The sequence below is a fragment of the Kogia breviceps genome, chromosome 1 (genome assembly GCF_026419965.1).
Source record: "Kogia breviceps isolate mKogBre1 chromosome 1, mKogBre1 haplotype 1, whole genome shotgun sequence".
Lineage (NCBI taxonomy): Eukaryota > Metazoa > Chordata > Mammalia > Artiodactyla > Physeteridae > Kogia > Kogia breviceps.
In genome coordinates, this window is record NC_081310.1 from 66,260,047 (window position 1) to 66,402,995 (window position 142,949).

Genomic DNA, 142,949 nt, shown 5'->3' on the forward strand with positions numbered 1-142,949 from the left:
CATGGTATGCAGTTGTTATTATTAAAAAGTAACTTTTGGGACTTCCCTGGTGGCACAGTGGTTAAGAATCCGCCTGCCAATGCAGGGGACATGGGTTCGATCCCTGGTCCAGGAAGATCCCACATGCTGCAGAGCACCTAAGCCAATGTGCCACAACTACTGAGCCTGTGCTCTAGAGCCGTCAGCCACAACTACTGAGCCCACGTGCCTAAAGCCTGTGCTCCACAACTATAGAAGCCACCGCAATGAGAAGCCTGTGCACTACAATGAAGAGTAGCCGCTGCTCGCCACAACTAGAGGAAGCCCGTGTGCAGCAACAAGGACCCAATGCAGCCAAAACATAAATTTTTAAAAATATATAACTTTTTTTAAGAAGTCACAAAACATGGGAATTGTTGTGTGGACACAGAAGCTGGCCTCATCCTTGTCTCTAATGCTCCTCTTGCTTTTTTTGTTTTCATTTTTAAAATGCTATCCCTACTATTTCCACTCTCTCTCCCACCCCACCCCCAGGCCTCCTCATACAGGAGTAGACTACCTATCTCTAGGGGGACATAACTTGTATGGCAGCGTATGAAAGGTGCTCCCAAATGTTGTGCAGTGAGCACCAATCTGTGACGACTATGTGGCAGCCGTAAGCTCAGGACAACTGACCAGATGCTTTACCCACCTTAATGGCCTCAGCTACCAGGGAATGATCTTTTGAAAAGCATGTGGGCTAGCCAAACTCTTTATGGGAAAGTTCACTTTTCTTTGATAACCCTCCAAAGAACAGAACCTGGGGATCACAGACCAGTTTCTATGAAGCTCCTGAAAATGAACATAAAATGTACTTTTTAGATGAGATTTCATAAGTTACATTAGTCTTTCAAGGAGGGCTACATTCCCAAAAGTTTAGGATCCACTGCTAGAGACCCTAGCACATGCTAGGCATACAAGTGATCATTGCGTACTCTGTGACAAGCCCTCAGTGCCTTTCACACTAGCCCCAATTCAAAAACACAACAAAATAGAACCCTGAACTTGGCACCTCTTCATAAACTCAATAGAGGCAAATCCATTGTCACCATCTGAAATCTCTTCAGTAGCAAAGAGGGTGGTGGACAGGTTGATATATTCATGGGTTCAGAAGAGTCTGACAGTCTTCAGCCAAGAAGAGGGCTTGCCTTAAATCATTCTAGACATGCAGGTGCTACTGTATCTGCTCTAATTCTCAAGGGCTCTAGTGTGGGAAACTCCACAACTCACTGCCTTAGCTCAGTGCTAAAAATACTCTGCAAAATTCTGAGGTTTCCTTCAAGATTGGGAGCCTAAAAATGAAATACAGCAACTACTCTAATAGTTAACTGTGTGTATGTTGATTGGAGGTAGGGGGGGATTAAAAGTTGTTGTTGTTCTTGAGTACGATAACTTCTATTTACTCTCTTCATTCCTGTCAGGCCAAAGACTATATAAAGACAGAAGACAAGATTTTGCTATATACAAAAACAATTACGTATTTCCCCAATAATGACACCATGAAATGGCAAGATGAAAAATATTTAATACACAAAAAAGCACAACATAATCAACAGATATTAAAAGCATTACATAGTGCAAACACCAAAAAGATACAGAGCTATTAACTTAGTGGTGCTTATAAAGATTAGGCAAGAACTCATGAAAATATCTCCTTTTCTCATCTGGTGGGCTGGTCACTATTCAGTAACTTTAAATTGCCTTTTTCTTCCCATTTTAGGAAACCACATTTGCTACTCCTATTAATTATGACTACCTAATCAGATATGTTATTTGGAAAATTGCATGCTTTCTGTATACCGAACCGACTGCATTTTATGCCATCTACTCAAGTGCATGTAAGACAGAATTTTTTATACCAAGACCATAGCAAGGCAGCTGTAGCTACTAGACAAATCTATACACACACTTCTCTCAGAACCTAGAGGCAGAACTCTTCTAGACAAGAGCTCATGTCAAGCAAAGGATATCTGAGCTAGAGGCATGGGTAAAAGGAAGCAATATAGGCTCTGCTAGGCAGGCACAAAAGGGAGTTCGTGCTCAGCTTCCAGGACATGAGGTATTCTGAATATATACCCCAGAGCTTGGTCTACCAAAAGCGTAACAACTTAACATCTTATTCAAGGCAATTAGAGGTTCTATTGCGCTCCCACATTTAATCCCCACAACAAACTATGAGGTAGAAAGAGTAGTATGCGGACTCATTGTACAGATGAGAAAAATTGAGTCTTAAGAAGGTCAAGACTGGGACTCACCATGGTGGAATAATCTTACTCCGTATCTCTATCCAAGAGGCACTTAATAGCTCCTAGCTATAGACTAGGAGAGTTCTATTCAAGAGGCTGCCTTGCCAAGTGCTGAGGAAGCCAGAAACATTTCATTCCTCCTTTAAAACATGTTCTATAACTTTCTAAAGGGGGAAAGAAAAAACCAAAGGAGACATTTTGATTCTTTATGAAAAAGGAACTGGAAAAAATGAGGCAAACTGTACGGAACAAAATGTACACATTGCTACATTTTAAATGGATAACCAACAAGGACCTACTGTATAGCACAGGGAACTCTGCTCAATGTTATGTGGCAGCCTGGATGGGAGGGGACTTTGAGGGAGAATGAGTACATGTATATGTATGACTGAGTCACTTTGCTGTGCACCTGAAACTATCACAACTTTGTTAATTGGCTATACTCCAATATAAAATAAAAAGTTTAAAAATAAATAAATAAAATGGATAGCCAACAAAGACCTATTGTATAGCACAGGGAACTCTGCTCAATATTATACAACCACCTAAATGGGAAAAGACTTTGAAAAAGAACAGATACATGTATAACTGAATCACTCTGCTGTACATCTGAAACACATTGTTAATCACTTATACTCCAAAATAAAATAGTTAAAATTAATAATAATCTTCCTGTAGCAAGAGGACAAGCTGACCTCAATTTCTAAATGCTGAGACAATAGGGGAACTAAATCCCCTGTTGCCCCATCATACACACAAATCCTCAACTACTGTTGTTTTGTACTAGATGGTAGTTCTGATGTCACATCTTTCCTTCTTATTGCTAGAATCTACCACCTAACTCTGCAAGAGAAACAATCCCCAGGACTGGCTGGAAAAGAGGAACCTTATCTAAAGATACTGTAGTTACAACCACCCAAGGGGTAATACAGAAGGCCTTTGGTATAAAAGCAATATCCAGAAGTATATAATAACTTTGAACTCCAAGAAAAAAGAGCAACAGGGTGGAAGGAAGGGGAAATGTCTGACATCAAAGTACTTACTGTTTAAAAAAAACCCAAAAAACAAAAATGCTTTAGGATAAGAAATTAGATGCTCTAATAAACTGTTATAATAATGTCAATTTGCCAAATTACAGCAACTATTCGAGAAAGGAGTTGCTCTGACAGCACTGTTTGGTCCTTTTTAGGATCCTTGACCCATCCTGCCCCAAGAAATGAGGAGTTCTACTTGCTATGCCATGTTCCCAGAAGACATTTAATAAAGATCCTGAATGAAGGAAAACAATCTGAAGAAGCAGCATCTTGGATTTCAGATAAGCTACCAAGATACACTAACTACCTCTTTCTGCAGATACACTACTTTCTCTGTAACATTTCAGTCATTCAAAAGGCTCTTGAAAGAAGTACAGTAAACCCAAGTGTAGGTTTATTATAATATGTTCTTTAACAATGCCACATTCACCAATAGCAGAATTATTTGGGATTGCACGTTCACTGCATTAAAAGATCTCAAAATGCTAAAAGGACATTCTCCCATAGGAGAGAAGAGATCTGTGGCTCTTAAAGAAAGAATATAGCAATGGCAAACAAGGAAAACTCTGTCAACAAAAAGGATATCTCAAGGCCATCTGGAAAACTGTCTTCAGATTAGGTCTGGGGAGCTACTTGAACCACTACCTCAAATAATCCTCATTTCCAGTTTAGCTTTAGGGTCCTCTATATTCCTCCTCAGCTAATCACAAATCTGGGAAATTCCAGCAAAGTAATCTCGGCATAGTATATGGCAGTGCAAAATTTCAGACATTTGTAAACACTGTACAGTTACTTTTGGCACAGGGGAGAGCTTGCAGGTTCCTTTATCTTTGAAGTACAGATTGTAAACACAGCCAGTCCACAGACATTTTTAGCAAAAGCTTTAACAGTCTTGATAGTGTGTGTGCACACAGGTACACCCATGAATGGGAGATCTGTCAAAATGAATTCTTTAGGACATGGGCCTGAATAATTTATGCAGATATCTGGCTAAATGGAAAACAACAGATTCACAGTATCTAAAATCACATACTTTCAGAAGTTCATATAACTCTCTGTAGGAAAAAAATCAAATAGCTGGTTAACAGGTTTCCTCCTTTCTAAAGAAAACCAAGAGGTAACACTACAATAGCTTTGTAGAACGTAAGATCTTAACATTTACTAATTTCTCAGTGACTGTCAAAGGAGCCAACATTGCATTGAACTGACATTTAAAAAGTTTACAAATGATCCTGACCTTTAAAAATAAATTCTTACAAACAAAATAACGTCCCACAAAGCATTACATACATCTAAATATACATAAATTATTATTAAAACACAACTGCATATTTCAAATGCTTGGCAGTGATTCAATCTTACATTATACAACTTCATGGCAGTTTGGAAGCTGGCCTGGCTGGACACTGACCACTGTTCAAGCCTAGGATTGGAAACCTATGATATTCCATAGATAGATGTGAAGAAATGCTTATCAGTTTAAAGCCTTGATCTACGATTTTTATAAAGTCTGATTTAATTATTAAATACAAAAGCATACCAAATATTATAATTACGGTGCAAGTAAAATGAGCTAACAATAAGAGACGGAAAACATTTTTAGCTATAATCTAGAAATTCACTGCTTTTCTAAGGATTTGTCATTTCTGCTCTGAACATTTTGTCTGGGATAACATGGTCATAAATATTAATTTATATAACTAAAATAAGAAATTTGATGCTAATGTGGGATGATTTCATTAATCACAAGTCTATGGCGTGATGCAGCGGAAACAATAAACTCCACTGACATCTACTTTAACAGATCCTTTCCTCACAATTAAGATTTCAACCCAAGCATGGCTTACCTATAACTAGGAAGACCATAATAATTTAATGTCCAAAAGAAGATATTTGAGAGTGAAAGGGAAGCAACAGAGATGAACTGCATAGGATGCTGAAAAATAGGGGTAAACTGGCACTGTCTCCAGAAAACCAGAGTACATAGTCACCCTAACTACAAAATAAATGACAGTGTTTGGAAGTCGAGTTTCATCATCACATAGCAGTAAACTATGAAGTCTTCAAATACAAACCATGTCTTGCTTATCTGTACCGCAGTGACATTGAAAAAAAGAACAAAATCAAAAACAGATCAAGAAGATGGCTTAAAGATTCTTGCAGGTTAAGAATTGCTCTGATAGTTCTATTTGGCCCTTTTTAGGATCCCTGACCCATCCTACCCCAAGAAACAACAAACAGTTCTACTCGCTGTGCTATGCTCCCGGATGACATTTAATAAAGATCCTGGATGATGGAAAACAATCTGCAGATGCAGCACCTTAGATTTCAGATAAGCTACCAAGAAACACTACATACCTCTTTCTACAGATACACTTCTTTCTCTTTAATATTTCAGTCATTCAAAAGGCTCTTGATAGAAGTACAGTAAACCCAAGTGTACATTTATTGTAATACTTTCAGCTCAAATGTGCAGCTTAAGATCTTCTAAGTAAAGTACTTACTGCTAACGGGAACAGTAAAAACCCAGGTGACTCAAGGGGAAAAGAAAGTAAATAGAGTAACATAAGAGGATTCTGTGCTAGGCAAGGATGCACCAAATTAGCATCAAACATCTAAACACAAATAAAAATTTAAAATTTTTTCTTATTTAAGTTTTCTAAAAAAACTGCAACTTTATAAGGAATCAGAGGGTACAAGTGCAGATCCCAGCTCTCCCTGCTCCTTCTTTTGAGTTATCACTTGCAAAAGCAATTAACTGGCAAAAATAAAACAAAATCAAGGGCTATCAAACTATTATGAAGAGAGTAATGGTGGGGGGGAGAATTAGGGTAGAAAATTATTTAACTTTCTAAATATTTAGAGCATTTACCATAGGTCTAACAAAACACTGAACAGTCTAACAAAATGCTGAATTTGAAGAACTGGTTCTACTTATTGGGGGGAAAAAACCCTTGTCCCTAATGTCCAGAGAGAGCCAGAGACCTGAGTTTCATTCCCCAAGAAGAAAAAATACTGGAGAAAAGAGTTCAGGTTCCTCTGCCATCTTTACTTGTCTTCCCAATGGGAGAAGTAACTTATCTGATTATATAAGAGAGCTTGACATTTACTGTGCCTTTTCTCTTTGGGGAGAAAGGGTTAAAAGTCTCTGTTCTCTCTGAAGTCCTATTTTAGCTGCAACTCATATTCTCCAATAATATTTTAAGGTTATAAGTTGTTCCAAATTCAATAAGCACCACCATTTAACAAATAATGAGAAGGAAGCAAGTATGGTTTAAAGGTTTACTACAATAGACTTAGATTCTAGTAATAGCTCTATCACTAGCTGTTACTTTCAGCAGTCATTTATCCTTTCAGCCTCATGTGCAAAATAAAAGGGGTTGAGTAGATGAGTGCATTCTAATTTTAAAGTTCTATGAGTTTAACAAAACTTCTCTAGAAATTAAATACAATGCTAAACAAAGGGATCTTGTTCTACTTCCTGTACCTGAAAACACCCTTCCTTCTAGGGCACAGCAGGGCTTCCAAAAGTGTGGTTTGTGAACAACTTGCATCACCTTCCAGAAACACTTGTTCAAATGGAAATCCCTGGCCCAGACCTCAGGGATCAGAGTCTGTGTGTGCGTGCACTCCTGTGAGTGTATGCACGTGTGTGTGTGTTTGGGGCTGGGGGTTGAGATGGGCGTATAACAAACAACACAGGTGATTCTTATGATCCTTAAAATTGATCATTCTAGGGCCTTGGTTTTCAAAATGACTACATTCATACCGGTACCCAGGCATACACCAAGATTTTTTCCACAGGGAAAGCAGACAAGAATATCTGTAAAGAAAACAACTTAAAGATCTTCAATTTCCATATGTATTATCCTAAATTTACGTGATCAGATAAGGCCTCTTCAGAGCTATCATTTCTCTTTAATTACTTTCCTTTTCACAACTGCTATACTATTTTCAGAAGAAAGGCTGCCTCTCATCCATCTAAAATCTTACTATGGGCATTGCCTCAGAATGTAAAAAACCTCAGAGGCATCAAACAAAAAGACAAAAAACCCCTGGCGGACTCCCAAGAGACAGGAGGAAAGAGTAAAGCAAAGAGAGCTTTGGTTAAAAACTGTGTGCCTTATCTTTTTTAGAACTGTCGTTAAGAAGAGGTTATGCCATAGATGTATATAATACATTTAACTGAATTAAAAATAAAGTCAAACACTTTGACTGAAAATGAAATCTGATTTGGCTGATTAGTTTTATAATGAGAATAGGCTTTGATAGTTTATATGACCCGACTTTTTCTATAAATTCAATCAGCTAAATCTACAGCTCCAAGGTTTGGGCAAAAATATCTTTAAAGGACATCTACAATATACTGGATGATACATCCTCTGTAAGTACTTAAATTTATTTTAAAAATTTAGAAGTCAAATTAAACATGTGCAAAAGGAAAACTAATTGAAGGTGAGAGCCATGAAATGGTGGAGGAACTGCCTGGAAAGAGGCACAAGAGAACATTCTGAGGTGACAGAAATGTTCTATTAGAAGGGAACACTTTGTTTGCTAATTATACATCAATTTTTAAAGTACGCAAAAAGTCATATATACTTTTTCAAAATTCTTTTTGAGGTACAAGATACATTCGCAAAAATGTTTGCTACCACTGTTCTAGGCACTTTACAAAAATATTAGTTCCTCTGAACAATGCAACATAAAGTGATCTACTTCATACATAAATTACTTATGTTTTTTCATTGTTAGCTTTAATATTTTTCTAATAGCCATCTTGGATTTTGAGGCCTAAGAACCTTCCCTAACAGAAAAGAGTAAGGAATAAAATTAATTAAAGAAATAATTAATCTTCAAGTAATTTGATAAATGAAAGAATGAATGTATTTCTATTTGTACTGGTAGTTGCTCCCTCCCAGATCCACATCTTCTTTTTTTTTTAAAATAACTTTCTTTTTTTGATATCTTTTTTTTTTTTTTTTTTTTAAATATTTACTTATTTATTTGGCTGCACCAGGTGGGAATCTTCGCTGTAGCATGCAGGATCTAGTTCTTCCACCAGGGATCAAACCAGGCCCCCTGCACTGGGAGCATGGAGTCTTAACCACTGGACCACCAGGGAAGTGCCAGATCCTCATCTTTGAAGACAGAATGAAGTGATTAACTTCTCTTTTAATGTTAATGGAGTCTCCAAATTGATAATTCGAAAGAACTTATTATCAAATTCCATATAAGTTTAGAAGCAAAAATATGTCCTAGAGCACAAATGTTTCCATGAATAAATGAGAGTATGAAACGGGTCACACTGAGTAGAGAGGCTCAATACTGACATTTTGATATATGACCAGGCCCTGTTAATATCTGTCTGCAATTCATTGATTATTCAGCTATGCTATAAAAACCTTAATAACCAACTGAATCTCCTTCTTGCAAATAGGACATGAAGCCCCAGCCTTCTTTAATCTTCTGGCACAATGAAAACAAGTGACAAGATGGCCTGTCCTCCCATGAATTATGTTCCCATCTCGTGGTCTTTTCTCACATAGACTACATGGCTTCAAGAGATTCTGGCAATCCTCCATGTTTTCTGTACCTGTTCTCTGTTCAAAAAGGTTATCTGATTGTACTCCCATGCTTGATATGGTCTCTTGGCTTTCAGAACTGTGAGCCAAATCCAAGAATTCCACTGAGTTGCAGGGACCAAAAAGTTTGGAGTTTTCTTCCTTTACATATATATCTTTAGGTCTAACAACTGGAGCTGATATGGTTCTTCTGCAGTCAGGAACATCAATTCCTTCATTTTCTTGCTTTTCAGGTATGGCAGTGATATCAGACGTGGAGAGAGAATGGGTTAACTTAGAACAATCTGAATACCAATCCTTCCTCAAGGCCCAGCAACGAAAACAGTACCTCTTGCTTGGAGAGTTAAATTTCTTGCACTCAGTACACTGCCACTCATCCTACAAAGACAAGTGCAGCCAATTAATACTCACTCAGTGGAGAACATGATGCTGAGAAAAAGGGAAAGTAGGCCAAATTCTCATCATCCCACACTAAGCTAGTAAGAATCCAGACATTCCACACCAGTGGTCTAGCTTAGAACTTAAACAAAGTCTATGGCTAGGTGTAAATAAGTCTTGAGAAGTTTTACGATGATAGTGACATAATTGCCATTTCAAGCCAAAATTTGATGTAGCTAATCTTTTTAAAAAAAGTTAAATCATTTTAGCTTTCTATTTAGTCTGGGTAGAATTTACATTGTTTGCTTTTTCCCCACTGCCTTCTTTTTAAGTCATTTTTCTTTGTATTACTTACTCTTTTATTGAGCAAGAGGCTAAAGAATGAAGAAAAGATAATACTGTCATTCTTTCTCCTAATTAAGAAATGTTATAAAATTTGTCAAAAAGGAAGCTAAGATTAAAATGAAATTTGAAAACTACTACATTTACTCATGCTCTCTCACTGCTCTCAGGATCACAGGTAGCTAATTGTATGCCTAAATCACATTCTCTGAAAAATGAATGTTCTTGTCCTTGAATGCCAAGTAATTTTTTTCCTACTTCTCCATGTTCAAATTAGGAGATACCGGAGCTCAACGAATTTCAAATGCCTTTCTTAATTCAAAGGTAGCTACCTGGAACAAGTCAAGAGTATTTAATGTGGATAATTGCCTGGCTTTGACAGGATCAATGACTTGACACATGCTGACTTGATTACTTTCAGAACGAAGGCCAAGCACTTCAAGTTTAGAAGTCATAACTGCCTACACTGAGGCAGGTACACAACCATTTGTTAAACTGGGATGTTCTCCAGAGAGCCTCAAAACATTTTTGCCAGTTTAAGATCCTCAGATCTCATCTGAAATGCTATACAAATACCCAAAGGAACTTCAAAGATTTGGAATTCATAATTGATGGTGTATCACAGTCTAACTGGCATCACTTTTCTTTTTTAGTAGTACATAAAATAATAGGGCTTATTAAATTCCATGGCATCTCTGAATTGATGAAATATAGTCTATTTGCTTAATAGGTTTTCTGGGCCCAAGTAGCCTCAAAAGTCTGATTAAGATGGAAACACTTATCTCTGCTACTTGTATTATGGTCAAGAACACTTAATGGACCAATATATCCCACCTTATTACTTAGCTATGTATAAATAATTTGCAATGAATTACCATAATGGTTAGCAGTGGTGGGATGTGAGCTAGGGGGAAGGATCAACACTAGAGACAACCTAAAATTTTTATAGCCTTAAACAGCAAAATGTAAAATCCCCTCCTTATCCTTCCCCCACCACCCTTCTTCCCACAGTGAGTTAGATGAGGGAAGTACTAAAAGGGAAATGGGGAACTAGCACGAAAAGAGTATAGGTATACATTTGAGTCTAAATCTGAGTTGCCAATTGGTGACAAATCCACACCTGTTATCTAACAGCTTAATATTCAATATTCATTATCAGCCCTCCATTAATATAAACCTGTATGGAAATTAAGCCATTTTCCATTTGTTTCTATTTAAGAAAGCACTGAAAGTATTATACTTGACCAAGAATTTTAGATAGCTTACAGGCCTATCTTTGGGATTACAGAGAGGTGTTTAGTGTGAAAAGCAGTACAGGACTATTTTGAATAACTGTGTATCCACTGCATAATGTCCAAAGAATTTTGAAAGCAGGGAGAAAGGCACACAGAGAGGCATTTAAGTCATCCCTTTTCAAGGCAGGGAGAGGATTAGATCAACTCATCCCCTTCTCTTCTCAAATTCCAATAAAAATCTAACAAGATGTAAAGAAACCAATACCTCTTAACACCTAGGAAAGGTAGACAGAAATGGGGGATATGGCATTCTTCAACACAAGTGAACTGCTGGAACATTAACATCTGAAGACGTGGGTGGTATAAAACAGGTCTTTTACTAGAAACTCATACCTCAGAGGTAACTTCTATATCAGTATCATCACTTATGGACTTAGAGTCCTCAAGGTCATCATTTTTTCCCACTTCAATCACCTGAGAAAGCAAAGGCATCTCATTAGCAAGGTTTACCTATTTTAGATGAGGTCATTACCTGAGAGCAAAAAAGACAGCAGAGCTTCAGTTTAAAACTCACATTCTTCTCCCAACACCAGCACTTAAAAAGGAGACAGCTTATATATGAGACATGATTCTGTACATACCTAGTTGACATTTCAGTAGAATAAAGCACCCAGAGGGGTTACCAAATATCTTTGGCATTCGGAAGAGAGAGGGTTCCCAAATTTATGCATTTAAATAAACAATATCAGAGTATAAATTATTAAATGGGGAAATTTTTTATCTTGAAAATCTATGTAGGCATTCACAAGAATAAAACAGGATTACACGAAAATTGGAAGTAAAAAGCACCATACAAAATGAGAAAATCAGATGTGAAGAAAACAAAGTACATTTTACTTTCCATATTCAAAAGTAAAACTAGTTATGTGATACTCTTGACTGTCCTATAAAAACATGCCCATGGACCAGGAAAAAAAGTCAAGAAATGTGGCAAGTGTCTTTTAAATTTTAAAATTTAAAATTCTAAAAATTAAAATCCCAGTTTTGTGATCCAATGAATGGAATAAAACCAATTATGATAGAATTATGAACCACTGTATAGCAACCTTCTCACAAAAGTTCAAGTATTTTAAGTCCCATCTCTCTCTATAGAAGTTTCCAATGTCACCTCTGTCTTCATTCTAATCAATGTACTCCCTCCTAAAGCTACCAAAAAATAACTGGCTCAACAAAGACCAAGCATCTACCTGCCTCCCACAAACATACCAGGATATCCTTCAGGGACCCAAATTACTATGAAAAGCCTTTAAATTAAACGAATGACCCAATTTAGGTCTGGTTTTTGCAGTATTTATTCAAACAATATTTACTGTGAATCTCATTTGAGTCAGCACTGGACCTGTTGCCCAATATTTTTTGAGACTTGAGCATGTGCCTATATGACTCTTCATCTTGGTGTGCTTACACCATGTGTACTATGAATTCTAACTCTCTTCCTCCTATTTAAACTCTAAAATATGTAGGAAGAGCTCATCTGTCTAGTTCCATTTAGGTATAAAACAGGTATGGAAACTACTGAGAAGTCTAAGAAATAAAGATTTTTTTTGCCCTACAGGATGTGTGGCCATTTAGAACTTTGCCTTGTTAGCAATGCAAGGTCTCCAGAAGAAAAAACTCCACAATGAGAGATTAGACAAGCAGGAAAAGGGTACCTTATTACTTCTAACAAACTAGGAGCTTTACCCATGAAGTCCTATCCTATTTTTAAGACAGGCTTGGTTAACTTAATGTAAATCTTGAAACTAGATATAGGAAAAGTATTAAAAAATAAAGGGGGGGATTATATGAGTCATTTGTTCTATTAAGCAGCACAGGTCAGGTCACCAGATCTGAAAAGATTATACTATATGCATGTAAATCCAATCAATGTGAAATTTTTCCACAACATACCTTTTTGTCTCTCACCTTCCCTACTTCTTCACTTGTTTGTTCAGTATCAGTAGCTTCAACTTTTATTCCAACACCAAACTGCTCTGATACTGACTCATTCAAAAACCACAGGTCATCTGTGGTGTCTGAAACAATGGCAGTACCTATATCCTAATATAAAGAAAACAAACATGAGTTTTTGTAGTATGAGGTTTATCAGAGATGTTGAACCCAAGTAAATGAAGCCAAAACTCAATGTCCTCACACATCTCCAGAGAACGCCTAGCCTTTCTTCTACAGATATGTATTCATTCAACAAATATCTACTTGGCACCTACTATGTATAAACTAATGGGTGGATATAAGAGCACCTGGCAAGGAATTTTCTATTTTAACAGTAAATCAGGCATTAACACCAGAGAAACAGCACTAAAGTGCTTAAAAGCTAAAAACTCGTAGTTGCTCAACTAAATAGAATCTATCCCCTACACTCCATTCTGAGGACCTAGAAAACTTCTATTAATTGTGACATATTCTTTCCTGTAATAGTCAATGATGTTTATCAAAGAAATATGAGAAATACTGATGGTAACTCAAACCTTCTGTCCTCTTTCTGAACTTTTTTTTTCTTTTGAGGTAAAGTTGGTATATAACACTTCTTTCTTAATTCTTAAACAATTTTAAATATAACTTTCTACATTCATCAACAGACATTTTATGACGTGTTTTTTCTACAATATTCGTAAGAGACAACTTATTATTTTGCCATTATTATACGTACACTCACTGAACAAATACTCGCTAATTGCCTATTATGTGTCAGATACTGCCTATTGCTTCTATTTAGGCAACAGAATAGAGTGGTCAATAAACAAAAGCTCTGAACTTGTATTTCAATGGGGTCAAACAGACAAAAGACACACAAACAAAATAAAATAATAGTTTTACAAAGTGAGAAGTGCAATGGAGAATATAAAAGAGCAGAATGGTGATAGCTTGAATCAGGCTGTGACAGTGAAAGTAATAGAAAGTGGATGGTTAGATTTCAGGTGTGTTTTAGAAAGAGTTGATAACCTGAATGTGGTATACGAGAGAGAAAGAAATCAATGAATCCCTTGATACTTGGCTGGAATAACTGGGTGGAAGGCAGACTTATGAAAAAGGAAATGCTGAATAGGAGTGTTGGTTTAAAACAAAAAATTAAGAGTTCTATTTTGAACATGTTAAATGTCAGATCATCTAAGTGTTGAGTAGGCAGCTGGATATGGAAGCTGGGCACTGAGGAGAGAGGTCAGCACTGAAGATACAGATTTGGGCAACACGTGCATAGAGATGGTACTTAAAAGTCATAGCACTGAATGGGAATTCTTAGAGGATGTAATGTATGTATGGTTCAAGAGTAACCAAGAATGTTACTCTTCCAAAAAAAAAGTTCCTCTTCAGATATGAAATTCACCTGATTTGTCTGTAAATCAGTGGAGCCATTACTTCTAGGTGTATAGTTATTTCTCAGGTTTCCTAAAAACCACCAAGGCAAGCCAGCTACATCCCACTCCTCAAACCCGAGGTCCAGTCTTGACGTCTCATCTTGGGTTAAATTTGCTACCAAGTCTTCATCTACAAAAGTCAAATGAAAAGGATGGTAACTATGTACACAACAGTTAAGAATCAAGACTCTCTTTATAATACTTAACAACCTCTTGTGTAAGACAGGTAAAAGGAAATTCCTCTTCCCAGTAAGAAAGATTCAGAAATCAAATACCTGTCTCAGTTGCAGAGCCCAAATCTCCCTCCCCCACTTTTAGGCTTCATTAGCAAGTAATGACACTAGAGATCATTCATCAAGGAATACAAACTCTGAAATCATCCAAACAATGACATTGTTCTATCAATAAAAGGATTTCTAAATGGTCATTTATTGGCAATTTAAACATCCCTACCACTGTAATAACTAAAGAATGACTTGCTCCAGTACATGATACCTGACAATGGCTTGATTCAGTGGACTGCAAATGATGATGGCATAGTGGCCCAACCCTTGAGATAGAAACAGGTGGTACAGACCATAATGGGCAATCACAAGGTTGCCAAGGCAGTCTCATTGGTACCACATATTTTTGGACATTTCTCAACAATTCATATGTTTTAATAGGTAACAATCACTATGAAAGACTGAACTCTAGGCTGTCCAAATAAATATATATATATGTCCTTTCTGGATCAATAGGCTCTTTTGGAGTTAAGATATCTAAAATCTAGAAATACTGCAAATCCAAAACTTATTAAGGGCCCACATATTCTCAATAAAAGATCTTGTGTTATACATCTAGATGATATTCAAGGGAGTTACAAACATAAGTTTGTTGCTACCACATGAAATTCTTTTCCTTCTTTCCCATGTCCAATCTTTTTCATTGTGCTTTACTCTTTTCCTACTTTCTTACTCTCCTCTACCTCTTCCCAATGCCCTAGGCATGCCAATGGCAACCAAAGGTGTTTAAATGTGCTAAGACACATACGGTTGGAAAAATGTCTGCAATAAATGGATCCCTGCCAAAACAAAAGGTTACCCTCTCTACTTACAAATTATGTTGCTCTTGCTTATTAAAAGGCATACCTGTGCTCAGGGAAACTTCAACTATCTTTTACTTACTCATTGCTGAAATTATGAGAAACCTAATTCCTGAGAGGGTACCACATTAAAGTTATCTTCAACTATTCAAGCTCTATAACTTCTTGGGAAGGGAATGAAAAGAGGCCATTCTTTCCACATATAAAAATTGTCCTTTCTGCATGTAAACCTCCCTGAAAATACTAAGCTATTTCTTCTCAAAATTTACATCACAAACTTCATAGAGTCTCTTGAATTGGCTGTTCTTATATTCTAAACAGCCTTTTGAGTAGAAAATAAGCCAGGACCTGTATTTAAAGAAACAAAATTACACATTTAATACCATGCAGACTGGAATAAGCTCCAATGTAACTAGATAGTCCAAAATTCCATTTATATTCAAATGCAAGTTGAAGAAGACAATCCAGCACGATAAACAGATTAAATTTTAATTTAATCATTTAAAATAATTTCAGCAGCATAATTTTCTGGGATGTTACTAGAGGTCTAACCTGCCAATTTTGCAAGCGTGAGTCAGGTACCTAAACTAGAAACCATCGTGCCATAAAATATCTTTGAGGATATCTTATGACTTTACATTATCTTTGCAGGAAAATTTTTAGGAAATGCTTTATAAAGTAGGGTTTGGGGAAAACTTCCAAAATGTTGATCAACTCACTTAACCTGACCATACTATATCTAATACGAATGGCAAAGATCTAATGACTACCATCCAAGGGCAAAAGGAGGTACTAGGCTTCTTATGTCTCATTCCTGGCTGTGAGATATTAAGTATATTTTACCATCTTTGCAAACTTCAAAAAATCTATGAAAATTAGCCTTTGCCTCAAGCAGACAAATAAAAATTAAAATTCTAGGGGCTTCCCTGGTGGCGCAGTGGTTGAGAATCCGCCTGCCGACGCAGGGGACACGGCTTCATGCCCCAGTCTGGGAAGATCCCACATGCCGCGGAGCAGCTGGGCCTGTGAGCCATGGCCGCTGAGCCTGTGCGTCCGGAGCCTGTGCTCCGCAACGGGAGAGGCCGCAACAGTGAGAGGGCTGCGTACCACAAAAAAATAAATAAATAAACAAACAAACAAACAAATAAATAAAAATTCTAACCAGATCAAATGTATAATAGGGATGCCAAGATTTAAAAGGCCAAGGCAGCTGAGTTACCAGGTGGCAAACTGATAAATGTGTGGCTATCTTTTGTTAGCATGCTAGCTAAAGGAAGGGTCTTGCTCCATCCAGTCATCACATGTTGCTAAAAAGGAACTACCACCTTCTTCAAAGTTAACAGTGGTGATCAGGGTAAAAAAAAGAAAAAAAAAGGTTTTCGGAAAAGAATGAAAAATAAGTATGACATATGCCCCCACTACTTCACATACAAAGAGACAGCATTATTATTTCTGAGTTCTCTGTAACAGTCTTAATTACTGCTAGTGCTTAATATGGATAGATGCCATTTCTAAAAGTCACCACTGGGACTTCCCTGGTGGTCCAGTGGTTAAGAATCTGCCTTGCAATGCAGGGGATGCCGGTTCCCCTGGTGGGGGAACTAAGATCCCAAATGCCGCAGGGCAACTAAGCCCATGAGCCGCAACTACTGAGCCCACGTGCCACAACTACAGAGCCCATGCACTCTGGAGCCTGCGCACCACAACTACTGAACCTGCACACTCTGGAGCTCATGCACCACAACTAGAGAGGTCGCAAGTTGCAACTAATAAGCCTGTGAACCACAACTAGAGAGAAGCCTGCGCACCGCAACAAAGAGCCCACACGCCACAATGAAAGATCCCGCATGCTGCAACTAAGACCCAATGCAGCCAATAAATAAATAAATAAACATTAATAAAAAATAAAAGTCACCACCAAAAAAAGAAAGAGAGAGAGAAACAGAGAGAAAAAAAGAAAGGTCTACATAGCCTTAATCCAAAACTTACCTTCTCTAGAATTTCTGCATTTACGTTGTGAGGTAGGCAGTGCAGGAATATTGCCTTCTTCAGTTCTTTTCCTGGAATTGGAACTTTCCTCTACACTTTGCTGAAAAGAAGGGAAAGGTGTCTCTCAGTGCAGTAGAAATGACTGTGACCAGGGGATGTAGCAGTTCCATTCTGGCTCACCAGTTAGTGTGCGACACAATGGGTTACGCACAAGAAAGGAAAACTATGGAGTTTCACAACAGTCATCAAATAAAGGCAACCTCTCCTCAACCCACTGTGGGGGAAAAAAATCTGCACAAAAGGACAAAATCTACAGTTAAAAACAGGCTATCAATATAAAGCCTCTAGCCTACACAAAATTAGGCATAATTCAGAAAAAAAAAACATATACCAAGATGATCATAAAGTTTTCCCAGATTTGGGGAAGCTTTAAGAAATGGCCTGACCTGAACTTAACTGCACAAGCCTGTTAAAATTTAATAAAGCAATTTCCTCAGACACCTACATACCTACACCATCACACACACAGGCACATACAATCCCTAAGAAAATGCAACTGGAAGAACTGAAGATCAGAAGTGCTACATCCCAAGGAAAGATTCAGAGACTGGAACTCTGTTATGGGCAGAACAGAGAAGGTTCACTCTGTCCCTAGTCTGTGAACTCCCAAGAACCTTTCTTGTTAAATTCTTACCGCATTCAGGGAAAGGTCTTGGGAGTCCAAGATCATAGGTACAGAGAAGGGGCCACTCTGTACAACAAAAGAAGTCACCATGTGGTGATTTTACCTTCAGTTGGTCTTGACTTGGAATATCCATACTGTGATCCTGTGCGAGAGCGAGAGTCTGAGCAGCATCTGGATAGCAAGTAAAACAATAGGAAAACCTTCCCCGGTAATAACCATTCTTTCCACACCAAAAGGACCTCAGCAAACAACCCTGGAGCCAGGTTTGGTCCCTAAAGATGATTCTGACCGGCCAAGGCTTTCATCCAAAAGGAAAGGAAAAATGAAAACTAATAAAAATGGCATAGATCACGAGAGGCTATATTCAAAATATATTACCAAAATATAATCTGAAGAAAAATCAAAAATGACTAAAAAATGTTCTTCCATAGCACACTTTCAAATTCAATTCAGAAAGTGATTCCAAGCACAGAATAATGGAGAGTATTTTATCACTATTCCTATAGGTGTATTTCCAAATTTGCCTAACTTGTTAACAATAAGAAAAAAAAAATTGGCTTTTTAATTTAATTTTTATTTTCAAGTGTTAAAGCTATACAGTATTATGAAATCTAAAATTCTGGGATTTTTCCCACTTGCTTTATGACACAATAGCATCCTCATGCATTCTAAGTGTCAATGATGATTTCACAGTTTAAATTCCCATTACCTGAATATAGATTAGTTTTTTTAATCAACCAGTCTTATTTTTCTATATATATTTCCTAAGAAGGAAGAAGTAGATAAAGTTTTTCTCAAGGCCAATAAAAAGAAGCAAAGAAAAGCATAACTGAGAGAATTTCTTAGATAGAGAAAAATGTATTTCAAGGCCTTGAAAATTTTTCAAGCAGAAAAGATGAAAACTTAGCTACAGGAAAAAAAAGATGCAGAAAATTTAATAACCTAGATCACTCATTATATGAGGCTATTTGTAACTATATGCACCCAAGTAAGTCTATCATGGATTGGGTTCATCAGCTACTATCAGGCCCAGAAATAAGACACTTATGGAAAATGCCATCCTCATCCAATAAAGACTGCCAGAGAAAGAATACAGATCCTACAACTGGTCTGACAATTGAGTTGTTTGGTACAAAGCAAACACTTTCAAAACTGTAATTATAAAGAGCATTATTACAGGGAGATCACCTCTGTGCTTTGTGACCGCCTGGGGGGGTGGGATAGGGAGGGTGGGAGAGAGGGTGATGCAAGAGGGAGGAGATGTGGGAGCATGTGTGTATGTATAACTGATTTAGTTTGTTGTAGAGGGAAAACTAACACACTATTGTAAAACAATTATACTCCAATAAAGATGTTAAAAAAAAAAATAAAAAAATAAAGAGCATTATTTCTAGAAGCATTTTTATAGATAAAATGGAGATACTGAGAGTTTCTTTCAAGAGCCAGCATATTCTGACCACAGCAATCTTTCAAGATCAATTAATATACAATGCAATGAAGCATTTCTTTAATAAAGTAACTTGATTACTGTCATTTCTAGTTCTATATACTACCTTAGGTTAAAACTGTTTGAAGCAAAAAGAAATTATCGGAGAAAACTATAATGTACAAGGAAATTTTAAAATAGATACCAAATTTGTCATATATATTTCATTTTATTAAAATACATGTGGAAATTTGGAGAAATGATTTATAAAGAACCACCTTCATTTCTTCAATCGTCAAAATAAAAGGTTTATCTCATTTGCAAGGTATAAGATAGTTGATATGGAAGGTGCTTTTCTCATTTGTCCTTTCAAATAAACACATGCAACCCAATTTATGAAGATCAGCAGGTGGCCAACCATAAGCACTAATGCAAGTTCAAGTCCAGAACAGACAACCACTCAAAATTACTTTGGGACAATTTCCTGGTTTTGATCACTGCACTATGGTTATGTAAGACGTTACCATTTGGGGAATCTGGGTAAAGAGTATATGCAACTCTTTTTAATACCTTTATAACATTATTGTAAGTGAAATTATTTCAGAGTGATAAAGAACAAAGAAAGTGTTTCAAAGATTTAATGTTAGATTTTTTAAATGTATTAAAAAAATTAACTGAGGCAAATTCTGTTACAAGCAAGGGTTAAAGAGACATCAACGTGTGGCACAAAGGAAAGAGCAAGGACTGGACAGTCACAAATATCTGCTCTATCCCTTATCAGTGGCATCTCATTTTGGATAAGTTACTCATTCTATTAAAAAAAAACAAAAAAAAAGCCCTCAGTTTCTTCACCTCCAGACCTTCCTCACAGGGTTGTTATGAGGATAAATTGAAATGTTTGTTACAGAAATGTTCACTTTAATATATGGCATGTTAAATTCTGCTGAGGAAGTGCAAGAAAGGAAATGAGAGAGAGAAAAAGTGAAAATTATACCCACTCTAGATATTCAGAGAACACATCAATCAGAAAGCAAATTTTAGTGAAAGAATAGATAAGCAAATATAAAATTATTTGTGTATTTCAAGCCTGTAGTGACTATCCCAGGAAAACCATACTATTTCACAAGTGACTGAATTTCAAAAAAACGCTGTTTTTTCACTCTCAAACAGAAATTTACAGCTGGGTAAAGTGGGCAAATAGCTCAGTGAAACCAAGAGGCTTCAAAATTCACTGTAAGTTCAAACTCGCATTTCAATATGAGAGCAAAGTCTCTTTGCTCTCACTTTAAAGAGTAAATCTTTATTAGGAACAGATTTTTTTCCAACTATTTGTTTTAGTAAACTATTAAAAAATAGCCTATCTAAAGGGATTACAAACTTGGGCTTTCTTCAAAGGACAACGTTACCTAAAATCTAATTTGAAACTCACAAAATGGCTTCATGTAGGAATGGAGAAAGAAGAAAGTTTCACTATTTGGAAATGAGTGAGAGGGTTACATTTTAGTTGTATCCAGTTTATTCACTTATCTCTAACACACCATACTTCAGACCCCAAAGCAGACAGTTTCCTGCACATAACTAATAAACTAAACTCAAAGGGCAGTATTTAAAAGATAAAATCAAGCAAAAGGTTAGACAAATTGGCATTCAAATAACAGAAAGCTAAAACCTTTAGGTGAAAAGTTCTTGGGGGGATCTTTAAAAGATGGATCAGGGTGACACCACATAAGCCCACAGAATCTTAACATCATTGAAAGAGGGACAGGTAGACCTTACAGGGCTCTGATGTGATGCAACAGATGTATAAAGCACCACATATGAAACTTTCTCAACAAAACATTTAACCTTGAATCTCTCCAAGCACTATTTGTTTACCAAAAATAGAAGAGATAGAGAAACATGTTAAACAACATCACAAGGATACAATCTGCAAACTAGAATGTGGGAAATTCTACAAGACAAATGATCTATTTCTTCAACAAATAAATGACATAACAAAAGGAGGGTTAAGTTTTATAGATTAAAAATACTTAACAGATATATCAGCCAAATGCAAAGTGTGGACTTTGTTTGGATCCTGATTTCAATAAGCCAAATGTAAAAAGACATTTCTGAAATAATGGGTTAACCATGCATGAACTGGCTATTGGATAGTATTATGTAGTTACTGTTTATTTTGTTTATTATTATTAATTTTGTTGGGTGTAATAATGGCATTGTAGTTATGTTTGAAGGAAAAAAGTCCTTATCTGTTAGCGATTTTTTTAAAAGCCTGTGTACATGAAGCAAATATTGCAAAACATTAACAATTACTACATCTAAGAGGTGGGCATTAATTATACTAATCTCTATTTTCACTATATTTGAAAATTTTCACAATGAAAAGTCAAATAACACAGTAGTAACATTCTGTGTGACAGGTATCCCTCCCAGTCAGGCCAAGACAGCATTCAATTTCCATCTTGATCCTCCTTGTTTTCCCATGATTTGCCCCCTTGAACTCAAAATTGTGATAAAGACTGAAGAAATATAATGAGACATACCTGTAGTAGCAGTAGCTAAAGTGACAAGATTCTTTCTTAGCATATCATAGAGAGGGCTGTCAAAGAGATAAAATTAAAAATTAATCCCATGGTTTTCCATAAACATGGAATCTCCCAAGAAGAGGCAGAATGTTTTCCCCAGAATAGATTTTATTAAATTACTTAAGTATCAACATGTTAATACCCAAGCCCTTGTGTTACTCTGCCCCCATTTTAAAAAACTAATTTACGTTTTATTTCATAAGCTAACAGTAACCCAAGTGGGGAAATTTCCTTCAAGACTACTTTTAAGTTTTACATTTTATTGGGGAATGGAGGTGGGAGTCTTAGAAGAAACAGTCATCACAAAACTACAGAGAGAAAGAAAACAATGACTTCTCAACTACTAATTAGCTTTTGACTGTGTAAGTTAATAACCATACACCCTGTGCAGCTGGAGAATAACATGCAACAGGTCAGAATAGCTCTAATATGGTTCTTATGAAGCCCATCGTTAACCTCAAACTGCCCAGCAATTCTACATTTTTCTCATCAGCTCACTCTTCCTCTCTCTATAACAACTGTTTCACAAAATTCTAATCTCACCACATTAATCTCCCTCCTACCTAGGCCTTTACACATGATGTTCAATCTGCCAGAAGCTCTCCTTCAACTAGCTCCCTCTAACTAATTATCCTTCAGCTCTCAACTCAAATATCACTTCCTCAAGGAACCTTTCTTCCACCCCTAAGACCCTAAATCCCATCCTCCAACACAGCCTCACGTACCTCTTTTATGTAACTTATCATAATATAATTTTACCATGTATTGATGTGATAATTCAATTAAGATGGGGAAGAGTATCTACTGTCTCACTCTACTCTTTAAGCTCCATAAAATTAGACACTGTGCTGCTCACTACTATGTTCTCAGTGGCTCACAATCACCTGATATATGTAGGCCCAACAAATATTTTGTGGACTAAAAGATTAAATAACCATTAATAACCTATGGAGATTAAGTGGTTAGGTATAAGCACCCCGAAAAGATAAACAAACCCTCACTCTTTTTACCTTGGATCTTTCACAGAGAAGCTCTGACGACCTAGTAGCTCTCCCAAAAGATCTCCACCACAATATACCATATGCTGCTCCTGCTGATCATAAAGCTGCTTCACCATTATATACTGGCCTAGATAGTGCATGACCTACATGGGAATAACATACTATGAAGAGACTTGTCCAGCTGCTGCCCAAAACACAAATTAAATGAGGAGATAAGGTAAGTTAGTTTGCTAGAGAAAGAGGTAACATATAATGAACATGACTGTCAGTGCCTGTGTAAGGGGTCCTACAAAAGGACAGTTGCCCCCAGTTACTCAGTTCATCTACTTATTACCATTCTGGACACTATCAGACCCTTATTTTTTAGAATAAAAATGTACCAGTCTGATAATGAGAAAAAGTGGTGAATTTACTTAGTATCCCCTTAATGTTCTCACCACTCCAAGTAAAGGGGTCTGTTCTATTACTAGAAGTAATAAACTTTAAATTTGCCTGGATCATAAAAATATTTTCCAAGTCCAGGGGCACATAACTACTATAGGCTTTGATGTATGTTCACTTAAGTCTTTTTGGCAAATGAAGTACAATGGTAATAAGCCATCAGCACTATAAGTGCATAAAACAAAATTTAAGTGTTTATCAAATAAAAATTTAGTCTACCTGACCTTTTTCACAGAGTTCACAAAATGGAAGGGAACACACACAAGTTCTTGATTCAAAATTTTTAAGTTATCCAATTTTCCTAATGTGATAGATTTTCCTCCAGGTGATAGATTTTTTCAAATTGCTTAATAGTTAAGTTCACTTAATGATAGTAATAATTTTATCACAGATCACAAACGGACCAAAGCAGCTATCTTTTCTTCTTTTTTTCTTCGGTATGCAGGCCTCTCACTGTTGTGGCCTCTCATTGTGGTGGCCTCTCCCATTGCGGAGCACAGGCTCCGGACGCACAGGCTCAGCGGCCTCGGCTCATGGCCCTAGCTGCTCCACGGCATGTGGGATCTTCTCGGACCGGGGCACAAACCCGTGTCTCACACATCGGCAGGCAGACTCTCAACCACTGTGCCACCAGGGAAGCCCAAAGCAGCTATCTTTATCTTTAGGCCCTGACTTACTAAGAATTATGAGATATTTGCACAAAAATTTTCCCAATACTGTTTCCACTATATTGAAGCAATAACGCTCTTAGGCTCCCATCCATCCCAGGCAACATGTCCCAATATTAATGGAGCTCTCATATCTAATCAAATATCTAGAGAAAAATAAGACGAGAAAGAAAATCTACTATAAGAAAAAGGAGGAAGGTTTGTTTGTTTGTTTTTGGCCATGCCATGCGGCATGCGGGATCTTAGTTCCTCAACTGAGATCGAACCTGTGCCCCCTGCATTGACAGCATGGAGTCTTAACCACTGGACCACCACGGATGTCTTGGAAGTTTTATATTTATGTCTGTCCAACTTCCAGAAAAAAATAAATCCACTACAAGTATACAAAATAAGATCTTAAAAAACACTACTCTGAATTTGTATATACTACTATTCTCATTATACCATACAGCCTCAATGCACATACTGATAACCAATATTTAAAAATAAAAAACTAGGAAATTCCTCTTTATGCACCAAGTAGTGTCAAGATTTATAATAAAGAGCTCACTGTGTAAACTGACTCCGTCCAACATTTCCCCCATAAAACATATGTAATTAACTCTGTCTTAACTCAGGCAAACTCTGCCATGCTACTGAAGGAGATAGCATAATGCATTATAACAACTTTACTGATATAAAAATCCACACTTTAATAAGTTTGGAAAAAAAGTCTCACCAGAATTTTAGATACAAAGTCCAAAATGACAAACTTAATTTAAAATGATAAAACAAATATGGGTATTCTAGAAAATCTGAAGTGCCTCCAGATTTGTTTCCTTGAGAGGTAGAATGACTCAGGAGCATAACACTGCTAACAGCTTTTATGAAAACTCAAAAAGAAGCTTGAGAATTTTGTTTCCTCTGTTTAAGAAGGGTTCAATCTTCACCCTACTAAATCCAAGAAGTTCAAAGAGATTAACATTTTAATACTGAGTCTTTCCCACTTAAAGAATTCAATTTGTTTGTGTTAAATAAAAAACTTTAGAAACTAAATAAGTTATTTAAATGCATGTTTAAAATAACTCACAGTGGACTTCCCTGGTGGCTCAGTGGTTAGGAATCCGCCTGCCAGTGAAGGGGACACGGGTTCGAGCCCTGGTCTGGGAAGATTCCACATGCCGCGGTGCAACTAAGTTCATGAGCCACAACTGCTGAGCCCGCGCGCCAAAAAAAAAAAAAAAAAAAAAAAAAAAAAAAAAACCTCACAGTGCTCAAAAGAGTATCTGACAGATTTATAATGAAAAACTACTGTATTTAATTCCTGCCTCACAGCTTATCTTGTAAATCATAGACAGTGTCCTTTTTTTTAATTTTTTTTGGCCATACCATGCAGCTTGCTGAATCTTAGTTCCCCAACCAGGAATCGAACCCGTGCCCCCTGCAGTGGAAGCATGGAGTCCTAACTACTGGACAGCCAGGGAAGTCCCTTGATGGTCTTTAAAACAGAACAAAAGTTGCCTCTCCAGTACCACAGGAATAGAACTTCCTTTCTTAGGCCTGATTTCAGAACTATACATTCATAGGCTTCTGTTATACTTCTCAGCTTTTCTTTAAGCTGAAAATTTTCTTTGATGGCTTACCTCTTTAACAGTGAACATTTCACCTTGTGCACCTGCTGCCTGCAAAATCTTCAGAAGTGGCAGTTTGGGTCGTACCTGATATAAACATAAAATAAATTTGCTATTTATATTTCAATTACACTGGTTTCTGAACCCCAAGGGAAAAACAAATCTCCTTAACCTTTTTTTTTTTTAACAAACCCTGGTTCATACTTAGCATCTAACAACTACAGAAGATCAGTCTGTTACTTGTTAATTTCCTGAAAAATCACATTTTCAAAAGACAGCACATTCACACCCACTAGGATGGCTATGATAACAGGAAAAAAGAAAAGAAAAAAATAACCAGTGTTGGTGAGGATGTAAAGAAACTGGAACCCTTGTGCACTGCTAGGGTAATGTAAAATGGTGCAGCTACTGTGAAAAACAGTTTGGCAGTTACACAAAGAGTTAAGCATAGAATTACCATATGACCCAGCAGTTCCACTCCTAGGTATTTATCCAAAAGAACAGAAACCAGGGACTTAAACAAATATTTGTAAACCACTGTTCATAGCAGCATTATTCATAATAGCCAAAAGATGGAAACAACCTAAATACCATTGACAGACGAATGGATAAACAAGATGTGGTATATACATACAAGGAATAGTGACTTTGTTTGCCATCTCTTGACTCTGATTATAGAGTCTGTCTTTAGTCACAGAATTTAATTTTTTTCATTTTATATGATCAAATTTGTCTCTCTCATCCTCTTACAGCCTCCTTGGTTTTGTCTTTTTTTAAAAAAATATTTATTTATTTGGTTGCGCTGGCTGTGGCAGACGGGCTACTTAGTTGTGGCATGCGAACTCTTAGTTGCAGCATGCATGTGGGATCTAGTTCCCTGACCAGGGATCAAACCTGGGCCCCCTGCATTGGGAGCACAGAGCCTTAGCCACTGCACCAGCAGGGAAGTCCCTCCTTGGTTTTGTCTTATTTAAGGTCTCTCTTATTCTAAAGTTTCAAAATACTTCCTAAATTTTCTTCTAATATTTTTTATCATTTCACTTTTTACATTTAAATCTTCATCTCTCTGGAATTTGTTTTTGTACAAGGTTTGAGGTCTTCATTTGCTTCCTTTCAGGGATGGCCAATTAAGTCAAAACCATTTATTACATAAGCCACATTTTCCCCCATCAAATCAAATTCCACCTTTATCATAAATTAAGGTACATAACATATATATGGTGCAATGTTTATGAATCCACAAAACAAAATTATGTATTTTATGTTGGAGGAAAAGATCTGGAACAAGACACACCAAACTGATAATAGTGTTATCTCAGGGGGAAGGGACTTAGGCAGAAGAAGGGAGGAGATGGTCAAAGGAGTCTCTACAGATAAATACTTTATAAATACATGATAAAGACTGAATTTTTAATAAGAATACACTTACTATATTTACAATTTAAAACTGATTTTTAAAGAAAACAAACTATATACAATGAAGTGAGAAGGAAGACAACTATATAACTTGGCCCCAAATCCTCCACTAGCCATCCATACCCTAAAACAGGATAGGTGTTTAAAATGTTCCATTTTGAGCAATCTGTAACCTCCAAATATTTATTTAATCAATGATCAATTCAAATTTATGAGCATTGATACTGTTTACTAGTTTCCCTAATATGACATTTTAAAAAGGAATCTTTAAAAAAAAAAAAAAAGGGCTTCCCCAGTGGCGCAGTGGTTGAGAGTCCGCCTGCCGATGCAGGGGACACGGGTTCGTGGCCCTGTCCGGGAAGATCCCACATGCCGCAGAGCAGCTAGGCCCGTGAGCCATGGCCGCTGAGCCTGTGCGTCCGGAGCCTGTGCTCCACAACGGGAGAGGCCACAACAGTGAGAGGCCCGCATACCGCAAAAAAAATAATTTTTTAAAAAAAGGAATCTTTTCTGCTCTGAATAAAATCCTACAGTCAGTAAAGTCAGTTACATGATCCAATTTAATTTTTTAAAACTTAAAGAAAGGGGCTTCCCTGGTGGCGCAGAGGTTAAGAATCCGCCTGCCAGCACAGGGGACACAGGTTCGATCCCTGGTCTGGGAAGATCCCACATGCCACGGAACAACTAAGCCCGGGTGTCATAGCTATTGAGCCTTCGCTCTAGAGCCTGCGAGCCACAACTACTGAGCCCACACGCCTAGAGCCCGTGGCTCCACAAGGGAAGCCACCGCAATGAGAAGCCCGCGCACCACAACGAAGAGCAGCCCCCGCTTGTGGCAACTAGAGAAAGTCTGTGCGCAGCAATGAAGACCCAATGCAGCCAAAAATAAATAAATTTTTAAAATTTTTAAAAAAAAATTTAAAGAAAAATAAGAATGCCAAAAATAAATTACCTGATTGGTTTGTTCTGGAGAGATCCTGCAAGCACTGTCAGATGTTGAACAATGGGCAGAGGTGGAAAATGTTGTCATTTTGGCAGTGGTGAAGTGAAGTCTGCTGATAAATCTAAAAGGAAAAAAACTGTAAAATCTCTTCTAAAGTAGAAAATTCTCTTTAGGATTTACAAAAAAAGCAACCAGCAGAACTAAAAGAAACACATATATCACAGCACCCTACACAAGTGCAATATACCCATGCTGAGGTTCTTGTTACCCTTCTGATCACTTTCTAGTTCAGATCCTGCAAAAAACTGAAGAGCTTCACTAAGAGTAAGAACCATCTATACTTCCCTCAAGTGAAGCCTGCAAGAGAAACAGGTTCAGGCATGCTCCAGCCTCTACACTGATGATGAGTACACTGTTTTAGCTGAATGAAATTTGCAATAATTACCTCCCCAGTTCTCTGGTATCTCCTCCTCTCTTGGGCAGTGCTCAAGAGCACCCCCTAGGAGACAGATACAGAGCTGGGGGAATGACCAAGATTAAGTAATAGATTTAAAGACTCCAAGAGCACCAAGGAAAACCTCTGCAACATGTTGCAACATGTCTTGGCAAGAGACCACAGGAAAGTCAAAGTCAAAATATTCAGTATCAGTTAAAGCAGCTTTTAAAATGTGCCAAGCCCGAAGAGTAAATACCAAATACCTATAAAGAGTAAATACCTAAATACCTATAAAATGGGTTAAACCAAGGTGGACATACATTATCAAAGGAAAGATATAGCATGAATTGAAATAAAGAGCAAGGTTTAATTAAAGTTTTTCACCTTTTATCCTTAAAAAAAAAAGCTATAGAGAAGGAAAATAAATTTTTAAATAAACTTGAGTTTACTTTCAGAACTTTTTCTAGTAAAAAGGTGACAAAGTCAGTGAAATTTATAAATAAAAAAATTAACAGTCTGGTTTACAGCTAACAAGATTCCTCACTCTTCTGAGAGGACTTATTAATGACAACAAAGTATAAATTCAATCTTCCTTCTGAGACAGGAAGGGAGCAGGGCACAACTGTTAAGTAAAACACTGACTGAAACCTCCCACCCTGGCCAAGCAAAGCAGTAACAATTTGCATGAGTTATTTTAGGACAAGAGATCCTTGGTAAGGAACTACCAAGCCACCACCAACCGGAATAATATGGGAAAGGTCAAAAGGAGAGAGGAGATGCCAGTCCACATGTCCTACTAACCTCCTAGAATCCTCCTCTCTGGAATCCATCTTGGCTGAGCGGTTGCGCACCACCAGAAAGGACCCTGAGTCAAAACGATTTGCCAACCCGGAAACTAATCCCATCACCATAAAACCCAAGACTGAAAGCCACTTGTGGCAGAGCAGTCCTCCTGGGTTCCCTTACCCTTCTACTCTGCCTGGGTGTCCCTTCCCAATGAAGTCTCTTGCTTTGTCAGCATGTGTGCCTCCTCAGACAATTCATTTCTAAGTGTTACACAAGAGCCTACTCTCGGGCCCTGGAAGGGGTCCCCCTTCCTGCAACACAACCTTTGAAAGAATGACACAGCCTAAGAACCTGACATAAACCGGTTAGAACCAACTAGATCCAAGATGGAGGACAAGTCGACTTCCACTAGACCTTGAGCCTCAGTATACACTCATTGTAACACATCAGCAAGCTAAAAGACACACCCACAGGCACCATGACAGTTCCAAGGCCGACGACAAAGGTCAAAAAGTAGGTGGTAAAAAAAAAAAAAAAAAAAAAGTAGGTAGTGGCCCAATTCCTGGAAATCCCCACCCCTTCCCCAAAATAGCTGGAATACTCCTCCCACTCATTAGCCTATGATATTACCTACCCCTATAAAAACTGACAACCCCATACCCTGGTGCCTCTCTCACCTTCAGAGATGGCCCACACTCTGTCTACAGAGTATGTTTCTCCCTGAATAAATCATCTTTCATTTTACTACGGCTTGCTCTTGAATTCTTTCCTGCGCGAAGCCAAGAACCCATACTAGGACTTGCCTGAGACCTGGGACATGACCATCCTCTCATGCCCCACTCTCTTTCCTGCAACACTTCTATCAGCTTCCCTTGCTAAAAAATGGGGAGTCAAACAGGATACAAGCATAACTTGTAGGGTTTTTTTGTAAATTTATTTATTTGTTTGTTTGTTTATTTTTTGGCTGCGTTGGGTCTTCATTGCTACTCATGGGCTTTCTCTAGTTGCGGCGAGCGGGGGCTGCTCTTCGTTGCAGTGCATGGTTTTCTCATTGCGGTGGCTTCTCTTATTGTGGAGCACAGGCTCTAGGTGCTTGGGCTTCAGTAGTTGTGGCACACAGGCTCAGCAGTTGTGGTGCACAGGCTTAGTTGCTCCATGGCATGTGGGATCTTCCTGGACCAGGGCTCGAACCTGTGTCCCCTGCACTGGCAGGAAGATTCTTAACCACTGTGCCACGAGGGAAGTCCCATAACTTGTCATTTTAAAGCAACTAGCTTTTAACTGGCATTTCAAATCTTATTAAAAAAAAAAAAAAAACTCATCTTGAGAACAAACATATGGACACCAAGGGGGGAAAGCAGCAGGGGGGGGGGTGATGTGATGAATTGGCAATTGGGATTGACATGTATACACTAATGTGTATAAAATTGATGACTAATAAGAACCTGCTGTATAAAAAAAAATTCAAAAATTAAACAAACACAAAAACAAAAAACACCTCATCTCCCTAAACCTGCTAGTGCTATAGTCTCCCCCATCTCATTAAATGGCAGCTCCATCCTTCCAGTTGCTCAGGTCAATGACCTTGAAGCTATCTTCGATTCCTTTTTTTTCCTCACACTTCACACCCAGTTTATGAATAAATTCTGAAGCTCTATCTTCAATATACATCCAAAACCAAACCATTTCTCACTACCTCCGTTATTACTACACTAACCAAACTGCCCATCTCTGAACTGCCTTAGCTCCTAAAGGTTTTCTTGCTTCCACCCTTGCCCCTCTGGCTCCTAACCTCCTCCTTTTGTCTTTGCTCAAAATGTCATTTTATCAATGAGGCCACACATTTTAAAAACTGCAACTCCCAACCCCCAGTATTCCCTATCTCCTTCCCTGCTTTATTCTTCTTTTCTTCACTGTCCTTGTTACCAACCAACACACTATATACATTTTAATTTTTATCATGTAAAACATAAGCTGAAAGTGGGGATTTCTATTTATTTTTTCATTAATATATTCCCAGTACCTAAACTGTCAATTATGTACACGGTAGAACAACATGATGGATACAAATATTAATAATAGTTTGGACAGTTTCCAAAAATGGCCCCCAATGAACCACATCTCCCAACTGGCTACTCTACTGGAGACCACACAGAAAGGCCACGTGGAGAGGCTCAGTCATCCAGCTGAGCTCAGCTTTCCAACCATACCCTCCAAAGTATCACACATCTTGGGACATTCCAGCCTCAGGTGACACCTAACTCCAGCTGCATGACAGACTACAAGTGAGACCACTAGAACCAACGCATAGAATGGGATGTTCATGCCACAGAACCCAGCACGTAGCATCATAATAAATAAATGGCAAAGACATATAGAGCTTAATCTGTACCAGCACATATATTAATCCGTTTAATACTTAAATAATCCTATGATGTAGGCACTATTATTATCCTTACTTTATAAATGAAGCAAGAGAAGCACAGGGACATTATTTGCCCAAGATCACACAATTAGTAAACTGCTGAAGTCAAGATTTTAAACTCAGAACAACTCTGAAGTCCCCATTTAGCAATATTTTTTTCCCATTAGACTTCAAGTACACAGAATTAATCACAATTCTTTCCTTCAATACATACTCTCATTGTTCATCCATACATGACCCAATTTTACTTGAGTTTTCTATAATGCAATAAACATCCACAAACTAGGACTCTGGCAACAGTCTATATTTACCCATAAGATTCCCCCTCCCATTCCCCTGCCTCCTCCCAACAATCATCCTGAATTGTTTTGATTTTTTCCCTTCCTTTTTATGCACTTTACTGCACCAAAATGGAATCCTAAGAAGTACATATTTTCAGTTTAGCTGCTTTTAACTCACAAAAAAGGAAGTATGTTGTATGTAATTTTAGGAATTTTTGTTTCACTAAAATAAATTCCTACTTTCGTGTCACTTGAGTTCCTTCATATAACATAAAATTTACCATTTTTAAAAATTTTGTTGAAGAATAGTTGATTCACAATGTTGTTTAATTTCTGCTGTACAGCAAAGTGACTTGGTTATACATGTATAAATTCTTTTTCATATTCTTTTCCATTATGGTTTATCACAGGATATTGAATAGTTCCCCGTGCTATACAGTAGGACCTTGTTGTTTATCCATCCTATATATAATAATTTGCATCTGCTAATCCTAAACTCCCAGTCCTTCCCTTCCCTACCCCATTACCATTTTTAAATTTACAATTCAGTGACAAGAAGTACATTCACAATGTTGTACACCATCACCACTATCCATCTCCAGAACTTTTTCATCACCGCAAACTGAAACTCTGTACTCATAAAACAGTAACTCCTCACTATCCCCTCTCCACAGACCCTGGTAACCACTAGCATACTTTCTGTCTCTATGAATATGCCCATTCTAGGTACCTCATATAAATGAAATCATACAATATTTGTCCTTGTGTCTGGCTTATTTCATTTAGCGTAATGTTCTCAATGTTCATCCATGTCATAGCATATATTATTCTTTATTTACTTTGCTGTATATTTCCAGTGTGTGATGGACATTTGAGTTGTTTCTAGGCTTTCACTATCATGAATAGTGCTATTAACGTTCTTCTACATGTGCCCAAAAGTATCTCGTGGGCAAATCTACAAGACAGATTGCTGGGTTATAGCATATATGAATATTCAACTTTAGGATCTGACACCAAACTGTCCTCAAAGTGCTTGCACCAATTTATAATCCTATCAGCAATGTATAAGATACCCTGTGAATCTACCTCCTTTCCAACATCAGATGTCCTAAGACTTCTTAATTTTTCCTAATCAAATAGGTATGGGCTTGGTCTACAGTTCACTGATTACTAATGATGTAATCTCTTTACATGCTTATCAGCCATATGTGTTTCCTCTTCTGTGAAATGTGTTCTTGTCGTTTACACAATTTTCTAATTGATTTTGTTATAATTACTGATTTGTAATAGTTCTTTATATTGTTTTAATATTAACCCTTTGTCAACTGGATGTCCTGCAAATATCTTCTCCCAATTTTTAATGTCCTTTCCATTTTCTAGGTGGAAAAATCTTTTTGAGCAAAAACTTAATTTTAATGAAGTCAAATTTATATTTATCAATCTTCTACTTTTTAGTCAATGATCTCTGCCTGGCTTAAACAATCTTTTACTCTCCAAGGTCTCATTTTCACCTAGACCTTCTAAGATTTGTGTGTGGGGGGGGGGGGATGTCTACTAAAACTTTTAAATTTTTGTTTATAACATTTAAACCCTTAATCCGTCTAGAGTTGACTTCTTTCTTTTTAGAGGTCAGTTTTATCCTTTTTCTATATAGATGGCCATTTTTTTCCCAGCTCAATTTATTTAACATGACCGTCTTGACTGACAGCCACCTTTGTTGTGTATCAACATGCACAGGTGCTTATGAGTTTTCTACTCTAGTCCACTGGTTTGATCTTCCTGACTATACAATTTGACACTTTGTTTTTTAATTTATTTTTTAAAGTTTTTTTGGCTGCTTTGGGTCTTCGTTGCTGCACGCGGGCTTTTCTCTAGTTGTAGCGAGCAGTGGCTACTCTTTGTTGTGGTGCACGGGCTTCTCATTGCGGTGGCTTCTCTTGTTGCAGAGCACAGGCTCTAGGTGCGTAGGCTTCAGTAGTTGTGGCTCACTGGCTCTAAAGCGCAGGCTCAGTAGTTGTGACTCATGGGCTTAGCTGCTCGGCAGCATGTGGGATCTTCCCGGACCAGAGCATGTGGGATCTTCCCGGACCAGAGCTTGAACCTGTGTCCCCTGCATTGGCAGGCAGATTCTTAACCACTGCTCCACCAGGGAAGCCCCTGACACTATCTTAATTCTTCTATCTTATCAGGAGTCTTGCTATCCCACAGGGCAAGTCTTCCCCTCCCATTCCTTTTTAGAAGTGACCAGCTATTCTTGGGTCCTTAACTCTTCTACATAAAATTTAGCATCATCAAGTTCCATGAGAATCCCTGCTGGGATTATGAATGAAATTACATTTAATATATAGATCAAACTGTTTTTCAATTCACTAACATGACATATTCCTCTATTAAGATCTTATTTAATATCTTAGAAAAGTTGTACAATTTTCCCTTTAGAGGTCTAGCACATTTGTGTTAGACTGATTTTTAAAGTTGATATTGATACTACTGTGATGCCTTCTCTTTCACTGTTTTTTAGTGGTTTTTGCATACATACAGAAATACAAGTGACTTTCAATAATCTTATATCCAGTCACCTGCTAAACTTAGTTATTTTTAATAATTTGTCTGTGGATCCTTCTGTTTTCTATGTAAATGACCATATCACCTGCAGATAAAATTTTATTCCTTCCTTTCCATTTCTTGTGCCTCTAATTTCTTCTACTCGTCGTACATTACTGCTTAGGACTGTCAATACAATGTTGAGTATCAGGCATTTTTGTCTCTGATTTTAAAGGGAGTGCTTCTAATGTTTCCCTACATAACATGTTTTCTCTATTTTTTTCTTATGGCTATTCTTTATCATTGGAAGGCTTCCTTTTGCTCCTCAGTAAGAAAATATCATGGAGGGGCTTCCCTGGTGGCGCAGTGGCTGAGAGTCCGCCTGACGATGCAGGGGACGCGGGTTTGTGCCCCGGTCTGGGAAGATCCCACATGCCGCGGAGCAGCTAGGTCTGTGAGCCATGGCCGCGGAGCCTGTGCTCCGCAACTGGAGAGGCCACAACAGTGAGAGGCCCGCGTATCGCAAAAAAATAAATAAATAAATAAAAGAATATATCATGGGGACCTCCCTAGTGGCACAGTGGATAAGACCCCGAGTTCCCAATGCAGGGGGGTCAGGGTTTGATGCCTGGTCAGGGAACCAGATCCCATATACATGCTGCAACTAAGAGTTCAAATGACACAACTAAGGAGCCCACCTGCCGCAACTAAGACCCAGTGCAACCAAATAAATAAATTTTTTTAATGTGGTTAAAAAAAAAACTTAAAAAAAAAAAAGAAAGAAAGGCTTCCCTGGTGGCGCAGTGGTTGAGAATCCACCTGCCGATGCAGGGGACACAGGTTTGTGCCCCAGTCCAGGAAGATCCCACGTGCTGCGGAGCGGCTGGGCCCATGAACCATGGCCGCTGAGCCTGTGTGTCCGGAGCCTGTGCTCCACAACGGGAGAGGCCACAACAGTGAGAGGCCCACATACAAAAAAAAAAAAAAAAAATCATGGACATACACACTACTACATACAAAATAGATAACAAGGCCCCACTATATAGCACAGGGAATTATACTCAGTATTTTGTAATAACCAGTAAGGGAAAAGAATCTGAAAAAGAATATATATATAAAACTGAATCACTGTGTTGTACACCTGAAACACAACAGTGTAAATCAACTATACTTCAACAAAATAAATTTTTTTAAAAAAGGATTATATCATGGAAGAGTGATTTAGAAAATGCTTTGTCTGTACCTATTAAAATGATAATGATTTTTTTGGTTTTTTAATCTATTAATGTGGTAAATTTTGAATTTCATTAATGGATTTTCTAATATAGCCTTGCACACCTGAGATAAATCCAACTTGGTTTTGGATATTATCCTTTTTTGCATACAGTTGGTTTTGATTTGCTAATATTTTGTTTAGGTTGTCAAGTCTCTACTAGTGAATGAAATAAGTCTGTTATTTTCCACTGTCAAGTTTTTGTCTCATTTGGATGACAGGGTTAGCTGGCAAAATAGTCCCTATTTGTTTATTGCCTGAAAAAAAATTCTGTAACAAAATTGAGATGTTCTAGTCTTTGAAAGATTTCTGACCTCACCTATAAAACTTATAAAACCCAATGCTTTCTTTGTGGAAAGATTTATGTATGTATGTATGTATGTATTTATGGCTGCATTAGGTCTTCGCTGCTGTGCGCAGTCTTTCTCTAGCTGCAGCGAGCAAGGGCTACTCTTCGTTGTGGTGCATGGGCTTCTCATTGTGGTGGCTTCTCTTTGGTGCAGAGCACAGGCTCTAGGTGCACGGGCTTCAGTAGTTGTGGCACACTGGCTCAGCAGTTGTGGCTCACGGGCTCTAGAGCGCAGGCTCAGTAGTTGTGGCACACATGCTTAGTTGCTGCGTAGCATGTGGGATCTTCCTGGAGCAGGGCTCAAACCCATGTCCCCTGCATTGGCAGGCAGATTCTTTTTTTTTTTGCGGTACGCGGGCCTCTCACTGTTGTGGCCTCTCCCGTTGCAGAGCACAGGCTCTGGACGCATAGGCTCAGCGGCCATGGCTCACGGCCCCAGCCGCTCCACAGCATGTGGGATCTTCCCGGACCGGGCACGAACCCATGTCCCCTGCATCAGCAGGTGGACTCTCAACCACTGCGCCACCAGGGAAGCCCGGCAGGCAGATTCTTAAGCACTGTGCCACCAGGGAAGTCCTGTGGGAAGATTTTTAATTGCTGCTTTAGCTTAATAAATATTAGATTACTCAAGCTTTTTTCTTCTTCCATTTTGTCTAAGTATTCAAAATTGCTGGCATATAGTTGATAGCATTCTTTTAATCTTTATTTAGTGTACAGCTGCATCCTTCTTACCATTCGTGATATTGTTTAACGTATCTTATTACTTCTTCTACTTAAAAAGTTTATCCTGTTCATTTCCTGATTATTATAAATTAGAGGGCTTCCCTGGTGGCGCAGTGGTTGAGAGTCCGCCTGCCGATGCAGGGGATGCGGGTTCATGCCCCGGTCCAGGAAGATCCCACATGCCGCGGAGCGGCTGGGCCCGTGAGCCATGGCCTCTCAGCCTGCGCATCGGGAGCCTGTGCTCCGCAACGGGAGAGGCCACAACAGTGAGAGGCCCGCGTACCACAAAAAAAAAAAAAAAAAAAAATTAGACACTTAGTTTACTCCTTTTATAATTGAATATTTAAGGCTGAAAATTCCTTCCCCCTCCTACCCCAGCACTACTTTATTCAGCTCATAGGTTTTGATATATAGTCTTCATTCTCATTCAGCTGTAGGTATTTTTAAATTTCCATAATTTATTCAATCCATGAATTATATAGCTATGCCTATGCATACTGTATTTCTCAACCGTATGTTTTTGTGATTAACCACTAATTTAGCAGCACAGTGTGAGAGATCACCCTCTGCATAAAACTTGATCTTTGAAATCATTACGACTTTCACCATGGTCTAGTTGATGATCAATTCCATACTAAATGCGTGCAAAACTCTGTTCATTAGGTTAAGCTTGTTGGTTTTTTACAATCTTCTATTTCTGCTAATTTGTCAGTTTGACATACAATTAATTAAGAGATGTAATGAAATCTCCCACCATGATGGTGGATTTCTCCATTGATCCCAGTGTAGTTCTACCAGTTTCACTTCATCTGTTGTAAGGACTTTTTTTTTTTTTTTTTTTGTGATATGCGGGCCTCTCACTGTTGTGGCCTCTCCCGTTGTGAAGCACAGGCTCCGGACGCGCAGGCTCAGCGGCCATGGCTCACGGGCCCACCCGCTCTGCGGCATGTGGGATCTTCCCGGACCAGGGCACGAACCCGTGTCTCCTGCATCGGCAGGCGGATTCTCAACCACTGCGCCACCAGGGAAGCCCGTTGTAAGGACTTTTAATCAGAGGCATTCACGCTTTAAACTGTTCTATCTTCTTGGTGAGTGATTAATATATAGTGATTATAATTATGTAGTGTTTCTTTCCATCCCAATTAAGACATTCTGTCTTAAAGTATATTTTATCTTGTATTAGTATGGTCATTCCAACTTTCTCTTAGTTAGTATTTCCAGGTATGTATTTCCCCAATCTTTTAATTTCAATTTTTGCATGCCCTTAAACTTTTGGCGTGCTCTTGTAAAAAGCATGTATCTGAATTTTGAGTTTTTTAATCCAATTTGTCAATTTTTATCTTTGGTGAATTTAGTCCATTTATTGTAATTGATATCTGTAAATCTGTCTCTATCATCTTTTTTTCTTTTTTTTTTTTTTAAGAACAAGTTTTGGAATTTCCAAAGAGTTTCTTTCTTTCTTTTTTTTAAAATATTTATTTATTATTTGGTTACACCAGGTGGGCTCCTTAGTTGTGGCTCACCAGCTCCATAGTTGCAGCACGTGGGCTCCTTTGTTGTGGCATGCAAACTCTTAGTTGTGGCATGCATGTGGGATCTAGTTCCCTCACCAGGGATGGAACCTGGGCCCCCTGCATTGGGAGCATGGAGTCTTAACCACTGTGCCACCAGGGAAGTCTCCCCCACTTTTTTTTTTTTTTAATATTTATTTATTTATTTGGCTGCACTGGGTCTTAGTTGTGGAACTTGGGATCTTTTGGTTGTGGCATGCGGAATCTAGTTCCCTGACCAGGTATCAAAACCCAGCCCCTGCACTGGGAGCTCTGAGTCTTAACCGCTGGACCACCAGGGAAGTCCCTGTCTCTACCATCTGAATTTAGCATTCCAGTTTGCCCTACTCTTCCTTTTACTCTTCCTTTTACCTTTCTTAAAATTGTATCTCTGTCTCCCTGTTAATAAGATATGAAATTTAGCATATGAACTTTAGCACGATATCATTTGGACTTTAAATTCTGGAGTAGATATCTTTTTCTCTCTCTTGAATTTTCCTTTTCTCTCTTTTTTCCCCCCTTTGGACTTAGCCTTTACAACAATAAATGATAACAAGGTATCTGATTACCTTTATTTCATATATCTCTTGTAATATTTTCTGGATTTGAATCTCTCAGTACTTCATCTAGAACTGTCTTCAATGTGGGCCTTTAGGTGGCAAGGCTTCCAATACTTCATATGCCTGGAAAATATCTGTATCATCCCCTCCCATTTAAATAAATGGGTTAGGTATAAAACTCTAAGTTTCCCTACAAAACCCTAAAAACACTCTTTTGTCTTCTTGCATTTAGCGATGTTGTTCAAAACTCTGATGTCAATTCAATTTTTGCTCCTTTGTGTGTGATCTGTTCTTTCTCTCTGAGGCTCCTATTTTCTTTTGCTGTAATATGCTTACATTTCACTATAATATATCTAGAAGTGAGTTTTTCCTGACCTCTTATCTTTAGCACTCTAAGAAACCCTTCCATCTGGGGACTTTCTTTTTCCTTTTTAATTCTAATAGAGAACTATTTTTCCATTATTTCTTCAATACTTCCTCCTTTTCATTTTTATTTCTCTAAGATGCCTATTATTCAGATGTGAGTACCTCTACATCTATTCTCCTTATCTTTTAACTTTTCATTTATATATTTTTTTCTTTGTCCTTTTCTCCTTTGTTCTGGGAGATTTCCTCAATCTAGAATTCTAATTCATTCAATTGTATCCATTCTGTTACATCCATCTGATGTGATGTTCTTTATTTCAACCACTATATTTTTCAAGCCTACAATTTCTGCTTGGTTCTATCAGCCTCTGCTTATTCTTGTTTCAAGTTGCTAATATCATCCCTACTTCTTCTAGAATGGTTATCAGTCTAACTTTAAACTATTTTTTAAATTTTATTTATTTATTTATTTTTGGCTGCATTGGGTCTTCATTGCCGTGCGCAGGCTTTCTTTAGTTGCGGCGAGCGAGGGCTACTCACTGTGGTGGCTTCTCTTGTTGTGGAGCACGGGCTTTAGGCACATGGGCTTCAGTAGCTGTAGCATGCAGGCTCAGGAGTTGTGGCACACAGGCTCAGTAGTCATGGCGCATGGGCTTAGTTGCTCCATGTGGGATGTTCCCGAACCAGGGCTTGAACCTGTGTCCCCTGCATTGGCAGGCAGATTCGTAACCACTAAGCCACCAGGGAAGCCCTAACTTTAAACTCTTGATCCATCTGTTCTATTATTTATGTTCCAATGAAGCCTATATTGTTCTCCACTTGAAATGCCTGTGCTCTTCAACACTGTTATTTTTCCCTAGAGGACAGCAGCTATCCTGATAGGCAAACCATAAGGGAAAAGACCAAATTCCAGCCAAAATCAGCCACAGTAAGCTGGAGTAAGGTAGGAAATGAACACTAAAGTAGAAAATCCCAAGCACCAGGTAACCACAATCACTATCCATCCCATACAATCACTGCTCAGACCAAGTATTCACCTTTTGTTCCCCAGGGAGATACAGCATTATGATAGGGATTTGGGGAGACCTAAGAATTAAGAAGGTAATGGAGAGAGAAGTGACTGCCTAAGTCAGTCATCACTTGTTTTTTTTCTCAACTCCTCCTCACAAGTATATGCTTCTGTAATGCTCTGATTTACTCTTAAGGAGAGCTGGACTAGGGCTGAGTCACAGCAAGTGTACAAAAAGGTAATTCCAAGGTAATGAGGCAAGAGAGCAACTAGAGCAGTATTCCAATAGTTGCCTTCTTCCACAGTTTTATTGTCCTACAGCTATGCCGGGCTGACTCCTGTCCTAGGCCAAAGACCCATCCTCCCCCAACCCCTACCTCCACCCCACAAAGCAGTTCAAATAAGTCCACATTACCCATTTGTTTCTCACAGTATTTTCCTTTTATAGTCCCTCTAGGGATGATTTGAGAGAAAGGAGTCCGCAGTCATGCTAGTTCAGCATCTTAGTAGGAACAAGACTTGACTGCTTGGCAGCTCTCAAGAATTTAAACCTCAATAAGGGTTTAACATCTGGTAGAAAGTGTTGTGCCATTAAAAAGATACTGATTTAAGGGCCACAGAAGTTCAGAGCAGGACAAATTACTTTTGATTGCAAGGCAGAGGAGGAATGAGAGGGAATGGTAATCACAGTGGGAGGATTTTAAAATGGGAGAACACTGCAAAGAATAGGAGAGAAAAATATCATGAGGAAAGGAATTGTTCTCGGATGTATGTGAGAAATGAAGTCAGTTGATGGGCTCTGAACCCAAAGCAAGATCTTGTCCCTTTTCCACCTGGAATCTGTTTTGAGTGCAACAGGGTTAGGTACTGTTAGTCTCTCCTTAATACAGAAAACTGAGGCTTAAAGAAGTCAAACAACTTGCCCAAGAGTAAAGCTTATCCTTTTACATTCAGTTTCTCAAACCAGAAAGTTAGAGTCATCTTGATCTCTCCCTCTTCCCCCATTATCACATCATCAAACTTTATGGATTTTAACTCCTAAATCTTTCAAAACCACGCCCTCTCTTCATCTTCACCACCAATTCCCCAAATCCAAAAATGTTATTTCTTGCCTGCGTCACTGCAATAGACTCTTAAAGTTGTCTCTCTAACCCAGCTTCAACCCAAACTCCACACTACAGCCAGAAGGATTAAAAAAACAAAATAAACAATCCTACCCTGCCAGGCCCTGCTCCACTGCTTGCTACTGTTAGAAAAATAAAGAGCCTAGGCCCTCAGCACCTTGCCAGTCTCTCCAATTTACACTGCTCTTCCCCACACTCCCTGCACCTCATCCACACTGATCTTTTACTTTCTCAAACAGGGCCTTTGCACACATTGTTTCATTTTGAACACAGTTCTGTACAAGACTGACTCATCCTAAACCTTCCAGTCTCCAGTTAAATGTCATCTCCTCAACAATCATTAATAGGTGTTAAAACCATGTAAGTGAAAGGTTGGGGGAAGGGGGGACTTAAAAACACATTGAGCAGGCTTACAGCATTTGACCCACTGACCAAATTTATCTCTAGAAAGAGCAGCATTCACACATTGTGTACTTCCTGAGTGAAGCAACAAGAAGCACCCAGTACCTCCTATGAAGTATTCTTGGCCCCCCACCCCCAATCCAAATCTAATCAAGCTTCTAGATTTAACTAATATGTGTTTGTAGGGGGAAATAAATGGAGGGTGGAGGAATAAGTAAACAATACTAAAAGCAGGCAATTAGCCAAATCCAGAATGTAGGAAATTCTACAGGGTCTTGGGTGCAGCATTATTGTTGAAGTGAACAGACTGTTACAGAGACTTAAAAAACACTACCCTAATACAATGTGTGGACCTTGTTCAAGTCCTAATTCAAACAAGCCATCTGTAAAATGTCATTTTTTCCTAAACAATCAGGAAATTTTGAATTATGTACTAGGTATTAGATACTATTAAGAAACTGTAAATGGTAGTAGAAAGGCACTGTGGTAAATTTTTTTTAAATCCTAACCTGATAAGAGATACATCCTGACATATTTAAAGGTAAATAAAATGACACATCTGTGAAACTTTAAAATATTTCATTAAAAAGGTGGGAAAATAGAAAAAACAATATTAAATTAAAACAATAGGTTTTAATTACCTCATTGAATGGTACACAGCAAATGTGTATGAAAAGACAAAAATTCCATGTGTTTATCTATTGTATCTTGAAAAAACTAGTAATCTTGGAAATACTATTCCAGTTACCTCCTTGGTCAAGGCTTTTCTGACTCCCCAAAGGAAGCTGATGACACCAGAGCACCTCTATTAAAACACTCACAACATTATATTTATGTTTTTATGTGTGTCCCCTACTGGATTGCAATAATAGAGAGCAGGAACAGTCTTATACATCTCTCAATGATAACAGAAGAGTGGTTTTTATCCTACACTTAGTCCAAAAGACTCCTACACCTCATTTTCAAATCTCTACCTTTGAAGATACCTGTGATTTAAAGACTAATTAAAATAAAAGCTTCTTGTCAGAAGTCAGCAGAACTAATCATTCTTAACAATTCTTTAAAGCCCTAAGGACCTCTACTAAACACCAGTCTGACTGTCTTTCAACTAAATATGTAAAAGTAATAAAACCACTGTTTTCTTTTAAAAAAGAAACTACCATTCAGATGTTGTTTTAGTTCTTAACAGGTCTGTTACACATCTAAAAAGGTGAAGTGTGTAGCAAGAGTATGCTCCAGCAGTTTGCAAACAAACAATATGCTAGGAAACAACCTAAAAATCCATCAATGGGGAGCTGGTTAAAGAAATTCTTGTACAACCCTGTAATTCAATACTACGCAAGCCCTTAAAAGAAAATATATGTATACTTTATGGAAAGCTGTCCCTGATGGTATTTGAAAAACTTAAGGTACAGAACAGTAGACACAAAATGACCCCACTGTTGTTTAAAAATGTGAATATGTGTGGAAAAAGTCAGGAAGGACATAATACCAAGCAGTTAAGGGGAGCTAGCTTGAGGAGGGGACAGGTTAGGGACACGTTAATGGACAATTAACTTTACACACTTCTGTATTGTGTGCTTTTTCTTCTTTTTAACAACAGGCAAGCAGTATTTTAGTTTTTTAAAAAACTTTAAGATAAAAAATTGTGATCCTGACCGTACTGTAAAACAAAATATTCCGAAATAAATACTTCTAAACTAAATTAACTTTTCATAACAGGTATGTATGAGGAGGGAGGGGACTAAACCAAAACTGAGATGTAGTAAAATTTAATACCAAAAGGTACCAAGTTATCTTTGATCCTTGTTCCCCGTGCCAACATCCCAAAGCATGGAGCAGCTTCGTAATAGATCTTCCCGGATGAAGGAAAACAGAAGCAGCATTTTCTCGGGGTGTCGCTTTAAAACAGTGGTTTTCAAGCTTGAGGATGTATAAGAATCAACTGGGAAATGTGCTTATTAAAATACATATTCCCGAGCCCCAGCTCCTGGTATTCTGTTAGGGGAAGTCTGGGTGTGGCCCCCAAATGAGCATTCTTCAAACAAGCACTCAAGTGCCTCTGAGACGGATGGTCCGCAGCCCTGAAAATTACTACCTTAAAATCTTGAAGACACCTCAATGTCACTCTCTCCGCCTCCCTCTTTCCCACCTTTCCTCCAAAGAGCCTCAGTCATCCTCATATTTTGCGTCCAATTAAGCATCGTCAATCTATTTCGATTTGGTTTGTAACCTGTTGGCCGACCTGCATCACGTCACTCCACCTCCATTTTTGTCCTCTGCTGAGTCTCATCTTATAACCCTTCCTCCACCAGCCCTTCTTCCGCCCTGTGCGACCGTCCCCACGCCGCCACCCACGCCTCTAGCTCCTCCCGCCGGCTACCCCGGCTCTGGGGCCTGCAGAACTGGCCGCGCCGCGCCCGCTCCCCACTCTACACTTCCCACCCCCGGCCTCCCGGCACCCCGCCGACTAAACCCAAAAGCCACACCTTACGGCCGCTCCATGAGTCGCTCCCCCGCAGAGCCCAGGGGGGAGGGGGCGTCAGTCACAGGCCCTAAGGCCTCAGCAGCATTTTGAAACGGCGAGTAGTGAGGGCGCAACTTCCGGCCTCGCCAACCGAACTCCCATAAGAGCTTCCGGTGAGGCCTCCAGAACCATAGATGGGCCAACTGGATGGCTAGAGAGCCAGAACGCTGAGCCGTCCCTACCATAGAGTAGATCCAGTCCGGGGAAAGAGAGTCGCTGGGCCTGGACAACTAAGCGTTGTGAGGTTTCAAGAGAGAACATTTGAGGAAATTGCAGGGTCTCGTGATATTCATAAACATGTCCCGGGAGATCAAAACACAGAGGGGAGAAAGCTAAACATAATCAGAGGCCACCTTTTCAGCTCTTCAGAAAGCTGAAAAGCCACTCCCTCTGTTTCTCAGTGTTAACTTATTCATTCTTACTCCCCAGAGGTGGCTGGAGCGGAGAAACAGCATCCTAGTGTTGTCGCTAATTGGGTGAGAATAAGCCTAGTATATACACGAATCACTACAAGAAATGCTAAAAGAGAGATGCAAAGGACAATGAGGTGGAGCTTATTTGGATCACACAACCAGGATATCTAGCCTGCTTTCTCCCAATACAAAAGTACCTTCAAACCTCTCAGTCAGGCTGTCTTCAACCTCTGCCAGTGCCAACTGGCATGACCTCCCCCCAATACCTCATTTCGTTTATTTTAGGATGATTCTAGGTGTTAGAGGAATTTCTGGGCTGAAATACGTTATTTTGCCATTTCTCTTGGTTTCAGTTCTGCAGTTTGGAGAAGAGTAAGGCTTTATTCTTTCCAATATAAGTACTATTGGGGTTTTTTGCAGACAGTTATCATGTCCCATCTCTAACCCTCTCTTTTGTTTTTCTGCAGGCTGAAAATCCCCTCAGAACCTTCAACTATTCTTTTGCCATGGCTTCAAGCCCCCTTGCTACGCTTCTGAACAAGTACCTCTTTGTCCTATTTAAAATGTGACTCCCAGAACCAGATACACACCCATGCAAAATAAAATGGGGCAATGACCTCTCTTAATTTGCACATTGCACCTTGCTCTATTTCTGGCATAACCTCCGACTTAGGTGGAGATCAGAGTTCTGTAAATGAGCTGAAGAATTAATTCTTTTTTCACAGTTGCTCCCAGAGAGCTTTTTTAGGTGAACCACTGTCAACTATTTCTCCTCTCTTTTTCTGCAATTAATTTTAATTTTTGAAAAAATCCCAAACAGGAGTGTTTTGTATCTTTTAAGTAGTACCTTGTTACTTTAGGTTCTTTCCTACTGTCTCCTGGACTCTTGGAATTGTGATCCTGTCATGCAATTCAATTTGTCGACAAGTATTTGTTGAATATCTGCTGTGTGCCAAGCACCAGTGTAGAGGATTCTAAAACAAGTGACACCTGGAATCTGCCTAGAGGAGGCCTCACACTGTCCAGGTAAAGAGAATGTGATAAGTGCAATGATGAGCTGCAGTTAGCCTTGCCTGGAGAGTCAGGAGAGATTAGCTCTTTCACTTTTGCATTTTGCAAATTGTTGATTAACATATCTAACTTATTTTCATTTAAAGCCTTGGTAAATATGTTGAATAGGGCATGATTAAGAATAGAGCTTTTCCCCTCATGGTTGACTCTGATTCCTGATTAATTGTTCCTCTTCCAGGGTTGTTCTTAAACCAATTATCCCACCTACTAGAAGTCAACATCTGGAAACATTTCTCTGACCTTTCCCAAGGAATTCATAAAACTTCATTAAATGACTTGCTATCATGAAAACAAATCATAACTATAGTATTTCTTCTACCAGTCAAGTAATCTTGCCAAAAAAGAAAATGAAATTGGCTTAACAAGCTCATAACTGACTCAGTGATCACTGCTTCCTTCTCTAAGAACTGTGCTCACAAACCATTTATTTAGTAAAGAAACAGGAAATCTGGGTTTAGTCTAGCTATTCTAGAAACGAGAAAGTTACACAGGTCTTCAGTTTCCCAATCTGTAACATAAAATGGCTGAATCAGATGACTTTTCTAAGGCCCATTGCCCCTTTAAAGGAATTAGAAGCCAATGTTACTGGTCTAGAGCCTTTTTTAAAAGTTATAAGGAATGGGCTTCCCTGGTGGTGCAGTGGCTGGGAATCTGCCTGCCAATGCAGGGGACACGGGTTCCAGCCCTGGTCCGGGAAGATCCCACATGCCATGGGGCAACTGGGCCTGTGCACCCCAACTACTGAAGCCTGTGCACCTAGAGCCCATTCTCCGAAAGGAGAGAGGCCACCACAGTGAGAAGCCCGCACACCGCAAAGAAGAGTAGCCCCCTCTCACCGCAGCTAGAGAAGGCCTGCGTGCAGCAACAAAGACCCAATGCAGCCAAAAAACAAAAAAAAAGTTATAAGGAGTTACTTCAGACATACAAAAATGTATAATAAAAAGTATGATTTCTTTTTCCCCACCATTCTTCCTATAGAACAATACTTTACCTATAAAAAAGTTCCCCACAGTCCCTTCTCCGATGGCATCTCCCTTCTTCAACTGAAGAGGGAACCATTATCCTGAGTTTGTACTTACCCCTGCCATGCATTTCTTTAGACTTTTAGGTTATATACCTGTATATATTCCTTTCAAATATTTTATGCTTTAAAATTTTTAAAAATTTGTCTTCATGTTTGTCCCTCTGACTGCTCATTGTCTGTGTCCTAATCTCCTTTTCTCATTAGGACATCAGCCATATTGGATTAGGGCCCACCTGTGAAAATGACCTCATTTTCCCTTAATCATCTCTATAAAGGGCCTATTTTCAAATAGAGTCACATTCTGAGGTACTGGGGCTCAGAACTTCAACATATGAATTTTGAGAGGACACAAGTCAGCCCATAACAGTAATGAATGCACCACCATTTTTTTTATCCCATCTCTTCCTTTGACAAATATTTAGGTGTTTCCTATTGTTTACTCTACAAACAATGCTGCTATCAACATTCTTGTACTTGTCTCCATGTGTACTTTAGGGAGTAGAATTATTGGGTAATATACACATAATCAACTCAATTAGATCGTGATAAAGTGTTTCCAAAGTGATTGTAGAAGTATACACTCCTGAAAGGAGTGTATAAGGATTCTGTTGCTTCACATTTTCGCCAACACTTGTATAATAACAAGGTTTTTTAAAAATAGATGTGAAATGATTTCTCGTGGTGGTTTGATTTATGTGTCCATGATTATCAGTAAGTTTGAGTATTTTTTCATATTTATTGACTACTCATCTATAAATTGTCCATATCTTTTGCCCATTTTTCTATTGGTTTGTCTTTTTCTTATTGATTTATGAGTTCCCTATATAATCTGTATATTAATCCTTCTTAATTATATGTATTACAAATAACATCTTCAAATCTATAGCTTGTTTTCACTTTTTGAATGTCCTTTGAACAGAAGTTTTTTAATGAAGTCAAATTTATTAATTATTTTCTTTATGATAGCTTATTTATTGTATATTATTTAAGAGGTTCTTTCCTGTCTATGAATCATAAAGACACTTTGTATATTTTCTTCTAAAAGTTCTAAATATTTGCTTTTCACATTTAAGCTTTAACTCATTTGTGGTGAATTTTTGTGCATGTTGTAATGCAGAGATCCTATTTTACTTTTTCAATTACAAATTGAACAACAAATGTATTGCTCTATTGTTGAATCTATAAACTGTGAGTCTATAGGTTCTTGAATTAATCTTTCCTTCCCATTTAACATAATCACTGAAGGTTTTGTAGAAGAATGGAGCCTTTAAGAATGAGTAGGGGGATTCCCTGGTGGCGCAGTGGTTGAGAGTCCTCCTGCCGATGCAGGGGACACGGGTTCGTGCCCCGGTCTGGGAGGATCCCACATGCCGCAGAGCGGCTGGGCCCGTGAGCCATGGCCACTGAGCCTGCGCGTCCGGAGTCTGTGCTCCTCAACTGAAGAGGGCCACAACAGTGAGAGGCCCGCATACCGAAGAAAAAAAAAAAAAGAATGAATAGGATTTCAAGAGGCAGAGGTGGGAAAAGTCGTTTGAAGAAATATGGCATAAATAATGAGGAGAGGGAGGAAGAATTAGAAGACTGTCTAAAAACCAGAGAAAGAGTCTCCTTTGATTGAAATGTTGATTACTGTGTAGCAGATTGGCACTGTATTGAATTACACAGTCCAATATGATAGCCACCAGGCACATGTGGTTTGAAAGGTGGCTAGTCCTAATGGAGATGTGCTGTAAGTGTAAAATGCACATCAGATTTCAAAGACTTAGTAGGAAAAAAATAATGTAAAATATCTTAATTATATTTTGTATTGATTACATGTCAAAATAATATTTTGATATATATTGAGTTGAATAAAGTATACAATTAATTTTATCTGATTCTTTTTGTTGTTGTTTGTTTGTTTTGTTTTTTGCGGTACGCGGGCCTCTCACTGTTGTGGCCTCTCCCGCTGCGGAGCACAGGCTCCACACGCGCAGGCCCAGAGGCCATGGCTCACGGGCCCAGCCGCTCCGCGGCATGTGGGATCCTCTCGGACCGGGGCACGAACCCGTGTCCTCTGCATCGGCAGGCGGACTCTCAACCACTGCGCCAGGGAAGCCCTCTTTTTGCTTTTTTAATGTGGCTACTAGAAAATTTTAAATTGCATATGTGGTTTGCATTATGTTTCTATTACATGGTACTGGCATGGGATGGATTTGCAGGCTGGATTTTGGATTTTGAATGCTGCTATAAAAAGTTGCATGTGTTATTCAATAAGTAGCAGGGAAGAATCAAAGGGTTTTGAGCAAAGAAAGGTCAATCTAATATTCCTAATTTGATGACTCAACATCCCATCTACACACAGCCACTGTTAGAAACCATCTACCATTAGCCCTATGTGGATGATTAGCTCTGGTCATTTGATTCCTACAGAGAATACTTAATATGGTAGTCCTTGTTATTGTTTTTAATGTAACATGAATGGAACAAGTCTAATGTGTGTTCCTTTGAGTGAGAAATTTGGGCATTAATGAGTCAAAATTTTAAGAGTTCCCCATTGCTTAGGGGATAAAGTTATTCTTCTGCCCAAATTATTAATAATTCAATATTGTCAGCTTTCCAAATTCTCTACATCTCCCTCCACTCCAGTCAAACATATGTTAAGCCTTAAATCATAGCAACGTTTTCTTAGGTCAGTCTCCCAAGGCAATAGAAATAAAAGCAAAAATTAACAAATGGGACCTAATCAAACTTACAAGCTTTTGCACAGCAAGGGAAACCATGAACAAAACGAAAAGACAGCCTACGGACTAGGAGAAAATATTTGCAAATGATGAGGCTGACAAGGGATTAATTTCCAAAATATACAAACAGCCCACACAACTCAATAACAAGAAAAAACAACCCAATCAAAAAATAGGCAGAAGGGGCTTTCCTGGTGGGACAGTGGTTAAGAATCCACCTGCCAATGTAGGGTACACGGGTTCGAGTCCTCGGCTGGGAAGATCCCACATGCCGCGGAGCAACTAGGCCCATGAGCCACAGCTACTGAGCCTGCGTGCAGTGAGAGGCCCGCTCACTGCAATGAAGACTGGCCTCCACTCACCACAACTAGAGAAAGCCCTTGCATAGAAACGAAGAACCAACACAGCCAAAAATTAATTAATTAATTTTTTAAAAAAGAAGTCCACAAATAAATGCTGAAGAGCGTGTGGAGAAAAGGGAACCCTCCTACATTGTTAGTGGGAATGTAGATTGGTGCAGCCACTATGGAAAACAGTATGGCAGTTCCTTAAAAAACTAAAAATTGAGTTGCCATATGATCCAGCAATCCCACTCCTGGGCATATATCCAGAGAAAACTATAATTCGAAAAGATACATGCACCCCAGTGTTCATAGCAGCACTATTTACTGTAGCCAAGACATGGAAGCAACCTAAATGTGCATCAAGAGATGGATAGAGAAGATGTGGTAAATATATGTATAATGGAATACTACTCAGCCATAAAAAGAATGAAATAATACCATTTGCAGCAACATGGATGGACCTAGAGATTATCATGCTAAGTGAAGTAAATCAGAAAGAGAAAGACAAATATATGATATCATTTATATGCATAATCTAAAATATGATAGAATGAACTCATTTACAAAACAGAAGCAGACTCACAGACATAAAAAACAAACTTATGGTTACCAAAGAGGAAGGAGATCAGAGGGATAAATTAAGAGTTTGGGGGTTTCCCTAGTGGCGCAGTGGTTGAGAGTCCGCCTGCCGATGCAGGGGTCATGGGTTCGTGCCCCTGTTCAGGAAGATCCCACATGCCGCGGGGCGGCTGGGCCCGTGAGCCATGGCCGCTGAGCCTGCACGTCGGGAGTCTGTGCTCCTCAACTAAAGAGGCCACAACAGTGAGAGACCCGCACACCGAAAAAAAAAACAAAAACAAAAAAGAGTTTGGGATTAGTAGATACAAACTACTATATGTAAGATAAATAAACTGCAAGATCCTAGTGTATAGCACTGAGATATTCAATATCCTGTAATAAACCATAATGGAAAAGAATATGAAAAAGTATGTGTGTGTGTATATATATCTGAATTACTTTGCTGTATACCAAAAACTAACACAACATTGTAAATCAAGTATACTTCAATAAAAGAACAAATGTGTGTTAAGCCTTAGTTAACAATTCTGTCCTACATATTTGTATTGCTAAGAGAGTAGATCTTGAAAGTTCTATTACAAGAAAAAAATTTTTGTAACTGTGTGGTGACAGATATTAACTAGACTTATTATGGTGATCATTTTGCAATGTATACAAATATCAAATCTTTAGGTTGTGCACCTGAAACATAATGTTAAATGTCAATTTCACCTCAATAAAAATTAATTTTTAAAAATATGTTAAGCAATTGTTGAAGGTTGGGTAGTGTCAGAGAATGATAGAAAGAACAGAATCCATGGAGTCTGCTCTTATTATATCTTTGCTATTAACTCTTTATGTAACTTCATGAATGCTTATTACATGTCAGACACTATTCTAAGCAATTTATGTAAACTATCTTATTTCATTCTTGCAATCATTTTATTGTCCTGAGACAGTGAAATATCTTACTCAGGATCACAGAGTGGTAATAAGGATTCAAAAAGGGGCACCTAATTTCAGAACCCAGGCTTTACGTAGAGCATTTATCCTTTCAGTTTTTCAGTGTACATATATGCACACTTTAAAATTTTTTAAATTGAAGTATAGTTGATATACAATATTATATTAGTTTCAGGTGAACAACATAGTGATTCAGTGTTTTTAGAGATTATACTCTGTTAAAAGTTATTACAAAATAATGGCTATAATTTCCTGTGCTGTACAATATATCCTTGTTGCTTAAATTTTTTTATTTGAAATATTTCCTAACTTAACAATATTTAAAAATTATTCCCAAGTTGTGTTCTTTTATATATGATTATTAATGGCTGCATATCATTTCTTATTAAGGCTGTACCATAATTTATATAGACATTTATGTCATTTACAATTTTTTCCAATTAAAATGCTTTGACGTTCTCTCTTGTAATCAGGTCTTTTTGCACATCCCTGAATATTACTTTAGGACAAATTCCTATGAGTGGAATTGCCGGACCAGAGTCATCACTTCTAAAGCAGTTGGAGTTAAGCAGATGGAATTAAGGCAAAGCAACATCAGCTGACGAAAACACTTTAATGTCTCACTCTAAGCCCCACCGAGGGTAATTCTCAGCGCCAACCCTATAGCAAAGGGCACTGCTCAGATTACTGGTGGCTGTGGAACAGAAGAGCCTCCAATGCCAAGATCAATAAAATGTCTTTCTGCTGGCATGTTCAGCTTTCCGCTCTGGTTTAGTAGGATTTCTGCCCTCAAGGCCATTTGGGGTGACCTACTCCAGGGTTTGCGTCATGTAAAATTACTTGGACTCCATTAAGGGACCTACAGGACAATCCCACTATCCCTCTGCAGGGTCCTTTCTCCCACTTTATACTACACAGTTCAGTCCAATAGCTTCAGAACAGCACATCTGTATTCTCTCTTAGAGAGATTCATTTTTTGTTGTTACTGTCGGGTAGGTTTTAGAACTTATATCCACCCTATTATCAATAGCATAACAGATCTGGTGTCACTACAACTCTTCAAAAGTGACATACCTCGCCGTTCTGTTAATCCTGGACCTGTTAGAGAGGTTACAAATCAAAGAAGTCTACCTAATAATGGTTATTGGGCACGTTAAGTGTCTCTCAGTTTTGAGTTAACTGGTAAGGCTGTTGAAAGGTGCATGATTTACGTCTTCTTGTTTTTCTTGGCGTATGAATCCAGAGCTTCATTGGGTTTAAAACAGTTTCACAAAATGCCGGCGGAAGGAATTGATCACACAAGGTTCCTCCTTCTTAAGTAAGATACTTAGCACGAACATTTCCCCACGAGAGCCCGGATAGCTCAGTCGGTAGAGCATCAGACTTTTAATCTGAGGGTCCAGGGTTCAAGTCCCTGTTCGGGCGCTCAAGTTCCTTTTTTTTTTTTTTTCTTTTCTCAAGTACTAGAAACCTGAAGGAAAAAAAATTCCTTCCCACTGGGAAACTACCATGCAAAACCTCCATACTTGCCAATAAATTGAGTGATTTTGGGTAGTCGCTTCTTTTTCTTCTCTGAGAATATGTTTATTTAGCATACTCTGAAATCAGTGAAAAATGAAATTGATTCGATTTAAGGTAGAAGTACGCTGTGGCACTGAGATTTTCGTATATGTAGTAAGCTAAGAAAGCGACAAGAAAACAAAGCAACGCCCAAACAGGGACTTGAACCCTGGACCCTCAGATTAAAAGTCTGATGCTCTACCGACTGAGCTATCCGGGCACCACCTAAGGCAGCTTTCTCTTCTTTTCACTTGATAGTATTCTAATAACTTGCTTCTCATAGATTAAATTTAGGTTTTAATTAGTATTATCTTTTTCAGCAAGATGAAGAAAAACATTCACTTTTCTATATTTTTCTCCATTTACTTAATACATGTTTTCTTCAAGTTCTTTCATAGTTCGTGTTTTGTGAATTTCCAATATTTACTAAGCTCTCTAAAACCAAGCGGTACTAAATTACAGAGATGGGCAAGCAAGACGAACATTAAAAATTCAGACAGCTGCAACCTCTTTTTATTACAATTCTTCTGTCTGCCATATATTACTTCCCTGATAGGACTTCTTAATTTTAGTTATATTCTACTGAACCAGATTACAGTATTTTTCCCATATTGTTAATGAACAATATATTTCCCTTCACTAGATGATGTAGCTGTTAAACAAGCATTCCTTAGCACAAAAGAAGGAACGATACATTTGATTCATGAATAGAGGAGTTAATATAGGAAAACAGCAGAAGTGACTGTGGAAAGGTGGGTGTGAATTTAGACTGAGAGAAAGAGTTTAGACCTTTAATTTAGATTTTGATTCAATTTTTGCCTTTCTCCCTCTTCCCGGCAAGTTGCAGTTTTCAAGTCAGACTCACAAGGTGAATCCTTCTAAAGCAGTATAAGTGTGTACCAGTGGAAGCAACATGGAGTATTAAGAATAAAAATCTCCAAATCAGCCTAGTTTTTCCTAAAATCAACTTCATCAACCCTGACGCATAGGGTGTGGAACACAGGATTATGAAATTTCAAGACTGATAAGGGAATTCATTTTTGTTTCTGAGAACTTCAGGCTTCTGAACACAATGAACAAAATTGCCCAGCCTCAGTTGTAGGAGTTTGTTTCCTACAATTGTCTGATTCTTTTAGAACAAAGACTAACAAACTGTGTGATCCTAAACAGGCCTGGGTTTCCACATCTATAAAATGAGGGAAATTGATTAGATGACCTGTAAGATACCTTCTAAATCTAAAATTTTACTACTCTGTTACTTTTCCCACTGTGAATAAGATTAGAAGGAACAGACTCAAAATGCAACAGGAAAGAACAATTTAATTGAACAAACATTTATTGATCATCTATTATGGCTTAGGTTCTGTGCTGGCTCTAAAGTCAGAGATACATGGATCCTGTTCACAGTCTAGGCAAGAAGGCAGACGTTTAAGCAATTAATTTCTTAAAAGTAATAAATGCAGTAATAAGAATTCAAGTGCAGGAAGTGGCAGGAGATGAGAATGGCCAGAAAGGCAGTAGGTATAAAATGAGGACAGGGGTCCTTAAGTTTTCAGGATTGGAGTTGAGTTTCAACAAGAACTGTCAGAGGTATGCAGAGGAAATTGTAATGAGCCAGACAGACATTTATTCAGACATTTCTTGAGCACTCATGTGTTAGATACAGAAAAACTTTTTGCTCTGTTTGAATGAGATGTGGAAATGTATTATACCTAACTTTTTTTAAAGAAAGGGAAATGGTGTCTGTCCAGTGTCCTAAAGGGGCAGAAATAAAGTTTTTTTTTCCTGCCCAATGGCTTTGTTACATCATATTCCCTTTCCTCCAGGATAATAAACCAGTTGTTTAACCAGTTTATAAATACACTGAGATTAACTCATGAATTGCTTACTGAGTACCTATGTCCACAGCAGTGAGCGAGACACAGTGGGAAGGAAAACAATAAGTCTGGAAGGAAAATGAGGAATGAAAATTGTGTTTAGGGAATGGTGAATAAATTAATCTGTCTGAAATGAGGGAGGTAGAGAGGAAGTGAGGGGTTAGAGACAGCTGACGGGGTTTATTTCAGGCGAAGGAGAATAATTTTATCATATAGGCAACAGCAAAGTTTGAAAGTCTAATTGAAATTTGACTCGTTAACATTGTAAAGTCCCACCTGAGGTAGCATGAACTGAATCTGCTTTTGCTATGTTGCGTTACAAAACGCCACCATGTAGTGCTATCTTGTTCCTTTTTAGCATGAAATCTTCCTGGTGTGCTTCAAGCTTCTCATTCACATTGACTATTAAAATTAATTCTCCCACCAGAGGGCAGTCTAAACTCACAGATTCTATATTTGCGGAACCACCCCCCCCACCACCCCCACCACCCCCCACCCCACCCCGCGAGCTAAATTTCTCCCACTAATTTTTAAAGCGACGCTCTTTGCTCTCCTACTCATCAGACTCAACGGTCTTTGAAAATCGCCATCACCTCTGTATCAGAGCTGGGAAAGGGAGGAAGAAAGGGGTCCCCAAACCAATGCCTAATGTAACTGCCTACTCAGAGACCCAGTAGTTCACCATCACTGTATACAGTCTTTGAAGTTTGAGACCATTACAAGATACTGAGAAGATGCGTGGTACAGAGAAGTTGTTCTGAAAAGTCTCCTTTTGTGTTTTTGGCCTAATAACTCCAAACTGAGAGCAACCTGGGTTTCTGGTGGGCTATCCAACCTCTCTCCCACTACCCTCCTCTCTGAGGACACAGCAAGGCTAGCAACTCAAGAATCTCGAACAGCACCTAGAGCTCAGACACTGACTTCCTTTTCATTCCAAAGGGCATTTTCAGCCCTGCCCTCCTGGATGCGTCTGCTGCACTTGTGTCCCCATCCCTCTTTCCTGACACTTTCTCCTATCCTCCTTTCTGACACTCTGAGTTCTCATTTCTTCCTGCTATCAACCTGGCTATTTCTTCTCAATGATCTCTTTTGCAGGCCTCTTCCTTCCTCTATATGCCCACCTGGGTGATCTCATATATGCCCATAACTCTGTGGATCATCTATGAACTGAAGAGTCCAAAATTGATATCACTTGTCCACACCTCTACTTTCAATTTAGTTTCATAAATCCAAAGTTGGCTAGATATCCCCACCTAAACATTCCAGAGACACTGCAAATCCAACGTGTCCAAAATTAAAGTCATGGTTGCTCCCCCCACACCTGGGCCCTGTCTTACTACAGTCCCTCATGTAGTAAATGGCACCACCTACCACCAATTCCTAAGGCATCAAGTGGGAAGTAATTCTACATTCCTCCCCCTCTTTGACGATCTCTACATTCAATACATTATCAAATATTATTGAGTTTTGACTTCCTGACTCTCTCTTGTATCTGTCCTTTGCTTTTCACCCCCCCTGCCCCAGCTTTGAGACTCTCTGATCTTGAACTCTGAATGTAGACACGGCCTCCTTGTCGAGCTCTAAGCCAGTACTCCTAACCTAGCAGGATGCCAATGGCATACTCCAATTTGAAGAAACAATTTACAAAGGGCTGGCAGGGTATAGGACAACCACAAGGAACAGTGTGCAGTGCCCGGGGACCAGCAGGAAAAGGAGTTTCCACTCCCTGGCTTGAAAGTCAAAGGAAGGGAGTAAGTGATTATGTAAATTAAGAGAGAAGAGGAAAAGGAAGAGGGAGGGAGAGGAGCTGAGAGGGAGGGGGAAGCACCTGGAGGGAAGCTGTGATCTTTGGTTGAGGGTGGCAGCCAGCCCACAGTGAACCCAAAGAGAAGGATCCTGAGGAAGAAATATCCAGACTTCTTTGACCTCCCTCCCTCCCACTCTCCTGCGGTGGCTCCCCACTGGCCCACCCCTTCTAGGAAGCCAGAAGGCCAAGAGTGGATCTACAGGGGCAAAAGGAAGAAAGACATGCAGTGTGTCTTCCAAGTCCTCCTGTGTAATATGCATGTCACTGATCACATCACTCCCAGTCTACACCCTGGGTTCTCTGTCGCCTACAGGACAAACCTAAACTTTTTGATATGCCCTGGTTTCTCTTATAACACAAAATTTTCTCCCTACCAAAATGCTTTATAAAGCCTTTAATATGATCCCCCAGTGACCCAGGCAGGCCTGTTTCTTGTTAGCTCTTCCCTGAAGACTCTTCACTCCAGCAAATTTGGAGCATTGGTGGCCCTATGCTACTCTATTCTCTCAGGCTTCTGAGCTTAGCCTGATGACAGGCACACAGTAAGCTGTCACAAATATTTGTGTTGTGATCAAGCAGTGAATGAGTGAGTGAATGAATGCATATTTTTATCCCCTGTGGCTCTTGAGGATCAGGAATAGCATCATGTAGACATCATGATACATGCAGAACGTGCTGCCTGCGGTCATCAAAATGGTTCATTACATTCTCTCCTTTGATCTTCACAACAGCCCTGAGTGGTAAGCAAAGCTGATGGAACTACTGATGCTCAGAGGGTGAATTGGACTACCCAAGGTCACGGCACAGTGAGTAGAAAAGAAACAGGAGCCTCTGTCACATCTCCTTTCATGAGCTTCTCCTCCCATTGTCTCATTCAAGGTTGCTTGCAATTAAGGGTCCTTTGCATTTGCCCAGATTTCACCTTATATGAGAATGGAACAATATCCCAGGAGATCCTTCTGAATCATGAACTCACTTTTTATATTGCTTTCTTCCCCTACATAGGACTTCCTCTGGTTATTCAAATTCCCTCCCCAACAAATATTTATCCTCCTTTGAGCTCTGGAGTCTCTCCCAATTCTATAAGTCTATGAATCTAAGACTTGTGTTGCATTTGTTGAAGTCTCATATTAGTGAGGAAATTTTAAAAGGCCCCTGATCTTTTTAAAAAGGCCTTTCCGACACCCTTAAAAAAAAACCCCACAAAACTCCAGTGAACCCAAAACCAGCTGGAATAGTAGCTTTTAACAAATATTTAAAAGCTACTAGGGGCAGCTTTGCACACAAGCTGCAGAAGGGGCAGGTTTGCAGATGTTTCCCTGGGAACCCTGGCTGTAGAGTCCTGGGTATCTGATCAGAGTCTGGGAGTCTTGACTGCAGGGGAGGGAGGCTAAGAACCAGGTGTTGATCATAGTCTGGCAAGAAAGAAGGAGGGCCTTGGGGGAGAAAAAGATTCAAGTTTTGAGGAAAATGTACTTTGAGATCGGAGATCATAGTTATTATGCAAACCAAATGCAAATGAGGATCTGGCCAACTATTTGTTTCTTTGGGTGGAGCCCTTAGGAAAATTCTTCTAGAGACCACTGCTCAAACAAAGGTACTGAGTCAAAATTTTAAATATGACACACTATGAAAGATTTTTTTCCCCTGCGATAGTTGGGTTGGAGGACCTACTGCCGCCGCTCCCCCCTCAGGTTGTAGATTGCTATTTACTGGGGCTCGGGTCAGAAGACCCGCTAGGGCGAATAGAAAAACGAATGAGTTTGAATGTGCAAAGCGCCGAGACAGCTTCCCCCTACCGCCACCTCCATCCTCAAGGTAGGGGCTCTTTCCGGCATCTCTATCTTAATGATGGGGGGGAAATTCCGTAAACCGATAACTGGACCTCAAAACTCTGTCATTTCCAGTAGAATGATTAGGCATTCATCTGACACAGAGCAAAGGGGTCCCAGCAGGGAAAAGTAACGACCATCTGCAAAAACCCTCACGCAAGTGGAAAGTGGAAATCTTGGCTCTTGGATTCCCGAAGCACAACTTGACGCCAGCGCTTTTCTCTTCCCCCACGCACTGGGAGGGGAGGAAGGGAAGGAGGGAGGGAGGGAGAGGAGGAGAGGAGAGGGGAGGGAAGGGGAGGGGAGGGGAGGGGAGGGGAGGGAGGTCAGGGTTCCAGGACCCGCCCCATCCTCCCGCTCGCGGCGCAGTGGGCGCTGCGGGCTGGAGCCGCGGCTGGCGGTTGCCTGTCCGGGCCGGGTCTGGCCGAGCCTCACGTCTCCGTGCAGTGCGCCGGGTCTCCGGGAGATGGCTTCTCCCCTCTCGCCCGCTGCTCCCGCTATTGTCTCACCTGGGGTTGCCTGACTCTGCGGACTCGCTCACGCTCTCGGCCTAGAGGACTCCCCGCCCCCGCCCCCCCCCCCGCAGCTGCGAGCTGGTCCTCGCGCCCTCTCCTGCCTCTTCGCTGCCCCGGGAACCCTGGGGCCGGCGCCCGCCGCGTGCAGCCCGGAGGGGGAGCGGCCCGGGAGGAGGCGGTGCGCGGCCGCCTCGCGTGGGTGCCGGAGCCGCCCGGAGCCGTGGAGCCAGCAGCCCAGGTCGCCGAGCACACGACACGTCGGGTCTTGCAGCAAACCCGCAGTGATCACAGGTAAGACGCGCACCCAGCCGGGAGCACCGGCCCGGGGTCTGCAGATTTCCCGCAGAGTGGAGCGAGCGGAGGTCAGGGGCTCTCCCTCCAACATGGCAACAGCCGAGGGGCAACAATAGAAGGAACCGAAGGTTCCCGGTGGCGGGACGCAGACGCGGTGGGAACGGAGCCCCAGTCCCGCGCCGAGCAGGTTGGCAGCCCCCACTGCCTGCCCGCTCCAGAGGTTTCGGGGACGTCTCGGACCCCGGGCACACTCTTCCCCACCCCTTTTCTTCTAAACACACTTCCTGGCTCCCAGCTGCTGCAAGGCGACCTGAACCAGCCAGCGGTTTGGGTATTTGTTTAAAATGCGAAATAAAAAGCAAAACCTGCCCTGAAGTGAGGGTGGTGGGGGGGTGCTTTCTCTTAGAGTGGGTGGGAAGTCAGCATCTAGCCTGGGAAATATATACATTTTTTTAGCCAGATGGATAGTAGAATTGGCTTCTCCCTTATAAGGATACTGCAGCAAAAGGAGAAAGCTTGGGAGAGGGAGAGGGGCCCTCAGGCCTGAGTTCCGGAGCCTTGGGGGAGGCGCTGCTCTCCTGGCCTGTACTTGTCTCTCATTTTCAGCTCCGACATCGGTGGCTTTGATGTTGGGGAGCAATCGCAGCTGCAAGAAGCCCAAGGGAGGCTGCCAAGCTGGGGTGGGGTGGGGTAGGGTGGGAAGCCCAGGGGCTTGGCAGGTTCCTGGTTTGTGGGAAAAGGTTACCAAATGTATGAGGTTAGTGCACACACCCTAGCTGGCTGAGGGGCGTGTGTGAAGAATCTGCCATTGCTTGTGCTCCTTCAGGTCAACCTTCTTTCTCTCCATCTCCACCCCCTTGTGGGGTCTTTGTGACTTCCCTGCCCCAGTCCCACCAGTCGTGCCTGGGGTGTAATCTCTATTGTCTCGGCTGCCCTGATGTTTTTTCTCAGTTCTGTTGGAGAATTTTGTACGCTGTGCAGGCTGGACCCAGCATGGCCCAGATTCCTTAGCACACAACTACCCAGGGTCCCAGAAGTGGGCCAACATGCCCTTCCTTTCTCTCTCTAAACTACCTGACTGTCTGGGTTGTGGCCAAGCAGATGTAAGTAATTTGCACTGAATTCCAACCCTGTATCTGTCGCTGAATGAAAACTTACTGTATTGCTGCACTAGGCCCTGGAAAGATATTGGAAGAGAGATGGTCCAGGGCGTGGCAAACCTGATCCCCAAATACTCCTCCCTCCCCAGTTCTAGCTTTGGATCCCAGAACAGAGAGGTTATGATGCTTCAGAATTGAAGCTTCTTCAGAGCCTGGCGGTCCCATCTGGGGTTGTGTCCATGGAAAAATTAAGTTGAGGCACAGTTTATAGCTCTGCCTGGCCGCCAGCGTCTGAGGAGTTGGTGGCTCTGAGCCGGAACCCTGGACTGAAGCTGTGGCTGCTTCTCCTTTGGCCTTTGGGTGAGCCAAGGTTTGATTTCCATGGCTCTGAATTTACTGCTGAGTGTGCATGGGTGTGTGTGTCTGAATCTGATCAGGCTCTCAGCCCTGGCCAGAAGGGAGCTTGTCCATTTCCATCTCCCTGGAAGCATTGGTGAGGGAGGCCCACGGGGTGTGCTGGGGTGAGGAAGGTTCAGTTTATCTGGGTCCTCAGGCTTTTCCCTGGGGTTCTCCTTTGGGATTATCCTGGAATACCTGGAATACCTGTGTCCTTGGCCATGCTGTAGTGGTGCTCTAGCAGATACCCCACACCCTTGAGGGCCTTTGGTCTCCTCTCTGTGGTTTCCCCACCGCACCTAGACCTGGCCCTTTGCAGGCATCTCATGTGTATGGTCATTCAGCCTGGACAGCCCTGCTAGCCAGCAGGAATAAAAATGAGGGATCTCTGTTCCCTTTGGGGGTTTGTAACTGGCCATAAACTTCAGGCTCCTCACGTTCCCAGGATGTGAACTTGGACGTGATAATGCGGAGTAGTAGAGAAAACAGTGGATGGGTTCAGCGTCAGGAGGCCTGGCTTCCTAGCTGTGTGAGCATGGACAACTTGTGAACCTAAGACTCAGTTTGCATATCTGTAAAATGGTGAAAAAAATACCCTTGGCTTATAGGATTGTTTTAAGGATGAAATACACTGCTTACCATGAACTGAATAAAATCGTGTATGCAAAAGCACTCTGAAAACTGCAGAGTACTATACAAATGTAGGTTATTCATCCTGAGTTTAGTCTCAGTAATGAGGGAGGGAAAGTTGGTGGGGATGGGGGGGAGGGGTGGGAGGAAAGGGATATGAAATAGAGAATATTCCGGAACCTTTCTTTTCTGACTAAGGGAAGAGTGATATGACAATGCCAAGGTAACTATTCTTTGGGTATTTCTCTTTAAAGGGTTGGTAGAATGGGAACTGGGAGAGAAGGGAAATCTGCTTAATGATATTTGTAGGAAATCAGGGGGAGACATACACCCCCAAAGGCTGGCTACTTTCTATAGACAGGGTAGTACTGAGTTGGCAAATAATATAATAGCTGACACTTACTGATGTCAGCCAGCTAGTAAATGACAGAGAAGAGATTCAAAGCAGGCGATCCCACTCCAGACCATGTGCTCATAACCTGGGTGCCACTCTCAGGGAGATATTGGGTCTTGGGAGAAGAAAAGGGGGAAGCAGAGTTACAGAATTCGTTCATACTGGATTCCTTGATTTGAATGCTTGTGAAATGTCACCAGACAGGGACATACCTTAGATAACAGAGGCCCTGGAGGACAAATTTCCTCCACCCAGCATAGTAGGTCCAGCATGGTACCTCCTTAATTATTGCATTTCCTATGATCACATATAGCTTTAGAATTGGAAAGTCATTTTCCTGCAAAGAAATGACTCTCCCAAGGTCACATGATTACTAACAATGCTGGAACTTGCCCCACAGATCACTTTACTACTAAAGAAAGGACCTATCCTTTGGCACTTTAGAATGTACCTATCAGTGGCCTATCAGTTGACCCTATCATTGTTGGGAAATTCTCTTCTCTCATGGTGATGGAATTCACTGTACTCAAATCTCGATTTTGTCAAAGAGATTAAGGACACAGGACACCCGTGTTGGGGCAGAAGCTCTTGAGGTATGGAGAAGGAAGAGGAGAGGGGCTCCCAATAGCCCTAAGGCAGAATACAGAATCTATGACAAGGGATCTTTAGCAATTCATCCTTCATCTTCCTGAGAACTTCCTGTAGTAGGTGTAGTCTTACCTAGCAGAGGCTTCATAGTGTTTCAGAGAGAAACCAAAAATCATTTGCTTCTTTGGAAACTCTTTAACTTTCACACCTGCCACTCTTCTTTCTCGAAAACATTGTTCAATTCCCTTCCTCCTGGACCTTTCTCTCTGAACCCTAGCTGTCCCTAGTCACTGTGAGACTAATCTCCTGGGCAGTGGTTTCTTTTCTCCTTGGCAGTTCTTCCCATCATGCTTTGTGCCTCCTTCTAAGTCTCTGCCCCATGGATCCTGTCTTACAGGTTAGCTTCTCTTTCTGTATCCTCCCCACAGTGGAGGTGGGTGCCAGGCATGTGAGCTGTTCACACATGTTCCCCAGGACCACCAGGAATAAGCTTTCATGGAGGCAACCTCTCCTGCCACGTTTTTTCTCTCTTTCTATCTTAGTCTACTTGGTACCCTTGACAGCAAACCAGAAGGCATAGAGTGAGGGGAAAAGAATAGAGAGCCAAGGAGATTCCATTTTGAGGAAATAGTACAGTTTGCCTTGCTAGGGCGAAGAAATAGATATGAGCTCTTCCCGTCTCAGGTCCAAATTAACCTAGAACCCAGATGGGCGTAATGATGGAGCCCTGCCACTGTTGAGACATCTGAGATCCCCACTTTTCTGAAAGCAGAGTGTCTGTCACATTCCTGACTTGCCATGCTGTTGTGTCTTCCAAAGGGTAAAAGAAGTTAAAGTACTAGGAGCACTATTACAGCGCATTTAATTCTGACCCAAAATGGAGAGATTTTTTTGCAAATTGGATATTATGGGAACCTAGGAGAAGGCAACTATATTTTCCCCAAAATATTATAACCAGGGTGTCAGAATTTCACTTTAGAATTCAAGAAGGCAGATTTCTTCCTTCCTTCCTTCCTCCCTCCCTCCCTCTCTCTTTCTTTTCCTTCCTTGCTTCCTTCCTTCCTTTCTTTCTTTCTTCTTCCTTCCCTCCCTCCCTCCCTTCCTTCCTTCCTTTCTATTAAGAGAAAAGATGGATACAGTTCCCTGACAAGAGACTTTGAAAGATAGAGTGGTTCCAAAGGGTTGGAAATTCTCTGAAGTACAATTTTGCTTTTTTTTTTTTTGTGGTACGCGGGCCTCTCACTGTTGTGACCTCTCCCGTTGCGGAGCACAGGCTCCGGATGCGCAGGCTCAGCGGCCATGGCTCACGGGCCCAGCAGCTCCGCGGCATGTGGGATGTGGGATCTTCCCGGACCGGGGCACGAACCCATGTTCCCTGCATCGGCAGGCGGATTCTCAACCACTGCGCCACCAGGGAAGCCCTGAAGTACAATTTTGATTATGCTGTTGTAGATGGTCCAAACAAGGAAGGCAAAAAGGAGCCACTTGAGGAAAAGTTCAACTACCAAGAAAGGCAAGAGCATGTGATAAAGAAGAATAGCCACCAGCACTGAGTATCTGTCTACCCGGAGCTTTTCAAATATTATCTTAATTCCACACTGCCCCCCCAATCCTTGGAGGAAATGGATGATAATGAAATTGTCTCATCCCCATTTGCAGATGGGATAACTGAGGTTAAGCTTAGGTTTAGATTCAAACCAAGATTAAGAAACATGGCTAAGATTGTACAACTAATGAAAGAAGAGCCAAAGTTTGAGTGTAGGTCAGGATACCTCTAGAACCCGTGTTCCTTCTGTGCTACACTGGAGGGACCTGTGAGGAAAAATTGTCAATGACGCCCAAGTTCTGCATGAGATGGGACTTCCCCAAGAGCCAGGTGACAGCAGCAAGTGTTCTTCTTAAAGTCGTCTGTGGAAGAAATGATCACAAGAGTAATGAAAGTCTGTCAGATAATGTTTAAAAAGAGCTCATCCGTTCATTCAACAGATGTCTTTTGAGTGCTTACTTATGACTTTCGGTGCTTTCAGTGACTAGGACACACATCCTTCCAGAACATATTGCTGGGTTGGGAACATAGACAAGTGAGTAGGCTGGGTGTAGGGGGTGACGTACTGTGGGGTGCTTTGAGAACTTGTAAGCGGCGCATTTAGGGTGCTCAGACCTTCTGGAAGAAATGAAATGTTAGCTGAGATCTGAACAATGAGTAGGCACTGGGGTGGGATGAGGGATGAAGGGAGAGGTGAAAGAGGTAGAGGGAAAGTAGTTTAATTTGGCCAGAGGCATTGAAGGAGTTTGCATCTTACCTTTTATTCATCCATCCATCACCTGTTATGCATTGAATGTACGTGATGAACCTGACGCTCTCCTCAGTGCACAGCAGTGAAGAGGACAGACAAAATGAACTACCTGGAACAGTGCCTGATACATGGCAAGGGCTCAGTAAATGGTGGTGGTCACAGTTATTTTATCATCTTCCAATAGCAGGTTTGTGCTAAACCCTAGGGATACAGACTTGAGTTCAGTATGGCCCCTGACCTTGAGATAACCACATTGTACTCCAAAAAATGCAAGTGAACGGATGAGTTTCTTTACGTAGTACGGTAATTCTATAAGCTCAATATGAGTCACTTGTCCTGTGGCTGCCCCAGGAGTTGGTGTAATCTTGGGCAGCATTTCATAAAAGTACAGAAGCTAGGACTAGAGTACTTAATATTTTGGGGGTCTCTAAATTCTGAGGGGCTAATAAATCTAATAAATTTAATAAATGAATCTAATAAATGCTATGGAGTATCGATCTGGAAAAACCAATGACAATTTTGCCTTCCTCATTCAGCTTCAGAATCTCTGATGCTACAACGGGGAAGTGATAACTCTTCTCTGGGTTGGTCAGACCACCCTCAGAACACAGTATGTAACAGCTCTGTGCCATGTGTAAAACATTATATTGAGCATCGTGAGGAAGACAAAGATAAATAGGAGGTAATTTTTTTCTTAAGATTGATGGGCTTATATCTATACAGTGCTTTGTAACTATAAAGTACCTACATGGGTAAGTTGTTTTCATTCTAATCACCAGCGGGGTAATACAAAACAATATAAATGCAGTGGGATGCATTAAAAATTTTACAGATGTCCGAAAGAGAGCAAAGTCACTTTCAGTCGTAGGAGATGAAAGAAGGCTCTAATGTAAGAGCAGGTATTTGTAGGGGACACTAGCATGAGTGAAGTTTTGTGGGTAAACATGAGGCCCTGGAGAATGGTTAATAACCATCAGCGTTTTGGGGGGCATGCAGGGGACTGCGCTGGGACTCAGTGTGGGGGGTCTTGAGTACCTGATAAGGAAGGGGAGAGACAAAGTTTTTCATTGGAAGAATGACATGATCAGAGCTGTGCTGCAGGATTCCCTGGCACTGGCGTGCAGATACCTCAAGGAGTCGGCAGGGGAGACAGAGAGGCTAGCTAGGACGCTATTCTAATGGTCAGGTAATAGAAAGGAATAATAATTTTTTGGTGCTTAAGATGTGCTTTCTATAGGTTGTTTCACTTAATGGAAGTAATCAGAATCTTGGAAAGGAATGGACCAATTTGAGAGAGGTTAGAACAGAAAGGCTGAGGGACTTTCCTCCCTGGAGGATTTTGGGAACGGACAAGATTGGTTGTGGTTCAGTCTGGAAAGAGCACTTGAGTGGGAGTCTGAGACCTGCTTCCCGTTCCACTTCTGTCACTGACTACCTGTGTGACTTCAGGCAAGTCATTTTTCCCCTGTGGTCTTTGGTTCTCTTATCTGCAAAATTGTGGGTCTGGTTTTTCGGGTTTGTTTGCTTGCTTGCTTATTTATTTATTTGCTTGTTTTTTTTCAGTGGCGTGAGACAGTGACACAGTGTGTTGGTGTTTGGGGAGAGCTTGGGGGTGTACCAGAATAGTCACCGATATCAGCTTGAACATTTGATAAAATGCAGTATGCCTGGGTCTCCATGGCAGGATGGGAAAAAGACCTCAAACAGTTTTGGTCTCAAACAAGATTCAGTTTAACTTTTATTTATTTATTCTAATTTTATTTTATTTTATTTTTTTTGCGGTACGCGGGCCTCTCACTGTTGTGGCCTCTCCCGCTGCGGAGCACAGGCTCCGGACGCGCAGGCTCAGCGGCCACGGCTCACGGGGGCCCCGCCGCTCCGCGGCATGTGGGATCTTCCCGGACCGGGGCACAAACCCGCGTCCCCTGCCTCGGCAGGCGGACTCTCAACCACTGCGCCACCAGGGAAGCCCTATTCTAATTTTAAATGTTATTTATTTTATTATTTGCTTATTGAAGTGTAGATGATTTACAGCAGTTTGACTCAGTATCTTTTACTACTTGTGTGACCTTGGGCAAATTGCTCAATTCCTTTTCTGTTTTTATAAAATAAGGATAATAATATGCACAATTAAGGATTGTTATGAGGATTAAACAAGACAATACCTGGCACAAAATGCTGGGGTGGGTGGGGGAGGTCTGTTTCCTTCCTCCTCTTTCTGTGATGCTCGTATTCACTTAGCCTCCCTCTCTGTACGCCCCCCCCAACCCCCTACCTTCTCTTTCTTTTCACCAAAAGAAAGTGTGATACCCTGACTCCAGGCACGACAGTGGACATATCCGTGTAGTACTAATTTGACAGACTTTGTAATGGAGTTTACATACATTTCAATGGTATTTCAGCAAGGTAGCTAAGGATGGTTAGTTCCATTATGCCGGCACGTTCAGTCACATTCTGGCTACTCTCATCCAGCTTCAGGCATGCAGCTAACCCCTGCTGAGAATGACCTCTGACTATTGCTACCCTGGTAGACCACGACTGAGGGTCACATGGGCAAGGGCCCCCTGAAGGTGGGGCTGGTGGGAAGTGAGTGTGCTACACTGAGCCAGGTGGGCAGGTGGTCCACTCTTCTGCTGAGTGTCCCCATGCTGGGTATAGACTTGGGCTCTGTCTCCCTTGGGACCTTCCCATGTGAGTGGGACATAGGAGATGGGAGAAAAGCATTAGGACATATACAGGGCAACACAGAAACTGACACGACCCCTTGTCTACTCCCCCATCCCCTAGGTCACTTCCTATTTAGAAAATAAATCTTCTTAACCCCTCCATGTGCAGAGATGCACAACAGTTGTGGGGTTTTTTTGTTTGTTTGTTTGTTTTGCGGTATACGGGCCTCTCACTGTTGTGGCCTCTCCTGTTGCGGAGCACAGGCTCCGGACGTGCAGGCTCAGCGGCCATAGCTCACGGGCCCAGCTGCTCCGCGGCATGTGGGATCCTTCCGGACCGGGGCACGAACCCGTTTCCCCCGCATCAGCATGTGGACTCTCAACTACTGCACCACCAGGGAAGCCCAGAACAGTTGTTTTAACACCATCCAAGGCAAATGTGTTGCTCTTGTGCCCCAGACACCGGCACCCCCATTTTAATCAGTCATGTCACCCACGCAGCATCAGAGTGTTTGGGAGACACTGAGAGAGTAAAAGAAGAAAGGGCAGTTTGAAAGGGTTGACCAGGGAAGGTTTCTGAGGATCTTGAGTTGGGGTAGAAAGAGGAGAGAGAAAGCAGGAGGAAGAGAAAAGTGCCTCCAGCTGCACCCATGGCTTTTCAGGCCCTAAGAGTCAGATGGGAGGGGCAATAGGACTGGGGAGTCTAGACCAGGGCACTGGAACTACCACTATGACAGGTCTAGGGAGTGACCAGGTTGAGGGGAGCCCTGGCTGGGATCCCCAGTGATCTAGCACTGTCAGGGTCACTGTCCACTTCCTAGTCCCCTCATCTCAGTATCCCTTTCCCTGTGGTTTGGGGATTCTGGACACTGAGGCCATCTCAAAGAGGATCTCATTTCTCAGTTCCCTCTTAGGGCCCTGCATCCTGAGTGGGGTTTCTCCTTTGACCTTGGTAAGAGAGAATCCGTGGTCTCCCCCAGGGTTCAGTGTCCTTGGCTGACCCGGAGCAGGACATCCTTCTGGCCTGCTACCAGGAAGAGTGGAGTGGAACTTCATGGCTACTGGGTGAGGCCAGGCTAACAGCAGCCAAGGCCAAGTACTGGGGGGGTCAGTGACTTAAAGGGACAAGCTGCCTGCTGGACAGAGCTTGGGGGGACTTATGTCCTGGAGAGGGGCAAGAGATTCTTGGGGCTCAGGAACTGGGACCAGGGGAGGCCATGGACAGGCAAGGCCTATGCCAGAGATTGACCTCCCCTACCTTTTAATGGGTCATTTCTCTCAGTGCCACTAGAAATTTCCTTTAACACTTCCAGATTCCCTTAGGTTGAGCACCCCTCTCCTCAGACTCTGCTTTTAAATGCAAACATCCCTGGGAGGGACTAACACTTTGGCCTCTAACACCCCTGTGTAAATTAGTATCAGATGTTTGGTGGTGCTGTGTGTGTGTGTGTGTGTGTGTGTGTGTGTGTGTGTGTGTGTGTGTGTTTCTGGTCTAAAAGAAGGGGGCTACTTGAGAGCTGACACCCCTTTCTTTTCCCACCCTGGTTTGTGAGGACCCCAGGGCTTCTCCACTCTGGCCTGACCTAGAAAATAACACCTGGCCCTGAGACTGTCCAGAAGCCAGGTGACCTTTGGGCAAAGGTCCTCTGGGCTCTTGTGTCGGGAGTCTCATTCCCTGGCATTTCCCTCCCTGGTGCTCTCCTTGCTGGCCCAGCCTGTCCCCAAATGCTGGAATGTGGACAGGGAAGGCCCAGAGCTGCCCCTGGAGCTTAGTGGTCCTGTTTCCCTTTTTCTTCTGGTTCAACTTTCCGTCTACTCAGAGGCAAAAAATATACAAATCAATTTTCACTGCAAAGTAAAGGAGCTGTTACAGTGGAGGATTGACTGAATGTCAGTATTATGACATAGCATGAGTGTGTTTCATGTTTGGTAATTGCAATCATTGTTGCTTTTGTTGTGGTCATCCATTTACAATGCTTGGTGTCAGTTTATTTATCTCGTAAAAATAAAATACAGTGTGTGTGTATGTGTGTGTGTGTGTTATGGAAAAAAAATTATTAGATTTATAGATAGAATAAGATTTGTAGTCTGAACTTAGAAGCTTAAAGAAAAAAAAATACTTCATTGCTTTAAAAAAAAAAACAAAAAAACCACAACTTTACTTTTCTCAGGCTTCTTTACCAGTGGCACTAAGGCTGTCACCTCGTGGTGTCTAGGCCAGCTCTTCTCCTGCCCTTAGGGAGCTAATGAGGGAGTGAGTCGGAGAGTGTGGGAAGGTGTGCAGTTTGTGTGATTACTGTGGCTTTGGGTCCCTGGGAGTAACTGCAGTCTATCAGGTATTTTCTTGATTTGGGGATTTGGCACTAATTGCAGATATTCTCTATTATCAAACAGCATGTCAAGATTGCTGGTTTAGGGACTGTGGTGGCAGAGGGGCAGTGGGCAGGGCTTGTGGACAGTGGCGCAGAGCCTCCCTACCAGGAGGGCAGGAAGGAGCTTGTCCTGGGCATGGTGTGGCAGCTGGTCTTTGCTCCTCCGAGGTTCCCATGGATGACTGGCTCAGTCTCTTTCTGCTCGACTGCCTTTTACCCTCTTCCGAGCCAAGCAGGTGGCTGTCAGCTGCCCACACAGCCTGTCCTTGCCCCCTGGCACAGGCAGTGCCACTACACTGGGGCTGCTGGCCCCACCTTCTCTACTCTGTAGAATTGTTCTGGGGACCAAGTCCCTCGGTTCTTCTCGTCCCAGGCTCTGGCACATTAGTGCCAAGTGTGTACTCATGGGATGGAGCGCAGGGCTGGGGCCAGGGTTGCTTTTGAGGACCAGCACCAAGTAACCTCCCCACGTTGGTTCTGTGGGCCCTTCCCAACCCTGCTGTGGCTCCGCCGTGAGACCCAGGGCAAAGTCACTGACCCTTTGTGGGTCTCATTCTACTAGACAGTAGGAGCCTGTCATGGAGAAGAGAGATTACCTTTTAGATGTCTAAGAAAGGTGCTACCAGAAAATAACCAAAGAATTGTTATAATTGAATTGGAGACACTCCCTAAAGATCAGAGTGTTGGTCCCCAGCAAAGATGTCATTCTTTTGGAGGATGGTCTCACTGGCATTCTTCGGTAGACTCTGGTTAGTCTGATACGTCTGTGGTTACCCTGAGATACAGCGCCATCCCCTTGCCATGGAGTAGGGCTGTAATTTGATGTGCTGCTCAGGGCTGCCTCCTTCCTCCTTGCAGACTCTGATGGGTTAGCTCCACCTAGCTGTGAGGACCTGGGGAGTCTGGACCTGATCCGTGGGGTGGAGGACATTGCCTCTCATCTCTCCTCTCTGGTGAGTCCTCCAGGCAGAGCAGAGCCTTGCTGGCGTCTTGGGTCCGTGCTTTGGTGCCCCGGCTGGACGGGAACAGCTGTGACCTGCTTTCTGGATTCTGCTTAATGGGCTGACCTCCTCTAGCGAGTTTTCCCAGCCCACAAAGGAATCATGGAGAACTGGATTCCAGAGGGCATGAGCTGGGGAAGCTGGACTGGAGATTCAGCTGGAGGTGACAGAAGCGACAGTCTGAGCCTTGCAGGAGCCCTTGGTTTTCAGCAAGCAAGTGGCACCGAGAAGGGCTGCTGTGTCCCCATGCCCCCTCCTCCACCCACTTTCTTATATCCTCCTCCCGGAGGGGCTTCCTTTATGCTTTAGGAGCCTACAGGACCTTCAGAGAGGCTAAGGTTTCCTAGATGCTGCCATTTGGAAATGTCAGGTTGTTTTTCTCAAGTGGGTGGGCTGGTGTGAACTTTGTCTGTAAAGAAGTTTCCTCAGGAGTCCTCTCAACTGGAGGCCAAGATTATTAAGGGAAGATCATCCTGGGAGCTCCTCTTTTCCTCTGCCATCCTGTCCACCACCTTTCTCTGGAGGGTCGAGGAAACTGGAAGAGTAATTTTTTTTTTTTTTTTTTTTTTTGCGGTACGCGGGCCTCTCACCGTTGTGGCCTCTCCCGTTGCGGAGCACAGGCTCCGGACGCGCAGGCTCAGCGGCCATGGCTCACGGGCCCAGCCGCTCTGCGGCATGTGGGATCCTCCCGGACCGGGGCACGAACCCGCGTCCCCTGCATCGGCAGGCGGACTCTCAACCACTGCGCCACCAGGGAAGCCCTAGAAGAGTAATTTTTAACCACCGTGCTCCTTGGAGGAAACCCGGCCGATCTGAACTAGAAAGCCTGGTTCTTGGGGCTGAGGTGGCTGAGGGCAGGGGTGGGAGAAAGCACGAAGTGTGGACCAGACAGAAGGGAGATGTGGCTGTCCTGGCTCCTGGGATGGTTCCTGGCCAAGACCTTTCTTTCCTTTTTGCCAAACGTTCCATGCAGCTGATTGCCAGCTCTTGGTGCTGGTCTCTGCCATCGTAATCGCCAACTCTAGGAAGGAAAGTTTTGAGAGGAGCCATGAGCTGCCTCACCTCTTCCATCACTGACTCTCTTTGTACCCAGATCCCAAATCTACAGAATGTGTGCTAGGAGCTGTGATCTCCAGGGATTCCATGGTGTGTGTGTGTATGTGTGTGTGAACAGAACAGCTGCACAAATGGTTTCTGAGCCGGGACCGGGGACTCAGGACTCTGAATGCAAACCCAACTGATGTAACTGTGTCACACAGCCTCCTGTCCCTCTGCTCTCTTAGGACCCAGAGAACCCTTTATTGACTCTTGTGTCCACTTTGGCTTCAATGGGTGGAGAGTCCAGGGTAGACCCAGGAAAGAGAGAAATGGAGAGTAAGTTCCAGTACCAAAACTGAACCACATGGGGCTGCTTTAATTTGGCTGAGAGGATGCTAGAGAGGGGCTGTATGAGTGGGAAGAAAATGCAAGCAGTTAGAGTCAGTCTCCTCACATTTGGAATTAAGTGAGAACCACACAGAGAGAACATAGTTAAACAAGAGAAAGACTTTGTTGGTGAGTGTGACTCAGTGATGGGCCTGACATCAAAGAAGCTTGCAGAGCTGTATAAAACCTGTAGGTTTTCAATACGGAAGCAGGGATCAGCTGCACATCTTGTTTGAGGCAGGGAGCTGACCTACTTGACTTATTGTTATACCTTCCTGCTGGAGGAGTCGTATTCCTGGCACAGGGTATGCTGACTTCCCTGTTGGAGCTGGGGCTGTGGGAGGGGAGAGGTGGAGCTGGGTAGCAGAGTGTGGAGTGAGGGGTGGGGCACGAGTGCCTGGCTGCAAAACCAGTGGGATTTGGGGTCTGGGTAAGTGTGGGTGCTGGGGGTAGATAGGGGCAGGGTCCTCTCAGAAGAGAAAGCTCTGGGAGCCAAAGGGATTAAGTCCTTAGCCCCTTGAACCATTCTGTCCTGAGAGGAGGTACTGAAGGTCTCTTCCTAGGGCAGTCCTAGAACTGAGTCATCTTCCCTTAGTAAAAACTACTAACAGGCTGGGGGCTTGAGACCCTCCATATTTTTCACCACCTTTCTCGATAGCTCTCCATTTCCCCTGTTCAGTGAAGATGGGTCAAGATGTGCAAGTTTCCCTGCTTTGTGCCCGAAAGGGGAGATTGAATTATTTATGATACATCTGTCACCTTTGTTAGACCGTAAGCTTCCTGGAATTGTGCCATGGTCATCTGAATACTTCTGGGTCTAGCGTGGTACCTGGCACGTAGCTGGTACTCACCGCCTATTAGAAACCAGCTCTGTGGCTCAGGATTTGGGGAGATGACCGAGACCCATTAGTCTGTCCCAAGCACGGCAGTTCTCATACGGTGGACCCTGGGGCCCCTCCCTCTCTGGCACAGGCACGGAACAGAGCCAGCTCGCTTGAGGGAGTGCCCTCTCCTTTCTCTCCGTGCTCTGACTCTGAGCCATTGTGTGGCTCTGCCCTGACCCCCTTCCTCCCCCCCGACCTCCAGCCATCTGTTGGCAGCTGTGTGGGCTGAGTTTGGTGCCGCCTAGACCCTGGCACCGACCTGCTTGGCCATAAGCATGCCCTCTTCCTTTACCAGCTGACTGCCTGTTGCTCTTTGGGGTTCCTTTCCCCAGTTCCGTCCTGTCTTCCTGGTACTTCTGAAACCTTAGTCTTTGATGTCAAACTTTGCTGCGCATCTGAATTGCCTGAGGGGCTTTGAAATGTTCAGAGTCCAGGGACTCACCCCACTGAATCAAACCCTCCAGGAGAGGAGCCAGGAATTTGTATGTTTGAAGAACTTTCCAGATGATAATTACAAACATTCAAATGTGGACTCTATATTAGATAATATTATTGTTAAATAATAACAATTACAACTTAACATATTGTCAACGTTAAATTTAGCTGGTATGCTAACTGGCATTGTGTTTACATGGGAGGATGTCCTAGTTCTGTAGAGATTCAGGCTGAAGTATTTAGAAGTGAAGTGTTTGCATCTTAACATTTGAAAATGTTAAGCAGAGAAGGAGAAAGTGTGCTCAGATGTGGGGAAATGTTAACAATTAGTGCATGCAGGTGGTGAAAGGAATCTGGCTGAAAATGGTCTTTTAGATGGTTTCCATCTACTTTCTGAGAGATGGATACTAGAAGGGAACACAGCTAGGGCCACCAAGGTGCACAGCTCCAGCAGGCACCATTCTCTTTGTTGTGGTAGAGGGTGTCATTCATGTAGAGTACAGTGTGGGCGCTCCGTGGAGTTGTGCGGCAGAGAGGTACTGGCCCCAGCCTTCTCTTCCTGGATGAGCTGCAGAGTAGCAAAGACCCAGGCCCTCGTCCACCCCAACTCTTTCCTGGGACCTACATGGATATTTGCTTTTTTACAGAATCCCTAGTAGCCCTTGAGGACTCAGGGAATAGAGAATTTGTCAACCCAGCAGAGCCTGTCAGGGAGGGAACTGAACTGGGGAAGAGAATGGGGGAGGTAAGCAACATGAGACTCTGATTCCTAAAATACTTTGTGTATCCCCACCCCTCCTGGAAGATGAAATTCGGGGCCGAGTTCTTAGCGGAAGCCAGCTCCCTTTAGCTGCAGGTGGTTGGGATTGGTTGCTCCTGCCTTCCCTCTTTCCATCTCTGGATTTCCCCTGTGCCTGGCTGCTACCCTGAACCTTCACCCCACCTTAGGGGTGACTCTCCCGGTCCTGGTGTCCTGGTCCTGCGGGGGATGCTGCTTGTCCTGCCTCCTCACCATGGATCCCCCAGCATCAGAGCAAGCAGAGCACTGCACTTTTTGGAAGGCGCAGCTGCCGGTGTAGCCCCGGGTGCAAGATGGGCTGGGCCTCCTCTGCACAGCTGACAGACAGTCTGGTGGTGTCCTGGCCCAGAGCCAGGGGGCCGGTGGTTAGAGAGGGGTGGCTCAGCTTTCCATGTTTGAATTCCAGTCTGGGAAGAGCCTTAGGAGCTGGGCCTGCTGGATCTCCCTCGGGTCTTTTTTTTTTTTCCCCTCAGCCGCGCCGGGTGGCTTGTGGGATCTTAGTTCCTAGATCAGGGATTGAACCCAGGCCCTCAGCAGTGAAAGTGCAGAGTCCTAACCACTGGACCACCAGGGAATTCCCCCTCAGGCCTTTCTTCTCTTTCCTCACAGGGCTAACTTTGGCATCCTCTGAGAAATATGACTGAAGGGAATCAATAGGTCAGAATCAAAGAATCCCAGGGCTGGAAGGCACTTTCTGTGGGGGTCTTGTCTATCTACCCACCTGCATTTACAGATGCTAAACCTGGTCCTGTTAGTTGAAACCCAGTCCTAGCTTTGAAGGATCCCCAGGGAAGGACACTACCTGCATCCCGATCACACGTCTCTATGTCTGAGAATTCTTACCACCAGAAAGCTCTACCCTTATATCCCAGTTGAAGTACATATTTCTCAGTGGAAATGAGGTGATTTTGGAACTTGAGGATCTTAGTGGGAGATGACAGATTCATACACATTTAATTTTGAATAAAATATTTCAAGATGATATTTGAGGTATATACAGGTTGCTGTTGGGAGCATGAAGGTGGGACGCATTGTTGAATCTGGAGGTTCAGAGACGGCTTCTTGAAGAACTTGATGTCAGAGCAAAGTCTGAGCAGTTAGAATCACTTGGGAAGGGCGTGCCCTGGAGCAGGAAGATACTGCACGAAATCACGGAGGTATCAAATACGTGGTTCTGAATGGTTGGAGATGAGAGGGAGATGGGGGCTGGTGATAAAGGCCTTGTAAAGGAATCAAATAGAGAGCCTTTGAAGGGGTTTAAGCAGAGAATGAGATGATCAGATTTACACTTTAGAAAGAGCCCTCTGACTGCTCTGGGGAGCAAGCTTTAAAGAAGGAAAGATTAGGAGGAGGAAGGACTGTTTGAAGGCTATTGTAATAGCCCAAGTGGGAGAAAGTACGGGTTTAATTAGGGCAGCAGCAGTTAGCATAGAAGGAAGGACTAGATTTGGGAAGTATTAAGAGGAAAAGTTGGCCGGCCTTGGTGATTGGATATGGGGTGAAAAGGAAGGAGGAATCCAGGATGTCGGGTTCCTAGCTTGGGAGACTGGATGGTGCCATTCACCCAGATGGGGAGCCAGAAAGGAGGGGAAGGTTGTGGGAAGGAAATAAGAAGGTGATAGTTCAGTTTTGAACATCTGGGGTTTGAGATATGGGTGGGCATATCAACTTGACGGGGGAGAGACACACTTGGAATCGATCAACACGCATGTGATGTGAGTAGGAGAACAGATGAGACTGCCCGGTGGGATTGTCACATTAACAGAGGCTGAGAATGGAGTCCTGAGCCAACACCAATATTTCAGGGGTGGACAAAGGAAGAGGAGGACGATGACAGAGGTGGAGAACACGAAAAAGTAGTGTCATGGAAGCCAGGGAGTGGAGGATGTAAGGAAGAAGGGAATGGTCTGGGAGCCAAGTGCAGCAACAATGTCTGGGCAGATAGAAATGCCTGTGGAACTGGGTGGCCTGGGAAGATCCCACGTGCCGCGGAGCAGCTAAGCCCATGTGCCACAACTACTGAGCCTGCGCTCTAGAGCCCGCGAGCCACAACTACTGAGCCCATGCATCACAACTACTGAAGCCTGCGTGCGTAGAGCCTGTGCTCCACAACAAGAGAAGCCACCGCAATGAGAAGCCCGCGTACTGCAACGAAGAGCAGCCCCCGCTCGCCGCAACTAGAGAAAGCACGCGCGGCAACAAAGACCCAACGCAGCCAAAATATAAATAAAATAAATAAAAAAGAAAAAAAAAGGAAGGGAGGCCAAATGCAAGTGTGGATAAGTTAGTAGGGAAGAGAGGCAGGAAGGCGAGAGAGATAATTTCTAGTGGCCTTGGTTTTTCTCTTCACAGTGGTGCCTGGCTAAGACCAGTGTTACTACTCTGCTTGTCCCAGCTTGGGGCTGAAAATACAGTCGTTCTCTGGATTAAAAGGCTTAATCTCAGTTCACCTTTGAGCATTTATCTTGTGTCTCCCATCGAAAGTACTAAGCCCTCCTTTTCCTGGACCCAGTTTCCCAACTCCGGGCAGCCAAGTTTTGGGTATCTTCATCTGCGCATCCAATTCCTTTGAATTTTAAATAGCAAGACTCCCTCTTACCCTCTGTGGATAAAAAGTAGTCTATAAGGAGCTGTTGAAGCGTGGAGAAACTCAACAGGCAGAGAAATCAGCAGAGAGCTGCTTTGTTATGCCCTGAAGCTGGGCTTGGGCTATTCCATTTTGGGGAAAATACTTCCTAAGACTCACTGAGCCAGGCTGTGTCTGATGGATGCACCAGGATCCTGGAAGGGCACCTCAGGTTAAGGGATACTCTTGTCCTAACTCGTTTGGGGTCTGATGGAACTTACCACCCACGAATCTATCTGAATTTTTTTCCTATTGATGCTTTCAATTTTCTAATCATGAGGAAGGACGTGCTTCATATGTTTTGTTACCTGCTGGGTAACAGTACAATAAAATGAAGGATTTTTGATAATTTTATGAAATTGTGAACTTTGCAGCTGCTGGTGAGAAGGGTCAGAAACCACTTACTAAATACTCGCCTGCCCCGACCTAATCTGAAACACATACACGCACAGGTCCCTGGTTCTCAGCTTCGGCTACAGACTAGAATCTCCTGGGGAGTTTTAAAAATACCACTGCCCTACTGCAGACCAGTTAAATCAGAATCTCTTGAGAGTACCTGGGCTTCAGTACTTTAAAAAAATGCCCCCAGTGTTTCTAATGTGCAGCCAGGGTTGAGAACCACTGGGCCAGCCAGCCTTGTCGTTGCAACCATGCCCTCAGAGCCTTTTCACCTCACGGCTTCTAAAGGAAAAGGGTACCAACACTGGAGTGAATGAAGGGACTGCTCGTGGCCAGAGGCAGCTGGCTGGCAGGTGGCGGGTGTTATCTGCCTGTCTGGCTTCCTAAGGGCTGAGGGAAATCAGTATTTCGGCTCACCTGTACTCCATCAGGTGCCCGGGTCTCACCCGTTGGCAAGCTTTGTTTTATTGCTCATATCGGTGCATTTTGGGAGGATCTTAGTGCAGTCTGAGTAGCTGTTTCATAGGGCTTTGTTGTACTTTTCATTTATAGCTTTATTGAGGTATAGTTGACATACAAATTGTACATATTTAAAGTGTGCAACTTGATAAATTTTGACATGTATATACCTGTGAAACCACAATCAAGACAGTGAACATTTTCCTCGTCCCCAAAGTGTCCTTGTGCTCCTTTGTAACCCTCTTTCCACCCCTTCCCAGAGAGCCACTGATCTGCTTTCTGTCACTGTAGATTAGTTTTCATTTTCCAGAAATTTATATAAATCGAATCCTACACACTCATACTCTTGTCTGACTTCTTTTACTCAACATAGTTACTTTGAGATTCATCCATGTTATTGAAAGCATCAATAATTAATTCCTTTTTGTTGCTGAATAGTATTCAGTTGTGCGGACGTATCATATTTTTTTTAATCCATTCACCTGCTGATGGACATTAGGTTGTCTCCAGTTTTTTGATGTTACAAGTAAGACTGCTGTGGATATTCATGTACAAGTCTTTGTGTGGACATATACATTCATTTTTCTTGGGTAAGTAATTAGGAGTGGGATAGTTTGAGTCATATGGTAGGTGGATGTTTACCTTTTCAAGAAACTGCCTATTTTCCAAAGTGGTTGTACCATTTAACATTCCCCACCAGCAGTGTGTGAGAGCTGTCCTCTTTATTTTATTAAAAAATTTTTTTTAATTGAAGTATAGTTGATTTACAATGTTGTGTTAATTTCTGCTATGCAGCAAAGTGACTCAGTTATACATATATATATTCCTTTTCGTATTCTTTTCCCTTATGGCTTATCACAGGATACTGATGATAGTTCCCTGTGCTGTAACAGTAGGACCTTGTTGTTTATTCATCCTATATATAATAGGTTGCATCTGCTAACCCCAAACTCCCAAACCTACCTCCCCCAACCCACGTCCCCCTTGGCAACCACAAGTCTGTTTTCTATGTCTGTGAGTCTGTTTCTGTTTAATAGATATGTTCCTTTGTGTCATATTTTAGATTCCACATATAAGTGATATCATATGGTATTTGTCTTTCTCTGTCTGACTTACTTCGCTTAGTATGATAATCTCTAGGTCCATCCACGTTGGAGAGCTGTCCTCTTTAAATTGACTGAAGAGCCCTTGTCTCCATTTTTTCCTCTTAGCTGATACAAGGTGCCTCCTTCTTTCTTCAGGGTACCTGGGAGCGAGATGACGATGGGATTTAGGGACCAGAAATGGAAACATGTATAGATGAATGGAAGGGTGGATGGATGTAATAGATAAATAAAGTTGTCTTGGTATCTCTTTTTTTTCTCCATCTTTCTGTTTCTTTCTATCTGTTGTAGGCACTCAAGAAACAGGCAGAGGCCCAGATTATGTCACCCAATCAGATTATTGACACGTCTCTTTTTGTGACTGAATGATTGATATTTTTCCTTCTCCCTTGCAGGTGCCCAGACACCATGCCACAACCCTGCAGAACCGACATTGCCAGGAAGTAGAAGACTTCCTTGTTTCCTCTGTCCCCCATCCTCACCATGTCTTCGACTCAGGGCAGTGGGGAACACTGGAAGTCACTGGAGTCTGTGGGCATCAGCCGCAAAGAGCTGGCCATGGCCGAAGCCCTGCAGATGGAGTATGATGCTCTGTCCCGGCTTCGGCACGACAAGGAGGAAAGCAGAGCCAAGCAGAACACAGACCCCTCTCTCATCAGCTGGGATGAGCCTGTCCTAGACTTCTACAACAAGCCAGCGGGAAGGCGGAAGGACCTCAAGCTCTTACGTGGTCTTTCTGGCTCTGACCCTACCCTCAATTACAACTCGCTCTCCCCACAGGAAGGGCTGCCCAACCACTCTACCTCCCAGGGCTCCCAGCCTGGCCCAGATCCCTGGCCCAAAGGCTCCCTGGCCGGAGACTATCTGTACATTTTTGATGGTTCAGATGGGGGGCTCTCTTTGTCCCCAGGACCGGGGGACACAGATGACTCTTTTAAGAAACTGTCCCCACCTCCTCTGCCTCCCCGAGTCTCTATCTGGGACACTCCTCCTCTGCCTCCCAGAAAGGGGTACCCCTCATCCTCCAAGATCTCCCAGCCCAATGACATCAACACTTTTTCTCTGGTCGAACAACCTCCAGGCAAACTGCTGGGGCATCGGCTCCTAGAAGAGGAAGAGGAGCTGGGAGGTGGGGGTCCAGGGCGCCTACTGGGGTCCATGGACTACGACGGTATCAATGATGCCATTACACGGCTCAACTTGAAGTCAACCTATGATGCAGAGATGCTGCGGGACGCCACCAGGGGCTGGAAGGAGGGCCGGGGACTCCTGAACTTTGGCAAGGACACTCCTGGAAAGCCTGTGGCCCGGAGCAAGACCCTGCCCCCTCAGGTGCCCCCCCGCACCTACACCTCCCGCTATGCCAACCGGAAAAATGGGACACCTGGCAAGGATCTCCAGATTTCTGCAGCTCCGGTGAGGACCTTATTGTGTTTCTCTGTCCCCTTGCCCCTTGTCATTCAGAAACAGAGTCCCTCTTTCTTCTTTGCTGTTCAAATCACAATCTGCTCCACACTCACCCCTTCAGTCCTCTCCTGCCCTCTGCTTCTGACATTGGGCCCCCGGTCCGTGGTGGGGGAAGGAAGAGGGACACTGGTAGAGAACGCTCCTTTTCAGGGCCAGTTTTGTGTATCTTGGCCAAATGGTCCTTCTCGGGGCAGGCGTTTGGGAATGCCCACTTCGTGATATAAGGACAGAACTGGGGTGAGGGGATACACTGTTGACTGCATGGCCGAATGGCCTTGTGCACTGGGGTGGGTTCCTTCTGCTTTCTGACTTTCTGCTCTGCCAAAAATGCTGCGTGGTGATGAGGTTCAGTCATGCTACTTACCGATGTTTAGTGCTAAGTCCCAGACCCTGGTTCAGACCCGCTGCCTGATGATCTGCAGTGGCGTAGCCCTGTTCTGTCTCATCCCAAAGCTCCATTGTTTTCACTCGCTCGCTGGCTCTCTCTCCCTCCCTTTGTCTCTCCCCCTCTGTCTCTCTCCTCCCTGGCCTCCATGTGTGCGCATGCTCACATCTCTCATTGTGATAAACTATACATACCATAAAATTTACTATCTTAACCAACTGTAAGTATACAGTTCAGTGGCATTAAGTACATTCACACCGTTGTGCAATCCTCACCATCATCCGTCTCCTTTCACAGTGAAAATGTTAAGAAAAAGTATGCAGTATGACAGTAATTATTTCACTTTTATCAGTATATAGTATACAATAGCAAACTATCTGCACAGAAGCATGGCTTAGGTTCCAGGGCAGCTCTGATCTTTTTCTGGTTTAAAAAGTGTCAGCAACATCTCCCTGGGCGGGACCTGAAGCCTGCTTTGTGTTTTGCACTTGGAAACCCTGGCCCCAGGGGAGTCGAGAGGCACCCCTGTGGCTGATGACTTCTGTCCTAACAGCTTTCCACCTCATTCCCTCCCTGTTTCCTCCTTATCCATTGTCTAAGGGACACTGGGGCTTTCCCACCTTGTGTCCCAGCAGTTGGGATCCTTCACAACTCTGGAAAAGCCACGTGGTCCTTCCTTCCTGTGCTTTGGCTAAGAGAGTCCCCCAGAGCAGAGGCAGCTCCTGGGTTAAGTCACAGCTCTAGAGCGCAGGGCTTTTTAAAGGCCTTGCTCTGAGAGGTGGGGCTGTTCCTGCTATTTATAGGGACAGGGAGATTCTGTTCTGCACAGCTGGGCCCGCTTACGCAGCAGCAGCAGCAGCAGCAGCAGCGGACCACCCTGGTAGGTGGTCACCTCTGTGGCTCGCTCTCCTGCTGCCCCCCCAACTCCCTCACCCTCCTCCCATCCCCTGTGTGTTATCAGAGTTCTGGGAGGGAGCTTGGTCCAGAGTCTCCTTGAAGAAGCTAGAGCAAAGCAAAAAGCCCTTGCCAGTTCTTAGGGGGAAATGCGGCCCTGGTCTTCCCCACCCGAGCTTGGTGCAGGGGCTCATCCCACAGTGAGGGGGGGCCCCTCGGGCTCTCGACCCATACCACCACCCCGCCTTCGCCGGGCTTCCAGCCGGAGGGACCCACCTTATCCCAGGCCTGTGGAGCCAGCTAAGGAAATGGTTGGCTCCAAATGCCAGCCCGGTACCCCTGCTGCCAGCTTCTACCCCGCAGATCCCCCCAGCCAGCACCGGGCGATGCCATCAGGGCCTGCCAGCAGGGCAAACGTAAGTGGCTTTTGTTTTCTTATGGAGCCAGTGAGTGGTACTGAAAGGCATGAAAATGGCCCTCAGTCACCACTTTGTTCTCTACCCTCCTTGCCTTCCCCTCTTCTCGCTGTCTCTCTGTCTCTGTCTGTCTCTGTTGCTCTCTCTATCGCTCTCACTTTTGTGGGTTAGTTGCTGACAGTGGTACTATTGTTTTGACTGGGACACAGGCATGAACTTGGCAGAGCCAGGGCCTCCCATGCCAACTGCCCCCACGGCTACCCTCCCCTCTCTGCACCCCCTCCATGCTCACCCAGGGGAGCAAGGCCAATGAGAGAGGGTCACGCAGAGGAAACAATCTGGATATTCAAATGAGGAGCTCAGTTGCTGCCATCTGCCCCGAGGGGCGGGGAGGACAGGAGAATAGCCAGGGGGAGGCTGAGAGGTGAGGCGTTGCGTGTGTGCAGACTGGCTCCCCGGAAGTATCCGCCTTTACCGGATGCAGGCCGGCACTTCGTCAGAGCTCTCGCTTCATTACCTTGCGGTGGCCTCCCTGGTGGCTCTGGGCAGGCAGGCCGAAACCTGCCATGCACCAGCTCCTCCTTCCTGTGGCTGTGCTGCACGCCTTGTTCGAGGGCTGCTTTAGAACTCCTCATGGGTGACTGAAAACAGCTCTGTGGTGGGAGACAGTTTGAGGTCTTGTCTGTGAGAATCGCCACCAGCACACACATGTTCTTGGACAGGAAGTGGGGCCCAGGCAGGCTTCCTGACATTCCAGCTGTTGGGGACCAGAAGACTTGAGAGCCAGGAGGAGCTAAGCCTTCTGCCCGGTTCTTTCCTGCCCAGAAAGCTGCTTTGACGCTTTCTTCCTCAAGTAGTACTTACTGGGAAGGCACGTGTGTCTGAGTCATCGCCTCCATTCACGGTCTCTCGGTCTATCTCTGAGTTGGGTCCCTGGGGCCTACTGTGGATGTTGAAGCTTTGCCCAGGGCTCAGCTTCCCTGGGGACTGTTTGGGAAACCTACTTTCTCTGGCCTCAGTGGTGGGACGGGGAAAAACAATGACCCAGTGACCCAAGGAGTTGAGCTGTCTGCTCAACTCCCCGCCATGCCTCTGGGAGCATCCCCCAGAAAGCCAGCCCCACGGCCCAGCGTGCCAGGAACCACCTGACCTGCAGGGTTGAGCTTCTTAGACACTGGCCTCTCGGGAGGGAGGTTTGGCCACACTCATGTCCATCCCACCCAGGCTTCCAGACTCAGCTAAGGCGTCAAGTACTCTTTCAACTTGGCTCTTGGTCTGCCAGGACAGCAGATAAATGTACTCCTGGATTTCCCACATTTTTTTTTTTTTATGCCCCTTTCACTGGAAAGTCTTTACACCTAGAGTTTAAGAGTTTAGGCCTAGGAGCCTGCAGGAAGGGGATGGCATGAGGGAAAAGGCACTGAGTAAGTTGCTCTTCTCTTAAAGGTGGGCTCCCGGCCCCACGCCGTCACCAATGGCCATGAGTTGTTTGAGGTCTCAGAGGAGAGAGATGAGGAAGTTGCTGCGTTCTGCCACATGCTGGATATGTAAGAGTTAAAGACTGGGGGGTTGGGGAGGGTTGTGGGCGCTGGCGGGGGAGAGCCACCCCTCTCAGAGCTTTCTAGGGAGGAAGAAGAGCCATATTTAATACATCTCAATTTACAACTATGGGATGCTTCCTGCAACCGGTATTTGCAGGCTTTTTGGAATCTTAGAAGGTTCACAGTTTGGACAAAATTCAGGAAACCTCGATCTAACAGTCAAATTGTTCCAATCACTTCAGGCTCAGTTGCCTTTAGGAACAAACACACCCCAGATGGAGATAAGAGTGTAATCTTATCTGGAGCTAAAAGAGAAAGGAAATGGAAAAATTTTCCATGGAAAGCTGTGTGGTTTTAAAACTATCCTTAATGTCCAACTCAGCTTGGGAAACATTTTGCAACGGTAACAGATGTATCCAGAACAGGGTTTCCCCCAGCTGCTCCCCCACTGCCCCCATCCTGGCCCACAGACCCACGGGCTGAGTGGGGATGGAGGGGTCCCTGGGCCTCAGGACGGGAGGTCCCAGCAGGCCTCTTGTTGACCATTCTCTTCTGAAGGCACAGCGACGGTCCTTCTCCCTCTCTTCCTGCACAGCCTCCGATCTGGCTCTGATGTCCAAGACTACTCCCTCACTGGGTATGTCTGGAGCACTGTCACCCCAAGCCCGGAGCACCTCGGGGATGAGGTTAACCTGAAGGTGACCGTGTTGTGTGACAGCCTGCGGGAGCCACTCACTTTTACCTGCAACTGTAAGTTAGTGCGGAGTCGGTGTGAGCATCCCTAAAGCTGGGGCAGGGCTGACGGTGTTTTGACGATGTGGGGTCTTTTGCCGTTGATTCCCAACCCCAAGCTTTGTGTTTGCCTGCTTTCTCTGGTTGTTGATGGTTCTGGGGGATGGGGTCTGGATGAGCCCCGCCTGCCCCAGTGCCCCCCCTCATTGCTTCCCCTGCCTCACCCTTTGCAGGTTCCTCCACTGTAGACTTGCTCATCTACCAGACCCTGTGCTATACCCATGATGAACTGAGGGGTGTCGATGTGGGTGACTTCGTGCTAAAGCCCTGTGGGCTGGAGGAATTCCTGCAGAAGTGAGTGCACTGGTGGGGACAAGCGGGCAGGAAGTGGCACCTGCCTTCTAGGTAGTAGGATTATGAGGGGGCTTCACCGGTGTGGTGCTGGGCTCGAGGCCTGCGGCTGGCAGCTCCCTGCCAATCCCACAGTCAGGACTCCTGCTTTCTGGGCATACTGTCAGCCACGTTGTACTTTCCCCAGGAGCTCGGTCTTCCAGCGGGGTTTGGCTGGCTTCCTGAGCCAAATCTGCTGTGGAAAGAGCTTGGAACTGGGATTAGGCAAAGACTAAGTCGTATCTGCTTGCAGACTTCTGCGTGTGGAAGGGATGTGTGTATGGGGGCGGGGAAACTGTGTGGGGTAGCTTCTCCCGCCCTAGATTATGTGTGGGGTCTTTATGGCCAAGGGCAGGAGGAGGGCTGGGCAGAAGCGCCCTGTGGAACTAGCGGTAAAAATCACAGTTGCTCTCTCCTCCCCCTTCCCCCGCCGACAAGCCTTTCCCCCGCTGGCATGTGCAGCTGGTTATCCTCCCTACGAGAGGTTCGCCTCCAGCTCCTCTACATCCAGTGCCCTCTGCAGGGAGCAGCCTCTCTGAAAAGTCTGATGTGGGCCTGTGGCAGCAATCTCCTTTCCACTGCCCTGGGTCTCTGGGGTGCTGGGGTGGTGGGAAGGGGGGTTGTACCCCTCAGGTGGTACAGCTGTGAGGCAGGCTGTAGAGTCAGCCAGAGGGCAGCGGATAAGAAAATAAAGAGAGCCGCTTTCCTCCCTAGGCTTCCAGTTGCCTACTGCCCACTACTACTGGCCACTTGGTGAAGCAGATCTTGGGAGTGGGGAAGGAGAGGCCGGTATCTCAGGTCTGAGGAGTGTGCGATGAGGGCCACCACTTGCTCTTTCTCTTATGTGCAGGTCTAGATGCAAGGATGGTTGATCTATGGCTAGAGCAGTTCTTGGCTGGTTTCTTTAACCTTAGGGATATTGTGGGCCCTTCCTGGCCTCTGTGCCCTCAACTGGAAAACTGAGAGAAAAGAGGGGGCAGGGCCCTACGTGACACAACTCCAGGGAGCACAGTTCAAATGTGTATCACTCTCCCCTAGAGGAATAGAAGGGCCCCCAGATTCAGGGGCTCCTGGAGAAGAACACCTGCCACTGTTGTAAGGGAGCAAGGGGCATAATTGGGTTACGTCAACACAGCTGGTTTGGGTTCCAGCTGCCACTTGCTAGTTGTGGAGCCCTGACCCTCAGCTGCTTCTGTAAAATGTAGCAAGGGTTAAATATGAGAATGACCCAATGAGCAATCAGTAAATATTCCCAGGGAAGGACCAGTCCAAAGAGAGGATACGGATTAGATGGATACTGTCATTTCCCTTGCAGCCCCCTAGTACTTGAGCCCCCAAGTCCAGAGGTGGTAGCTAAGCCGTCAGCTTCTGACATCTTGCCAAGACCCAGGTGGAGTGTTCTAGGCGAGGTGGAGAAGGATTGTTGGTCTTAGGGTCATGCCTCTCTCACTCTAAATTGAATGCACACAGAGGAAGGCCTTCCACAGAGAAGGTCAAGCAAGTCCCCTGGGGACCTGTGTCCATCACTCTTGGTCCAGGAGCCCCCTCCTCCACCAAGGCTCTTCTCTTCCCTCCCACGCAACAGAAAAGCCCAGACCCCTGAGCACAAGATAGCTGCCTTGGGTGGGGGTGGAAAGGACCCTCTGGGGGTTCCAGAAAGCTGCTAGCTCCCAAGGAGGCCCTGTGTTTCCTATCCTTGCTTAGAAAAGGGGCTGACGCTGAGGGGGAGTGGTGGGTCCAGGATGCAGGCTGCTCTCAGATAAGAACCTTGAGACAGTCCCCGGGGAGGGTTGGGTTTCCTGCCACCTCCCCCACCCACCCCCAACGCACTCTTCCTTCCTCCTGGGGCACTCCCACCAGCCCCACCCCACAGCCCAGCCTCTCCCACCCCCAGGTTTTGGCTGCAGCTCAGTCTTAGCAGGTTGGGGTCTAAATCAGAGGCTTGGCGCCTCCGGATGTGGAAAACCCACTTACGTCCTAGCTGGACTGGACTGGCCTCCGGCCAAGGCACCTCTGTCGGCTTCTGCACGGAGCCCTATGCTTTGCTCCTTTCCTCTCCATTTCTGGCCTAGATTCCCAGCTCTGCTGAGGAAGGAAGTCCCTTTCCGGCTTCTGTTACCCAGCTGCTGGGACATGGCCCAGGCCTGCAGTGCTGGCCTGCAGGTGGGACTCAGCCTGCCCCTTCTCCTCGGCTTCCTTTCTGACTAAGGTGTGATCTGGAGGGAGGAAGGGGCTGGATCACCTAGGGACTCCCTAAGCCCCCTTCTCTGAAACTTGGGGGGGGCGCAGGGGGGTCTCACCTAAGCAGTGGGAATAGCATGCTGGTAGTCTATAGAGATTTACATTGTTATTCACAATCGCAGGACCCGCAGAGGGAGGTGAGAAGCAGACCTTTGATGGGTTGGGGATAATAGACCTGGAATCTTGGTGGGTTTGGCTGGTTGGTCTCAGCACCTAGTTGGTAACGGTGGGGGATGTGAGACTTAGGATCACAGTGTTGGGGGGATAGCGTCACCCATTGAGCTCCACACCCGAGCCTGAGCACAGGCTGGCTTCTGTTGTGTCCTGTGTACCCAAGCCAAGAGGATGGGATTTAAACACTGCCCCTGAGAAATCTCTCTGTTCCCCACTCCCTCCAGAAGTTCCCACCCCTAGAGTGAACCAGTGATAATGGTAATAAATACCTAGGAAAGTCATTGTTTGTACAGATCAAGGGTTAAATGTAATAGGTGGCATTTCTTTAGACAGACCTCTGTTTCTTTCCCCAAGCTCTACCATGACATCTCCCAAGAGCTAAGGTGGGGGTACATCACAGGTATACTCCCCCTTCACCTTTCCTCACCCTTCCTCCTGTTTCTCTCTCCCTGAGGCTAAGGTATGCATTTCCCTTGAAAGTCCCAGTGAGTCCCCAGAATGCTAATGGCCTTGTCCCCCTGTCCCACCAGCAAGCACGCCCTGGGCAGCCACGAGTATATTCAATACTGTCGAAAGTTTGACATCGACATTCGGCTACAGCTGATGGAGCAGAAAGCTGTACGCAGTGACCTGGCCCGGACGGTTCGTGTGTGGTGGGGAGGCAAATGGCTGCATAGGGATGGGGAGGTAGTGGGCAGAGGGTGATATGGAATATACATTGGGTGGACATGGGGTAGTAGCACTGCGCTGTGATACAGGCACCACCCTTCTCTGAATAGGGCACTTCTTACACAGGTGAATGATGACCAGAGCCCCTCCACCTTGAACTACCTCATCCATCTGCAAGAGAGGCCAGTGAAGCAGACCATCAGCAGGTGAGAGTGGGTACCATCTTGGATGTGGCCCAAGCAGGAACCATGAGGGGACCCTAGCAGATACGCTTGCTTGCCTTTATGCCAGGGCCAGGGGTTCTTGCAGGTGTTGGGGATGGGGCCCAAGAGTCTTAGAGGAGAAGATCCCCATTTCAGGGTATGTTACATCTCTTCCCTCTAGTACTTTGCCACATTCTCCAGGTAAAAGGTGGCCAACTAGAAAGGACTTGCTGGCCTTCGGTCTTCATGGGACATAAGGGGAGAGTGGGAACCCCTTTAAACCAGAGTCTGATTCCTGAGCTGTGGAGAAAGAGGGAGAGGATGGGTCTTCCAGTACACTGGGTCTGTTCTGACATCTTCTATGACCTTTCCCTGTCCCCAACTCCCCAGGCAGGCCCTGAGTCTTCTGTTTGACACTTACCACAATGAGGTGGATGCCTTCCTGTTGGCTGATGTGAGTACAAATTCTGGGGCTGGCCCAGCTGCCCAAAGCTCCTCCCTTCCTCTCCTCCAGTCCTCCTAGGATCAGCTAACACTAAAGGGATCTGGAGTAGATACTGAAAATCTATTAGCAGAGCACTTTTTTTCATTCCCCTAGCACACGGGCAAACCAAGACTGCCAGCTCTTGGGCAGCTGGCAAGTGTGTATAGAAAGGTTCTGCTCCTCTGTAGAAGTAGGTCAGGAGCCGTGCCCTGATCCTATCTCTGGAGTAGGGCATCTTCAAAGCTAAGGGACATAGAGTTGTCGCCCTGCTGCTGAACTTGAACGTGCACTGGAGTGTGCATCCTGTGAGCAAGGCCCAGGAACCTCTGATTTGAGAGGTTCTGATGTGCTGGTGTCACAGGTGGAAACTCGTCAGGAGGTGGAGGGTCCCAATGGTCGGGAAGGGCCAGGACTCTCCTTGCTTGGATTCACATGGAGTTTTAAGCCTCAAAACCATGAGAATAAACATTTGCTCCACGTGTCGTGAAGTTAAAGAAAATCAGACAGTGACCTTCAAAAACAATCCCTGTCTCACTGATCCTGTTATAGTGGTCATTCTTTTGGGAGAGTTCAGCTTTGTCTCGAGCTCAGCCCTCCACTGACTACCAGAATCGCTTCTCTAGCAGCCTCTGCTTGAAAATTTACTGTGATGAAAGGGGAGTTCTCTGAACACCTTTTATTTGCACTAGTCTGGCCCTCTGTTAATGGCTACTGTGGATAGAGAAGCATAAGAATTGTCTTAGCCTTCAGGGAGCTTATGTCCCTTCCAGAAAAATGGAATAGTAATGTAAAGCTATTAGTAGACAGAACAGGTTGGTAATGAGTTAATCAGGGGCTCTTGAAGAGTGATAGAGAGGGGGACTGTCCAGGGAAGGCTTTGGGAAGGAGGGTGGAGTTTAGCTGGTCCGTGATTTGCATTTACTTAGGTAATCAGGGTAGGACAGGTAAGGGGATTCCAAATGAGAAAACTGCAGGATCCAAAGTGCAGAGGGCAGGGCATGGCCAGGGTCTGAGATGAGACCTATCTGGACATTCTTGACAGTAGTAGGAGAAATAAGGCTGCGTGGGCAAGTGGGCCCTCAGTGTGATCTCTTTGGTCTCCCTGCTAGTCCCCGTGGATTGATTTTATGAAAACTGCATGTCTCTAGGGGAGACCCTGCATGTGTTTGTATAGTATAAGCAGACTGGCGGACAGAGGGAGGCTGGGGATAAGAGGTGGTTCAGGCAGGATGGCTGAAAGCGCTGGGGAACGTGGGCTTGGCTCCTTTCATTCAGCAGGAGCTGTGTGTGGTTCACTAATGCGGGATGTTTGAAAATAAAGCACGGATTCCACTGGTGACTCCTGAGGGTCATGAGCCGCTACTCCTCTCCGCCCATTCCTTCAACACTGTGGGTGCTGGAGGCCGAGTGCTAGCCTGCCAGCCTCACTGTGCCGCCTCCCACAGGGGGACTTTCCACTGAAGGCCGACAGGGTGGTCCAGTCCGTCAAGGCCATCTGCAATGCCCTAGCCGCTGTGGAAACCCCGGAGATCACCAACGCTCTCAACCAGCTGCCCCCCTGCCCTTCCCGAATGAAGCCTAAAATTCAGAAGGTAACAGGGCCCAGAGCACTGGCGTGGGGAAGGAGGAGAGGAATATTCCCCGGAAACTAGGTGACTAGGTGACCACTTACTAAAAGGCTCTTCTCTCAACCTCCATCTTTTATGTTTGAACATTTAGTCACACAGTTTTTGGGAAATGGATGCCCGGTCTGTCACCTCTTCCTGAGGATGAGAGTGGGGGCTAGGATCTGCCCCTGGGACTGCTTGCTGGGATCCCAGGCCAGAAAAGGCTTTGTTCACAGTCACTGAGGCACTGCCTGGCAGTTTTTGTACCCACTGGGGTGCAAGACCAAAATCTGCCCCGAGCCGGGGATTTGGGACTCCTCAATGGGGGCTGTGTGCTGTGCAGACGGGGCCCGCCAGCACGATAGGTGCTGTGACCTGTAGTGGGGTAGCCTGAGGGCTGGAATGTTTCATTTGGGTGGACACGATGATTTTATCCTTGGTCTGGTTCACTGTCCCATCACACGAATCTGGTACAAACTGTTAGTCTATCCTCTCTGGGGAACCTCTACTCCTCAAATTTTGGTCCAGTCTGGTCCAGATGAGCACAGCTGTGAAAAGCCCTTCTTCCAGCTGTGACGGAAAAAGCCATGGCCCTGAAGCTTCCCTCCCTCTCCTTTTTCCCCAATAGGATCCCACCGTCTTGGCTGTGAGGGAAAACCGAGGTAAGGGAGCTGCTCTCTTCATCCAGAAGGGGCAGCTGAGAACTGCAGTCTCTGCCCAGATTCCTTTTTCTCCCTGGCCCCCTTGATTTATGGGTCCAGGTCTGCCTCTGTGTGTGTATGTGTTTTCCTATATGAGGCGTGGACGCAGCTGGAGGGCACATTTCTTTCCACAAAATGTTTTCTAGTTATTTTTACTAGTGATTCCTGTGGTGTCCCTGGGAGGTGGTGATGAGGTGGTATAAGTGTGATGGCAGGCGTGGTAGGGCAGAGTTAGCTCTGGGTTCCAGATGGAAAAACTTTCACTTGGGTAGGATGTGAGCTCATAACCCCTGTGTTTCCAACTTTGAAGGGGCCTGGGGAGATGGCGATAAAGAATTTTTCGCTAGGATTCCCCCTTAAGTCTTTCAAGCAGAATGTTGCCCTACAGAGCTCATAGCTCTAGGATTCTTGGTCAGTGATTCCCAATGTTTCAGATTTCGTGGACCAAAAAGCATTATTTGAGGGACCAACAGAGAATTATCAGTTTTTATTTTACTAAGCAATGACTTCTTTTAAGTAACTGGTAACTATTATTCCCACTACTTCCTAAAAGAAAGGACATTTTACACTAAATAAGCGATATGTAAAAATAAGGACAATGTTTAAAATTGAGTGTCTGTCACTTTATGAGAAGCTCATGACATGCTCCTGCTTTTTCCTCATTTCATCACAGATGGGTGACTGGCATCTGGGGACTACTGTCCTCGGGTATCCCATCTTAGCCAGTGCCATGACAATAAGATGGGGCTTGTTGAAGCCTTACTATTCTTCCTTCTGTCCCCTTCCTTTCACAGAGAAGGTGGTGGAAGCCCTGACAGCCGCCATCTTGGACCTGGTGGAGCTGTACTGCAACACATTCAATGCAGACTTCCAGACAGCCGTGCACGGGAGCCGCAAGCATGATCTGGTCCAGGAGGCCTGCCATTTTTCTGGGCCCCTGGCCTTTACGGTCTATGCCACCCACCGCATCCCCATCATCTGGGCTACCAGGTGAGCACCGGGCTGAATGGCCTATAGGGAGCAAGCCGAGTTAGACTTCAGATGGCTTTTTCTGTCTGCATGTGACCCCACTGTCCTAAATTTAGGATCTGTGGCATTATGGTGCACTGGGGCTGAGGGGATGAGCCCACTGAGAGGGAGACAGACGTGGGCTGCGACATCCCGGAGGGGAGAGAAAAGGCAGCAGTGGTCAGATCTTGTCACTCCCTCTCAGTGATGGCTGCTTAGGCATCCCTGCCCCCTCCCATCCAAGGCCAGCTGATGGAGATGCTGCTGCGACAGATGGCCGCTTCCCAGATCTGAGTGCACGCCTCACGGCCAATGACTGCACTCCCCTGCAGATGTACAATGGGAGGGGGCGGGGAGGTGGGAGATGACCCTTTGTCTGGAGTTCCCTAGGCCTGCGAGGGTGGGTGGAGGAGGACGTTAATTTGGTAATCCTGAGCTCCTCTCAGGGTCCCCCAGCATCCCAGGCCTGGGGGAATAGGCCTTTGGCTCCACCCGACCCCCGCCCCTCTCTTCCCAGACCCCCTCCCCCTCCCTTCCCCTTCTCTCTTTGTTCCTCACTTAATGTATTCCTCTGGGCGATTGGCGGAGAACAAAGGAGGCAGCCTGGGAAACCAGGGCCTTCTCTGACCTTTTCTGTCAGGCACCTGTCACGAGCCGCAGGGACTCCCATGTGTTGGCATTCATTTCAGCATATGTCGTTTTTTCATCCCCCACGCTTCTCACCTGCCCATGCGCATGTGCGCAGGCGCGCCCCCGGACACCGCATGGGCTGGAGCTGGTTCTAAGGAGGAGGCTGCATGTCTGCTTCCCAATAAAGAAGGGAGAAAAACCAAGGGCTCAGCATGGAACCTGAAACTGGGCAGACAGATCCAGATCGAGTTGCTTTTCCCAGAGCACACTTCCGCAAATCCGATTTGGCTGTCCTGTCCCTTGACCCCATGTTCCAGTCCCACAGATCAAGAGTTTTACAGGGGAAATGGAGCTTGGCATAGTTCGGATGACTGAGATGCAGTCTGGGAGCTGAGTGTCCTGACCTACGCCCTTTCTCTTGTAGCTATGAAGAGTTCTACCTCTCCTGCTCCCTCAGCCATGGCGGCAAGGAGCTGTGCAGCCCCCTGCAGACCCGAAGGGTTCACTTCTCCAAGTACCTCTTCCACCTCATCATCTGGGACCAGCAGTAAGACCTCCCGCCAGGCTCCAGTGCCCACTGCAGACCCTCTCAGCCTCCTGAATGCCCAGATTAAACCAGGCTCTGTCACGAACCTTAACCAAACTAGCCCTTCAGACTCTTGAGACTCCACTTCCCTCACTCTTAAATGGGGACAGGTGTAATTTCTACCTCTCAAATTGTTGTGAGTTTCCAACGAGAAGTATCCATAAAGGCTTGTTGTAAAACGTGAAGGACCATATAAACATTAGTTTTAATAATAATTCATTGTTTTGATCTTGTCTCCCTTAAAAGGTTTAATAGTCTGAGGGAGTCTCATCTTCTCCCTTCTTCCTAAAGTTCCCATGGAAGAGGGAGACGGGACCATGGTTTCTCCCTTATAGATCTGGAAGGGCAGGCTGCCTAGAGGGAAGACTAATGGGCTTAGAGCTATAGGAATAAGGCTCTATTTCTAGCTCTGTCTCTAGTCGTATGTTCTCTCTGGCCTCTTTGGGCCTTAGTTTCTCAAACTGTAAAATGGGGACATTTGTTTAACTCAGAGGCAGTTGTGGCACTGAAATGAGGTAAGACAGGTTATAAATATAAACATGAAAACACAAGCACAAGATAGTATTAACCACCATTTATTAACAGTAATTTGCTGTCCGGAAGGTGTAGGCATAAGCCAAGCAAAACAGGAAGGAAATGGAGGCCAGGGTGCCTCGATGGTGACATTGCAGAAGTTTGTGTGCCTTGTGCCTTTTCTGTGTTGCTCCATCCTCCCTCAGGAAGCACCTTGTTTGCTCCCCGCAGCTTCACTTTCCCAGACTGACTTATCTCTGAGTCCTTATGTGCAAAGCAGAACTGCAAATTCAGTATTTGGAGTGCAGATTAAAGAGATTGAGGAGGGTCCTTGGGGAGGCCAAGGATACCAAAATAGGTGGATGGAGAGTCTGAAAATCCTGGGAGAGGTGGGCCATTTTACAGACGGCCAACGGGAGAGGCAGACCTTTTCTCCTGTCTTCACACGTTTATGATTCTTAGAGCAATAAAGGTATAAGTAAAGTCCTTTAATTAAACAGTCACCAGGGCAGGAGAGACTCCTTGGAGGCTGAGGATGGCTGCATTAAACGGCTCCCGAATTTCACCATCCCCTTGGGATTCCCTGGCCTCAATTACTACGTGCTTTACAGCGCTCCAGCCCAGGAAGACCTCACAATGAGGCTTAGACCCTTTCCCCACGGAGTATCAGAGGTGTGGAGGCAGCCCAGCATGTCCCACCTCAAGCTGCCTGCTCTGTGATCTCATTCTACTCCCTGTCTGAATCTCTGCCTCAAATCCCAAAGGCCTGCTATCCTTCCTAGAGCCTTGTGGAGGGTGTCATGTCAGCGCTGCCCCTCCAGATGCCCCGTGGCACCTTCATGATCAAGACCAAGGCATGTGGGAGGAGGCAGTACTGTGTAGGCTTTTGGGCGCCATCATCCTCTCCTTCTCACCGTAGGTGCAACCTTGGGCAGGTCATTCAACCCAAAATGAACATGGTAGTAGGGCCTAGCCTATAGGGTTGTTTGAGAGCAGTTGAGACATTGCAAGTAAAGTGCTAGGCACAATACCTAGTACATGATAAATGCTTTCTTCTTTATCGTCTTTGTTGTGTTCTGAGCTCTCTCAATTCTGGTTTCTCTGTTCCAAGTGACTGACACAGTGACTGACACATGGGGATGTTTGTGCATGAAAGTACTAAATGTATATAGCTCCGTTCCAGTGCAGTAACCACAGTGTCACATAGCAAAAAGCCCCCGGTATATGCACACATCACACAAGTGAAGCCATGTCCCCCTTTTCACTGATGAGGAAGCTGAGGCACAGAGGTGTGAGTAGTTGCCCAAGGTTGTGAGAAGAACCAGGACTGGAACCGGCGCATCCCAGGAACGCTGCCTGGAGGAGTCAGCCCCTGTGATGCGCTGTTGAGGAATGGGTTGCAGAAGGGAGGAAGTTCAGAGCTACAGCTAACCTACTGGTGGTCCTGACTGACCCCAGGTGAAGGTCCATGGGGGAGGTTTTAGAATACCAGATATACCCAAGGGCTGAGGAGAAGGGGCCCTTGGTTGGTTCTAGGCATTATGGTTTCAGCTAGAAAGGTCCCTCACTCTCTTTCTCTCTGGATGCCCAGCTGGAAGCTTCTTCTTGGGTGAAAAGAAAGGGATCAGGACCAGCTCCGTCTGTGGGGTCAGCTGACTGTCTCCCTCACTGTAGCAGCATGGGGTCAGCTAACTCTCAAAATAGGCCCAGCAGCCTCACTGTGCCACACTAGCCAAGTCCTGGCCTGGCATGTACGCTGGCTGCTGGCGGGGTCCTAATTATAGCTGTGGGCCCCCATGGTAGAGGCAGCTGGGACAGAGCAGGACCCTGCCAGTCTGGCGGGAAGGAGGGAGTGCCTCACTCACGTGGAGATTCCCCTGGAGGAGTGAGGGGGCAGCGGTGGAGGGAGGCTGCTTGATCATGAAACTGCTAATGTTGGGGGTGGCCGCCCTGCCTCTGTGCCCTCTGGCATAAAAGCCGCTGGGCCCTGGACTGGCCAGAAGGGTGTGACGGTATGGACTTTGGCCCAGGGACAGCTTCCCCGAAAGGTAATGTGGGTCCTTTCTCTTCCCACAGCTCCCTTCCCCTCTCCACCCACCCCTCCCCTGGTCCTTATCCTGAGCTTGGAGGGAGTGGCCGGGTGTGATCCAGGCGTGGGAGCACAGGAGAGACCATCTGGGCTTGGGTACTGGCAAGGGCTTCCGTGTCAGTTCTTTGGGCCCCGCCAGTTTGCTTTCTCACCACCCAGGGCCTTGGAGGAGCCCCTTCTTTTTATCCCTTCGGCTTTAAAAATGTTTTCGGGGTGAGAACAAACTATTTGTGTCCAGTGGGTTAGGAGAAGGGGACACGGGAGGACAGACAGGTGGGAGGGCCGTGGGGGAGGGTGCGCTGAAGGCAGAGATCTTGCTGCTGCTTCCTGGCTGCTCTGGCTGTAAGACGTGGGGGAGGGTTGGGAATTGTTCAGTGGAGAAGGATTGTCAAAAGGAGCAACTTCTCGGTGACTCTGCAGAAATCCTAAAACAAAGGAAGGAGTATGGCTGTCAGTATGGGGCATGTAGACAGACGCCTGAACTCTAGGTGGCTCTGGCCACGTGAGTTCTGTCTGGTCACCGTGGGTAGCCTCAAAATCGGAGGATGTTTGTCCTACTCTACCAAGAGGCTGCAAAGACGTATAGACTGTGTTCCTGCAGGCATCGAGTGGAGGTTTTGCCTGCAGTTTGGGATCTGTCCGGGTTCTGCAGGAAGGCTTACCCAGGGAGCATATCGGGAGGCCAAGTTCTCAGCCTCATCTTGACTTCCTGGGCCACCTGGCCCTGGAAGCCACAGGGGTGGCACTTCCTGATTTGGTTTCCTGTCCTCCCTAGGATCTGCTTCCCTGTGCAGGTGAACCGGTTGCCTCGGGAGACCCTGCTGTGTGCTACTCTCTATGCTCTGCCCATCCCCCCACCCGGGAGCTCCTTGGAGTCCAATAAGCAGCGGCGGGTGCCCGAAGCCCTGGGCTGGGTCACTGCTCCGCTCTTCAACTTCAGGCAGTATGTGGGCCCAGGGCAGCTTGGCCTTGGCAGGGAGGAGGGGATAGGGAGAGAGTCCTGGCCGCTGCATGGGCCAATGCCCCTTGGGCAGGTTGGCCAGGTGGGGCTCACCGGCAGAGTCCAGAGGGTCCCAGCCCTGGTGGAGAGGACCAAGGCACAGGACTGGTGGCCAGGACAATTGATGTAATCAAGAGCTGCTGGGCAGGACTGGTGGGAAGGGGCGTGGACATGCATGCTCAGGCAGCATCATCTGGTCTTGTCATTGGAAGGACCTTAGAGGTCGTCCAGTCCAGCTCTCTACGGCATGAAGGCATCCCTGCCACCCGGTCACCCAGACCAGGGAGGGTGTGATTAGTTTAGGAAGGCTTCCTGGAGGGGGTGGGTTTTTATAGGACTTGGAAGAAAGAGAAGGCCATGGTCTGTGGGGAGAATGAGAGAGAGGAGTTGGGCAGTGGCTTCAAGCAGAAAAGGCAGAGTTTTGGATGGGGGAGCAGGAGGAGAACCATCTCCTTAGCTACTGGGTTTGTTGGCTTATCCCACCTTCCATCCTCCTTAGAGTCCTGACCTGTGGCCGGAAGCTTCTGGGCTTATGGCCAGCAACACAGGAAAGCCCCAGTACCCGTTGGAGTGCACCTAATTTCCATCAGCCAGATAGTGTCATCCTGCAGGTGAGACCCCAGCCTCTCCCTCCCACCGACCCATCAGGACCACTCCAGAGTTGGCTCCATGTTTTCCCTTTGAGGTTTGGGCTGGGGCAGTAGAAGAAAGTGCGGAACTTTGCGCGTGGGGTGATGAGACTGAAGCAACTAGGTGAACGTGGTTAGACCCGGAGTGGGAGGGCAAGTTCAGCGGAAGCTGTGTCCCATCTCCTTGAGGTTAACTGATTTCAAGGAGCCTGAAGGCAGGGTCCGAGACCCTTGCCAACCAGGGCTCAGCTCTTCAGAGTTCCTTATATTGAACCCTAATATTACTAATCTGAGCCATCCCCTCCCGGGGCCCATGGGGAAGCCTTCCCCACAGCCACTCAGTGCTCTAGTTGGGTGGACCCATTCTCTGGGGAAAAGGAGGAGGAGCTGGTCAGGTCCAAGGTCTAGTTACCGTTTCTGGTTCCTTTTCTTGTGGTCATGAGATGCTTTGGTACGGAATATGGAATATCAAAGTGGATACAGAATGAAAGCTCCAAGAGGCAGGCGTTTTTATCTGTCTTATTTACTACTCTGTGCCCAGGGCCCAGAACAATGCTCGGTACATATTAGGGTTCAATAAACACTTCTTGAATGAAAGAATGTGGAACTCCCTATGAGGACTGGCTCCCTGAGCTCTGACATCCATTTTAGAAGGATGAACATGGCAGCAGGGAGCAAGGGAACCCAGCATTGCAGGCTTCAGAGTTGGCAGAGCTCTCACCTGGCATGTGGTCCCACTTTCCATCTGGCAGTAGTACCCTCCAAGACCACACTGAAGTCTCCCCAACCTCGGCGTGGAGCCTCCCAGTGGCTCAGCCTAATGGCGCTTCTGTTCAGAGTTTGGCCTGGGGCCAGTCCCCTCACCTAGACGCATCTCAGCCCAACCTCTTCCTCACTTGACTGTTTTTCTTTCTCTCTCTTTGTTTCCTTCTCATTTTTCGCTGGAAGTTATAGCTGGAAGGGACTTTAGCGATCACCAAGTCCAACAAGGTTAATTTACAGACAAAGAATCTGAGGGTAAGGGAGGGAGGAAGGGAGGCAGGAAGGCTGGTGGGTCAAAGAAGAGCTGGAGACCCAGGTAGGTGGCAGCCCCACCCAGCTTCCTGTTCTCTCTCCTCACTTCCCTGATGTCATCTCCCAGATTGACTTTCCCACCTCGGCCTTCGACATCAAGTTCACCAGCCCGGCTGGAGACAAGTTCAGCCCCCGCTATGAGTTTGGCAGCCTCCGGGAGGAAGACCAACACGTGCTTAAAAACATCATGCAGAAGGAGTCGCTGTACTGGTGAGGCCCAGGGCATCCCCCATGTGTGACTCGGGCCTCCACTAAGTCTCTCGAGTTCTAACTGACCTTCTCTTACCTCCCAGCAGGTCCCTGTCCTCCTGCTTTGGGAGTCGAGGTGGGATGGGGTGGGCACTGCCGCCTAGGCAGGAAGTGGTGGAGAGAGGGCTCTGCAGCCCCCAGACGCTGACCTTAGGCAAAGTGGAGAGCTCACAGTCAGGATATTAGACCTGGGAACACCCATCCCCACGATGGGGACCTGGCCCAGAATCAGCTTGCCAAGAGGACCAGAGCTTTGCCCCACCCCCAGATAAGCTGTATACTATTTGCTGTCCATTGGGGCAGCTGGCCGCTATGCTTACCACCCTGCCCCCACCTCCTGCCCCTTCCACACCCACAGCCTTTGCATTTCTCTGGCCCTGTCACTTTCCAAAAAGGATCAGGTGTCAAGGCAAGCTGTCAGCTGTCAGGGGTAAGCGAGTCCAAGCTGATCTCATCCTTGGGGCTGCTTCTCTCACCAGGGTTGAAGAGGCTGGAGGAGCTGGTGGGATCTGGGCTCCTCCCCGGCCTGCTCTCTGCTATACCTCTCTGGCTGCTGCATGGCCCTTGTATGTGGCGGTTGGGGGAAATGAGAGAGATGGGGCTCATCTCTCTCCCTCGTGTCTCACCCAGGGCAGCCAGAATCACTGAGTGACTGCAGACCTCCCCTGCCCCCACTCCTCTGCTGACCCCTTGCTTCATTAGCCCCTCAGCTCCTTTCTCCCATTAGACACCTGATCTCAGTCAGGCAAGGCCCAATTAGCCGCAGGTCCTATAAAACCTCCAGCTGGCCCCAGGAAGCCCCAGGAAGCCCCTGGAGGCCTCTCAGCTGCCCAGACCCTGAGCAGTGGAGACCACTGCCCTCTGGTGGCTCTACTTGGGAGTGATGTCCGAAGGGCATCCTCAGGATGGGTAGCAAATTCGGTGCCCTTGGCCCCCGCGTGCTGCCTTGGTGTGAGATGTCCCTGAGTCAAGGATCAAAGATGCGATTTGGACCCTGGCTCCCAGAGTTTGCTTCACACATTGCAATCACTTAGGGATATTTTAAAAATTACCGATGCCTGCCTTCCCCAGACATTGTGACTTAATTGGGTTTGGGTGTAACCTGGACAAGAGGCGTTTACAAAGCTCCTCAGGTGAGGTGACTAACATGCAGCAAAGTTTGGGAACTACTGAATTGGAGTGTGTAGCATTCTCTTGGAGCGTGAGTAGCTTACCCTCTGGCTGACTCTGCTGTGTCTCTCGCCTCCCCCGACCACTTCCACCCCCAGGCTCACTGATGCGGACAAAAAGAGCCTGTGGGAGAAGCGGTATTACTGCCACTCGGAGGTGAGCTCACTGCCCCTGGTGCTCGCTAGCGCCCCCAGCTGGGAGTGGGCTTGCCTGCCCGACATCTACGCGCTCCTGAAGCAGTGGACCCACATGAACCACCAGGATGCCCTGGGGCTCCTGCATGCCACGTGAGTTGTAACACCCCCCTTTCCTGACCACGTGTCCTTCCAGAAGCCAGGGCTAGGCACTGCCCATCACTGACCTGGCCAGCCCTGGGGAGAATGGTCAAGTGGGCATGGAAATTCAGGGCTTTTCCACTTCTCCTTTTCTCTTTCTTTCCTTTATTCCACCCCCACCCCCCATGTTATATTATGAACATTTTTCAAACATACAACAAAACTGAGAATTTAATAGTGAACATCCGTATTCCCACCACCTAAATTCTAACCATTCACATTTGTTACATTTGCTTTATTGTGTATATACTGTCCATCAATACATCTTATTTTTAATGCATTTTGAAGTAAATTGAGACATCATAACTCCTTCCTAAATACTTTAGCAAGCATAACATTAACTAGAGCTCGATGTTTGTTTACGTTTTTTTCTTTTGAGGCAAAATTTACATAGAAGTAAATGTCCAAGCCTTATGTGTACATTTGCTGAGATTTGACATACACACATACCTGTGTAACCCAAACCTTATCACTTAGTTCGGCTCTTACAGTCCTCTTTCCCTTCGTTCCTCTGGGGACACAGGCTCCCAGTCTCAAGCCCCTAGATGGTACCCAATGTTCTTGGTTTATTTTCTACCACTCTTAGTAATTAAAATGTACCTGATCCACGTATTTTGCCTTCAGGACTTTTTGAGGCAAAGGTTTTGCTTATCTCTGCTAAACTAATTCTGGCTAGGTGTACTGACTTATATATAATTTCATGGTCTCTGTTATTTGCCTGGCAAGCTTTGCGTTAAAAGGATGGTACCAAGAAACGATAATGCTTTGACCCTCATGAGGGCTCTTTGATGATGGGATTTCTGGCACAGTGGGAGTCAAGGAAGAGATCTTTGGGAGTGGGGTTGAGGACTTTGTCCCATTTTCTTTAACTCATACAGGGAGTGAGAGTGGCTTCCATGGCCCAAGCCTGACTCTGACCATGGGCCAGGGCCATTCTCAAGGGTTGCAATCCAGAAAAGGTGCTTAGGACTCTTCTAGTGCCTTTGGCAGATTCTGGGAGTCATTGCCATTTCTTTATCCATGACTCTGAGGCCCAGGTGTGAGGGTGCTTGCTCAGCCCTGTGCCTTAGAACCTGTGGCTGGACTGTCAGGGTCCTGGGCTCTATTTTGCAGGTTCCCAGACCAGGAGGTGCGTCGTATGGCTGTTCAGTGGATTGGCTCCCTCTCTGATGCTGAGCTGTTGGACTACTTGCCCCAGCTTGTGCAGGTGGGTGAGCTGGACTTCCCTCCAATTCTGACGGTCCCACCCCCAGGACCCCGAGACAGACTGCATCCTGCAGGGATAGCAGTTGGTATGGATTACAGGCAATCAACAAAGCCTCCTGTTCCCTGTCTCCTACACAGGCCTTAAAGTATGAGTGCTACCTGGACAGCCCCTTGGTGCGCTTCCTCCTGAAACGAGCTGTCTCTGACTTGAGAGTGACTCACTACTTCTTCTGGTAAAACTGTGCAGAAAGAGGAGAGGTGGACACATCTCCCTCACTTGGGAGTGTTTTACTCTAAGCCTGCAAGGGTGGGGAGCTGAGCCATCTGGGTTGCAGTATGTGGCTGACTTACCAGGTGGCCTTGGGCCAGCACCTTTTCCTCGGGGGCTCTCAGCTCCCCCACATGTAAGTGCAGTGGGGATCATCCCTGGCCCTCCCCTCCACCCACGCACGGCAGAAATACAAGGAGAAACCAGATGCAGAAGGGCTTTGAACTCTACTTAAAGACAGCATGGGCAGACTGAGATATGGCTGAACACCTCTGTATAAGTTTTGCATCCAGAGCCTGTTTTCCTTCCCAAGTTTGGGGTGGGTTTTCCAGGGAGTTGGAGCTGGGTCTGACCACTCCCCACCCCCTCCTTGCCTGTTATCCTTTGAGTGTTCTGACTTCCCCCTTCCCTTTGCCTGGTAGGTTGCTGAAAGACGGCCTCAAGGACTCTCAGTTCAGCATCCGCTACCAGTATCTGCTGGCAGCCTTGCTGTGTTGCTGTGGCAAGGGGCTGAGAGAGGAGTTTAACCGCCAGTGCTGGCTTGTCAGTACCCTGGCCAAGCTGGCCCAGCAGGTCCGGGAGGCTGCCCCGTCTGCACGGCCGGTGAGTGGGGTGAGGCTGCCTCTACCCATTTCCGGTTCTGGGCCTCTGCAGCCAGTAACTTCTTAGGCATCCTGACCAGCAGGATGGCACTTGACCATCTCTGGTGAGGGGCTGGAAAGAGGTGACTCCCTAACCTACAGGTTACAAACTGACAGTCTGCAAGCTGGATACAGCCAACGGATGTGCTCTCTTTGGCTTGCAAAGTATTAAAATTTTTATTTAACTGTTTACCTTAAAGGCTAAGTCCAGTTGTGTAAGTTGTTCACTGCACAAGAGTACCCAGCCAGAGTGGGCAATGAGGGCTAAAATTCAGTCATGCTTTGTTCACTGTGCTGTGAGCCACGGCTCAGGGCTGCTACCACCCAGAGGGGGCACCTTTGTCTGTTTGCACAAATGGGTTGTATTAGTCCAGTGTCGGTGATCTTGGTTGCTAACATTTAAAAATTGGGAGATTGTGAAGTCTAGATGATTGGCTTTTTTGGCAACGGCCCAAGTGGCAACTCCTCCTTGACCTGTAGCCCACCCTCTCAGTTCACCGTGGGCTCCTTTAAGCTGTTCTGTCATCCAGCCAGTCTCTACAGGTGTCTGGGCTGTGGCCCAGGCTGTGGTGTGGGTGGGGCAGTCTTCCTTCTTCACCGTCTCCCGGAGGTTGTCCACGTCTCTCGGGTGACTGTTTCCATGCCAACCACTACTGGCACCCGCCCCTGGGAGAGGCCTGGTTCTGAGTGGAGCCTATGGGCCCCTCACCTCACCCCTGCTCTCCTTTCCCCACCAGGGGATTCTCCGCACGGGCCTGGAGGAGGTGGGGCAGTTTTTTGCCCTCAACGGCTCCTGCCGCCTGCCGCTTAGCCCCAGTCTGCTGGTTAAGGGTATCGTGCCCAGGGTGAGTGACTGGTGGGTTTGGGGCTCTCGGAGTGGGGCGGGCTCAGAGGAAGCCAGGTCCTCACTGACCTGGTTATTGAGAGAGATGAGGAAGAAAGGCATACGTGGGGCCTCTTGCCGATGCTAACGCGTATGGACTTTTACCTGACAGCTCTGCGGGGTGGAGGAATTGGGTTGGGGGCTGGAGAAGTGCCTCTGCTGATGGTGTCGGGGTTGAAGTCCAGGCTGGTGATGCTACCACCTGTCATTCATCGGGCACACACTCTGTGCCTGGCACTGTTCTAAGTGCTTTCCTTTGGTTATCAGATTTCATCCTCACGACTCTTATGAAGTCGGTACTGTTGTGAGCCCCATTTTACAGAGGAGCAAACTGAGTTATAGATGGGACACACGACTTGCCTGAAGTCACACAACTAGTAAGTTGTGTGTGGAATGAACTGAAGGGATGAGAGATCAGGTGCAGGAGCTGAAGTCATAACAAACTGAACCAGAGTAGGGAGGGAGGGAAGGAATGTGGGCTCCGCAGAAATCTGGAAGAAACAATGAGCAGCAGCGGGTGGAGAGTTGGAGAGGCCATTTTCCTTCCTGGGCCTGGGCCTGGGCCACCCTGACCCTCATCACTGCCCTCTCTACTGTGGCAGGACTGTTCCTACTTCAACTCCAATGCAGTCCCCCTCAAGCTCTCCTTCCAAAATGTGGATCCGCTGGGCGAGAACATCCGTGTCATCTTCAAGGTGAGGACACTTCTCTCAGGCCTGGTGGGCTGTAGATGGTAGAGAGAAGGAGAGAGGTGGGAATCCAAGGGTGGCAGAAGCAGCCTCAGGGCCATTCGCTTCCCGCTAGTCCACACTCATGCTGCCATTTTAGTGCGTGAAAGACTATCGGGTGAAAAAGGAAATAGATTAATTGTGTGTGGCCCCAGAGGGCTAGGAAGAGTGTTGGGATGTGTAAGGAGGTAACTGACAGCTCAATATCAGAAGTAGTTTCTAGAAGGCAGAGCTACCTCAGCAGTGGAATGGATAAGGTGCTGACCTGGCTGTCCCTGGAGTATTCAAGCTGAATGGCTATGGCAGGCATGCTGAAGAGGAAATTCATATATCAGGTGCAGGTTGGACTTAAATGAATCTGAAGGTCCCTCTAACTGGTACATCCATGACTCTGAGGGATAAATGATAGTCTCAGAGCATACAATCCAGTGGGGGAAATGAAAGGCATGTGTGACTTAGTAACATATATTTGTTGTTTGTAAGTTCCAAATCCAAGGTGTAAACATTCAAGTTTTAAGGCTTTGATGGTCAGGAAGGCTGCGTGAAGAAGAGGACCCTGACTTCAATGCAAATGGGGACGTGGGGTTGGGGGAAAGCTGGAACACCACACGGGCAAAATGTGGTTCCTGGCCCATCTCTGGTGTTTGACGTGGTGTGAGCAGGTCTGAGTGTGAGGTGGGAGAACTGAGCAATCCCTGGTCACTAGTGTGGGCCAGGGTTGCCCTCCTGGGAGATCTGGGAGCTGAGGGAAGTGGGGGAGGTGGTTCTGGACACTGTCTTCCTTCATCCAGTGTGGGGACGACCTTCGCCAGGACATGCTGACCCTGCAGATGATTCGCATCATGAGCAAGATCTGGGTCCAGGAGGGGCTGGACATGCGCATGGTCCTCTTCCGCTGCTTCTCCACTGGCCGTGGGAGAGGTCAGTAGGGAGCGGGCGGGGCGATGACTGGGCAGCTGGCATGGGGGGCATTCTTGCTTACTAAGCCCTTTTGCCATTCCCTGACGAGAACTGTGTGCTTCTCCAGAAAAATGAGAAGGACAAGATTATCCCATTAGAAGCTGTGGAATGGCATTAAAAAAAAGAAGGCAGAGGAGAGAGACTATTATAAAGTAAAGCAGACTTGGAGACATAACCAAGCATACTGTATAGACTTTGGATCCCGATTCTAACAGACCAACTGTAAACAGATACTTTTTGACACAGTTGGGGGAAATTTGCATGTAGACTGGGTTGGATCAGATCAAAGAGTGGTTGTTAAATTTTTGGATGTGATAATGGCATGGTGGTTATGTCCTTGCTAGTTACACTTGAAATACTTATGAGTGAAATGACATGTATGGGATTTACTTAAAAGTACTCCAGCCGTGCGAATGGGGTAGGGAGAGGGTGGAAGAGAAGAGGGGGAAGCAGGGCTGGGTGAGTGAAATAGATGAAACAAGATTAGCAAAGTGTTGATAATTTTTGAAACTGGTTTTGTGTGAGTTCATGATACCATTTCTTTATTCTTATATGTATTTGAAAATCCCATAGTAAAAGTTAAAAAAGGATCATGGCTATGAGCTGGGGGGACATCACAGCATGGAATATGAAACCAGGGGAATGATCTTTCCCTTTATTATCAGACTTTGTCCAAATGCCCTAGAGCTTAATTTATAGGGAAGCATCCAGCAAAGCTCTTGTAGTCCTCTCCTGACAGATGCCTTCTCTCTGCTCCGGAGAGTGACCTGATGTCTCCCCTCACAGGGATGGTAGAGATGATCCCCAACTCTGAGACCCTGCGCAAGATCCAGGTGGAGCACGGGGTGACCGGCTCCTTCAAGGACCGGCCCCTAGCCGACTGGCTGCAGAAGCACAATCCTGGGGAGGATGAGTACGAGAAGGTAGGATTGAAGCGTGGGCGTGAAGCTGGGGTGGGATGTGCGTGACTCTGGCACACTGGGTTCCCACAAGGCCCACACGTGCACAGAGAAGGCAGCTCAGCTGTATCGGGAGGAAAGAAACACTCTTGGTTGACTGCTGCCTCCAGATGTCTAGAGGTGGGTCAAATGAGTTTTGTAAGCCGACCAAGAACATCCCCTGGTATCCAACTGGGAAGCCTTCGCTGAGTTCCTCTGGCAGATTGAGTTTGGAGGAGGAGGCCCTCTTAGTCACGGATCCTATTCAGGTCCTCCTGTGTCCTGCGAGGAGTCCAGTGGTGCTTTGCAGAACAAGCGTTGGAAGAGACTTTAGAGATCATTTTATCCAACTCTTCTTTTCATGGATGTGAATTAAGACTCACTCATTTGTTCCCAGTTATGGAGCTGGTTTGTGACAAGCATGTAACTGGAAGCCAGGACTGAGGATAGATATGAGACAGAGATGATAGAAAAGGTAGCTGACCTTCCTCAGGTAGGGCCTTGGTGACCTGCTGTGTTCTGTGGCTGGTCCACAGCTTCATGGCTCTTGCCTCTGGGTTAATTAAGTTTAGGGGAGAGAGTAAATCATAATAACCAAGCTCATAAGAGAATGACCATAAACCAGAAGCCATCCATATACCAACTTATGTTGATCAATGGCTTTTATGCCTGAAGAACCTACGTGGGCAGCCAAATTATAATCAGAATGTTGTTTAGTGAACATGTAATTAGATGGTCTTCCGAGGCCTTAAATGTTTGCATTCCCCAGGGTTTAATTCCTGGCCTGCTGTGCTCTTTGTACTCTTCTTGTGCCAGCTCATCATCTCTTATTACTTTACCACCCATGCAAAACCGAGCTTTCTGTCTCTCCTTGTCCTCTTGAAACCTGTTTTTTGTGTTTCCTGGATGGTATGACTCTCTCTGTGCAGTCACCGAAGACGGAGCCATGAGTCTTCTTGATGTTTCTTCTTCTGCCTCTTCTCTGCTTTACCAAGCCCTGTCCCCCAGATGTCTCTTGAATCTGTCCTCTTCTTACCATTTCTTTCAGCCATTTGCTTTCTGTCCCCTGAACTACTGGACTGCCTCTCCTCCTTCCATCACCGTCCTCTGCTTGATTTCAGAGTCTTTTAAAATAAGATGCAGGGCTTCACTGGTGGCGCAGTGGTTGAGAGTCCGCCTGCCAATGCAGGGAACACGGGTTCGTGCCCCGGTCCGGGAAGATCCCACATGCCGCCGAGCGGCTGGGCCCGTGAGCCATGGCCGCTGAGCCTGCGCGTCCGGAGCCTGTGCTCCGCAACGGGAGAGGCCACAACAGTGAGAGGTCCGCGTACCGCAAAAAAAACAAAACCAAAACCAAAAACAAACCTAAATAAATAAATAAATAAATAAATAAAATACGGTGCAAACTGCTCATGTCACTCCTTTCCTCTCAATTCTTCAAAGGCTCCCTGTGTCCTAAAAGATGAGTCCATCACCCACAACATTGCCTCAAGGCCTTTTGTAATCCAGCCCTGCCTGCCCCTGTGGTATCATCCACTGCACCTCCCCATCTTATGATAATTTATGCTGTAGTATAGGAAGCTACTTGCATTTCTTCGATACCTTTAGACGATAGTATTTCCTTTGCCTGGAAAACCCTTTCTTCCCTTTCCCATCCCTCGAAACCCACCCCTTGTATGTTGTAAATGTTAAGGTCCTCTACCCTTGGAAAGGAGTGATATTGTTTCCTCCCTCCCTCAACCCCACATACTACTTATACTAACATGTATTTTTCAGGTATTAAGCAGCCACCATACAGAAGCACTGTGCTTGGTGCTGGAATTATTATTACTCCTTGCCAATGTAATAAGCAGTCATAATAAATATTATAAAATCTTGTACAACAAGAACACACACAGAGAGAAACTAACTCAGTGTGTCAATGTTTAATATCAGTCTTTCAAAAATAGCTCTCAGCTCTTCTAGTCTTTCTGTTAGAATGATGCTGGTAGTTTCTTATGGTGCCTTCCAGAAGGAAAGAACTAGAGATACTTGTCTCTTGGCCACCTACTCAGCAAACAGAGTACCTCCATCCTATAAGTGAAACCCCTTAAATCAGGAGAGCTCTCTTTATACAGTGAGACTTGCTGCCAGTAAGTAGCCAACACCCTGCATAACTTAGGTGATGAGACTTTAGTTATTTACTCTGTGGCAGAGTACAGGCAAAACAGGATGCCTTTCAGGTAGAAAGAACATCTGTGACACAAAGACGGGTTGGTGGATATGGTCAAGACTGGGAGTTGATGGGTTATACTTATTCAGTAGTTTCTTTTCAATTATATATTTCCCTATCATAGAAATCATCTTTTTCTTCCAGAAGGTACACTCTGTGATTTCTTTATAAACTTTCTATTCTTAACTTCCTAGGGATTAGTCAGCTGGTTTAATTTAACAAGTAGCCAGGGGATTTCTATGTGTAGGTAGTTTTGAAGTAGGCCTGTGGAACAGCCAAGAGGCTGCTGGGAGATAAGATCCCTGGACCCTGGGAAAGTGAGAATACTAAGTTCAGAGTGAATGGTGTCTGTAGGGGCTCAATGGGGAGGAGTCGGTGCAGGCTGGTAGGATCTGGGAAAGATGTGGAACTCAAGGAAGGTCCTTGAAGGCTGGGTGGAAGCTTGCAGAGGGAGGTGGGAAGGGCATGTGTTCTATGAAGATTTCTCTCATTCCCAGCTTTGTCCATTCTTACTTGGCTGTGACAACTGTTGACTCTGCTGATGAGTCTTTCTTGAGTTCTTGGGAATTCCAGAAACCTCACAAAGAGGGTTTAGAGGATGAAAGGTGTCTATTCACTAATTCCATACATTTTTACTGGAAAGACAGATAAGGGGGCAAACGCTGACCAGATAAAATAAGGTAGATCCAACCCCTTACTCCCTTCCCTCCTGCTTTAAACTCAGAAATTGCTCTAACACATTTTACCAACTAGAGATGTCTGATTTTCAAGTGTAAAACATCCCCTAGAAATGTTAAGCTGCCTCAGCTCTTCCTTGGAGTGAAGTGACTTTAATTAGATTAGCATCCATCTGTTACCAAGAACAGTGGAAATGGGAGTCGTACTGGGGGCAGGGAGAAGGACGGAAGAATTCTGAGCAGGGTCAGGAAGAGGCCCTTAAGTCAGCTGCCTCAGTGTTGTGCTTGAGTTAGGGTCACCACAAACAGTTGGGAAAGTTGTAAGCATCAGTCTTCCCTGATTATGGGCTGGTCAAGTCTGGTCTCCCAGATCAGTGCACTGTCTTTCCAACCAGTTTCCCAAGGAGAAAGAAAGGTGCAGAAGGTGGTGAATTGCAGATAACGTGGTGGAGATATACCTATAAGCCTTCCATCTCCTTTTGCCCCATAAGATACAAGAGAAGTTTCTGTGTGCATCAGTGTGTAAGTATGTGATGAAGGCTGAACAGGCAGATGTGAGAGCTGTTGGACTCATGAGAGAGGGGCAGGGCTGGCTGAATTCAGTCTGGCTGTGCTCCTGGGGTCCCTCCACACCAGCTTTATGTCCCCTCCTCCCCTATGCCTTCTCCTAGGCTGTAGAGAACTTCATCTATTCTTGTGCTGGCTGCTGTGTGGCCACGTACGTCTTGGGCATCTGTGACCGTCACAATGACAACATCATGCTGAAGACGACTGGCCACATGTTCCACATAGATTTTGGCCGTTTCCTGGGCCATGCCCAGATGTTTGGGAACATCAAGCGGTAAGTGGTCTCCTGAAGCCAGGATGTGCGCATAGGCCAGGGAGGTCAGCGGAAATGGTTTGGAGCTGGAACACGAGCCCGTGATGGGAGGGCCCGCACTGCAGAGTGTGGTCCCTGGGCTGAGCAGCTTTGGAGAAGAGAAGACTGAGAAAGAAGTCAAGTCCTTGCAGGGCCTTGCAGAAGAGGGCAGGCACCAGCCATTCTCCCTCCCTGCTGAGGACTGAGCAAAGGGAAATGAGCCCAAACCACAGCAAAAGGGAATACAACTAGATATCCAGGGAAAATATCACTAGCTCACAGGCAAGGAACTAATGAAGGATGTGTCTGGGGATTTTTCAAGATTAAGGGAGGAAAAGAAAAACGAAAATGTTAGAGGAGCCTCATCTATCCATTTCACACAGGTGTTGAGGGATGAGGAGAACCATCCCCTGACGCAGCCCACAAAGTGGGCTTCCTCCTTCATGTTGACCTTCTACCTGTATGTTCCCCTTGGCCCAGGGACCGTGCCCCCTTTGTCTTCACCTCGGACATGGCGTATGTCATCAACGGGGGTGACAAGCCTTCCAGCCGCTTCCATGATTTTGTTGACCTTTGCTGCCAAGCCTACAACCTCATTCGCAAGCACACCCACCTCTTCCTCAACCTTCTGGGCCTGGTGAGGAGCTCCATCCCTTTCTGAACCCCTCCTTCTTATCATCTGGCACCATCTTTAAGACTCCCTTGTCTTGCTTCAAAGGATTTCTGGAGATCCACTTCTCTGAGCTCTAGGTAAAGGCAGGGCTCAGACCACCTGTGGACAATGGTGTCTATAGGTATCTGACTTCCTGCTCCAGCCCCCCCCAGTTCCTGTGGACTGCTAGCCACTGCCCACAGCATCTGCCTGCCACCCTCTAGAAGGGTTAGGGAGCCTAGCTGTAGAAAATCTTTCCTTATGGTAAGGAAGAAGCAAGAATTCCTGGTTGTTACAGGCACTCTCTCTTCTTCTTTGCTCTTCTAGATGTTGTCCTGTGGGATCCCTGAGCTCTCAGACCTGGAAGACCTCAAGTATGTGTACGATGCCCTGAGGCCTCAGGACACAGAGGCCAATGCCACTACCTACTTCACCAGGTAAAACTCGCTGTACGAAACAGTGCTGCCCACTCTGGGTAGTTAATTTCCAGGCTGCCGGATTGGGAGGAGCAGGGCTAGGGAAACGGAAGAGGCTCAGCTCCGGTGGCAGAGCTTAGAGTTGACAACATGGGTCAGTTGTCCCAACTTTGCCTTTGACTTGGGTAAATTATTTTACTTCTCTCAGACTCGGTCTCCCTTCTGCACTTGGGTGCTGACCTTTATATAGAGGTATTGCGATCCCCTACTTACATTCTCACCATGTCTCGGTGAAGGATTTTGTCTATGGGGAAATGTATAGTAGGGATTTTGTACTAGTTTTTAGCTCTCTGGATCAGAACCTTCCCCCTTGTCAAAACATGGAATTCCATGGTTCTGTTTTCCCATATTTGACGTTCTTAGACACACTTTGTGTGAAAGCAGGGAAGTGCCTGTATACTAATGTCTACTGTTTTGTCCATTTTATTATGCACCCTCTTTGGAACTTAGCGAGCTAAATTTTCTCTGTTGGGTCTAATATAGTACCTTTCCTTTTGAACTAAAATCTCTGGATTGAGCTTTGTTTGGTGAGGTTCCATTGTACTGAACCTGGAAACTCAGTTTGACAACAATATTTAGACATTTACATGGTGAGCCCGCGGTGGCGTCCCTAATTCCTTCCTACCTTGGTTTAACTGTCTTTGGCTCAGGTGGGCAGCGGGGGGAGATAAGACCCCAAGGTTCACAGAAATAAACTGTATGCTGACCATTATGTGCAATCTTGCACTCTATGAGGATATCACACAGAGCAAATGATCTGATCTGAGCTGAGTATTAGTCTCAGGTGTCAGGGGATATTTCTCGAGATAGCTCTGCTAGGCAGTGGGGACTTGGGTCCGTGGTCACATCCTTTTCTTCCCATCTTCCTGCAGGTTGATTGAGTCCAGCCTCGGCAGCGTAGCCACAAAGCTCAATTTTTTCATTCATAACCTGGCTCAGATGAAGTTCACAGGCTCAGACGACCGGCTGACCCTTTCCTTTGCTCCCCGAACACACACTCTCAAGAGCTCTGGCCGCATCAGTGATGTGTTTCTCTGCCGCCACGAGAAGATCTTCCACCCCAACAAAGGCTATGTAAGTGTTTTCTCCGATCTGAACCTCCCTTGCTCCCCACTGCCCCAGCTTGTTGGGGTTCTGTTTCTTCCCTTCCACACTGTGGGCACTGGAGTTGACTTAGCACCCTGTTCTGGGAGCAGTCACACACCCCTTCCTTCTCCACTGCCTACAGTCAGGGAGCTGAGTTGGATGGCTGTTCCCTCTGAGTCAAGGGTCTTGTGAAACAAGGATTCTTGTTAATCTTGGCTTTCATTTTGCCGCATATGTATATTATCTTTGTCTCCATTAGAGACATTTTTATCCTCTTCCTTCTGGAAAGCGTAACTCCTCCAACACACATGCACGCGCGTGCGCGCGCGCACACACACACACACTTCTGTCCCCTCACCTACCGCCTTCATTGGGTGCAGAGGGTTTGGCAGGGAGTATTCTCTAAGATTTGGATTTTGCAGATTTATGTGGTAAAGGTGATGCGAGAGAATGCTCATGAGGCCACTTACATCCAGAGGACATTTGAGGAGTTCCAGGAATTACACAACAAGCTGCGGCTGCTCTTCCCTTCTTCCCTCCTGCCCAGGTAGCTGTTGCCTTTACTCTCTGCAATGAGGGATACTGGGGAGGGAGCGCGGATCGGGGCTGGGCAGGACAGCAGGAGTGAGAAACTGCCCTTTGGAGAAAAGACCCATGTCCTTGCTTTTCTCCTCCTGGCAATGAGTTTGATGACAAGTGCTCCCCCCGGCTGGTCATGCTGTTCTGACGCTCTCAAGAGGTCTTCCTCCAGCCTTGAAAGTAAGCTTGGGTCCACCTGCCAGGAGAGCAACCTGGGTCTAAAGGCAGGGGATGGACTGAATCTGAAGACTTTTCGAAGTTTCTAATCTTTTAAAGAGTAAAAGTATGTTTCAAATAGATAAACAAAATGCGGTGTATATACAAAATGGAATATTATTCTACTGTACGATTCCACTTACATGAAGCACTTAGAGTAGTCAAATTCATAGAAACAAAGTAGAATGATGGTTGCCAGGGGGAGGGAGCAAATGGGGAGTTGTTTAATGGGTGTAGAGTTTCAGTTTTGCAAGATGAAAAGGGTTCTGGAGATAGATGGTGGTGATGGTTGCACAACAATGTAAGTGTACTTAATTCTGAACTGCACACTTAAAAATGGTTAAGACGAGGGACTTCCGTGGCGGTCTAGTGGTTAAGACTTCCCCTTCCAATGCAGGGGCTGTGGGTTCGATCCCTGGTCAGGGAGCCAAGATCCCACATGGCTCATGGCCAAGAAACCAAAAAAAAAAAACCACCCCATAAAACAGAAACAATATTGTAACAAATTCAATAAAGACTTTAAAAATGGTCCATATCAAAAATATATATATTAAAAAAGTGGTTAAGATGGTAAATTTTATGTTATGTGTATTTCACAACAATTTAAAAAAGCGATTTTTCAAATGAATTTTTACCTTGATGGGGAAAACTGGGGGCTTCAGAGCCGCTGAGGCACTTCTGGGGAGCTGTAGGACTCTGCTCAACAGTTTGGTTTTCTCATCCCGTGTCCTAGGAAATGTCTGGTGTGAGATGCTGCGTGTGTGTCCTTGGCACAGACCTGGGAAGCTGGGGGAGGCATGGAGTCGGGGAAAGTTCCCTGGGAATGGAGGCTGGTGAGAAATGCAGATCGGGTGACTGAAAATGCAAGTGAAATGTGACTAAATCCTGTTGCCTCTTCATTATCTTTCCCCATCTTCCCCCTCCTGCGTCGCCACTGCCCACCTGCCGTCCAGCTTCCCTAGTCGCTTTGTGATTGGCCGCTCACGGGGAGAGGCGGTGGCGGAGCGACGGAGGGAGGAGTTAAATGGCTACATCTGGCACTTGATCCACGCAGCCCCTGAGGTGGCCGAGGTGGGTGGCTGCCTCTGTTCCTGGCTGTCCCTGGCGCTGGTGGGGGGTGGGGGAGCGTGGGGGATGCGGATGGAAGCGGGTGGCAATCATGGAGGGCACTTGGCTTTTCTGGGTCTGACTGTGTGCAGGAAGAGGTGGGTGGGTCGTGGCTCCAGCCCCACGGGACTATGCACAGAAATGCAGTGAAACACAAACGTGCAGCTGGTCACGCGGAGAGACATGTCCGTGTTAGGTGCTTGTAGTGAGCAAGAGCCTGAGGAAATGGAAGGTTTTGAGCAGGCTGAGTGTGTATCCACCTACATTTTTCTTTAAACAAATGGTACTATAATGGGCATAAGGACAAATACAGTCATCGGAGTCCCATCAGCCTAAAAAACCATCTAACCCCAAAAAAATAAAAATAAAAATAAAAAACCATCTAACCCCATTTCCATGTTTCCTTCCTATTTATCCGTATATAAATGTGACTTTTATAGTTTTATAGTGGTCATAGCTTAAATATAATGCTATATTCTGTTCCTTTTTCACTTAAGTGTTTATAGTAAGCATAACTTTAAATATGTGTGCCAAATTAATACAGCAACTTGCAATACCATAATCTCTTTAACCATTCCTTCCTGAAAGATATGTAGATCATTCCCCTCCCCCCTTTTTTCACTATTAATGCTAGAGTGGGTATTTTCACACATTTTAGTTTTTGTTTTTGTTTTCCCTAATTGCTTAGTAAACATTCTCAAAAGTAGGGTTCATGGTCTTTGTCCAAGGCTGGGTCAGGCATTAGTTCCCCGGCCAGGGATTGAACCCAGGCCCGCCAGCAGTGAAACGCCAAGTCCTACCCACTGGACTGCCTGGGAATTCCAAGAACAGACTGCTTTTGACCTGATGTGACCTACTTTTATTTGATTTTTTTTTTCTTTTTAAAAAACATTTGTATTATGAGAACTTTCAAAACATATAGAAAAATAGAGAAAGAGTATAATGAATGCCTATATATCCATCACTTACAGTTATTATTTTGATATGTTTGAGTCATCTATTTTTTATGAAATATTTTAAAGTAAATAACAGACATCGTGACTTCTACCCTAAGTACTTACTATGCATCTCTAAAAATCAAGGACATAATCTTACATAACTACACTGTCATTATATCACCCAAAACATAGTCCATATTCAAAATGTCCCTGTCATCTCCAAAATTCTTTTAACAGTTGGTTAGCTTGAGCCATGACCCAAACAAGAACTGCATATTATTATATTTGGTTGTCACATTTCATAGGTCTCTTTTAATGTGGAACAGTCCTTTTCCTTTTTTCACTGGGCCATTGTCTTACTGAGGAATGACCCTGTTTTCTGATTCCATTCCAGTGTGATTTGGTGTACACCTTCTTCCACCCCCTGTCCCGGGATGAGAAGGCTGCGGGCACCAGCCTGGCTCCCAAGTCCTCAGGTACAGTGCCTTCTCTGTGACATTTCTGCCAACCTCTCTGAACCATTCCCAAAGGTCATTTTTCCTGCCCCTGCCTCTTCCCAGTTCTCTTCCCTTGACTCGTCTCTGTTCCTTTGCTTACTGGCTAGAGAATCTGGTTTCCCACTCAGGCTGTGGGTACACAGCTCCTTGAGCAGATTCCCCAGGGACTGGATATGCTTACACACTGGAATTGGATAGACGCCCCCAACCCAACTCTGAGTCGTGTTCGCAGATGCCACTTGGCAGATACCCGATGGGGTATCAGGACTCTGATGTGGAGTTACTGGCAGGGGGTCAGAAGAAAACAGAAACGTCTGCCTGGCACCAGATGGGGACAGGGCTGGCCTCATGACCTTTCTCAGTTTCCTTTGTCCCTACAGATGGCACATGGGCCCGGCCGGTCGGGAAGGTTGGGGGAGAGGTGAAGCTGTCCATCTCCTACAAAAACAACAAACTCTTCATCATGGTGATGCATATTCGGGGCTTGGTAAGTGCATGCACAGTCCTCATTTGGATCTTTATCTTTCTTCTGGTACTTTTCTGACTGATCAGACCTTTTCTGCCCCCCTCTCATGAGAGTAACCACAAAGATTACTGAATGAATACCCAATGGGCCTGCTACCATGCTAGGCCTATGGTATGACCAAGCAATACTAGACACAGCTTCTTACTACCTGTGGTCTTTGGCAAGTAGCCCAATTACTCTTAGCCTCATTAAAATGAGGATAATGTTAGCACCTATCTCATAGGGTTGTTATAGGGATTAAATGAGATAATGCAGGTAGAGCACTTGACATCGTGCCTTGTATTATTATTATTATGGTGATTATTATAAGGGAGAAGCCCAAGGGGCTTATTTCCTGGTTATAGAGGTAAGGCAGCATGTGACATCCTTCAAGCATAATCAAGGCAGAGTATAATCACTAAATTTTTGGTATGATTCTAAGAAGCTTGTGAGTGGAAGGGGAAGGGAACTCTTATTGAATACCACACTGTGCTGGACTTTTGCAGGTTGGGACATTAGTCTGTAGCAGGAGGTACATGAACTGGAATCAGAGAGATCTGGGTTTCACTCTTACAGAATCATTCATTCATTTTATTCAACAAATCTTCATCAACTGCCTACTATGTGCCAGGCACTGATACATTGGCTCTGGATACAAGGGTAAACAAAATAAAATCCCTGCCCTCAGGGAGCTTACATTCTAGTAGGAAGAGGCAGACAGACAAATAGTTAAGTTAAATATATGGCAAGTCAGACAGTGGTAAGCGCTCTGGCAAGAAATAAAGCAGAGAAAGGATACTGGGGTGGAATGAAGCTAGCAGCAATTTTGCAGAGTGGCCAGGGAAACCCTCATTGATGAGGAAGTATTTGGGCAAAGGTGGAAGGAGGTGAGGGAGGGAGCCATGCACATACATCTGAGGGAGGATTGCTCCAGGCGGAGGGAGCAGTTAAACCCAAAAGCCCTAGTCAGGAGCCTGCTTGGGACATGTCAACTGCAGGAGGAGGCCAGTGTGGCTGAAGCCCCTGCAGCAGAGGGGAGAATAGCAGATGGTGAGGTTGGAGAGGGCAGACCAGAGCCTTGGTCCCACAGTCAGGAGTGTGGCTTCTCTGTGAGTGAGATGGGAGCCATTGGAGGGTTTTGGGCAGAGGCGTGACAAGATCTGACTTAAGTTTTAAAAGGATCAGGCTGAGTGAATCACTCATTGGCTGACCTTGAACAAGCAGCTTAATCTCTCTGACTCATTTCTCTACCTCTTAGGGGTTATTGGATCAAAAGAGACAAAAGATATTGGGCAGAGATATCTGGGGACATGATGGTTCATTCAGAACAGACCAAGTTTTGGAGTGCCCTGAGCATTCGTATACAAAGTATAGACTGGATATCATAGGCAATCTGATTGATGTTTTAGGAGGACACCTTAACGTTACCATGGTGGGTGTTTCCAGCAGAATGCAGTGGGCTGGGAAACATAAATTATGGTGCATTGCAAGAAGCTAGGTGTGGGAGAAGAGGGTCTGGATGAGGGAGTGATCACAGGAATGGTGAGAGAGAGACAGAAAAACCTTCATCTTTTGTTTGGTTTTCATTCCCTTTGTAGCAACTGCTCCAGGATGGGAATGATCCCGACCCCTATGTCAAGATTTACCTCCTTCCCGACCCTCAGAAAACCACTAAGAAGAAAACCAAAGTGGCCCGAAAAACGTGCAACCCCACCTACAATGAGATGGTACGTGGGCACGGGGCTGGGTGGGGCTGGGCTTGGCCGGCTGTGCCAGTTTGTAAATAAAGTTGTATTGGGACGTGGCCATTACTATTCATTTAAGTCTTGTCTGTGGCTCCTTTCATGGTGTAGCAGCTGGGTTGAGTCATCGTGCCATAGATCAGAATGTATGGCCTATAAAGCCTAAAATACTTCCTATTTGGCCCTTTATGTAAAAAAGTGTACTGACACTTAGGGTATAGGGATTCCACAGCTGGGGCATGGTCTGTGGGGAGGAGGAGCCTGCTGGTCCTTTGCTGATAATGAGCTGTGGCCCCAATGACAAGCCTTCATTTGCTTGAACTCTGAGCTAAGAGCAGGGGTCTTTAATTTTTTATTTTTATTTTATTTTTTTATTTGGCTGTGCCAGGTCTTAGTTGCAGTTGCAGCATGCATGTGGGATCTAGTTCCCTGACCAGGAGTTGAACCTGGGCCCCCTGCATTGGGAGTGTGGAGTCTTATCCACTGCGCCACCAGGGAAGTCCCCCCAAGAGCAGGGTTCTTTAAAGCTTCCCTTGGGTTTTGTATGCTTTCTCTATTCCCTCAGGCCCTGTCTGGTTGGGGAGGTAAAGTGGTCTTACACTCAGCCAGATCAGATCACACCACCACAGACTTAAGCATCTCCCCCTTCCATGTTCCCTCTCTCACTACTTCCCTTTCTTCCCAATTTTGCATTTGCAGCTGGTATATGATGGAATCCCCAAGGGAGACCTGCAGCAGCGGGAGCTACAGCTGAGTGTGCTGAGTGAGCAAGGATTCTGGGAGAACGTTCTGCTGGGGGAGGTGCACATCCGCCTGCGAGAGCTGGACCTGGCCCAGGAGAAGACCGGCTGGTTCGCACTGGGATCTCGAAGTCATGAGACCTTATGAGCCCAGCGGAGCCGTGGCCCAGGACCCCAGGCTCATGGCAGAGCAGGGGAAGAGGACTCTCCCTGCTTGACTTGTCCCTTCCTTGTGTAGGGGCAGGGCCCTTGGTGGGGGTTCCCTCTGTCCCGGCGGATCGGGCCTCTGTGGTAGGAGGCAAGGAGAGTAAAGATGCTCTCTGCTATCCGCTCCTCTGCAGACTGCGTTTGGGTTGGTTGTGATGAGCAGCCCCTTGGAGGCTGTGAGGGTGCAGCAAAGTTTTAAGTTTACCTTGTGTCAAGGGAGCAATGCCTGGTTTGAGGTGTGTGGGGTGGGCTGTAGAAGTAGAATTTGGGGGGAGGGTGGGTGGATATCTTTATTTTTATTTTTAAAAAATGAAATAGTAACGTTGTCCTAACTGGACAGGAAGCCTTGTGAGAAGGGACTTACATGTGCCTCAGAAGGCAAAACAGGAATTGGACTTTTTGTATGATTGAGGTTCTTATTGGACTTTTCCCTAGGATTTTGTTTGTTTGTTGTTTTTGCATTTCTATCTATAGGAATTATTTGGGGAGGGGCCCAGTGGGCCCTCAGTTAGTGCCCTCCGTCTCTGAGGCAGGTCGGGAGGGACAGGGAGGGCTGCGTGAGCTGGACTGAGGCCTGCGCCACTGGGCCTTTCTGATTTTGCCTCCAAAGGAGAGCGATGTGATACCTACGTGTGTAAGGAAGGGCTTTCCGTATGGAGGTCTGCAGAGGACCTGTGTTCAGGGACCTGGGGTCTTCTGGGGGGAGTTTTTCCTCTCGTCTTCCCCTACTTTGCTAGGACTTGCCCTGAATACTGTCTTCTACCCCTCCATTCAGCTCTTCTGGGGGTCATCTGGTCCCTGTGAATATGCCTGGGTGCTCCCCCATAGGTCTCTCCCTTCATTTTTCTCTGGTGGGATAAACTGCTGCCTCGACCCTTAGGTTTGGTTTCATCCCAGGGTGTCTTGGCCCTAGGAATGGGCCTCTAGGCTGCAGATGCCAGCGTGGCTGGCTGTTGGGTGGTTTCTGGGAAGCTTTTCTCGTCACCCACCACTCCTTTTGTTTTGCTGCTTCTCTCCCAAACTCCATTTCTGTCACATTTTTTTAAATAAGAATTTCTCTCATTCTGTGGGGCCATAAACCTATTTTGTCTGGAGCCAAAGGGATGCCCCAGCTGAAGAAAAGGGGTGCGGGTGAGGGATCCCATCAAAACTTGTTTTTTTCCAGTGATTTTCTTTGGTTGTGAGGAGGCTGGATTGAGCTGAGCTGGAAGGGAGAGACTGGGTCTCTGACCTCTTAATACTCTTCATTCCCTACCAAATGGATTTGAAATTCACTCATGTGCTTTACTTCGAAAGGTTGTCTTCCTTGAAAAAAGGAGAGACTTTAAATTTGATATTAACTTTCTAAATTGGCCGGTTGTGCCCGGTGATTGGGGAATGGAGTTAAGTGGGGATACGATGTGGACTGTCCCTCCCCAGCTCCAAGGATCAGAAATTCCCCCTTTCGCCGACTCATTCCATAACTGGAGAAAGAAGCTCCATTCATTGAAGCCACAGAGCAGCAAGGACGTTTAAACTTTTAAATTAAAAATGTCAAGGATAAAGCGGGCTGCTGTGGGCAGGGGTTAGGGGAGTGGAGAACAGAGGTGGAACTTCTCAAGATGAATGGACCAGAGATGTGTTACTGGCTTTTTGCCTGTAGCTCATTTTACTTTGACCCTCTATGCCCCTGTTAAAGAGGTCTGTGTACTGTACCCACTTCCCCAGACATCCTTTATCTCCTACTTTCTCTGGAATTGTATTTTCTAATAAATGATGTGTAGAAAAACAAAACTATCATTTTTAAGATTTGTTGATGTTTAAATGTTTAGATTAAAACATCTGATGTACAAGATGAAGATAATAATGATAGTAGTGTTTCTACAAATGGTAACTTATATGCACTGGTGTGGTACACCAGGCATTTCACACGTGTCAGCTAAATCTTTCCTTAAAACAACTTGATCAGGTGAGTATTATCATCCCCAGTTTACAGATGAAGAAACTGAAGCCCAGAGAGATTAAGTAATTTGCTTAAGGACATAGCCAGTTGGCCTTGGCTCTAGAATTTGAACCCAGGTTTATTTGACTCTTGAGGGTTTTAATATACATGGTGTCATTTTCCATTGCAACTACCCTGGAAAGTAGACATGGCTCATTTGTCAATTCTGTCAACAAACTTTTACTGTGCTTACCAGTGCTACCTGGTGGCGTGCCTCCATTCATAAAGAATACAGACCTTGGAGCTGGGCCCTGGGCCCTGTACCAGGTAACCGGCTGTGGGTTACAAAGATAAATTAAGATAGTTCTCTGCATTTAAGAAGTCTACTGCCTAGTGATATTTAACCAACCCCATTTCATAAGAGAAGAAACAACCCCTGAGATGCCACGCAACGATTACGTTGTTAGAGCAGAGCCGTAGCCCAGAACTGAACCCCAAATGGAAGCTGGAGGTGACGTGACCCTTGTTCAAGCAGTTTACCCAGAAGTTTTCAAAACTCTCCAGTGTGGAGTCACATTTCATGCTGGGAAGTTTTGTGGGGCTTCCAAGGGACTTTTAGTAATAACAGTAATAAGCGATAACCTACCTGCTGTGTTTCTAAGTGGTTTTGAGATGTCACTGCAGTTCTGGGCAAGTCCCAATGGACCTTTTAAAAGTTAGAACTTGAAACCGGCAAGAGTCTTAGTTAAGGAAATTTCTTGGCCAAATGGGGTAGAAATCTGAACCACCCAGAGGGAGTGGGAATGAGAGAGCTGGGGAGTTGGGGGAGAGGGGATGCCCAGGGAGAAGAGAAAGAAAAGAAGCCCAGGAGACTGGATTTTCTGTGTTCAAACAGAGGTGGTAAAAATGAAGTAACTGGACTTGTTAGGATTTGGGAGCTAAAGGTTAGGCTGGACTTGAAAGGTCAAAAGCGAGGCAACATTTTAAGTTGGGAGGTAATTCTGGTGCCTGGGACTTGTCTGAGGTGTCTGTCCACAACACTAATGGCCTTCTCTGGGTCAAGTGGGTACCAGGCACTGTGCCTACTAAGATGACAAAGGTGTGGATCCCGTCCTCAAGGAACTCAGAGTCCAGCTAGGGAAGCAGACATGGAAACAGATGATTACAGTGCTGTGTCTCAGGGACAAAGGTGGAAAAGGGGAGGGGTGGGCAGGGAAAATGCGAGCTATTTGAACTGAGTTCCATCAGAACTCTGGATTTCATTCTTAGTGTGATGCAGATGCCATTACAAGGCTTTGAGAAAGGGACTGCAGCACCCTAATTTACATTTTCAAAGATCATTCTGGCTGCTGTTTGAAGCAAGAATGGAAGCAGTAGTCTAGGAGGGGAATGAGTAGCATAGGGATGGTGAAAGGTAGTTAAATTCTGGATATATTTTGAAGGTAGAGCTGACAGGATTTGCTGTTGGATTGGATGTGGGGTTGAGGGAAAGAGGAATTGAGGATGACTCCTAAGTTTAGGGCCTTGGCAACTGGGCGAAAATGACTGTGGGGGCATTATGGGATGGGGAAGATGGGCTTGGTGGGTCACAGTTAAGAGTTTTGATCATGGTAAGTTTGAGATGTCTGGACATCCAAGTAGAGAAGTAGGAGGATGGAATCTGAAGCCCAGTGGAGGGGTCAGTCTGGAGTTTAGAAGTGGAGGTCAGCATTTAGTTGGCATTTAGTGCCATGGAACTGGATGAGATCACCTAGGTTAGAGAGGCTAAAAAAAAAAAAAAAAAAGGCACGGGTGACTGAGCTCTGATACAGGTCAACATTTAGAGGAAGAGGAGGAGTCACTGAAATTGTAGGGAAACCAAGGGAAAGGTGTCATGGGAGTCTAAAGAAAAGTATTGTCAATATCCTAGGGCTGCTGTAACAAAGGACCACAGACTGGGTGGCTTAAACAGTCTCACAGTTCTGGAGACCAGAAGTCCACGATCAAGGTGTCGGCAGGGTTGGTTCCTTCTGAGAGTTGAGGAGGAGAATCTGTTCCATGCCTTCTCCTGGCTTCTGGTGGTTTGCTGGCAATCTTTTGCATTCCTTGGCTTGTAAGTACATCACCCTAGTCTCTGCCTTCATGTTCACATGGTGTTCTCCCTGTGTGTGCGCATGTGTCCAAATTTCCCCTTTGTGTTAAGACATAGTCATGCTGGATTAGGACCCACCATAAGGACCTCATCTTAATTTACAAAGACCGTATTTCTAAATAAGGTCACATTCATAGGTACTGGGGGATTAAGACTTCAATATCTTTTAGGGGAGTGCACATCAACCCACAAGTCAGAGAACTGGATTTGGCAAAATGTTCTTAGTGATCTTGATAAGAGCTGTTCTAATGAGTGTTGGGGATGAAAGCCACTTTGGAGTAGCCTGACAACAGAATAGGTGTGGAGAAAGTGGTGACTGTGAGAATAGGCAACTCTTGAGAAATTTTTGCTGTAGTTGTAGAAACTCGGAGGTGCAGGAGAGGTTTCTTTTTTGTTTTTTGTTTGTTTGCTTGTTTGTTTTAAGATAGGTAATATTAACCCATGTTAATACGAGTGGTCCACCAGCTTAATGAACAAACATTGTGAAACAGTCTCAGTGTAGGAGGTGCAAAGCTGCTAAGGAACTGTGTAGGGGGGACTTCCCTGGAGGTCCAGTGGTTAAGATTCTGTGCTTGCACTGCGGGGGGGTGCAGGTTCAGTCCCTGGTCTGGGAACTAAGATCCCACATACTGTGCTGCCAAAAAAAAAAAAAAAAAAGGAACTATCCAGGAATGCCCGGCATGGATGAAATTTGTCATTACAAATAGGAAGTGAGTCAGTCAGCATATCTGAGTGCTTTTCTCCAGCAATGGCTAGCTGCAAGGGGGTAGGCTCATAATAAGTGGATAGTTGCGTTTCACTAGGGTTGGGGTTTTGCCAGAGAAGAATATCGGTGTAGAACACAAGAATGAAGGGTCTTTGCAAGGGGGTAGTTTTCATACTGGACCATGGAATTCATGCTTGGGTAAGGAGGGTGATGAATCACAAAAAAAGTGGTAATGGCAATGGTTTGGAGGTTTGGGGGGTGGAGGGTGGTGATAAGTACCTGAATAGGGATTCCAAGGCAGTGAGCTGGAAAGATAGCAGGTGGTTTCCGGAGTGTGGGATACTTGGAAAAAGATTTTGGAGGTGGTACTGACTGAAAAATGAAGTGAAAAGCTATACACCCTTTACCTCAGGCCCTGCAAAATCTTTAAAAATAAACATAATTAGCTGAGGTTTAAATTATCTTCTGCCAAAGTGCCAGTCAGCTGGCCCGTCTAAAGACTTCTTGTCTTCACCAGCACGCACACAGCCCTGGCAACATAGCGCTATCTCTGCGAACAGAGCTGCCCTCCCTCTGCTGCCTGGTTGATAGCGGGCTGCAGGAGATGGTTCACACTTCAGTTTCCTGCAGAGACTAACAAGGCAAAGTCACATATTCTACTTTATGATTGCATTTTTTCCCTTTAGAGTAACTTCCAAGGTAAGGAAGATAAAAAGTATGTATCCAATGACTAGATGGGGAAGGAAAGGCCCATTCAAGATATTTTAAGGAATATTTGGGGGGAGGCCCATGGTGTTAGTGACAAAGTTGAGAGTGGAATGTAAAAGTGTTGGCCATAAGGAAGATGCTATTATTTTAAAGTATTATTATGCTTCCATTCATTCAACAAACTGGCACCTATTATGTGCCAGTCAACATGCTAGGTCAGTGGTTCCTAAACTTTTTGGTCTCAGGACCCCTTCCTTTTTACACTCTTAAGAATTGTTGAGGACCCCAAAGAACTTTTGCTTATGTAAATTATATCTATAGATAATTATTGTTTTAGAACTCAAACCTGAGGAATTTAAAAAATATTTATTAATTTAAAAATAATAAACCCATTACATGTTAACATAAATAACACTCTTAATGAAAAAATATTTTTTTCAAAACAAAAAAGTCTAGCAAGAAGAGTGGCATTGTTTTACATTTTTTCCCAAATGTCTGTAATATCTGGCTTTATAAAAGACATCTAGGATCTCATATCTCCTTTTGCATTCAGTCTGTTGCCAGATCCCATTTCATGTGTCCTCTAGAAGGTACATGTCCACTATATACTCATAAGAAAATGAGAGTTAAAAAGGAAAATAGGGCTTCCCTGATGGCGCAGTGGTTAAGAATCCGCCTGCCAATGCAGGGGACATGGGTTCCAGCCCTGGTCCTGGAAGATCCCACATGCCGTGGAGCAACTAAGCCCGTGCTCCACAGCTACGGAGCCTGCGCTCTAGAGCCCGTGATCCACAACTACTGAGCCCGCGTGCCTAGAGCCCGTGCTCCGTCACAAGAGAAGCTACCACAATAAGAAGCCATGCACCGCAACAAAGATCCAACACCACCAAAAATAAAAGCAAATAAATTAATTTTTTTAAAAAAAGGACAATAACAGCTTAGTATTATCATGAAAATATTTCTGACCTTGAGGATCCTCTGAAAGGTTCTTAAAATGGATCCCCAAGGGTGCCCAGACCATACTTTGGGAACTACTGGCATACAGCCCTCAAGGAGCTGAGCAGCAAGAGAGAAGAACATTTACAGGGATATATAGTGTGGTGGTCTAATAGAGTATAACAATATAATTTTGGGAAGGTCAGCAAAGACTTCAAGAAGGTGTTGCCATTTGAGTTGGACCTTGAAGCATGAGTAGGTGTATAACAGAGGAGGTGATGGCTTTCTTGGCTGAGGAACAGCGTGAATAGTGGCATGAAACAAGCCCAGTGTTCCTAGAGTGTAACCTGCATGAAGGGAAGTTACTGAAGAGAAGGCTGGAAAAGTATAGTGGAAGGACAGACTGTACAGAGCCTTTATTCTGCAGGTGATGTGAAACAATTGTTAGCTGCTACATAACAAATATTAGCTGATGTTTGTGCCCCTACTCTATCTAGGGTAGGCACGATATTAGGAATTTAGTTCACTCAACAACCCACTGAAGCTTTGAGTATTTAATTTGCATACTTGGATCTCTTGGTCTATTATTAAACTGACTCCTATTATTAATACATTTTTTCTGAAGTTCTGAAGTTCTTAAGATTGTAAATGAGATATTTCCAGAGATATGGATAATAAGATAAAAAGGGGTAAACCACAGAAATCGAGGACCTCTTAGTTTCCTAGAAAGAAGTGGCTGTTCTCTGAACAGTCCCAACAAAGAGGAGCAGCTGGCTTCCTCCTGGCTCCTAAAAGATCTTACTGCTGTCCCCAGTGCTCAAAACTGCTACACTCCCTTGGTAACAGATACTTGACTTCAGAGGTGTTGATTAAAAATTTTTAGCAGAAATAAAGAAATGGACTAAGACCAAACTCACAAGAGAGAATCAAATGTAGCAACAAAGATTATGAGACATAATTTTTTCAAAGGATAATGGTCTGTGCTTCCTTCTTTGGGTGTTGTATCCTGTGGTTCTGTGAGCTCAGGATACAAATATGACTTGAATATGACTTGAATGGGAAGTATAAAAGAGAGTAAACAGTTCTGGGGGCTCCATTTCTTTCCTCCTCTGTGACTTCAGTTTGACCCACCAAGGGAACTGTCTAACAGGGACACCACCTGAGAAACATGAGTTCACTTTTTTATGAGACATATGTGGGTTGGATGCTGAAAGACCTCAAAGCTAGATCCTAGGTAGAGCTAAACCGTTGGTTAGAAACCCTAAAACCTAGGGGGCAGGAATACATAATGATTCATTTTTCACTTAAGACTTATTAATCACTCCACATTACTAATGTTAACACCAGATATGTATCTACACAGCATTTCCCAACTTTTATTATACTAAGATCTTAGGTTGATGATCTGCTTAGCACTCAACAACACTGGAACCCCAGTGTTGCATAGATATATGCAAGTCTAAGATATCTGTATACACTTGGGTGTGTATTAGGCCATTAAAAGGCTTCCAGGGAATTCTCCACCTCTTTAAGCCGCTCCCTTTGGCCCAAAGGGCGGGGAGGAGGGGCTGGACGGGGGCTGAATGGGGGCTGGACCTGGGCGGTTTCCTAGGCGACCGCCGAGCAGCAAGTGCGCACGCGTAGAGCCTGGGCTCGGCTGATGCAATCTCCCTCGCGCGAGCTGCGTCTACCGAGAGTAAGGAAGCCGACAAGGACCTGAACGAGGCCAATCAGCGGCCACAAGGAAGAGTGCAGAAAGGCCCGCCCGCCTGATCCTGCGAGTGACGTTCTGCGGCCCTGAGCTGGTGGCGTAGCCGTCCGCCACCCTTCGTCTCGTGCGCTTGCCAGGAGGCGTCCTGCCTCGGCGCTGGCCCTGCAGCCATTTTGAGCTTCGCTTCCACCCGTCCGCCGGCCCAGCCCTTCCGGGGTCGCTTAGCTCAGGGGCTTTTCCACGATCTGTCTCGCCTGGCAAGTCGCCGCCGCAGCGGAAGGGCTCCTTTCTATGTTGGAGAGGGCTGGAGAGGACTAGGGCATCTCCTTTCCGCCAGGATGGATGTCGCCTCGGCCGCCGCGTCCTGTGCCCGCCGTTCCGGACTGTGGTCTGCCGCCCGCGGCCGAAGCCGCTCTCCTCTGTGGCTCTTCTATTGGCCCGGGGATCGGCCAGGGGCATCAACTCCGCCGCTGGGCAAGGCTGAGACTCTGTAGGCCTTTTGGAGTTCCTCCCGGCCGCCCGCCGCTGAGCTCCGCGTTCCTCCCTGAGAGACTGTCGAGAACACGGAGATGGAGCCGGCAGCAGACGGATCGCGGGAACGGGCCGCCCCGCGGGCGGACTCCCGGTTGTGGCTGCCCTTCTTCTTCTCTCGGCGCTCGCGACCAGGCACTTCCAAGTTCCCCGCACCTCCTGCCCCGGAACACTCCGGGGATCTCAAACTGTCTGCTTGTCCCCCGCCTGAGGCTCGGCGCAGCTCGTGGATGCAGCTGCTTTCCCAACTCTTCGCGCCGCTCCCCGGCTTGCTTCACAAGCTGCTGATCTGGAGCCAGCTTTTCGGTGGAATGATTCCGACCAGATGGCTAGATTTTGCTGGAGGCTACAGCGTGCTGAGAGCCCTGAGGGCCCGGGAGGAACCCGGCGCCCCCACGGCGCCGAAGTCTCTGAGTTCGCTGCGGCTCGACCCCTCGGCTGACGCGGCCGCCGTTCCCCTCGATTGGCTAGAGGAGGGCATCCACTGGCAGTGCTCGTCCCCAGATCTAGAATTGGAACTTAAAGCCAAGGGAGGAACTTTGGACTCCGCAGCCCATGCTTTTCTCCTAGGTCAGCAGCTGTGGGGAGTGGAGCTCCAAGCCAGTCTGTTCTCCGGCCGAGAACTTGGCCCTTCGCCCTCCGGGCCTCTCAACGTTCAGAGCTTAAGCAATGGCAACGTCGTCTCCTATTTGCTGAGCCCCTCCTATATGGACTGCCTGCCCCGGGTAGAGCTGAGCTATCAGAGCAGCGTTGGAAGTGGCGAGCTGGTCGATTTCCAGGCGCTGAGCCCAGAGAGCGGCTGCCTGGATGAGGTCCCGTCTCATCCCCAGCCGCTCAGCGCTGAGATGGCTTGCGCCTCGTTGCAGGGATGTGCGCCTCTCTCCAGAGAAGGGCTGCCCGAAATCCACCATCTTCGCATGAAGCGGCTGGAATTCCTTAAGCAGGCCAGCAAGGGCCAAGCGTTACCCACCCCTGACCAAGATCATGGCTACCACAGCCTGGAGGAGGAGCACAGCCTGCTCCGGATGGATCTGAAGCACCGCAGAGATAGTGCAACACAGTGTGTTCCCGCTGCTGGAACCGTTCCCGGCACCGCTCAGGAACCCACTGAGGAGAAAAGAGAATTGTTGACTAAAGAGGTTCCCCCTGCTTTGGAAAGACAGGGCCCCTCGGAAGGCTGTCTATCTTGTGAGGTTCCTACAGAGCAGGAGCCTGGAGAGGACCAAGTAAGTGTAGTTGACTCCTCAGACATAGACGATGACCTTCCCATTTCTGCCAGACCAGCCTGTAGCAACAAATTGATAGATTACATTTTGGGAGGTGCAGCCAGTGACCTGGAAACAAGTTCTGATTCAGAAGGTGAGGATTGGGATGACGACGCTGAGGATGATGGTTTTGATAGCGATAGCTCACTCTCAGAATCAGACCTTGAACAAGACTCAGAAGGGCTCCACCTCTGGAACTCTTTCTATAGTGTCGATCCTTATAATCCCCAAAACTTCACAGCAACAATTCAGACTGCTGCCAAAAATCTTCCCAGAGACCCTTCTGACTCAGAGACGGATTTGTCTGACAGGTCTAATCTAGAAAATCCTCCCCGGACTGCAAGCCTTCCTGAGTCTCCTGACCATAATTCTGGAGAAGAAGATGACTGGGAATCTAGTGCAGATGAAGCAGAGAGTCTCAAACTGTGGAACTCTTTCTTTAATTCCGATGACCCCTACAACCTTCTAAACTTTAAGGCTCCTTTTCAAACATCAGGGAAAAATTGGAAAGGCTGTCGAGACTCAGAGAGGCCGTCTGAATCTATTGTGGCCATTTCTGAGTGTCACACCTTACTTTCCTGTAAGGTGCAACCGTCAGGGAGCCGAGGAAGTGAATGTCCAGACTTGGTACAGGGTGGGGTTCTTTCTGGAGAAAGACACACACATATCCAGAGAAAAAAGGTTTGTTTCTTTCTTTTAACATGCCTGATAATTTGTATTGCCTGTTCTGATGTGGTTAAGGATATCAGCATGACTTTCCTGGAGGCATAATAGTGCATATTTTTGAGGAAGGACTGCAAGCTCATAAACTTGGATTGAGAAATGAGCCTCCCCCCCACCCCCCACTTCTCTCATTAGAGTGTTGTTCCTGTCTGAATTGGAGGTGCCATTGTATAGATGTTAGCTCCAAGGTGCTGTTTTTTGGATTGGCAGCTCTGGGCTGTTTTTCTCCAAGCTTCAACTTTTCACTTTTTTTTTAAGAAACAGAAAAATTAAACCTTGTGTGTACACGATTTAATTCTGGAGATTGAGAAGGTTCTATTATAGCCATAGAGTTTTAAATGGTAATAAATGTGGTGTTTGCAGACACTTAGTGTTGTAGTTACATGATTAACAGTGTCTTCATTCCTGTCCGTTAGAACCCAAAGGGATGATGGTACCAAGTAGCAAGTCATATTTGGTTGTTTGCCATGAAAGAAAATACTAATTTCAGTATTAAAAACTTTTGGACATTTCGGATTTTGATTGAGTCAAAAACAATACAGAAAATAGTGTTGCCTTTTCTTGAGAAAGCAGTACTAGTTATTATTGGCCAGCTACAGGTTAATAATCATTTGTAACAATGATGGTCACTTACATGGTTTTCTTGAGTAGTTGCTTCCTATTCCCAGGCTAGTCTTAAAACTTCATGGAGCATTTTATTTTACTCTTTCAACACATTGTCAAGTTAACCTTATTTTGGGAGTCTTTTGAATTGCTTTTTTTTTTTCTCTATTGTTTATTCAGCTGAAGTTATTAATTGGAGAGTGCTGTCCCCAAACACACAGGGTATCTTTTATTGTGAACGGAAAGTTTCTTCAGTTAACTCTACTTATATTTGGAAAGAGAAAGGTGTAGGTAAATTATTATTGACCTCAGATTCTGCATCATCAAAGTTTCAAGTGGAAAGAACCATCCACTGGCTCCAAATGACCAGCTTAATACTTTGAAACTCTTCCAGGGGTAGAAAATGTCCCTAAATGGTGGTAATCTTATGTCTTAGCCGTAGAAGCAGAATAAGGCATATTAAAAATTAAATTTCAGTTTACACTTTTGTAAATGCTGTCATCAAAGAGTTTTCCTCTGTATTTTTGAAGGGTCCCTGACAAAATGACCTATTTAGTGAATAGATAAGAAGCGAAGTGGGGCAATGGAACGAGCGCTTGGCACCTGGAGACCTTTGTTCCCCACTCCTCAGTAGTTAGGACCAAGAGATTTGGGAAGGCAGCCAGAGCTAGGAAGTAACTTGACCTCTCTTGGCTTTGATTCACTTATTTATCTTATGGAAGTAGTAATAACTATTGTATGAATTATTGCACGGTTTAAATGAGGTGAGTAGTTAAAACTCATAGTTGCCTTGCCTTTAAAATGGTAGCTGTTTCTTGTTCAGGGACCTCAGGCCAATCTCATGCCTCATTTTAGCTTGCTCATTGAATAAGACTGAGATGAGTCAAGTAGATGTGTCTCAACTATGACTGTGAACTAGAAGCAACATTTATAAAAGATTATGTCTGAGGTATGGTAAATTATTTATAGCCTTTGACTACATGCCATTCTTTAGGTATATGGGAATAATGGATAGTGCCTACTTCTTAGAATGAGGCTTTCAGATCTGGGAGTTTAAAATGTTTTGTATCATGGCATAACATTGTGCAGATTGTGGAGCCAGACTCAGGGTTTGAATCCGTATTGCACCCATAGAAGCTGTGTGATTTGAACAGGTCAGTTAACCTACCTACCTTGATTTCCTTATCTGTACAATGGAGATGATAGTAATACATACCCTATAGGGTTGATATGATGATTAAGTGAGATAAAAATTGCTAAGTACTTTGAAAAGAGCCTGGCATATGATAAACATTATATAAATGTTTGTTGTTGTTATTTATCTTGGTGACACAATGAATGAGTAACACTAGAATGCAATATCTTTTAAGGTATTACATACCTACTAATTGTCCTCGGGGGCATTCCTTGGCCTGATGTAAAGGGAATGAAAGTAGTAGGTCACACTGGGATTAGCAGATGTAACTATTGAACATATTTTAAAACAAGTTTTTAGTTTTGGTGTTTGATATCTTAAAAAGAAACTTCTATATTAGAAATTAAGTAGGGATTAAAAGGGACTGTCACTCTATGTGATCATGTATATTGTAATATTCTCAATTTCATGTATATGTAGTGATAGCATATTGAGGAGGAATACAAAGAGGGTTTTTATCTTAACTACAGTCTCTCTTTTTTTTTTTTTTTTTTTTTGCGGTACGCGGGCCTCTCCCGTTGCGGAGCACAGGCTCCGGACGCGTAGGCCCAGCGGCCACGGCTCACAGGCCCGGCCACTCCGCGGCATGTGGGATCTTCCCGGACCTGGGCACGAACTCTTGTTCCCTGTATCGGCAGGCCGACTCTCAACCACTGCGCCACCAGGGAAGCCGTACAGTCTCTCTTATAGTAACATAACTTTAAAGATGTGTTAATTTTTCTGCAGTTTGTTTACTAAGTAACTCTTATGTATTCTTATTACAAAAGTAATAATATAAGAATAATACTACATATTTATGATTCAAGAATTGGAAAGCACTGAAAAGTGAAATATGTTTTTGGAAAAAGGAAGAATAGAAATAAGTGAGATCTTGTTAAAGCTTTTGTGTTGTAATAAAAGCATTGACTCCAGGAATATATTTCTGAAATGTTTTGTTTGGAAACATTTGTCATTTGTAAGAGTATCACAGAATTGATTTCTCTAAAGATTAAAAAAAGTAAAGATTAATAACATCTGGAGAATTTCACTTATCCATTTGGATTCATTTTTAACACCAAAACCAGGAGGGGGTAGTCTGGGGTTCACCGGATAATGGATGGGGGATGGGACTCAGTGTGTGTGTGTGTGTGTGTGTGTGTGTGTGTGTGTGTGTGTGTTGTGTGTGAGAGAGAGAGAGAGTGGGGGGATGGGACTGTGTGTGTGTGTGTGTGTGTGTGTGTGTGTGTGTTGTGTGTGAGAGAGAGAGAGTGGGCCATTTGCCCACTGTTTTATTCAGGTGCCGTCTAGTCAGTTAGAACCCTTCCTTCTTTCCTCCCTCCCTCCCTTCATTCCTTCCTTTTGCTTCTGTTATATTTGAGATTAAAATTAGTCTATATCTTTATAGGTAACCTTCCTTGAAGAAGTTACTGAGTATTATATAAGTGGTGATGAGGATCGAAAAGGACCATGGGAAGAATTTGCACGGGATGGATGCAGGTTCCAGAAACGAATTCAAGAAACAGAAGACGCTATTGGATACTGCTTGACATTTGAGCACAGAGAAAAAATGTTTAATAGACTCCAGGAAATGTGCTTCAAAGGACTTAATGTGTTTGAGCAATGTTAAGATGATGTGACAGCCTCTGGCCTTAGCAAACACTACCTCTTACTTGAGAGGTTTCTTTTAAAAACAAAAATTGGCAGCTGTCCTTTGACTTTTTTCTTAGAGGATGTGCAACTTGGATCCAGTGACCTAGTTTAATATATATTTTTTTGCAACATATCCCACTCAGAAATATACAGGTTTGGAGCCAAGCCCTGAAAATGAAGGATGAGATGGTGTGATTTCTAATCCTCCTTTTTTGTTTAGTTAGATTTGTTTTTGAATGTTGTTTGCTTGCTGAAGTGAAAAGGGGACCTCTTAAGGTGTAATTTTGCACTTTGAAAACTTATTTTCTTGGGAAACAGTATTTATAGGGTTTGAAGCCCATTTTTCATTCTAATTTAAATTACGTGTACCTGTCTAAAAACTTTGGGCTCTTTTTTCCCTCCGAACATTCTGAAATTAATGGGCTGTTATGTTTTCTCTATATTTTTTTATTTTAGTAGTTTAACCCTTCTACTTCAAGGCTAAGAAAATAATCTTGTATATACTACCAACTTAAGGTACATTATCTTGTGTCATCGTGTTTCTTTTTCTTTCTTTCTAAAAATGACTGGTTGAAAATGTGTGGTGGGTTTTTATTTCTAGATTAAGCTCTATCTAGGATATTTCCAAGGACTGCCATAAAATCTATATGTGCAGTACTTTCTGTTACATTGGGAAAGCTGCATATTTCTGCCAAATTTTAACATCTGATATACTTAATTTCTCTGCAAACTCTTTTTTGAAGAAGGTTCTGTATATGTTATTATAGTTCCCACTTGGGTGGTTCTTTGTGTCTTCAATAGGTAAAAATTGTTGTAAGAGACTCCAGAAGTAATAATTGCATCATAGTTGCTTTTAAATTTAAAAGCTTAGAATTTTCCTAGGATGAAGATAGGAGACATCTCAGAGCAATTTGGTCTTGTTGTATATGCTCTCAAAAGAAAACCAGTGTTATTAATATGCCTCAGCACCGTCACTTTTAAAACCTGTCAGGATGGCATCATGAACTTGGAAATGGGCAGTTCTTAATTTTCCAGTTTGAAATGTAAAATGTAGACTTCAGTCAATATCCAACTTTATTGTGTTCTCCTTTTTTAATAGAGAAGTAATGGCAAGGCCTATAGTTTCAGGAAAGAACTATAGATTTAACGAATAGAAAGTCTTAATATCTTCAGCCCAAAGTTTACTTTTGTTTTTTTTTCCACTTGAAAAAAGCCAATATCTTTAATAAACAAAAGTGACAATGTTCATTTTCCAAAGCAAACCACAAGCAAAAAACCCACAAAAAACTAAAAAGAAATGAGATTTTCCAGATTTACCTTGACCAGAGTTTACTTTTGAATCAAAGTTTTTGCAGTGACTGATTGTGTTTGGTTTATTTAGCTAGTTCTACATGGTGTGCATTTGTTAGGTTGAGGGAATGTTAACCAACTCCTTAATGGTCTATTTTTGTTTCATGTGCTTCCTATCACAGGTAATGGAAAACATGAATAGAATAGATGACCTCTTAATTTTGAACTTGTTTCAGAGTGGGGACAAATTTTTCATCAGAAGTGCTTGCAGGGTTACTACCTCAGTTTATAATCTACCTGGTCATTATTTTATTTGTTTGGTTTGCTCTAAGAACTGCCTCTAGTGTTAATATGTATATATATGTGTATATATATATTCGTACGTAAACACACTGAGAGTACAAGTAAAAGTCAAATTTTTGCAGAGCCCTTCTTCAATGTGGTTTGTGCCCCTGCATTTTAGGTAATCACAGGGAATGCATTTATAGAGTCTGGTATAACAACATGGAAATAAGCTAAGTTTCAAACACCAGCTGTATCAGTTGGAAAGAAGGTGTCACTTGCCTTAAAAAGAAAACTTTGAAAATGTCTAGGCATTCTTTTAAAACCAGACTGAAGTATACTGTTTTCAGAGACTTAGGTTGTGTTTTGTGTTTCTGAAATCTTGCACCTCTGCATATATGAAAATGATGAGATATCTTTACATTTACTGGATTTTGGAGAATTGTTCCCTTGAGATTCCAACCTCACTACCAAATATGTAAAAGCTTGGTGAAGAGTTCCCCCATTTACTACCCTCCTTTAAAAGAAGTGATCAGGTGGTGATAAGGACAAAAGGGACCATTTTAAAGTTGGACAAGGGAAGAAACAGAATTCTTACCAGTTTCATTCCGATTCTAGTTGTTAGAACAAAGTTAAACCTTCAGTCTTAAGATCTTTGTAAGTTTTAACTGAACATTTTACACACCTAAAAGTTTTGTGATGGTGCTTTAAGTATCAATGTAGCATATGAAAGGCTTTGTACAGACAAGTAAAATTTCCTTTTCTGAGTGTTCAAATGTGATAACACCATCTCGTCATCTTTAACTTGAAATCAAAGCTATCAGATTTTATTTTTTTATAATTTAAGGAAGGTGAAGTTAGGGGACTAGAAGACATCTAAATTGGCTTCTACAGATCCAATGATTTAAATGTAATCAGTTTGTTGGGACTTTATAGCTAAAAGTATATTTGTGTATATAACTGTTAAGCTAATCTGTAAATTGTAATAAATATATTTGCAATTTTTAAATGTTACAAGATATTTTGGTTCAATTTTATATTGTATGTTACTTTATTTTCAGTATTACTGAGCAGGATTTCCAGAATTAAATCAGGTGTTTTTGCAGAAGCACTATAAACTTTAAAGGTGCTGCACAAATTTATGTGGTTTAAAAAGGTTATATGACATGAAAATTACACCACAGCTAACTGAAGCGGAAGGAATGGTAAGGGGATAAATATAATTGTAAACCACATTTTGGTATTAGATAAAAGAATTTAGTTCTTAGCGTATGACATGCCCTTCTTAGAGAATGGGGGTTTGATTCTAAAATTGGCCCCAGCTATGTATTTCTTCTGCAAAGAAAACAGTAAAATTGGGGGCTTCCCTAGTGGCGCAGTGGTTAAGAATCTGCCTGCCAGTGCAGGGGACATGAGTTCAAGCCCTGGGCCGGGAAGATCCCGCATGCCATGGAGCAACTGAGCCCGTGTGCCACAACTACTGAGGCCCTCATGCCTAGAGCCCGTGCTCCACAATGAGAGAAGCCACCGCAATGAGAAGCCCGTGCACCGCAATGAAGACCCAATACAGCCAAAAATAAAAACAAAGAAATAAAGTTATTTTTTTAAAAAAAACAGTAAATAATATTCACAGAAGCAATAAATTCATATTCTGGAATTAGCATAGTGTTTCTACTAAGTATCAGGGAATTCGGTTTCTTTATTTTGTGCTTTATTATTAATGATAGCCATGGTATTTGTAAGTCATAATGTTATCTCATGATATTGAATAAATGTGATGGTAACATCAGAAAAAACAAACTTCTTATCCTGAAAAAAAGACATTTGGGCTATAGCAAGCCTGTTCATGGACTAAGGCATAATAGTATTCTTAATTTAGGCATTTGGATCTTCCAAGCTAATGAAAAATTAGTAGAGGTGTATTTCTGAACTAGAAGGAAAGAAATTAACATTTAGTTGCAGATAAATCAATGTTTAGTACAGATTGGATTGATGGCCCAGGTTATACTTCTATTAACATCTTGGGGTTAATTTAAGCATTTTTGGCTATGTCTCCCCAGGAAGGGGAGAAAATATAATAATAGTCATGTTTACACCAAGCCAGATTTATTGTTATGACTATCCTGATATCCCTGTAGAAGTTGTGCTGTGTTTCTTTTTTGTTCTACTTTAATAGAAAGTTAAAAGCAAATATTTAATTGCTGACCTTAGAAATTTTAATAGTTACACACAGATTTGGGAGTTTGTTGGTCTCATTTGGAGACTTCCTTTGGACCCTCCTTTATGTACCTTTTAAAAATAAAAATGGAAATATTCATTTTTATCTCATGTTATTTATAAAAGTAATGTAGAGATATAAAGACATCCTGGTACATTCTAAAGAATAAGTAAGTTGCTCAGCATACCTCTGAGCTAAGAGAATTTCTTTTTATGTGCATGAAGAGGTTTTGATATTTCTTCATTCAACTGATTATGACACGAATGTTGGCTATTTGGAATATACCTACATTGTTTCTTAGGATTCTTATGGACTTAATTGAATGCTTTGGTCAATACAAAAAACCAGTCTTTTTCTCCCTGGATTTGCTCCATTGAGGCTAAGTTTTTATTGGTAATTATAACTTTAAAATACAAAGGCAGCATGATATCAAGCTCTGCAAAAATAGGTATAATAAATAGGATAAATAGATCTAACCCTGCTCACTTTGAGGATTCATACAAGACCGATAATGCTTTCAATTAATACATATTAGTGACAGTTTTGACATCAGGGAAGTTAGAAATAATTTTACACGTGGAATGGAGAACACAGTGGAGGTGGTAGTACTGTGTAACTATTTGAGCCACATTATTGTTTTACCATTGGCCGACTCCTTAATTTCACCAGGGAAAGATAGGGGAAACTAGATTTATGGAAAGTGGGTTGCTTGACCCAGGGAGAGGATACCCTGGAGATCTAATGAGAACATAGGTCTAGAAAGCTGAACTATAAGCGAAGACGCTTTGGAGTGATTTTTCAGATTTTGTTCTTTAATCCATTACCCCTCCCTTTGTCTCAGTACTATCCTTTTCTTCCACTTTCCTCCTGCCTTTGTTTGCTGAACATTTTATTTTCACTACTGTTTCATAGATCTTTACCTAGAAGAAGAGGGATGAGGACTTTCACAGCAAAAGAACAGCACAGTTGCCAGAGATGTGTTCATTAGCGATACTATCCATCAAGAAGACACTTATTGCACATTTCTCCACCATAATGCTAGGTTAATATATACACTGAGACTGGATTAACTTTAAGAAATATCCCAAAGATGTTTAGGGTCAAAGAAAGAGGTGGTACTAAAGCTGGATTATGCTGCTTTGAGGTAAGCCTGTTTTTCTTAATGGGCTTCACACATTGGCTTTGAAGGCAGAAACCAGACAGAAATCCCAAAAGAATTTTGAAAAAGGCTCATCTAGATATATGTTCTGGAATGGTTTTTAAAAACAAATTTCATCATGAGAAGACGGTTTGGATCTCAAACATCATCTCCAAGAGACCTCTGCCCACCCTACCCTCCAACCCTTTTTTCCCACTATCTTTACCTTTTAAAATTATATTCACAGCCTAGGACTGTTGTTGGCACATTATAGATAGTCCACAGATATTTGTTGAACGAGTTAATAACTTTTCCTAAAGTGAGTTCCCATATAGCCTTTACTGAGAGCTCATCAACACAGCCATATCTGATTAGAATCCAATGTGCCTCAGCCGTAGATGATACGGAATCACAGAACTGAAGGGTCCTTAGGGAGAAGCTGTAGTAAGCTCTAAATTTGTAGAATGTAATTACAAATTTCAATTGTAATTGAAATTTGTGCTTAGGGATACCACATCAATTAATTTGAGTGTCATTAACAAGGTGCATGTTAATTTATGAAGTTAATATGTGAGCAAATCAGCTGAGACCTTTCTTTTCCAGAATTAAAGAGTACCAAAGTATTTTTCCCACCACACCAGAAGTTTCAGTTCTACTCCTTTCTCTGCAGGTTGGCTTTGAGTTTCTAGAGATGCACTGTTGATTCCACCAGATGGCGTGACTTGCCATCTCAGAGTGCCTGACAGATTTCTTTTATTACTAATCTGATGGCTGTTGCTTGCTTAGAGGTCATTCCCTTGGTGTATAAACAAGATGGCAACTGCCCTGCTGTGCCCATTCTAGGCCTGCCTGGCCCATTGTGACTCTACCTTTTGGTGGTAACTACCCATCAATGGGGGCTGTTCCTTATGGGATAACCAAGATTTGTATTTGAACACAAATAAATGAATTGATTCTTCCTGATCTACATGGAGGAATAATAAGATGAATATGACGATTTAGGAGATTGGAGGTGAGATATAGGAGGCTGATGTATGGATATTTGCTGGGGTTTTGTATTAGGGTTTTTCTAGTTAGGGTTTTATCTCACTTAACTATTTGTTCAGCATTCAGTTTTCTATTGCATTCCTGTGCATCAGGGCAGTCATTCTCAATGAGAGGAGAGAGGGTGCCACATTGCTCGGAGCATGGGGACTCGTGCCTGATTACAGAATTATACATGCAACTGGTGTGGCAAGAGGAAAAGAGCCTCAAGAACTATTGGTCTGGGGTTTGTGCTGGTATTACCTGTTTCCCTCTTAGAGCTAGTAGCCAAGGCCAGGTGGATATCCAGGACTGCTCTTTGGTAGGTTTGGTATTGGCTCCAAGGGGCTGCTCCGATCTGCTTCCAGGTGTGCAGAATGGAGGCCATTACATGTTTGCATACAATTTTCCTGTGCCTGCAGTGACTGAGGCACCTTTCAACTGTATTATTGTGGTGCTTTTCCTTTCTTTTGTTTCTGAGTAGGGAGGGTAGGTGTGTTTTTGTACTTTCAGGAATTTACATGGGAGTTTTTTGTTTGTTTTTTACTTATGTTTGCCATATTTTCTAGATATTCACCTCTGAACAGATTCCCTTCCCCAGGACAACCTACTGAAAGTCACAGCTTGATTGGCCTGGGGGTGTGTGACCCAGTACTGCCTGAGAGATGGCAATACTTTTAGAATAATATTGAATTACAGAAGAAAAGTCCTGCTGGGAAGTCATAGGGTTGAAGCAGGTGCATATTGTTGCAATTAATTTCCCAGGTTGTTCCAGATGGGATGACAGTTACCTTAGCTAATGTCCCTTCTTTTTCCCTTTTTCTCATTCAGTCATTAAAAAATTAAATTGATTTAAACTAAACAAAAACAGCAACAGCAGTTCACCCATTTCTCCCACCCCCACCTTCACTTAGTCTCTGGCAAAAACCAATCAGTTATCTGTATCTTTGAGCTTGTTTTTGTTTGTCCAGTTGTTGTTGTTTTAGATTCCACATATAAGAGAGAGTATACGATATTTGTCTTTGTCTGACTTATTTCATTTAGCTCAATGCCCAAGAGGTCCATCCAGGTTGTCACAAATAGCAAGATTTCATTCTTTCCAGTGTCCCTTTTTACCCCTTTCATTTGGCATAGACCCCCCTCAGGGTCCCTTGAGAATATTTACCTTCTGTCATCAGGTTTCATTTACCCTCTAAAGGCTTCCCTGATGACTCCATCTCTACATCCTCAGAACTCATTATTGTGTTTTTCAGTATCACAGCGCCCTGTACATGTTCTTATCACTGTTCATCACATTGAATTGTAATTGTGTTTGCAATTCCATTTCTTCCTGTAGATTGTCACCTCTTTGGTGGACAGGTCATCAGCACAGGGACCAGAATGTCTTAGGTGCACAGTATACTTTTCTTTAACTCAGGTGACAAGTTCCAGAGCTTCCTTCTCCCAATGAATAGGTTTCCCTACCCCACACAACGGTTGAAATTTATTAATTCAAATTAATTTAATTGCTTTTGTTTCAGAGAAGCAAATAAATGTGTGAAAAGTAATGTAATCTAATGTAAACATTTTTATTTTTAGCACTTGAGATATTTTTGAGAATCTAATATTGCTAGTGATGACTTTACACCTAAGGTTTTAAATCAGTTGATGTTATGTCTTCATTACTGATCTTTCAAGTGATAGCATGAGGCTTATTAAAATTAGATCAGTGTTATGAAAGGCCCTTCTTCATTAGGCAGGGTATCATTCGTATCCAATTTGCCTGGTTAAGGACTTCTTTTTTTTTCAATCAGCTTATTGAGGTATAATTTACATATAATAAAATTCACCAATTTTAAGTGTAAAAACAGAGAGTTCAATCTGTCGCTCCACATCCTCACCAGCCTTTCATATTGTCAGTGCTCTGGGTTTTGGCCATGCTAATAGGTGTGGAGTGGTGTCTCATTGTTGTTTTACCTTGCATTTCCCTGATGACATATGATGTGGAGCATCTTTTCACGTGCTTATTTGTAATTTGTATGTTTTCTCTTTTTTTTTGGATTTTATTTTATTTATTTTTTTACAGCAGGTTCTTATTAGCTATCTATTTTATATGTATTAGCGTATATATGTCAATCCCAATCTCCCAATTCATCCCCCCCCACCCCCCCCCCACTTTCTCCCCTTGGTGTCCATACGTTTGTTCTCTACATCTGTGTCTCTATTTCTGCCCTGCAAACCAGTTCATCTGTACCATTTTTCTAGGTTCCACATATATGCATTAATATACAATATTTGTTTTTCTCTTTCTGACTTACTTCACTCTGTATGACAGTCTGTAGATCCATCCACGTCTCTACAAATGACCCAATTTCGTTCCTTTTTTATGGCTGAGTAATATTCCATTGTATATATGTACCACTTCTTTTTTTTTTTTTTTTTTTTGGTATGCGGGCCTCTCACTGCTGTGGCCTCTCCCACTGCGGAGCACAGGCTCCGGACATGCAGGCCCAGTGGCCATGGCTCATGGGCCCAGCTGCTCTGTGGCATGTGGGATCCTCCTGGACCGGGGTACAAACCCGTGTCCCCTACATCAGCAGGCGGACTCCCAACCACTGTGCCACCAGGGAAGCCCTGTACCACATCTTCTTTATCCATTCATCTGTCAATGGGCATTTAGGTTGCTTCCATGACCTGTCTATTGTAAAAATAGTGCTGCAATGAACATTGGGGTGCATGTGTTTTCTTGAATCATGGTTTCTCTGGGTATATGCCCAGTAGTGGGATTGCTGGGTCATATGGTAATTCTATTTTTAGTTTTTTAAGGAACCTCCATACTGTTCTCCATAGTGGCTGTATCAATGTACATTCCCAACAACAGTGCAAGAGGGTTCGCTTTTCTCCACACCCTCTCCAGCATTTGTTGTTTATAGATTTTCTGATGATGCCCATTCTAACTGGTGTGAGGTGATACCTCATTGTAGTTTTGATTTGCATTTCTCTAATAATTAGTGATGTTGAGCAGCTTTTCATGTGCTTCTTGGCCACCTGTATGTGCTCTTTGGAGAAATGTCTATTTAGGTCTTCTGCCCATTTTTGGATTGTGTTGTTTTTTTTAAATATTGAGCTGCATGAGCTGTTTATATATTTTGGAGAATAATTCTTTGTCTTTTGATTCATTTGCAAATATTTTCTCCCATTCTGAGTGTTGTCTTTTTGTTTTGTTTGTAGTTTCCTTTGTTTTGCAAAATGTTTTAAGTTTCATTAGGTCCCATTTGTTTATTTTTTGTTTTTATTTCCATTACTCTAGGAGGTGGATCAAAAAAGATCTTGCTGTGATTTATGTCAAAGAGTGTTCCTCCTATGTTTTCCTCTAAGAGTTTTATAGTGTCCAGTCTTACATTTAGGTCTCTAATCCATTTTGAGTTTATTTTTGTGTATGGTGTTAGGGAGTGTTCTAATTTCATTCTTTTGTATGTAGCTGTCCAGTTTTCCCAGCACCACTTATTGAAGAGACGGTCTTTTCTCCATTGTATATTCTTGCCTCCTTTATCAAAAATAAGGTGATCATATGTGTGTGGGTTTATCTCTGGGCTTTCTATCCTGTTCCATTGATCTATATTTCTGTTTTTGTGTCAGTACCACACTGTCTTGATTAGTGTTGCTTTGTAGTATAGTCTGAAGTCTGGGAGCCTGATTGATTCCTCCAGCTCCGTTTTTCTTTCTCAAGATTGCTTTGGCTATTAAGGGTCTTTTGTGTTTCCATACAAATTGTGAAATTTTTTGTTCTAGTTCTGTGAAAAATGCCAGTGGTAATTTGATAGGGATTGCATTGAATCTGTAGATTGCTTTGGGTAGCATAGTCATTTTCACAATGTTGATTCTCCCAATCTAAGAACATGGTATATCTCTCTATATGTTTGTATCATCTTTAATTTCTTTCATCACTGTCTTATAGTTTTCTGCATACAGCTCTTTTGTCTCCTTAGGTAGGTTTATTCCCAGTTATTTTATTCTTTTTTAAAAATTTTATTTATTTATTTTTGGCTGTGTTGGGTCTTCGTTTCTGTGTGAGGCCTTTCTCTAGTTGTGGCAAGTGGGGGCCACTCTTCACCGTGTTGCATGGGCTTCTCACTGTCGCGGCCTCTCTTGTTGAGGAGCACAGGCTCCAGATGCGTAGGTTCAGTAGTTGTGGCTCAGGGGCCTATTTGCTCCTCAGCATGTAGAATCTTCCCAGACCAGGGCTCGAACCCATGTCCCCTGGATTGGCAGGCAGATTCTCAACCGCTGTGCCATCAGGGAAGCCCATTTTATTCTTTTTGTTGCAATGGTAAATGGGATTGTTTCCTTAATTTCTCTAGAGTTTTCATCATTAGTGTATAGGAATGCAAGAGATTTCTGTGCATTTATTTTATATCCTGCTGTTATCCTGTATTAGCTATTAGTAGTTTTCTGGTAGCATGTTTAGGATTCTCTATGTAGAGTATCATGTCATCTGCAAAAAGTGACAGTTTTACTTCTTCTTTTCCAATTTGTATTCCTTTTATTTCTTTTTCTTCTCTGATTGCTGTGGCTAAAACTTCCAAAACTATGTTGAATAATAGTGGTGAGAGGGACAACTTTGTCTTATTCCTGATCTTAGAGGAA

At 44.1% G+C, this 142,949-nt stretch overlaps 3 protein-coding genes and 2 non-coding genes across 13 annotated transcripts; 3 read left to right on the top strand and 2 right to left on the bottom strand.

Annotated features, from left to right (window-relative positions):
* Positions 1 to 8,283: 8,283 nt before the first annotated feature.
* Positions 8,284 to 44,542, bottom strand: MDM4 (MDM4 regulator of p53). Of its 5 annotated transcripts, none has more exons than XM_059045057.2 (11): positions 44,417 to 44,542; positions 28,109 to 28,220; positions 25,753 to 25,827; positions 23,031 to 23,164; positions 21,979 to 22,034; positions 18,113 to 18,180; positions 17,325 to 17,424; positions 14,221 to 14,381; positions 12,786 to 12,935; positions 11,229 to 11,309; positions 8,285 to 9,258 (listed from the first exon to the last, which is right to left on the bottom strand). In XM_059045057.2, exons 2-11 carry the CDS (start codon positions 28,184 to 28,186, stop codon positions 8,686 to 8,688), a joined length of 1,476 nt encoding a protein of 491 aa, XP_058901040.1. In that variant the 5' UTR covers positions 28,187 to 28,220; positions 44,417 to 44,542; the 3' UTR covers positions 8,285 to 8,685. The 5 variants fall into 5 exon arrangements, 4 of the variants coding, with proteins under 4 accessions (XP_058901040.1, XP_066889517.1, XP_066889516.1 ...); XM_067033416.1 differs by having other exon boundaries at positions 43,717 to 44,518; XM_067033415.1 differs by lacking the exon at positions 44,417 to 44,542 and adding an exon at positions 44,173 to 44,254.
* Positions 44,543 to 52,902: 8,360 nt separating this feature from the next.
* On the top strand, positions 52,903 to 52,975 carry TRNAK-UUU (transfer RNA lysine (anticodon UUU)). The gene has a single exon. It is a non-coding gene; the product is annotated as a tRNA-Lys (tRNA).
* Positions 52,976 to 53,257: 282 nt separating this feature from the next.
* Positions 53,258 to 53,330, bottom strand: TRNAK-UUU (transfer RNA lysine (anticodon UUU)). Its single transcript has one exon. It is a non-coding gene; the product is annotated as a tRNA-Lys (tRNA).
* A 5,981-nt stretch (positions 53,331 to 59,311) lies between these two features.
* On the top strand, positions 59,312 to 120,086 carry PIK3C2B (phosphatidylinositol-4-phosphate 3-kinase catalytic subunit type 2 beta). 4 transcript variants are annotated; one of them, XM_059044691.2, is made up of 33 exons: positions 59,312 to 59,432; positions 79,405 to 80,425; positions 83,618 to 83,718; positions 84,308 to 84,462; positions 84,678 to 84,798; positions 87,780 to 87,891; positions 88,045 to 88,124; positions 88,512 to 88,575; positions 90,051 to 90,197; positions 90,841 to 90,874; positions 91,708 to 91,903; positions 92,976 to 93,098; positions 96,515 to 96,682; positions 97,239 to 97,350; positions 98,510 to 98,652; positions 99,960 to 100,148; positions 101,310 to 101,403; positions 101,541 to 101,635; positions 102,093 to 102,273; positions 103,049 to 103,156; positions 103,797 to 103,889; positions 104,714 to 104,843; positions 105,669 to 105,805; positions 109,381 to 109,550; positions 110,049 to 110,205; positions 110,548 to 110,657; positions 111,569 to 111,770; positions 112,205 to 112,329; positions 113,531 to 113,648; positions 115,017 to 115,098; positions 115,500 to 115,606; positions 117,223 to 117,351; positions 118,066 to 120,086. In XM_059044691.2, the coding sequence occupies exons 2-33, from the start codon at positions 79,493 to 79,495 to the stop codon at positions 118,252 to 118,254; spliced, it is 4,905 nt and encodes a 1,634-aa protein (XP_058900674.1). In that variant the 5' UTR covers positions 59,312 to 59,432; positions 79,405 to 79,492; the 3' UTR covers positions 118,255 to 120,086. The 4 variants fall into 4 exon arrangements, 3 of the variants coding, with proteins under 3 accessions (XP_058900674.1, XP_066889521.1, XP_066889526.1); XR_010840571.1 differs by having other exon boundaries at positions 59,344 to 59,432; positions 113,311 to 113,648; XM_067033420.1 differs by lacking the exons at positions 117,223 to 117,351; positions 118,066 to 120,086 and adding an exon at positions 116,131 to 116,277 and having other exon boundaries at positions 59,344 to 59,432.
* A 4,594-nt stretch (positions 120,087 to 124,680) lies between these two features.
* Positions 124,681 to 134,961, top strand: PPP1R15B (protein phosphatase 1 regulatory subunit 15B). 2 transcript variants are annotated; one of them, XM_059044915.2, is made up of 2 exons: positions 124,681 to 128,903; positions 132,128 to 134,961. In XM_059044915.2, exons 1-2 carry the CDS (start codon positions 126,996 to 126,998, stop codon positions 132,347 to 132,349), a joined length of 2,130 nt encoding a protein of 709 aa, XP_058900898.1. In that variant the 5' UTR covers positions 124,681 to 126,995; the 3' UTR covers positions 132,350 to 134,961. The 2 variants fall into 2 exon arrangements, with proteins under 2 accessions (XP_058900898.1, XP_066889535.1); XM_067033434.1 differs by lacking the exon at positions 132,128 to 134,961 and adding an exon at positions 131,275 to 131,658.
* The last annotated feature ends 7,988 nt before the right edge of the window (positions 134,962 to 142,949 follow it).

Coding starts and splice junctions, on each gene's coding strand:
- MDM4 (XM_059045057.2), bottom strand. CDS start 28,186: ATGACAACATTTTCCACCTCTGCCCATTGTTCAACATCTGACAGTGCT. Junction 17,425..18,112: donor CAAGTCAAGACCAACTGAAG/GTAAAATCACCA, acceptor CCTTCTTTTCAG/CAAAGTGTAGAGGAAAGTTC. Junction 9,259..11,228: donor ATATAGAAGTTACCTCTGAG/GTATGAGTTTCT, acceptor TTGTCTTTGTAG/GATGAGTGGCAGTGTACTGA.
- PIK3C2B (XM_059044691.2), top strand. CDS start 79,493: ATGTCTTCGACTCAGGGCAGTGGGGAACACTGGAAGTCACTGGAGTCT. Junction 84,463..84,677: donor ACTCACTTTTACCTGCAACT/GTAAGTTAGTGC, acceptor CACCCTTTGCAG/GTTCCTCCACTGTAGACTTG. Junction 97,351..98,509: donor CAGATAGTGTCATCCTGCAG/GTGAGACCCCAG, acceptor GTCATCTCCCAG/ATTGACTTTCCCACCTCGGC.
- PPP1R15B (XM_059044915.2), top strand. CDS start 126,996: ATGGAGCCGGCAGCAGACGGATCGCGGGAACGGGCCGCCCCGCGGGCG. Junction 128,904..132,127: donor CACATATCCAGAGAAAAAAG/GTTTGTTTCTTT, acceptor ATATCTTTATAG/GTAACCTTCCTTGAAGAAGT.